Raw genomic sequence first — 144179 nt, forward strand, 5'->3', positions numbered from 1 at the left:
CATATTTCCATATAAAATACATTTATTTTGGATGACATTGACTTTTGAAGAAAAAAACATTTGCATAGGGTGTATGACTTGGGAAAAGAATTCAAGATAGTGATATATTTAAAAACATATATTTTATTATTATTTTGTGAAGACTTAAAAAAAGCATGTGATTTACAAAAGAAAAGAATCTTTTTATCACATGGTACTATGTAAAAGTGCATATTTGTTTTTCTTATAGTGGGAAATATTTGGGGGTACTTTAATTATGGGGTTACCCATCCTTTTGATAGTTCTCATGACTATCAATGTCAGCAAGTATTTGGACCCACTCATGTTTCTTTTTTGGGTGCACCCCTCTATATTTTCTACTAGCCATGCAAGTTTTGGACAAGTCCTTGGTTCTAATCTCAATAACTGCATTACCCTTGTACTTGGAACCCATACATACCTCAGGATCATTGACCTCCTAACTTTTCTTGTTTTTTCATAGGCCCCATGAGCTCTCTAGTCTCAACCACCTCTATGCCGCTACATCAACAGTTTGTGGGCCCTATGTTGATATTTTATGGTGCCCACAAGCTCTAAATTTCAGTGCCCAGTTTTGACAAGCACACCATTTATTGGAGGAGGGTGTTTTTTATTTTTGGGAAGCATACATTTGTTTTTGTCAGCAAGCCCTCATTTTGGCCTCCTCCACATGTATGAAAGATGTTTCTTTTACAAAGGAGCACATTACTTCCCTCCATGTGGGTGCCTTTTTGACCTCAATGTGTTATTTTTCTAGAATTTGGGCCCAACGCCTTTCTAAGGCCACCTTTGTGGACCCACCAATTTTAGTATTATGCTTGCATGATGTGACCAACACCGGTCAAACACAAAAATAAAATGATGGTTTCTTGGATTTTTTCATGGGCAAGAATTTTGAATGTGATTAGTGTTTTTTTGGGCCTTCATATTTTTTGACCATTGATGACATTTATCCTTTGGATCTATGGTAGTTTTTCATTCTTTCAAAGAGTGGCTAATAGGATAGAAGTTTGGCATTTTTACATACATGAGGCATTTTTTATGGAGGTTTTTCAGCATGTGTCTTTTATGGCCACTAAAAGATTTTTTCAAGCATGTACTTCCATTTCTCTAGGCACAAAATCTTTTTCTGGGTGGCTGCAATTTTTTTCTAGAATCTAATTTTTTTTTTGGTATTTTTTACCTCAACGGTCATTTGAAAATCAAATTTGGGCTTGTTAGTTGCTAATGTTAGTACTTGCATCATCACACATGTTTTCCCTTCTACCTCAATTTTGACCTACCAATGGTTTTTTGCTCATATCTCATGCATATGATCTCCATTTTTGCAAACAAGATATTGTTGGAAAGTTGGTTCTAAGCACATCATGATGAGCATATATTTTTCAATGGTTTTTTTCACTATCAAAGTTGAGGGTTCATTTTTACACTCTAAGAGACATATCTTGAGCATTTGGTCTTCAATTTGGGAAATTTTTATATCGTTGGAAAGCTTGTTATGTGCTATTTCCATCAATGGTGGTTATTTGTCTAGAATCTATTCTAAGTACATCATATTTTATTTTTTTTGTATTTTTCATTCTTTTGGATTTTTTTTTTCAAGTCTAGGGATTATTTTCATTGCTTTAGATAATTTGTCTTGGGCTATACTTTATGTTGTATTGGCCTTATGTCTCTTCTAGTATTTGTAGACATCTATTGTATGTATTTTATGCAAACATATTGAGATAAAGTTCCATATTTCTTTTGTATTTTCACTTTAGTTGTTTGCCTTATTTATTTTCCATCTACCTTTGTCTAGTAAGTTTCCCTTCTATGAAATTCACCTCATGATTTGTTTGAGATTGATCACCTCAATACACTATTATGCATTATTTTTTATTTTTTTATGTTGATCATGGTTCCTTGACATGCAGTTCTATTGGTCTTCTTTTCTAGGTTCCTAATACATTACCCATGTTTGTATTAGGGGGTTCTTCTATTGGTTCTTATACTTCCTTAGTTTGATGGAATGAGATATGTATTCAGTATTTGTTCTTATGTACTAGGTAGATTTCGTGGTAGGGTACCTATGCATTTTTATGAGATGGATCATTTACCATATAAACACTCTTCTTTTCATTCCTATTTTAGATGTGGCCTTCCATGTTCGTTTGATCAACTCTTTAGGCTTTGGTGTTTTATGTCATAGGTATCTTCGAGTTTAGTTGTTTTCTTTTGTGTGCCTCTTGATTCAAGTAGTATATTCTGAGGGCACTGATATAGATTATAGTCTTCTCTATCTAGTCAAGTTCTATTTTAGTGGAGGTTCTTCAGATCAAAAGTTATCTTTTGATAGTTTTTTGTAGCTTATGTATGCTTCAGTGGTGTTCTTCATGATCATTCTTTTTGTTTCTATCTTCTAGGACATTCACTAGTTTGAAGGCTTCTACAGTCCTTGACTAGTTCTTTCAATATTCTTTGCATCTCTTCTTGGAGTAGGGTTTTTCCCATGTGGTTTTCTCTATTTCCCTTCTTTACAAAGATTTTATTGTGATTGGGTACCTCATCAAACCTTGTTTCCATGACCTAGATTTTCTTTTTGCATTGTATTTTCTAGGTTTTTGGCTACTCCCTAAGTTTATCTTAAGGGGTTGTTAAAATAATAAGGTATTGTATTGTTATCTCTAGTTTACTTAAGCTAAAATTTATGCATATAATTTAATTCTTTTCATTCTCTCATTATGCATTTTACTCTTTGAGAGCAATTTGTCTAGTCTCCGTTCTTCTCTTGTGACAAGTTTTTGCATGTAGGTTTCTTGGGTTTAGAAGATTTGTATTGCTCAAATCTAACCAGATTTAATAAAGTAGCATCATCATGATGTATGCATATAAATTCATATAGTAATTGACACCAAATATAGAAGGATCAAGACATTTCATTAAATTATAACATCGTGTTGTATCAAATTAAACATGAAAAATAGAGAAGAGCATAATAAAATGGTCAACAAACATATTAACTCCAAGTCTATGTTGAAAAACATATTGATTAAAGTCTAGTTAAAAAACATGTACGTAAACATAGTCACCAATTGAGGTCCACTGACCAAGATGATAAGGTGAATAATTTCTTAAGTGTTACAAGATGGGAGTCACACAAAGAGGGTTGTAACACATTTTCTAGGTTGTGAGAAGACTATAAAAAGAGGGCTTGGGGAGTAGTTTGAGTATTGAGTTTTCTTTGCAAGATCCTGTGCTAGAAGGATTTTGGTAAAGTTCTCTAAGCTCAAGCTGAGGTGATACTCTTGTAAGAAATTTAATTGCAAGTGTGTTGTAATCTCCATTGATTTGACAATACATTATATAGGTTTTATAGTATGTATTTTTTTCTCTTGTAAGGGTTTCCTCATGATAATCAACGTATTATGGATTCATTGTTATTTCATTGATGCTCTTATTTGTCTCTTGAAATATTTGTAATAATTAAGTTAATATTTTCATATCATCCTCTCAAGATTAGCAAATGAAGTAATTCCACATACCATTTCTTCCTTACAAGTGGTATAAAAGCCTAACCAGTTTTGGTTTTATTTGTTGGGTACTAGGTTATTTTTATCAAGGTTTGAGTGTGAGCTTGTGTAGAGTATTTCATTTTTTATATTGTAGGATAGTAAAGATGGGAAAAATGCGAGGGAGAATTTATGTGGAGAATTTTTTAGGCCTATGGATCCAACTTTATCTATACAATGCAATGTAATGGATAGAAAATATAAAGTTCTTATAATATTGTGTCTTATAGACTCAATTCTAATAAATATCCATGAAGAATCTACTTCAAAGAAGTTCTGGAACAAGCTAAGTGAGATATATCAAGTAAAATCACTTGTGAATAAAATTTCCTCAAGGAAGAAGTTTTATTCTATGAGAATGGAAGAAGGTGGATGAATATTTTATCATGTAAAAATATTTAATATATTTTTGAATTGGTTGACCTTAATAGGGGTTCCAATGGATGAAGCAGAACGTTGTCAAATTTTGCTATGTTCATTTCTGGACTCATGGGACAACATTGTCATGGCCATAGGGAGCACTACAATTTTCTTGCAAATAGAGGATGTCATTGATTCTCTACTTTCTAAGGAGATGATAGGAAAGGTCTTTGTGAATGCCAAAGAGTTTTTAATGTTAAAGGAAGATCAAAATAAAGAGGGAATAATGAAAATAAGACTTGTCATTATAAGTCTAGGAATAATGTGAGATCAAAATCCCCTGGAAAGTCCAAATTTTTTTTCTAGAACCATGGAAAACCTGGCCTTTTCTAAAAGGATTGCAAAGAAGAAAAGAAGAAGAAAGATTGTAATTTTGAGTCTGAGAAGGAAGATGGAGGTTCTTTTATTGCAGCTTTGTCTTCTCACATATATGAAAGTGCACATTTGATAAAATCATATGTATCTTTCCACATGACTCTTAATAGAAACTAGCTTAGTAAGTTTGAAAATTGTGGTGGTAGTAAGTTGTATTTGGGTGATAACTCCTTTCTTGATACTATTAGTAATGGAAGTGTTAATGTAAAAATTTTTGATGGTATAATTATATGATTTGATTGTGTCTTTCATATATAGCTAGGACTAACAATAAATTTGTTATTTAGATTAGAAAGATAATATATGAGTGTGTGTATGTATAGCTTTCTAAAGTAGGTGCGAAAATGAAAAGAGGTGGTATGGTGATAAAAAGAGGAAGAAGATTGGGTACATTGTACTAGGTTGATGGATGCATAGTTGAGTGCAATAATACTTTTTACAAGATTGTGACAGAGGCTACCCATTGGAAAATGAGATAGACAACCATGCATTTTGGGTACCCAAGGGTGATTTATCTAGTGAATCAAAGATTAACATTATCACATTTTCACAATCCATAAGTTTATATCAATTTATTTTTAGATTCATCAACATTTTAAATCATACTCCATGATCCATCATTAGAAGAGAGAGTGCAAGAATAGTAATGGTAAGATGTAGACCAAGCCTGGCTCAATAATTATAACGAGAGAGAAGAAGCACAAAACCATAAGAAGAAAATAAAAGAAAAGAAATAAAACAAATTAGAATCAAATATCCATGTAGACAAGATGATGTTATGTCACCAGAGACTCAACTATATAGGTGGGAAGGTCTATCAACCTTGAAAGATAAGAATCTTTTTGATGGGTTGAATGATTGTAATCTTAAGTTTGTTTTTTGTGAGCATTATATCTATGGTAAACAAAATTGGATTCAATTTTATTGAAGTTCTCATTTAAGTCTTCATGTATTTTTGGATCTAATCCATTCAAATATATTTGGTATTGTTTATGTTACATATATTGGTAGTTTAATAAATACTATGTTTCTTTCATTGATGATTTCAATAGAAGAATGCATGGTTTTATTATCTTAAGAGTAAAGATGAAGTCTTTAATCATTTCAAAGAATTTGAAGTAATGCTTGAGTTGTAATCTAGAAAGAAGATTAAATGTTTAAGAATAGATAATGGAAATATATATTTCTCCAATGATTTTGATACATTTTATAAAGATGGTGGTATTAAGAGACAAAAGGAAACTCTATATTCTCCACAATAGAATGGAGTTGCTTAAATATTGAATAGGACCATGATGGAGAAGGCTAGGATTATGTTGAGTGGTACTGGATGGAAGAAAAGTTCAATTAAAGTTGAAGCCATTGTCTACTACCCAATAAAAAGGTCTCCTACTTTGGCTCTTGTTTATAAGATGCCAATGGAAGCATGGTTGGGTCACACCTCTTCACTTAGTCATCTAAGAGTTTCTTGGTTGTGAGGCATGTTCCCATATGTCAAAGGAGAAGTAGAAAAAATAAGTAGTAAAGTTGTTAAATGTATATTCATAAGATACAAAAATGGTGTTAAAGGATACAATATTTGGGATCATGTTCCACAAAAGGTATCTTATTCAAGAATTTTTGTTTTTAGAGAAACTAAGCCTTCTTTTTTATCAATTCAACTAGAATAAATGGAAGAAAAGAAAGATGTGATTCAACTCGCCACTATGCTCGAGAAAGTTGACTTGTAGCCCTTAGAAAGATAAGAAGTTGAGGAGAGATATATGAGTTCAAAATCATTAGAGGAAGAAGAGGAACCTAAACTTGACATTTTTCAAAGATCTATTAAACAAAATAAATCACCTGGAAGGTATGCTTATTTTCTTGATGATTGGAGATGCATATTTTCTTTGAACGTTAATATCGACAAAACAAGATTTGTAGAAGAGGCTCTTGGTATGAATGAATTAGATTCTTAGAAAATAGCCAAGGATGAGGAAACAATAGCTCTTAGGAGTAATGATACATGCATTGGACCTTGTACCGTTTGCTATGGGACAAAAAATTGTTGGATGTAAATGAGTGTTCAAAAGAAAGATAGGTTTTGATGGAAGCATTTAGAAGTATAAAGCATGAATAGTTGTAAAAGGTTACTCTCAGGTTGCAAGAGTCAATTATGGTGAAAGATTCTTCTATAGCTAAAATGACATCCACTCAATTTTTCTTTCTATTGTAGCAACTTATGGTCTAGAGATTGAGAAAATGGATGTGAAAATAACTTTTTGACATGGAGATTTGGAGGAATAAATTTACATGACACATCCCAAGTACTATGTGGTGAATGGTAAAAGTCATTTGGTTTGTAAGTTGAAGAAATCCTTGTATGTTGTAAAATAGAGTCTTAAGAAGTGGTACCAAAATTTTAATACATATGTGTCAAGTTTGGGATTTGTGTGGTCCAAATCTATTCACTATATATAATTTAAATTTGATGGTGATCATTTCCTAGTTATTGACTTATATGTTGATGACATGTTTATTGGCAAAGGGAAAACATGATTATATAATTAAAATATTCTCTCAGTAAATTTTGAAATGACATATCATGGTACAACAAGACACATTATGGGGATGGAGATTGTAAGAGATGGAAAAAATAGAAAGCTTTGGTTAGGCCTAAGTAAGTATGCTGGAACTATAGTGAATAGATTCAATATGCATGATTCTAGAATTTTGTGTGTTGGTTTATTACAATAGGAATAAAGCTTACTAGTTCTCACTATCCTATATTTCCATCATAGATGAAAGACATGAGTCAAGTACTATATCAGAGAGTTGGAATTTTGATGTATTCTATAGTATATACAAGACCAAACATTTCCCAAGTAGTGGGAGTTCTTTCTTGTTAGGAAGAGCACATTGAGATGTAGTAAAAGAAAGTTTTTAGATGCTTGTACAAGATACCTCAGAGTACTTTATATGCTTTCATAGAATAGGGAAAATATATTTCTTTGATATTAGAGGTTATTGGATTCAAACTGGGCTAGATCTTGATAGAAGAATATCCATATTATTCTGTGGTGCAATTAGTTGGATGAATAAGTAGGGATGAGATGTGGTCACTTTTCCCACTACAAAGAAAGATAATATGTAAGCTAATCATGTCTGCAAGGAAGCAATGTGGCTCAAAAATTGTGTTCAAATATAAAATTCAAATGGGGTGATGTGACAATTTATAGTGATAGCTAGAGTACAATCTTCCTAGTGAAGAACACAAAGTTTCATGCCAAGACCAAGCAAATTAATGTGTAATATCATTTTGTGAGAGAGATGGTTGAGGATGGAAAGCTGAGTTGGAGAAGGTAGAAACTTTGATGAATATTGAAAGGTTTTTTAACTAGCCTATGAGAATAGAGAAGTTCAGATGGTGCTCATAGTCTATGGGCCTTTTGACCCCTAGCATTTATGTCCATGATAGTATGGATCCTCTGACTCTTACAAGGTGTTTGACAAGTGAGAGAATATTGAGAAAATGTGTTTCTTAACCTGGTAATATTTTATAGATAGTTCAAAAATGTAGTTGGGAGTTTTTCAATTGTTGGTGCCTTGGAAAAGGTAAAATTGGATTTCAAAAGATCCCATGTCCATAATACAATATAGGAGGGTCATTTTACAGGTTAAATGACACATTTCATAACAACTATGAGGGTTTAAAAATAAGGGAGATGACTTTGGATGCGAGACACTATTTTTAACATGGGTCATGTCTATGTTGGACAACACAAGGCAAGGATGTGCAATAGGTGTCAATGAGGTTTTTCACATAGTATTGTAAAACCACAAGTGATTTCCAAGTTGTGAGAAACCTATAAAACGAGGGCTTGACGAGGAATTCGAGCATTGAATTTTCTTTGCAAGATCAAGTGCTAGAGCAATTCCTTTTAAGTTCCTTTAGACTTGAGGGTATGTACATGACCATGGTGGGCCAAACTATGACCTTAAGTAGCAATGAAAAATCAGGACATCAGTGTTAGTTTACCTAATGTGAAATATTGAACTAGTTATGAAGCTTATATCAAAAATTTGTAAGAATAGTGTCTTTATTAAATTTAAACTAGTTTCTAAAATACTAGCCCTTTTCTAATAAAAAATAATTTAGTTAGTTGAATTTAAAATTTAAATACAAAAGTAAGAAAATAATATAGGGAAAAAAGAGAAGTAGGTGTATGTTTGACCACCTTCATCAAAATCAAATCATAACATTTATTTTTAAGATTCTAGATATAAGAAGTAGGCTCATACCTGGATGCAATGCATATTTTTTTTGTAATTTTATTTCAAGTAAATAATTAACTTTGAATTTTCTACTACAACATTTTTTGGAATTAAAAAACTCCCATGTCTGACCACCTTAACTCATTCAAACCACCTTAACTCATTCAAAACTATTAATTTTTTTTTTTTTTTTGTTTTCATCATAGTAGGGAAAATGTATAGATTGTGATACATCTTTCAAATTTTAAGAAAATTATATTGTTTGAATGTTATAACTTTTTTAAATAATCAATATGTAAATTGACACTTTATAGGTAACTTGATTAGAAAATAAGTAATAATTACTTACCAAACTCATAATTTGATAGCAATTATATCAATGGAAAGATGATAATGTCTTTATGTAACTATTTTTATTTCATCAAATTTAGATGAAAAGAGATTTTTTTTTAATATTGCCACTTTTTGGCCTGTCATGATCTTCCACATGCCCTTGAGTTGAGATGATAAACTCTTGTAAGAACTTGCATTGCAAGTGTGTTGTAATCTCCATTGATTTGAATATATATGTTGGCATTAAGTTATTATTGCCATTAGTGACAACACTTATCTGCATCAGTATAGCTACCGAGCTCATCACTTAGTCTACAATGTATACTGAGCATTCAGTGGTTACCTTGTACACTCATCACTGAAGCAGTTTACACTGAGCTTCACAGTTCACACCAAGCATTCAAATGTTAACCGAGCTAAGTATAGCTATCGAGTGAATGTGCCATCCAATAGTGTCTACCAATTTTACAGTGCTCACCGAACTTCACAATGCTTACTGAGTAATGAACTTCACGGTGCTTACCGAGTAATGAAATTCATAGTGCTTACCAAGTGATGAATGCATAGTGCCTACCGAGTGATGCAAGCGTAGTGTTTATCGAGTGAAAGCAAGGTAAATGAAGGATTCAATTTTTACCGAGTGACACTACATCTACCGAGTCTCCAATGGTTACTGAGTTCAGAGCTACGTCAGGTGAATAGTATGGACTGAGCCTTCCCTTCTACTAAGTGCATGATGATGCCGAGTAATGCAGTGGATGCTGAGTATCAGAAGGTCACTGAGTCAGTTTAGTGAACCCGAGTTATTTACTGTTTGGCCGACTCAGTAATATGTTGTTCACTTGTGTTTTAGCCAACCTTGCAATTGTAATTATTGAAATGGTATGTATGTAATGTATTATATCATTTGCAATGGATGTGAAATGGAAAAAAAGAGAGAGAGGCATGTAATGCTTTGAGAAGAATGAAAGCGAATCAACAGAAGAGCAGAGTATTCAGCAAGGTCTACAAGGAGCAGTAATGATTCATCAATCACAAAAGGTGATATATACTTCAAGGATCTAATTAGAAAATAAAGTTTGTAAGTAGATCCACTGCTTCATCCTAACAGGTGAATCAGTTTTGTAAATCCTTTAATAGGGTAGACTTAACAATCTTTGTATAAATCTCCTAACAGAGTGCATACTCAACTGTATGTTTGTAAATCCTCTAACAAGGTGGACCTAGCAGTTTTTTATGCTCCTAACAGGGTAGATCACCAGAAGTGGTCAATGTAAGCCTTAATAGGCCAACTTCATACTGTAGTAACGAAGTTTTGTGGGTATCATCCCCACCCCATTTTTACTTTCTATTTGGAAGGTTTCTGGGTCACCAAATCACTGTGTACTTGTGTAATGGATGTTTGATTTCTCATTTATGCAGTAGGTTAGATGAATGAATGATGAATGGTTAAAGTGCTGAATTGTTTAATGTTTTGAAGTTACTGATTCACCTCTCCCCTCTTAGTAACCTATTATATCTTGAATATTTCCAACAATATATTATGCGGGTCTTAAAGTGTAGGTTTTTCTCCCATAAGGATTTTTCTATGATAATCACTATGTTTTATGTTCATTATTGTTTCATCTATGCTCTTATTTTTCTCTTGAAGTTTTTGTAATAGTTAAGCCAATATTTTTGTAATCATTCTCTCAAGATTAGTATAGGAAGTGATTCTACATATCTTTACTTCCTTAAAATCCTATTCCTTCCAATTCAAACTTGATTTTTTTTTAATAGAATTGAATCCCCTAGAGTATGCTATGACCACATCTTATTCCTTCCAATTAAAACTTTATTGTATTCCTATTGGAATCAACGTAGTTGCCTAGATAAGATTGTGTACAAAAACACCTTGAATAATTGTGCTTGAGTGATGGGTAAACTTTTGGGCCAAGGGAAATTGGACCTCATGACCTTGTGCTTCATAAAAATAAGGTTTCTTCAATCAGGAAAGCCGCAACCCTTCATTAGATGCACATTTTAGCTATATTATGTTGTCCCAATTAACAATTTCTATTGGTATCACTAAGAGATGTCATTTTTGCTATAACTATTAATATTATACCCATTTTGGTGTAATACAATTACTTTTGTAATCAATCAAAGATCAAGAAATTGCACATGCTCTTTGTAATGGGCTAATACATTTTAGTAAATAGAATGACTAAGATTTGAAACAAACTAAAGGCACAATAAGTCAAAATTCACACTAGTAAAATGATAGCAATATAGTAATATACTTTTTAAATTTTAAATTGTTATATGAGAATGCAAAAATGATGTAGGTTAAGTTGCGCCTATTAGTCTAACATGGGCAATGAAAAATATCTATCAAGATATCAATAATACAAATTTGAGTATTATAAATAAAAAGATTGATATGTGTTGTCATGAGTCAAATACATGTTTAGCAATATCAATTTTAAATTATTTATTACATTTACATTATAGTGAATGGAAAAACTAAACAAAAGGGAAAAAAAAACATGGATATACATTATTTTCTATTATGCCTACTTAATTTATGGTTGAATCAACCCTCTAACAGGATTAAGATTAAAAGATTCTATTATAGTCATACTAATTTAACATGCTTAGCTTTTAGACTCAATTAAGTGGGGATTATTTTACATCATGTTTCATATCACACTTTATGATCCATCTTTCTAAGGAGAGAGTTGTAGAAAGAAAATCTATTAAGTTTTATTAATAAATTAATTAGATTTAATGACTATCTTTAACATATTAGAATATATTTATTTAATTCTTGTACTAAACAACAAAATCAATATATAACCTTATAAAAATGTTTTCAATAGCATTTTATATTTCTACTTAAAAACTATTAAATAAATATAGATATGTGACATAAATATGTTATTGAAAAGGGTTTAAAGTAAACAATGTAGAAAAAATGAAATGTAAATATCTAACATTATAGTAGATTGTTTGAATAGACTTAAATCTAAATTACAAGACTCATTTATCTATAGGCCGAAGTTAATCTATAGAAAAGTTTTGAACCTTATAAATTGTTTTTAAATCTCATATCTCATACCGTTATCCTTAATCATTTAAACAAATTTAAACTTGTATTTTTTTCAAAGATTTTAAATAATTTAATAAGCTTAATTAAAAATTTACAAAACACTATCTTTACAGCTAAGCTTTAATCAAGCAATCAAATTAAACAGCTACACGGGACCACCCTAACATCCATTATTCCTCATTTCTGTAGTTTTTTGGAAAAAAATTTATGATAACTATGTAACTATGAAAAGGAAGTGTAATACGTGTATGCCCATTTGTCATATCTCCATTACAGCCGGATCTTCTCCATTGTCTTGCTTCCAATGTAAAACTTAAAACTACCCAAGAAGATGGACCCGTAAAAACTCTTTCAGTTTTTCTCTTTTTCTGTGGTAAAATATTCAACAGATTCATCCTTCTTCCTTTCTATATATATAAATGGAAGTCGCTCACTGGATCATTGTATAGAGGGATGATCTTGGCAAAGCTTCTTTCAGTCGACCAGAAGAAGGCAGGGCGGTGATGGGGAAACTCAGTTCAAGAGATTGAGATATATTCATCTCTGATTAGTTCCCCCACCACCTCCCATGCCTTTCTCTGGCATATTGGCTGATTCTTTTTCCTTTATTCTCCTGCCCACTAATTAAATCTCATGGAAAATTTCTACCTACTTTATGGCTGGCTGGTTTTATTTATTATAGTGATATTGATAAAGATTTAAACTGGCTTATGATTGCTCTAATTATCACACCCATTTGCTCTAATTTCTGTATATTTGTATTATGATGTTTATTTTGGACAGATTTGTTTCTTTCATTTATTGTCCTTGCCATCAAGTAAATCTTTTGGAAGTATAATTTCTGGCGTAATGGACATCTTAAACATTATATATTAAGACTTGATTCGTAAATTAAAAGTGTTAAATAGTTAAAAATGATCACAGCTGTTATAATTTTACATATTTCTATTATGACATGTATATATAAGAATGTAAGAGTTCGAGTTCTATTCTTTTGATTGACAGGTTAATATGTGGAAAGAGGAGTAACACGGTTGATGGCTGTAACAGTTGAGAGTATTTCTTGACTACTCTCATGAAATACTTATGAGGTTATTTGCTGTAATGGTGATTAACTGATTAGAATATGGTGATTTTTATTGATGCAGCTGTAGGAGTAGCTGCCTTCGGTTAATCTTTGTATCAATGGACTGTAATTTGGTTATTTTCATCTAAAATAATGAGATCTAACATTGGATGATTCAATTTTTCAATCCGTAATTTGGGATGATGTAATGGTTTTTCTTGAGGTATAATAAGATGTTTGAGCTGTAGACCTTGCTGCAACTCAGATTTGAATAACTTATTTTGTTGAAGTAGTGTTCTGATTATGTAATTTTTAAGATTAATGAAAATTGTTTGAATTCCTCATAAAAGGATCAGCTTGATGTCAATATTGCTTTGAACATCTATAATAATATCTTGATATGTAAAATTGCTTGATTACTTTTTAAATGCATTATGGTCTGATGTAAATTTCGTTTTAGGCAATGGGTAACAAGCAGTGGTATAGTTGTTTGGGGTTGCATTGCATTTCATTCAGAACTATTGATGGAAATTTGACAAGATATTGGTAAATTTTTAATCAGTCAAAAAAGACAAACAACAGCCCAGAGCCTGCCCAAAGCCAGCAAGCCAACAACCACCAAAGAGCCAGCTTCCCAAAAGATCAGCACCTCACATCATAAATCTGATCTCAACAAAAAAAGATGAACTCAAATGAAGGCCCAAACCATATAAATGGGTTTTGACATGACTCCCAAAACTATAACAATAACAACAAGATCAAAAGCTGAAATATGCAAACAGTCAATCAAATCCTCTGCTCTTACTAGCTTTGTTAGTTTACATTATTAAATCTTATAAATAAATTTAATTGTAAAATCTTTTTTTTAATAATATTTGAAGCTTATTGCATTCATTTTAATGAATTCGACATGTCAAATTTTTTTTTGATGAATAAATTTCTTTTTATTAATTTAAATATAAAGTTACTCTTATAACATATTGAACATATTGAATTCTTTGAACATTTCCAAATTAAATGGGAATTTTGTTCATAATGTTTATTCTATAGATAAAACTTGATAGCGATAATGATATAATTTTAATAAATTCTATATATAACTTCTTTTTTTTAACAACATGTTCAATCTCATAAAATTCCACTCTATTTTTTCTATGAAACTTTATCACTTTTTACATAAGATTATAACTTATCGTTTCTAGTTCTTAATTTTATTCAAAAATTTATAACAAATAGAATGAATAACAAAACTACATTTTATAGGTAACTTAATATAAAATTGTACATTTATTTAATCAATTTTAGTTAAATTAATTTTATTAATTTAATTTCAAATGATTTTTATGCAATTTCTAATACTTATAAAAAATTATGTCCATGCTTTGTTGTATTTCATTCTAATTAAACATACATATTTTTTCAGTAATTCTTGAAGAACTACCATATTTGATAGATTATGTTTCCTTTCAAATGATCTAAGTTCTATATAATATTCCAATCGATTGAGTTAACCCTAGCTTACAAAGATATTTATAATAGATTTTTATTTGTTAATAGGATCTACACACATATATTGTAATGTAATTTTATTTTGAAATGGTATGCATTATACATTTGAGCCATAAAAATATACAATGTTTTTACAATTTAATATTTTGTACTTCTAATTTAGTTTTAGGTCATCTCTTTTTAAAAATGATGACATTATATTTTCTATATAAATGTTACCTTATGAAAGAATGATGTAGAGCAAGTAGAGTACTTTTGAGTTAATTCTATAATCTTCTTTATTTTTGTTTCAAATATCTTAATGATAAAGAGATATGAAATAGAGAACTATTTAGTGTTATATTTAGAAGAAACAATACAAATAGACAGAAGAAAGGAAAAAAGTTCACTATTCTACATCAAGGTCTTATCCTTCACCTCTACAACTTTCATTTGGCTCTCTCGCCCCCCTCTTTGTTGCCTTAGTTAAAAACTATGGCCCACATAATCCTATTAGTATTGGTGGGGATTATTTTGTGGCTCCCACTCCCTAGCCTTTTCCTTCTTCCACCCTCTCTGGTAATCCTAAAAAAAAACAAAAGATTTTAGATGGGACCCAAAGCAAGCAAAAGCAAACAATGAAAAATTTGGTGGAAATTGACCAAGTTAATTCTAAAGATGAAAATTATAGTGGCCACAGGAGAAGGAGGAAGATGACATGGAAGTAGTGATAGAGGGAAATATCTCTGCTTTGGAGGAGGTTAAAATAAAGAAAAAGAATGAAGTCGGTCAAGACACTACACACATTTCTGCTAGCTTCATTGTGAACACTATGGACTTTACCTCCAATGCTATTCCTGCTCCTAGAAAAGCTAAGGATACCTCATTGATGATGACTATACTTACCTTGTGAGGATGGAGAAAATGTTAAGAGTGTGTTTTTTTCTATCCCTATTGTGATGTAGGTTCAAGTGTCAGAGGTGGCTAAAGGAAATTGTGTTGACTACCAAGAGTTGCTTAGTTTGGTTAAGGGCACTAAATAAGACATGGAGGCCCTCAATGCCCGACTCATTGCTTTGGATGAGAATTTTAGTACTCTCTCCAAGTTTTCTTTGAAGGTGACCTATCCTGTTGCTACCACACTTCGACTACCGTAGTAGGAGAATGGAGAATGAAGAGACAGGCCTTGGCATAGAGGATTCAAAGAAATTGCATGGTTTCCTTATTGATGATTGGGCCAAAGTTCTGCTGGCTAAGAAGGGAAAGGGAAAGGCCAAAGTTTGGGCCTTTGTTTTCTTTTACCTAATGTAATATTCTCTAGACCTATGTTTGTTGGTATATGTCAACTTTTAACTACTTGATCTGAACAATGGGCTTTAAAGACTTTAACATTTTTTAGTTAAGTGATTGCAATAGATATGATGTTGCTAGTTTTAGTAGATATGTTTATATGATTATTAGAAGGAAAAACAATATGTGAGTTGCCAGTAATTTTTTTTTCATTACTAGTAGTTGGGATACTCTATTAGATAATCCCTAGTTTAGTATTACTAGTTTGGGAAATATATTTTTGATATTAAGGAAGGGTTGTCAATGTGTTGGTAGTTTTATTTCTGGACATGTGTTGTGAATAAATGATTTATCCATAGTACTGTACTAAGAGCAAATGCCCTTGTTTTTTTGTTGCTTTTAATATAAAAAACAATAGAGACATGTTTAAATGCTCTGTTCCACATTGACAATAAGTACCATATTTTTTAATTATCAAAGGTCAAGGGTTTCATGATATTGCTTCAACGGGCATGGCACTGGAGGTCCAAAATCATTTGGTGTATATGAAGAGTTCCTTATAAGTAGGGATAAATCTTACAAGCCAGAAATTCACACCTTGGTTTGACCAATGTTACTAAAAAGAAATGTGAAAAAGAAATATTATTCAAGATGTCAAGGTTTATAAGACTTCACTAAGATTTAAATTTATTTTGTTACATACTTCATATTTTGTAATTGTCTTGTAACTTGATAGAGGCTAATAATTTATAGCCACTATAAACTATTGCCTCATATTCAGTGTTGTTACATATACATATTATTAACCAATTTAAATTAGAAATAAAGATAATTTAAATATTCTTAAACATTAATTATTCATATATTCTATATATGAATTTACTTAAAATATTAAATAATAAAAACAAAATTCACAAAAGAAATTCTGAAGAATATTCTTTTAAAATATATGCAACTATAAATACTATAAATACGATGCTTTTAAAATAGAAAACATTATCCATTATAAAAAGCGTTTAATCAAACGAAGTTCTACAGGTGAGTTATAGAAGATATAACCAAAGAGAACAAACTTTGCTATCAAACTAGACAAAGCCAACGATTGTAACGATGTAATAAGTTGTTTTATTACTATTGTTATTATTATAATTTTTTTTTTCGTCTCTATATTTATTGCGATTCTTTGGTTCATCTTCCTTTATCTTTTAATTCTTTTTTCCTTTATTTTATTAATAAAAGACGTAAAATTACAAAACACCTCTCAATTTCAATAATAATAAGACTTGTATGGTTTAGATTCGGTTCATTGTCAATGAACATTGTTTTCTAATACGGTACCTTCTTTTAAGCTGTATTATCATATTATATTGTCACTGATGTGACTATTTAATAAGTTTTTTAAAGTATTGTCTTTTTTCTATTTTATAATATTTTGATTCAATTGATGTAATAATTTGATTATTTTTAAAATATTATTTCTTTCAAATTATTTTTATCATATCATATTTATTTAATTGATGTGGGTAATTGGTCAACTTTTTATAAAAGGCTACTTTCGTTGAATTATTTATATATTATTTTAATTTAATTGATGTGACATTTTTTTGGGTAATGTGAAAGTTTAGTGTATATATCAATATTAAAGGTTAATATTTCTTATATATAATTTTAAAAGGTTGATTAAAAAATATAATATTTTCATTGTCAAGAATCAAATCATTGGATCAAGAAAATTTGTTTATAATATCAGTTGAATCTAAACTGACTTTTATTAAAATTAATAATGAGTATTTGGAAAGATCTCAAATATTCTATTAAGACCTTTGTATGAAAATAATTCTATATTTAATAAATTATATTTTTTTCAAACTTCAAAATGTTTCTTCCTAGTATATATATTGAAAATCTTAATGAATATTTTGCTATTGGAAGCTTTCTAATATATCATATTCATACAAAAGTTAAAGATGATACTTGTTCTCATGCTACAGTTCACTTATAATAACAATATGAATAAAAATGTAATGAAAGATATATATATTTCACAATTTAAGAACAATTATACACCATAGATTTGTGATCGATCCTTTCAATTGCAATTAGGTTTCCTAAATACCTACCAAACTTGGGGTGAAATGACTTATCTACTATTGGTGTATTTAATTTATCATACACTTTTATATGGTTTTAAGATGTACTTACATATTCATTGTAATACATACATGTTTTATTAATTACCTATATATTAGATAGACTATTTTTTATCAAATAACTACTCTCCATTCTTCTTGTCAATATAAGAATGTGTAGAGCTAGTGGCTGAGATATCATTATGAGAGCGAGTCTCATAATTATGGTGAATTTCAATCACATCTTCCATGATAAAGAAAACGAAGGCCTTTTAAGTGAATAGAGCATGGCGAGTTGGGTATGTGCACAAAGTTGTGGTGCCAAAAGGGGGTTATACTTGGCCACTTTTTCTTTTCTTTTATAAATTTTCTAAGCTTTGACAAGAATTTGAAGATAGTTATGCTCAAAATTTTAAGATATGACAAAACCAAAAGTAGTAGTCCTTTGAATCTAGTTTCTAAACTACTAATTTTGTTCAAAATGGTTTAATTTTAGGCCCTCAAAAAAGGGGGTCACAAAAAGTGGTACTATTTTTTCACAAAAAAACATAACATAGTGCAAAGTGTGGTCTCCCTAAAATTTTAACTTTCTTTAAAATTCTTTAATCCCTTTGGTCAAAAGTTACCTAACACCATGTAGTTTATCCCAAAATTTTTGGGTAATTTTATAATGTGTATTTTTTAATGAATTTTGTAAGTGGACTCATCCTAAAAATGTGAAATATTTGTGTGCTTCCCTTAGAAATTATTGAAAACTAATCCAAAGTCAAAACTAATTCTTTTCTTTCAAAGTGTGTAGAATGGAGTCTAGTTTCTAAAAAAAATGACTTGTTGCAAAATTTGATGAATGAGCTAAAATCTACACCCCAATTAGTACATGTTGGTTTTTGAGAGAAAATGGACATACTTTCAAAGAAAATTATAGTTGAAAGGCTTGAAATAGTATGAATTTGAAATAAATTATATGGTTATATAGCTAACACACAGATCTACAATATCATGTAACTTGATTTTATTGATACTCAACCACAAGGAAACTTGAAGGAGAGCACATAAGAAATATCAAGCATTTTTCTATGCTTGTTGCAAAACATGTCTCAAACCAATTTAAACTCCAAACATTTGGGTTAGATCCCAAAGGAAAATCCAAGCCTTAGGCTTGGTTTTATCCAATTCTTTATATAGCGTGTGTGTGCTATATAAAACATTTTTAAATTCAAGGCTTACATAGCACACACTTTGTAAGCCTTGTATTTCAATAGAAATGATGGATAGAGAGAGAGGAAAGGAGAGAGATGGAGAGGGAAAGAGGGTTGAGAGAGAGAGAGAGAGAGAGAGAGAGAGAGAGAGAGTACTAGGGGATGGGGAGGCAGAAAGGGAGGAGAGTGAGAGAAATAGACATAGATCTCAAGAGAGTAGGGAAAGGAGAGAGAGAGAGAGAGAGAGAGAGAGAGAGAGAGAGATTTCACACAATGCGTATGCGCTATAGGGCATATACACAAAGTGAAAACATCAAAAATAGTTACAAGGAAATTTTGGGTCCCTATTGACCCATATTCTCTATTTTTGTCTATATTATGTTCTATTGTTCCAACAAAAAACATGGGTTTTATGGTGTTGGAAGCTAACAAACACCAAATTTAATAATTGGATACACTATTTGAAGGGTTTTTGAACAATCTTTGTATAGAAAATGTCAGTGCACACCTTTTTAAATATTCTTTGTTTTAGATTATGGTAAAAATAGGTTTTGAAAGGACCTCGAAACCCTTTAACAAAAGTAGAAAAGATAAAACATGAAGCACAACCAAGTTTTACAAGGACTTGAAACCTACTATTTAAACAATATCAAAATCAAGTTTTACAGGGACCCGAAACCACAAAAAAATTCAAAAATCAAACCTAGGTTTTACAAGGACCTGGAACCTAGTTTAAACAACTGATGAAAAATAGATATCACTACCAAAAAAATAAACCATTTACCAAGACCAGTAAATAAAACTAGGACAAGAACAAAAACTAGAGACCAAAGACTAATAAATGTTGCTATTGTAGCTCTTTGATCATTTTGACCACTTCTTTACCAATCTCTGTAGTACCATGAATGGAATCAACAACCAATCCACGACTAGCCTCCATAACCCTATTCTTGGAACTTTTCCTCATTCTCTTACTAGTATCCCTTGGCGACATAATTTCTTCATTGGTACGCTTTCCTAGACTTCCAATAGCAACACACTATAGAGACAAATTTCATTATAATTTGACAACTTATTTAATATATAGTGAATTCACTGAAATCATTGAAATTTGTATGTTTGAATGAATTGTTATTTGGAAATGGTTCAAAATTTTAATGTATTTATAATTCTTTATAATTGTATGAGTTGTTTATTATATATTATGTATTCATTGAAATAATTATAATTTGTATATGTATTTCAATGATTTGTTATTTACCAATTGTAAGTAATTCAGATGTTTGAAAAATTTGACATGTAGAAATCATCATCATGCCAAGGAAGAAACCAAAAACTCAAACAACGGAAGAGAGTGAGAGAGATTTGGAAATTAAAAGGGATAAAATGAAACTACTACGTGAACAAAGAAAATTGTAATGCAATAATTAAGAATCATGTTTCAAAGAGGAACACAAAACACCAATACAAAAAAACAAAGAGGAAGAATTAGAAAGACAAAGACAATGAATGAGACTCTTACACTCAATAGGACAATTGAATTGTGAAGCTACACCATCTTCCAATGTCAGAGTCATATCATCATCTCATGTTGAAGAGATGTCAATTTCTTGTCTAATGATGTACACACTCCATCATGTCATGTTGAAGGCACAACATCAACATATCAAGTAGGTGATATTCCATCTTTTGCATCTTATTTCCAAGGCACATCATCTTCGGTTCAAGGTACACAATTCACTCAACCTTATGTTTGTTAGAAGTAGTAGATCACCAATATAACTGAGAGGGGGAGGGGTGAATCAGTTATGTATCAATCTTAAATAATTATTAATTAGTCAACCAAAGTAAACAATAATAAAAAAGAAATGCACATGCACAAGTACACTAGATATGTTGACTAGGGAAACCCTTGATTAGAGGGAAAACCCTGGTGGGAATGATGCCCACAATAATAATGTACTAATATGAATATTCCTTGTTAAGAGGATAGACCCTATTAGGAGTCTATTACAATACTTAGTACAAAGAGTCCCTATTAGGAGACTTTGAATCCTTGTTAGGAGATTCCAACCCTATTAGGAGTGTAGAAGGTAGCTGAACCCATTGTCCAAATAGCTTTAGGATCATATCAATGAATCCACTATCCAATTGATCTTAGTACTATTCCATTCAGAATAATAGATGTGGAAAAATCTCTTTCCTCTTTCTTTGTCCATTACATTAGACTTCTTCACCTTCAGATCATGTAAACAGATCTGGAACTCATCAGTAACCCTTAAGGTCACTTACATGCATTAGCAGATTACTCTACTCTTCTATTTTACAATTTGCAAGTCTTCTCAGCTTCTCAATCTCAAATAATAATTTCAAAACTCAGAAAATATCTTTCCTTTATACCATACTCAATATTAATCCCTTGAGTCAACACCATACATTTAACATTAATTTGAGTCAGCTCCATATTTAATTAAATGAAATACACATTTAATTAGTGTTGTCGGCTCACAGTTATACAAAAACTTCCGCGTGTATGACTTCTGTTCTTGCACACTTGCTGAAATCATTAGTTGTGAGTGTACTTCCTCTAGTTAACTCCATAACCCTTCATTCCAAACACAATGTGCTATATCGATCATACAACATAGACTATTTTCCCTATGCTTTTTTTCCCTACAATTCTTTGTAAATAATTAATATCTTCTCTACACTATCAATTCAAGTTCTATGCACTTGCCCACATGTCAAATACATGCTGTAGTATATGCCAGTAACCATGCATAGGCAGATGCACAATGCGATGTCCTCAATACATAAATCTCAGTCTATTGCTTTGTCAGTCTTTTGATATCTTATTGCTATCTTATCATCAATGAAAAACAAAATCATAACACTATTCTAGGATGTTCTCTCATAGCATCAATATTCATGCTAACAATCTCCCCCTTTGGCATTGATGGAAACATAGATGAAAAATATCTAGTTCCAAGAATACCAACAAATTTTCTTCATCAATCAAATCTTGCTTCATGCAACACTTCTGCAACACTTCTCCCCATAGTGTAAATTCTCTCCAATGTTTTTCATGTCATTCTCTCCCCCATTGACATCAATGTCAAAGATAGTACAAAAATTGAACATATAACAATCTATTAACATGACCACAAGCAGGTCTATTGCTTTACAACTTTTGCATATAGTTCTTATAAAAAATATGAGTGTCAAAAGACACTATGGCATACCAATTACCTATTGCCAAGAGTCCTTGACTGACTCTATTCATCACAAATACTCCCCCATTGAGGAAGCATCAGCATTCAATCCAGTCTAACAATGGTGCTATGTACCCTGGACTGATGCATTTTTGCATCTTTTACTTTGAGCTAGGTAGGGGCATAACCCCAAGCATACCTATCAGGTACTCAAATGTATCCTTTGGTAAGGCCTTTGTGAAAATGTCTGCAATTTGTTCTTTAGTCTTGATGTACTCCAATCTAATTTCTTTCTTTGCAACTTTTTCTTTTAACACATGATATTTTATAGCAATGTGCTTAGTCTTAGAATGCAAAACATGATTTTTAGACATGTTGACTGTACTTGTGTTATCATAGTAAATGATAACAGGTTTTGTGAATGTTATTCCAATATCCTTCATCATCTACTTCATCCATATGACTTGATTGCAGTTGTTTTTTGCTGCAATATACTCTTCTTCTACTATATTTTGTGAGGTACAATCTTGCTTCTTGCTAAGCCAAGGAAAAATGCTCCTCCACTAGTGCTTTTTCTGTCATCCCTGTCTCCTAGCTAATCAACATTTGTATAAGTACAAAGAGTAAAGTTATTATTTATATCATACCAAATACCATAATCTAATGTTCCTTTCAGATATTTGAATATCCTTTTTACTACTGCATAGTGATATTCTTTAGGATCAGCTTGAAATTTTTTCACAATTCCAACTGCTTTATCTATATTTGGTTTGCTATGAGTCAGATACTGCAATCCTCCAATCATAGATTTGTGCTTCTTTTGTTCACTAGTAGGCATCTCATCTTTGCTTGATAAATTATGACCAGTTATCATAGGAGTCCCAATAGGTTTACAATTTTCTAGACCAAATCTTTTCAGCAAATCATTTAAGTACTTGGCCTAAGAGATAAAAATACCCTTTTTGTTCTAAACAATCTACAATCCTAAGAAGAATTTCATTTCACCTATCATGCTCATTTAAAATTTATTCTTCATGTCTTCTGAGAATTTGTTACTGGCTTCATCATTTCCTCCCAAAATGATGTCATAAAAAAATACAATGATTATTAGCAAGCCATCTTCTATTTTCTTCAAGTACAAGTTATAAGTGTGCCTTGTTAAAGGACTTCAACTCACAATTAAGTAAGAACCTTGTTAGAGGATTTGAATACAATTTGTTAGGACTACTCTATTCAAAGATTTAACTAATTCACCTATTAGAATGTCTCAACATTGATCTTGCTTTTAGCAATTTGTTTCTTGATGATATATCACCTCTATACTAATGTATTCTTGATCCATCTTGATCAGATGTCTCACTGTTGTATACTATTCCCTTCCCCTGTTCTCCTTCAACTGATTCTACAATGCAATTTCAATTCACAATTCCTTAGCCACCATGAATTATTTTTTTGCACAAGAAAACTTCTCTATTCGTTCCTTCCACATACCTTAGATAGTTTAGGTTTGTCCTCCTGAAGAAGACTTAGATGACTTAGGGTTAGGTATGAATCAACAGCTATGATTCATCTATTTTTCCACTTAAATCTTCCCTTTACCTGATTGGATGCATGTAATTCATAGGGATTCCAACTTTAGATTCGTTCTTATCTCCAAAATATCGTGATTCAATCTATAAATCAGCTCAAGAATAATTTACATAGTTGTTTGTCCCAATACAAACAACTATGCCAAAATTATATTACTTGGCATCTAAAGTCTCTGATGCTTGGCATATATTGATTTCTATACTATGACTCAAGATCTGTATCATTCAAAATACACTACTTACTTGGCTCCTAAATCACTCAGCATACACTGTCTTCTCGGCACATGAGTGGCTTGACACTCATTGTGGACTTGGCATGCTCTATCATATACATGTTGTGCTCAACATATATTACTTGTTAAACATGAATTGAGTAAATGACTTAAGTGTGTAGACACTCACTAGTCAAAACCAATCTGAGATCAACACCATCATGGTTTCAAATTTATAACATCCCTAATAGGCCTCATGATTAATCTACAAATCTAGTTACCAATAAAAATTTAGAAATTGCATTCAAAATTGTGTATAAAAACTAGTCCAATGGATTCTTCATAAGCTCAAATATAAAAAGTATCATGTCTCTAACCCCTAGAATACAATAGAGAAAGATCTTTCACATTTTGGTTAATTTGGTTAAAGTTATAACAAGTCAAATAGAGCTTCAAGTAAACTATTATAAAGAAAAAATGGGCAATTTTATCTTTTTGGAAATGGAATCAGCTTGGAAAACTCATCAATTGGATTCATCAAACCTTGAAATTGCAAACATATGATATCATTTATGACCTCAATGTAGTGGTATGACCATTTCTTCAAAATTCTCAAAAAGTTCCAAAATATTCATTGTCAAACATGGCTTCCTAGAATTTTGGACAATGTGCATCAACATGACAACATTCAACTACCAACTTTGAAGGATTCTAAACATTGTCAAAACATATTTAAATGACTTGAAATTTGAAACATAGGCTCTATGATATACATAATAGACACTCCTAGAGTGGTGAGTCATGAAACTTTACCAAGTGAAAGATATTCAAATGTAAACTGAGCTTTTGAACTCTGTTTGACACTTGGACAAAAATACAGATTTGATAAATTCTCAAAATGAAAGTTCATGAAATGGTTCAGAAATTTAATTTATCATCATGAGATACATGCATGTAATGAATGAAAAGTAATAAACACCTAAAACACATCATAGGCCTCAAAATGATAGCTAAGTATACATGCAAGAAAAACTCTTATAGGGGTTACATTTGGCAAAATTTTCAAAATGGTACTCAAATTGGACTTGCAAATTTGAGTCCTAACATGCGGGTATGTGCAGGATCATGGTGTGCCAAAAAGTGGTGATCTGAAAAATATGTAGTTCTTGAATGCCTCAAAGAATTTCAAAATCTATTCCCACTTTTTTCCCATCCATCCTGATACTAAATGAAAACAATTAATACCTTTATAATTCCTACTATATCTTTCAATACCAACCTTATATGGTCATCTTTAAAACATCCTGAAAATGTGTTTTTGGCATGTTCTTATGTGTTTTTTACTTCAAGCATGTAGCTGGCAACTTCTTTTTAACCAAAATTTGATGTAATGAAAAGGGTTTCTTAAAAATGTTCTTAGCTTTTCATAAATGTAAGTTTTGTCAAATTATGAGTTCAGTAAGTAATTATTACTTATTTTCTAATGGAGTTAGCTACAAAGTGCTGATTGACATACTGGTTGAAAAATAGCTATAACTTTCAAACCGTATAAGATTTGTGAAATCCAAAAGATGCGTCACATTCTATGCTTTGACAAGTATAAGAAAAAAGAAAGAAAAACTTAATTTTGATTTTTTTTGAACTAGTTAAGGTGGCCAGACATAGGAGTTTTTTAATTCTGAAAATAGTATAGTAGAAAATTCATAATTAATTATTTATTTGGAATAAAAATTGCCAAAAATATGCGTCACATCTAGGCATGAGTCTACTTTTTATATCTAAAATTATATTTAAAAATATTATCATTTGATTATGATTAAGGTGGTTAGACATACACCTACTTTTTATTTTTGCCCTGAAATTTTTGTAGTACTGCATTAAAATCCAAACTTTTGACCAATCAAATAATTTTTTCTCCAGATAAGGCCTTGTAGTTTACAAACTAGATTCAATTTCCTATAGATTATTTTCTTACAAATTTTTGATATAAAGTCTAGAACCACTTTAAAATTATGTGTCAAGTTGACATAACCCTGATTTGTTGGTTTTTCACTGCCACTTAAGGCCATAGTTTGGTACACCATGATCCTGCACATACCCATGCCTCTTGGTAGTCTCCTATCCATTAATGCTTCAAACCCACTATCATTATTCACACACTTTCCTTTTCCTTTCTTATTGAGAACCAATTGTGATTTGAAAGTTGATTCAATAGTAGTAGGTGTAAAATCATAAAAGTTTGATAATTCAAAAGTAGTAAGTCTACCAACTAATCCTTCCAAAGTTAGATTGTTACTAGGAGTACATCTTAGTTCTATTAGAAATAGAAATTACTACTGGGTGGGGGGGGGGGGACGGTGAACTAGTAATCTACAAACTTTAGTCGCCCACTGGATATTATTTTTTACTTAAACGATACATAAAAAAGTAATAAAGTAATGTTGAACATCAACAGTAGCCATGCACAAAGGTAACTCATAATACTGTATTTTGTTAACTAGGAAAACCTTGTCCAAGGGAAAACCATAGTGGGGATGATACCCACTAGATAATATACTAATATATAAGTTCCTTGTTAGAGGATGGACCCTATTAGGAGTTAATGGGAAAATTTAGTAGAGAGAGTCCCTGCTACATTGCTAAAATGTGAATATCTCTTTTCCATACAGTCTATACTAACTTTTGAGGATATACATGTTATCATCAACATGTATACTATCTCCATCTAACTTCTCTAGTCATAATATGATGTTAGTAACAAGTTACATACAAAACAATACACTGTTGTATACCAAATTCATACTTAGACAATTTCTGAGTACCAAAAGCTAAGTATCTTTACTTCGAAAGTTTCCTATAAGCATGTACATCATGTGTTGGCATAAATGAAAACAATTACATATTTTCATTCTATAATTGTCAAAAATCTTCCCCTTTGGCATTGATGGCAACAAAATAGGGAAAATTGGCTAAATATCAAAAACTTGTCAAAAATAATAAAGTAACACTACATTAATCATCTATTACAACTTGTCCATCTTTTATATGCTCCCCCTTACAATATGTTTTCATACTTTACAATATTATCTTCTGCTCTTTACCTAATTTACAATTTTCTTATGTACTTCTCCCCCTTTGACATCAATGACAAAGGTTAAAATGTCAAAAATTGTCCCGAAACTATCCATCTACTATCAAAATCTTTGTACACATCTGCCTTAAACTGATAGTATCTTTATGCAATCATCAAAACTTGCCTTAAGATTGTTCATACCTTTTTTCCCTGTATCCTTGGTTGATTCAATAGAGGTGAGAATTTCACATAGGGCATATGATGCAATCTCAAAAACATTAAGGTTAGAGTATAAAAAGTTAGAATAAGTGTCCTTGGCCTTGACACATTCCTCTAGCTATTTCTCAACAAAGATATTTTCAGAGCAATAGACTCTCTGAAACCCAATACTCTCTTCAAAATTTGTTCCTTCTAAAGTTCCAATTTCCTGATATTACTATGAATACTAGCCACTTGTCCTTCAAAATCATCAATTTTACTAGAAGGATGTTGTATTTGGCTAGATAGAGCCTCTAACTCACTCATCGTTTCTCCAATTTGACTATCAATATCCTTAGTCAACTTATAAGATAGGGTACATTTGATGTACAATATCTTTCCATCCTATTGACATTTTCGAAGTTCTTTGACACAAGTATCAAGACTTATCAAATTGTTCTTAATATTCTGACAAATAGAGCTAAACAAGTTAGCATCAGGTGAGATCTGTGCCTTTGTTTCTGTAACATTCAACAAATTTTTTAATTTTTCATCAAAAGATTTTAGCACTACCTATGTGCTTTATTCAAGATCTGTCTCTGTGTGTTGGACTACCAGAGTACCATGTAATTTTTTATTAACCTCCATCAAGGTTCTCTATAGGCTTTTCACTATCTTGTTCTTCTTAATAAGTTTTGACAAAGATGAGATCAAGTTAGTTTGCTCATCATCATAAGCAAAAGTAGAGTAGATGAACTAGAAGGTTTATTATCATCTTCCCTTTGCTTCTTTTCAGCTACCTCTTTGACTCTTCTTTCTTCTTCATCTTTCTCTTCTCTTTCTTTTCTTTCTTTTTCTCTCTTTTCTTCCTCTTCTAATCTCTTCTTCTTATCTTCCTATCTTTTCCTTTTCATTTCTTCTTCAACTAATCTTTTCTTTTCATCTCATCTTCAATCAATTTCTGCTTGGCCTCTTCTATTTTCCTTTTCTCTTTCTCTAATAGCCTCTTTTCCACTTCAATTTTTCTTAATTATTTTTCAATATCCTTGGTATGAGGTTCATTCTATTTGAAACTCTCAAATGGGTTTGTATAATCAATGTTAATTGTAACATTAGTCTGATATATCTACATTGTGTCACCACTCACTGACACTTTCAAGGTTTTGGGTGCTGGTGAAGATGCTGCCTTAGACTCTGTCATCATCTAACTTATATCTACTGTAGTTTCACTTCTTATTTTATCTTTCTCACCCACAATAAACAAAAAAGGTCTTACTTTGGTTCTCAAGTAAGGTGTTAGATTGTTCAACAATCTCTTGACTTCTTCTTCATCATCAATCTTGCATATTGTTTTTATCATAGACTTCCAAAGTTCTATGTCCTCTTCTCAAGCTAGTGCCTTCTTTCCAATGAGTTTGTCATAGATTTTATGGTTTACCATGCCTTCAATATCCTTAAGTTTAGATTATTGGCTATTATGTATCTCATATTAGAGATATCAATGTAATCTTTCTCAAAATTATTATAAAAGTCATAAAATTTGTTCATTTGAACAAAGTTGCCTTCATTAGTAATAGCTAAGTTAATCTTCTCTATCTTTAGCTTCTAGTGGTGCTGAGCTTTTCCTACTGATTGTTTAGAAGTGGTTACCTTCTCTATTTGTTTGGCTTCTTGTTTTTGTTCTTCTTCTTCACTAGAATCAACAATTGTCAACAATATCTTTTGTTTCTTTCCTAGTCTAGTGGCTTGTTGCTTGACCCTTTTTGTCTTTGTGGTCACAACTTCCACTAATCTCTCTAATTTCCTCTTTGGTTCACTTGATTGAACATTTGATACTACTACATAAGGAATGCTTTCTTCTAAAGATGTCTCTGCAATAGACATTGACAATGGTTGCACATTCAATATACTTTTTTTCATAGTCTTCTCGACTACCTATGACTCACTCTCAGTCATACCCTGACTTTTGTTAAGGCTTTCTTCATTATTGTTTCTATCTTCTTGTGAGATGCATTCTCCAAATATTCTTGATGAGTTGATTGGGTAATCTCATCATAAGTTCAAAATCTATATTCAGCTTGATCCTTCTCTAATTTCAATAGTAAATAAATGTATCTAACTGTTGTTTCATCACTCAATTCATAACCTAAGGTATCAAGAAATGTTTCTCAAGGTTCTACTCCTTGAATATAAGTAAAATATATATCAACCATAACACAAATATCTATTGGATACAATTGTTCAATTGTGTGTTGTCTTTGATGTCACACAAATGTCATATCAGTCATCAGATAGAGTCTACTAAGCTCAGAAGGTCAGCAAGGCAAGGGACAGTGTCTACTGAGCTCAGAAGGTTAACAAGACAAAGGATAGAGTCTACCAAGCTCAGATGGTCAGCAAGGAAAAAGGAAAAAATCTACCGAACCCAAAAGGTTAGTAAAGAAAACTTGCAGTATCTACTGAATAAATAGTTCTTACTGAGCTAACTCAGTCATCAAAGGAAATGTGGCAGAAATAGTTCCTATCGAGCTCACTCAGTCATCAAAGAAAATGTGGCAGAAGCAATTCTTACCGAGCTCTCATGAAGGAATTTAGTTCTTACTTAGTAAACACAGCAACCAAAGGATTTTTTAGATATTGCAATGTTAATTGAGTCAAGAAGGTTAACTTAAAATTTTTTTGGAAGCAATATTTATCGAGTAGGGTCGGCCAGTAAAGGATTTCAAATCTCTTAATAGAGTTGGTTTAACAACCATTTTGTAAATCCTCTAACAAGGTGACAGTTCAGTTGAATTTTTCTAAAGACCTCTAGCAAGGCCACTCCTAATAAGGTGATTAAATCCTCTAATAGGGTCATACCTAACAGTGTGTATTGTAACCTTTAACAGGGTTGGCTCCTAACAGGGCTTACTTTAGAAGACTGAAAAATTGGTGACTAGTTACTTGGTGGTTTTTCCCATATTGGGTTTCCACATTAAATTTGGCGTCTCTTGTGTTCATTTTGTTTTTAGTTACATGCATGAATGCTTGAAGATAAGTAATAGTTTAATTTACCAAGTTACAACATTTGTTTATCGAGTATTAGTAGTAACTAGATCTTTAAGACATCTAAGGGATCTATGGGTTAATTTTTGTGAGTAACTGATTCACCCCCACCCTCTCAGTTACTCTATTTTTAATCTCAATAATATCTTCCTTAAATTTGTCTACAATTGTAGGTACAATTTTGAATCTTTGTCTCATTTCATTTTGAAATGTTTTCATTATCAAGTTCACACTATTCAATATTTTATCTACTGGATGTCTTCTACATACATCTCTCATTGCTCATAATCTCTGTGACTTACAAATATGGAAAAATTTTAAGTACATTAAGGCATATGTGATTGATTAGTGATTAAAATCTAAACACACCATTCTTAGTACTCTTGATCTTCTCTAGGTTCTCAAGAAATTGCATTCTTAGAATTTCACTAAGGTTAATTTGTTCCTTCTCAACACATATCTTGTAGGATGCATAGATGAATCCAGCTGACAATTCATCACTCTTAGAACTTGCACATACAGAGTAGGCAATGATTCTACTTAGGAATCTTACATCATCTTGTTGAATGGTGTTGATCACCATGGCCTTTGCATTATACACCACCTTTGTGTAGCTCTCAACTTTCTTCTTAACCAATTTCTCACCTATAGGTACACTGCCTTGTTTATTGAGACCAATTACCTCATGAATAAGGTTGGCTGAAATATCAACTACACTATCTTCCATCCATAGGTTTCCATCATGTATTCTACTTAGTATGATCTATGCCCACTCATCTGTGTCCAATTCTCGATAGAAATAATATTTGAATAGGTCTAGTTCCTTCAAGTGTTCAAATCCAGGTTTCATAGTCATATTGTGATTAAAGACTAATTCAATATCCTTTTTTATATACTTACTCCCAATAGATTCAAATTTTCTGGTAAGATAACTTCCTCTATCTTTCAAATAAACTACATTGTTCAAAGAAATGGATAATGCTGAGTTAGGGCTTCCTTCTACATGTTTCATGAAAACAACCTTCAATTTTAGTCTATCCTCATTCTCAACATTGTGAACTACTAACATAAATATGAACTTTTATCAAATATGAACTTTTATCAAATAAATTATGCAAATAAATGATAAAATACCTTTTTTCCAAAAATATGGTTTGCTTCAAAACCACCTTGTCAAGTTGCTTTTGAGTGCTCTATGCTTCTGATGTAATTGAAATGAAGTGGTAATCAAGTCTGTACTTCATTTATTCCTTCAACTCAAACTTGCATTAATTGCATAATTTGCAAACATAAAAAGTTGTCAATTGCATTTTGAAATCAAATATCTGCTCAAGACCTTCTATCTGATCTTCAGATCCTACCCAAGGTTTACTATATCATGAAAATCCTCTACAAAACTTTGCTTCACAAAATTCTCTGCAAAAACATAGTTTTCATCTTCTACTACAGAATTAACTTTCTCTATAGTAACAATAATTATTAATTCCTTTGTAACTAGTTTAGATAAGCTCTAAATTAAAAGTGAGCTTAGGTACCATCTACATTATCTTGATACACCTTTTCCCAACTTTGCTACCACAATTTGATCTTTGAATGAAGTTTTCAAATTCTGGTACTATGAACAACATCAATTCAACTTAATTGAATTAAACTCGATTACTAACTTTGATCTTCTTGTCTCATCATCATCTAACTTATCTTTTGAGATGTCTGATCCTTTTACAAATGCTTCATTGAGTTCTTCTCAAAGTTCACTGACTACATTTCTTTGTTCCTCATTATCTTTCTTAGTTCTATAGTTCCTCTCATGGTTCTTTCTATCATTTGCAATGTTTCTTCCATCATTCTTTCTATTTCCAAATTTTATTCCATTATTCCTTCTATCTCCAAAATTTCTATCCATTCTACAATACTTTATTATAAGTCTAAAGTTGTTGCATAAATGACATACCAGAGTTCTACTTCTAGGATTCTGCAGATCATCAGGTGCATGAAAATTGTGAGCTATGTGTCCAAAGTTGCTACACTTATAAAACATGATCTATCTTCTATCTTGATAAGGTCTTCTCTTGTTGTCCTTTCATTAGAGCTTCTTCTATCTGTAGGGTTAGTATTTCTAGACATTCTACTATTCCTTCTATCATTATCATATTTAGGTTTCCTAGAATCATTTTCTCTATGACCCATACCATGACAATTATGACAATAAAAATTTATAACATGATTAAATGACTTATTTTTACAATCTCTTTTCATATGACCTATTTCATTACATGAAAAACACTTACCTCTAAATTCATACCTAGTTTCCTTATGAGATTCCACTTGCTTTGGTTCATCCAAAATCTCAACTTCCTTGTCTTGTCCAACTTCTTTAAGTTTATCAAAATATTGACTAAATTTAATATTATCATTAGATTTATCCTTTTCTTTTGGATCTGATATAATCTTAGGTTTCTTTGTAGACATGTTAAATACATAACCAAGACTAGTCTTATAATAAGTAGGTCTCTATATTGACATTGAATCATGAAGCTTTTCTTTGCTAGAATAAAGCTTCTCAAGTTGTTTCTTGCATTGAGTTAGTTCACCTTTCACAATTGTGTTGTATTTCTGATGCTCTTCATGATCTTCTTTCAATATTTTGAATTCAGATGTTTTCTTTGCTAGACTTTCTCTAAGATTTGCATTCTCAGTCTTCAAATTAGTTTCAACTTTGCTAGGATCACTCCTCAAAGTTAACTTTAGATTGATAATCTCCAATTCATGCTTCAAGATATTATACTTTGTCTTTAGCTTTGAATAATCATCATCATCGCTAGTTTTAGATTTAGTAGATTCAAGCTTAGATTTGAGATGTTCAATCATTTCCTTTAATTTTCCTACTTTGGAGTCTTCATATATGTCCTTCAGCTTATCTCTTTCTTTAGTAAGGAGATCAATTTTTTCAAGTGCCTCTTCAAGGTTCTTCATCAACTGTTCCATATCCATGGGGATCTTACTCAAGCTATTAAGCCTCTTCTAAGCAATTGTGCTATGATAACTTTGCTAGTCATAATATGATGTCAGTAACAAGTTACATACAAAATAATGCATTGTTGTATACCAAATTCATACTTAGACAATTTCTGAGTACCAAAAGCTAAGTATCTTTATTTATGAGGTTTCCTATAAGTATGTACATCATATGTTGCCATAAATGACAATAATTACATATCTTCATTAGCCAATTGTCAACAAGTTCTTGTATTGAAAATACTCTAATGGCATAAATAGAAAGTGAGGTTCTTAATACCTTGACAATCACATTTTCATCGTCAATCTTTCCATTTGATCCTCTAATAGAATTTATCACCTCTTTGACTTGTCCATATTATTGAGCAATAGTTTCACATTCTATCATTCTCATCTCATCAAACTTGCCTCTCAATATTTTTGGTTTTCCTCTTAAAACACTTGTGTCTCCTCCATAGATAGTCTATAGTGTATCCCACATTTTCTTGGCAATAATGCATTCCTTTATATTATCAAACTTGGTATAGCTTAGGACTGATGCAATCTCCAACATTGCTTGATTTTTTACTTTCTTCTCTTTCATCTATTGGGATGTCATAGGTCTTGGTATCTCTATGTATGCATGTTCTACATAGTACATTTCTCCTTCTCCAATTCCTACTAGATGCAACTTTATCAGATGTTGTCATGCAGTGAAGTTTTCCTTGTTCAGCCTCAACACTTCCTTTTTATACATCTTGATTTTTAGCTTCATCTACCTTCAAAATTTTCTTTACAAACACCACAACTTTGATACCAATTTTTATAATAATTTAGAATAACTAAGAAGGGGGTTAATTAGCTATCCTTAGGTCTAGATGTACCAATTCAACTTCTAATCACTTCAAATACTTCAAATCTATTCATTACATAGCTTGGTCTCTATAGAAAATAATTAGTAACATAAAACTTGCAGTCCACTATCCTAATAGTAAAAAACTTATAGAATGTAAAAGATTAACAATTAACATCTCAAATAACATCCACACAATTATGACACTAGGATTTATTGTGGAAGCCCAAATTGGAAAAACCACCAGTAACATGCTACCAAATTTTCACTCTTCTAAAGTGATCTCTACGAGGTGCCAACCCTATTGAAGGTTACAATATACACTATTAGGTGTTGCCCTTTTAAAGGATTTAATTACCTTATTAGGAGTGGACTAGTTAGAGGGCTTAAGAACATTCTGTTACAATGTTGCCTTGATTAAAGGATTTCACAATGGTATAATGGTTAGAAAGTAGTTCAACAGGTTGATTTGATAAATACAACTCACTTTACAAATACAAATCACAATATAGTTCATATGCTAATTCACTAACTAACCTCCATAATCATCTCTGTCACTACTATTCTTGGCAATCCTTCAAGCAATCACACTTCACCTCTCCATAACTCTTTTCAGCCTCATGCTTAAGTTCACCATTCAATAGAATCAACAACTACTCCAACCTTGCTAAGGTCTTCACTAGCTCTACTCCACTCTTTAGATTATCCCTTATGCCTCCTTAAATAGATAGCTTGATCTTTTGTCATTTAAACATCACCCTAGATCTTAGGGTTTGGTCAAATTCATTGAATCTTTCCACCATTTAATTCTTCTTCTCCCCTTCTAGAAACTTCCTAAAAATTCTCTTTTAATCCATTCCTAGGGGCCCACAAACACAATTTATCATGCATTAAATTTTCTAGGTCATCCATCCTTATCTTCAACATGTTTTACATATTCCAAAAATTCAATTATGTCAGTTGGAAATCAAGATTTCCTTACAAACTATCAAATGCTAACACTTGGTCATCACTATCTTCTGACACTTGGTCAATACTAAATTTTGTTCTCTTCTACACACTTTCTGATACTCAGTTGATACTAATGCTCAGTCAATATTGTATTCTTCTCATCTTATGTTGTCACTCATTCAACACTAGCATCACTAGGCATAGACTTATAGTTCCTTAATATTGTTCTCTTTTGGTTGGTCAAGCCTATGCATATGGTCTTCTTTTGATAATTTATTCTAGGATTCAATACAACTATCTTCTCTATTTAGGGTATGATTAAACAATCACATTATCTTGTCAAGGTCTAACTAATCAAGTACCCATTGTAGTTTCACATAACTCAACCTTTCCTCTAGGTCCTTTTGTTTTCTCTTATTCTCAAATCCTCTCCATCAATCATCTTGATATGGCACTCTACTTAGATAGAAATTGTCTCACTAATAAGATTTGGCATCAAAGACAACATAATAATTGTTCCAATTGTAGTTCCAATAAAAATCTCTTGAAAAAGTATATTATCATCGAAGAATATATTTTGATAATTTTTTTTATCTCATCCTCTTCAATAATATTGTCAAGTAAAATGATACAAAAGACTGGGCATTTCACACATCCAAGTCACCTTGAAGTGGACCACTTACAAATAAGGAAATTAAAGACCGTCTAATTTTTTTGGGTGCATTATACAGATGAGGTAAAATTTCTTCAAACATTTCTCTTTATATCTCCATTACCTTTTGATACACAATTTTTGAACTTATTTCAAAGTCAAACATATTTATCAATTTTAGTGTACATTTATGTTACTAATATTTATTCAAACTTTTGCAAAAATTTTAAATTGTCAAACATCATTTCTATAAATATATGGAATTTATAATGTTACAAACCCTTTCTTTGTATGCTTTCAACCCACGTGTGTAAAATGCAACTACATTACCTTTGACTATGCTGCTTGATCAAATATGATGTTGGTCATTGTAAAAAATTCAATGAAAATACCAAACTCACATGTCCATTCTCTCAAATGCATTTTAACAATAGACAACAAGAACAATGCTAAATGCACTCTTTAGAACAATATATATAATCATTTATTGTCACAACATAAAGACCTCACTTATGATGAGTTCATAAAAAATTAGACAAGGATAACCATTATTATTTATGGGTTGCCAGTGGAAGAAAGCTACACATTGGATCAAAAAGTAATAATAGTTAATTTGTAAAAGAAAACATACTACTCAAAAATTCCATCTCAGATATACATATTAATTTATTTTTCTCATTTCCAATTATAAATATCACTTAGTATTCCTATTCAAATTTACTATAATAATTTTACCTTCCTTTACACATTACTCAACACTAATCCTATCTACATGAAATGTTCTCGACACATGCACCAAAATAGTCTTCACATCATAAAGTTGTTATTTTCAATTTGAAGAGTATATATTTAGGCCTTCTCAACTTCTTTTTTATGCTAATAAAAATATTATCATATGTATTTAAATAATATACTTATACTCAATATCTTTTAAGTTTATATTATTTGCTTCTTACTTTCATGCAATGTACATACAATTTAAGCTAAGTTTCTTTTACAAGAGAATAAAAAAAGTTCTTTGTGAAATTTTATGCACAAATGTATGTATATATTGTGAATTATAATGTTTCTGTGTTTTTGAATTCTTACAAAAATCTATAATACTCCAAATTTGTTATATCTTCATATTAACAAATCTTTCTAATAATAGTTCTCCAAAAAGTGAAAACAATATTTTTATTTTTATTTTTAGGCAACATTTAAATTAATTTCATCACTATTAAAGATAAAACTAAGAAACATTGAATAAATAGTCTTCACATTAAAAATATCATCTTTACTAAGTGAAGAGTGCATTGGTACATGTGTTGGAAGCATTCTATGAAGATAGAGTTACTATTGAGTTAATGTTGAGAAACATCAAAGGAAAGGTAAAACTATAACAATACATTTGAATAGTAATAATAAATGATACAAAGATTAGAAATGAGAAAGAGATCTAATTTGTATACCTAAGATAGAAATTCCAATAAGAGTATGCTATCCTCCAACAAGTTGACTATTATATATAAATCTAATCCAATGTATATTTTCCTTCCATTTTCAACCCATGAACAATTAAGATGACCTTTGTATTTTCTTTGATGTAGTCATCATAAGTGATATTTTCAAGTTGTGGGAGTAAATGTCATATTATTTTAAAGAATGCATTCAACATTAGTCTTGTTATTTACATTTAAAATTGATTTGAAAGAATATATATGTGCTTTGACTATTTTTAGTACATTCATGACAATGACCAACATCATTGATTACACCAAAACTAAAGGTAGTGCAATTGCATTTTGCACAAGTGGGTTGAAAAGGTATAGAAAAAGGGTTTACAACTTTAAAAAAATTGTACGCCTACAAATATAATGTAAAAAAATGTAAGTAAAATTTTGGAGAACTTATAATAAAATTAGTAAACATAAATGTAATTGAAATTGATAAATATGATTAACTTATAAATAAATTCAAGAATTGTGTGTCAATAAGAAAGAGATACAGAGAGAAGAATTTGAATAAAACTTATCTTATATGTTGAATGCTTCAATTTTTGTAGATGATCTACAATTTCCATGTTTGTGAGCGGTCTAATATAGGCTGACTTGTATGCATGAAATATTTAGTCTTTTGTGTCATTTTGTTTGACAATATTTTTTGACACTCAGATCAAAAGATAATCTTTTACCCAATCATGTTCTTAATTCGATGCTAATAAAATTTTGCAAGAAATTTGGATGTGTGTGTGTGTGTGTGTGTGTGTGTGTGTGTGTGTGTGTGTTATAATGAAAGAGTATTATTTGTCAAATATATCTGAGAAAATTAAAAACTTGTTTTCATGAAATCTGTAACTTATAAAAATTAGAAGAGGGTAGTTATTATTTTCTAATGAGTGATTGCATTCTAGTTTGTAGTGAAGGAGTGTCCTTTTTTTTGTAGCAATAATTTCTCTAATTGTTCCAATCATATATTGTTTTGTAGTTTGCAAGAGAAGTTTAATTGTAGTTCTTGATATGAAGAAATATTCAAGACACATTCAAGATATAGTTTCAATTGTGCTTTCCCTAGTAAGTGGTAGGCTGCATTCAAAGTCACCATTGTTATATCATGCTTTTGTAACAATTTAAAAAAAAAAACTATATTTTAATACTTGACCCAAAATAATGTTTTGCTCAAACTTCTGAGTAAAATTTCTTGTCAGGTTGAGGATTACCATCATCTCTTATTTTTTGTTGGTCAATTCCACACAAAGGACTTCAATTGCATTTTTTTTTTGTCTAGGTTATTTTTATATGTTATAATAATTACCTTCAAAAATATTAACATCCTTGTGTGCATGGGGGTCTTCAATGGAAAATACATTAGCAATATTAGGTTTTGTCACAAATAGTAGTTTCAAGATGGGTGTATCATTTTATAATATGAAAATGGGAAAAGAACATTAGTATGATATTTTGTAAAAGTATTGAAGTAAATAAGTTTTCAATTTTCTAAAGTTACTAAAGTGAAGCAATACTATTTTTACTTTAATGTATTGTACGACATCCTTGTCCCCTTCCATTTTATTGTTGCTCTTCATTTCTAATAGAGAGGAACAACAAACATATCAATGCAAAAGTGTTACATAAAAATTAATAAAAACATATAGAGTAGTAAGAGAACATGTGTTCTTACTATTAGTTTATTTTCTTTATGTAAATAATCAAGAATTAGAAGTGGTATTCATGTAAACTCCAATATGCTTTGACTATTCATTGTTAAGCTAGGATATGTTTCATTTGACAATATTTTATTTAAATTTATCTCTCATCTACTAGTTTAGTTTTTCTAGTGTATGTCGCTTGTGCTGATCATTTACAAAATAAATTGATTGAGATTAAATGCCAATATTGGTACCTGACATGTATTTGCATATGAAAATTTATATGTTCTTTTTCCTCTAATTTTGAAAACTTAACATATTTACCACAGTAACATATCAACTACAGATTTGAACCAAGGTTCCACCATGAAAATACTAATAACTCACCACTTAATCTCATCCCACAAGATAAGTATTGTTTTAGACATTCCACCATTTTCTATATAGGGATTTTTAGCAAATATGGTTCATTAAATTCTAAATTTGGGGCTTTTTTAGTTTATAGTCTCCATTATGTAGATCTATTCTAATATGTTTCATTGGGTGGTCTAATGTAGGTTTCAGTTGATTAAATAAAAGCTTCCAATTGTAAGGCCCCTTCACTAGTACCTTATTATAAAACTCAATAACATGAATATGATTAGACCTAGGAAGAGTAAGGAGATGAGATGTCATGTATTTGTCTCTTTTGTATAGAATGCAAATTATATATTGTTACCATACACCATATGATAGAACTATGGTAAGAAGGTTTTGGGATCTAGGTATGTCATGATTGGTATTTTTGTTATCAATAATGAACCTGAGATCTTATTAAGACATATATATATATATATATATATATATATATATATATATATATATATATATATATATAATTTATTGTTGTTCTAAGTACCCTATTCAAAATTACATTAGGTTGATAAGTTGAGACGCTATGAAATAAAGGCTCGAGATGTCATAACATAGAAATTGTGTTGATGGGTTCTTGATATTTTATGGCATATTAGGATTTAGATGGTTATTATGGAAAGATGAATCAACACTCACTCTTGTGAATATTACTAATAGTCATAGATGATAATTGTTATCAATTGGATAAGGGTCTACAGAATAGAACTCAATATGATGTTATGTAATAAGTCATTTTTTGTGCAAATAGTATTAGGTGGATATGTTAATGTTCATGAGGAAATATTTTATGGCCCAATAAAATATATTGGATTTATTCAATAATTGATTTCAAAACTGTGTGACATGACTATGCAAACATCCTGATTACCTGACATAATTGATAAAACTTATGATGTGTTGTCTCATAATGATAATAGGACACTGTTAGTAATTGTACTATGTTTAATTGAATCAAATGATACTAGTCGTGATGTTTACATTTTGGTAATTTTCACCTAAGCTATGTATTTGGAATGGATTTTCACGATGGCTCATTTAATAGTTATAGATTCAATATTTTATCATTATGATAGGAATTGGATTAAGATGTGGTTCAAAATGTTAATTGGATCATGTGATAGATATTAATGTTGATATGCAAATTCTAATATTTTAATGTTTTAAATGCTTATATGAAAATGATTATAAAATAAAAGGTTGATTATGATGTTAAGGTGAATTATTTAATATGATATTGTCATGCACCTATATACATGCATTTTATAAGATTTTTCATTGGGCTATTGATGTTCGAGTTTAGTGTGCAGGCAATTGAACCATGGAATTTAATCAGGGAAACAAGGCCCAAACTTATGTGTACACAATATAGCCAAGGCAAATCCTTGGAAGGATTCAAATCCTTGTTGTGATGTGTTTATTTCATAAATGTGAATTTTCATGTGTGTAATAAATATATATTCGTGAAAGAATTAGGGACATGTCATTGTGATGTGTAATTTGTTTTAATGTGTCACTTGACACTTGTAAATGTACATGTGTTGATGACATGTCACCTAGGGTTTTGGTCATGAGGTCACTTAATCTTAGTCTAATTTTCATTGAATTCCTAAGCACACCCACTTGGGGAGAGAGTGTTAGGATGGGTGACCATCATATTGAATTTCGAATTCAAACTTGTCAAGGATTTTAGGGGGGCCTAAATGTGGTCCTAAAGTGCCATTATTTTTAAATAAGCCACCCATATGATAATATAACATGTTAGAGGCCTAAGTTTTACCATTTTAGTGTTTAGCTAGCCTAGGGGACCCCTTAACCAAAGCATTCTTCCACTAATTCAAAATTTGGGGTTTTCCCATGAGTATACCCTCATGCTCCCACTTGGTTAAAGTTTTTTTTTTTTTTGAAGGGAAAACAATATAAGAAATAGCAGGCTTGATGTTTTTACAAAAAATTGGATGGTGGAGAGTCTTTTTAGAGGAGTGATGACAAACTAGTGGGGTGTTCACCCACTCTCTAAGTTTAGACACAATTAAGGTTTTGGAAGAAACACTAAGGAGAAGGGATCTCTTCATCAACTATCATTACCTTTAGCTTAGACCAAGGTTGGTGCCCATACCATGACCTTCTTTTACACTTGCATAATGGTGTTGTAATCTTGTTAAATTATTGTTGGTGAAATCAGGTTTTGTGGTGTGTTGAAGTGATTGTAGATTGTGTTCCATTTACTTTCTTTGGATTACTTTCTTTTTTCTTATTTTTTAAATGTTGATTTTTAATGGTTGTGAAGCCTTCACTCACCCTTGGGAGGGAAGAGATGCCTTGGGTGAAGGGGTTAGTTGGGCTCAACATTGAAGTTGAGAGATTTTCCTCTTGGAGAGTGTTTTATTGTTTATGGAGTATGGGCTCTGTTAAAGCCATATGCCTTGTTTGTTATTATGGGAGGTATAAGTGTATTGATGTGATAAGGAGGATGTATTTTTATAGCCTTGAAGAGACATTACGAAATTTTAGATGTATATGTGTATTTGGATACAACATTCTTCTCTTTGGAGAGCCCACCTTCACCCATTGTTTCATGATTCCAATGGTGAATCATTGTGTCAAGCCTTGGAGGGATTATGAATGTGTTGTGATATTGTGGTTGCATGCATCGTGAAATGTTGATTGTAACCCCATTTGAGTCTTGTTTCCCCAGCTTGGAGTGTGGCTTCTTAGAGTGGGATCTACTTTTCAATGTATAATATTGTGAATATGAAATTGTGAGAAGAATGAATAAGTTAGAATATAGACATTGGTAGCTACATTGTAATATTTAGTGTTATACATATTGTTTGTATTGAAATAGAAAGATTGTTTCATATTTATAAGTTGTATAGGAATGAAGTAAATAGTTTCATGTAAAGGAATAACCATTGTTATGAAGTCCTTATGAAGTCCACGTAGAAGTTATGTAAATGGGATATGTCTTCTCATGTAGTTTAATGAAACAAACAATAGATACATTTCATAGATTACTTGTGTGGGATAATTTTTTGTAATACCCAACCCAATTCAAACTAAAGTGATTCCATTATAAGATTCCATTTTATGTATTTAGATATAATAGCAATAAAATTTATTATGTTGCAATAGTCATCTGTATGAATGAGAAATATTTAGCTATGTTCAAGTAAGCAACAATTCATGAGATTATTCATATTTGGAAGAATATATTTGATCTTGTGCAATGTAAATGGTGTGTTAAACTTTGAATTTTCTAGTACCAATAAATCCATGGATTAGATAAATGCAAAGAATAATATCAAAACATGTAAGTAAGAGTGTTAGAGGATTTAAATCAGAGTAGCATCAAATCCATAGTCATGGCCTCCTAGAATGAGAAGAAAAAAATGCACAAAAGCCATAGAGAGAGCATGCCTGTACATGTACATTAGGTATCTAGATTTTGTATGGGAAGTGGGAAATAATTCCCTTCTCAATTAAAGACCAATATAATATTGAAGGATATTATGCTCAAAATATCCTCCATATACACCTTACCAAAAGTAAACTATAGAAACACTCTGCCAATACCTAGTCAAATTGAGCATGATTTGCAAAAGCTAAGACAATGAATAAAGAAGCTATCAACCAATAAAGATGTCAAACATATTTGACTAGCACCATCAAAGGGTCAACCAACAACAAAAGAGAACATTTAAAAAGGGGAAATCTTGAAAAACGTGTTTATCTAAGCAAGGGTGCATGGAAAACAATGATTGGAAGATGGGTACGAGGTCCCACCATCCACAAAACCTCTTCACCTTCTCCCAAGCCCACTCCTTCCAAACTATGAGAGCTATTTAATATCATTGACATAATCCTTGTCAGGGCACCGTAGTAGTTGAGATTATGGAGTTTAGGTAGCCTTGGTAGAAGCACATGGATTGGGCACCAAGATTTTAACTAGAGGAGAAATAAAATTACACACCTCACACATGCCCTAAGCATACCCATACTATGTAGTCTTGTCTTATCCAGGCCAAGCCTTAAGCTACCACTCTAGGCCATAAAAAGAGATGTCATTTGACACGTGAGCCAAGGGGAGAGATAGGCATTCAAATTTTAAGAGGGAGAAGGGAGGGACCATGTGACCCCTACCACACACATGTCCTGGTCACTCTCCTTTCATGTCAATCATGCACCCTAGGATTGGTAAGGCACATGGTAGCTTAGTAGATAAAGGGTGGGTGTTGGAGATAGTTAAGAGGATTAGGAGATAGGTAATGTGAGTTAATTTTTCTTAGTAGAAGTTTAGGATTGGGGTTTTTGAATTAGTTAGGATGGTAAATTTTCTTACGATAGTATTTATTAAGGTTACTAAGTGACAAGCAATGTGAAGTTAGTAGCTCATATTATTAAATTATAGTAATTAGTGTGTGCATAGTGTAAATAAAATAATATGATAACTAGGAATTTAACTATTATTATATTTTGGGTGAAATGTAATTTTAACATTTTACTTTTAAATTATAAAATATTAGCTAATGATTTTTTATTAGTAAATTAAAATCCAAATGACATGCATTAAAGGTAGCCAGACTTCTCCACTATGAGCATTGTCATTTTATAAGACTACTTGTAGACACCTAAAAACCTTTAGAAAATAAAGTATTTTTATTTTCTGAAAAATTTCTGATGACATCATCATTTATTAATTACTTAATTATTTAATTAATTAATTTATTTTTATTCCATTAAATCCCTTTATCTTAATTAAAAATATTTAATTAAGGAATCCCTCCCAAAAATGTTTAAATCTTATTTAAACATTATTTCCTTATTTATTAATTATTTAATTAATAAATTGACCAAAAAACCCAAAATAAATAAAAAATTTCTTTTTTGCCCAAAACTTGGCCAATTTCCTTAAGACCACTAACCTCTTCCAAAATCTTCTAATCCTTCTTTAATTTTGATTAAAGGCTAATCCCATCATTTCTTACCCCTAATCCCAACTCAAAATATTTAATTAAGATTAAATATTAATCCTCATGTTTATTAAAAAAGTTTTAATAAATATCTCCTCAACCCAAACTCTTGAAATAAATAAAAATTTATTTATTTCCTAAAAATCTAATTTATCCTCATCCTAAGAAGTTCTAGACTCTTCTAGAAAGTCTTCATCCTCATCCTAGGAAATTCTAGACTATTCTAGAAAGTCTTTATCCTCATCCAAAGTCTAGACTCTTCTAGAAGATGTATTTAAACCTAATCCTAATCCCCTCCTAACCTTGTCACATTCTCTAAACATGGGTTAAGACTTACTAACCCAACCCAAAGTTAACAAATATCTCCTCCTTCACCCACCCTCATTAAATGCCATCCACTTGCCTATCCCTAAGCTAATCCTAAACCATCCTAATCCATCCTCTAATCATTTGCACAAGCCTAAGAAAGCTTAAAACCTTCCTAATCAAGCCCAAGTCAAAATTCCTCTCATCTCCTTCAAAATATCCCAACCATAAAGCTTTATGAAGCCCACTAGGCCATAAATGACTCTTCCAAAGCCCTTTTATTGCTCTTACAAGCCATTATGAGGGTCTTTATGAAGATTTTATCCCTTGAGCCTCCTTTGTTGACTCATCCTTCCCCTTTCCTCCAACCTCTCACCCTGTGACATGTGTCACTCCTTGATTGGCTGTAAGGAAGCACAATCCATGTGCTCTCCTCTCATGCAATTTGAGCCCTCCATGAGCTTTTTCCCATCCTTGCATCTTAGCTCTCAATCCCTCAAGCCTCTTGCCTATAAATTGGATCCTTCCCCTTAGCAAAAGAACACAATCCATGAAGTAAAGTCATAATGCCATTTTAAGAAGCCATTTTACATCAAACCCATACACTCACACCCAAATTCCAACTCCATTTGAAGCCCTTTTTGAAGCATAAGCTTGAGCATACATCCTATCTATTTAGACAAAGCCACTCAACAAGAGAGCTTCATATTGAGAGAGCCCATTAATGGCTCATATTCTCAATTGAGAGCTCATCTTAGTCTATCTTGAAGTTTATGAATTTTGTTTAGTTTGTAGAAGCTTTATTTAAATTTGGTTTCTATTAGCATACTAACATTTCTCATATACATTTTGGCACGCCTGGTGGGAGCCGCATGGGTCATCTTCATTAACTTTTTTAGTCAAGTTTTGTATGTCATTTGCTAATTTTGGCTAATTTTGCTTATTTTTGTGATTGGTAGGATTGTATAAATTGGTTTTGTAGGTCCACATGAGCATGAAAAAGACAAAAGAACTCATAGTCTATCTCATAGTGTTTGCAGATTTTTCAAGCTTATAGGTGGACAAAGCACTTGGAATTTTTTCCTCTTCTTGTCTATATTCTTCTTATTCCATCTACTTCTTCTTCTTCTTCTTGTGGGAGATCTTGGCCATTTTTTTTTAAGGAAGCAAAATCATACACACTTTTTTTTAGTGCTTAAAATGAACCCCCAAATCATACTTAAATCCATTAAAAAATTAAAAATTTGCAAAAAAGAAAAAATCTTTTAACAAGTGAAACTAAACCAATCCAATAATTTGCATCCTTGCAACATCAAGGTTTTAGATGCATTCATGCAAATTTAGGAACACTTCATTTTTGGGAATTTAAAAAGAACTTCAATTTTCCATTTCAAAAGGTTCAAAATCAACACTAAGTGCACACTAAAATCTAAATCAAACTCAAAGCATCAATCAAGGATAAAATGAGCCTCATTTGCAAATATTTTAAAGTTCTTTTAAAAATCTCATGAAAATTAAGAGTCCTAAATGGTTGCCAAAAATTGTCCTAAAAACTTTGTTATTTGTTCCAAAAAAATGTCTTGTTGCAAAATCTTGAATGTTTCTTAGGTTTTTCATGCATCAAAACAATCTAGGAATATCATTTTTGGGCTTAAAATATGCAAACTAGAACACAAAATCTTGAATGAAAACCAAAGTCCAAAGAGTCATTTTCACTTTTGAGTCCAAAAAAATCTTGAATGATCTAAGGTTAAAACAAAGCACTTCAAAGTTCTTAAAACAACACACAAAATCTCAATCTTGAATGCTCAAAGGAAAAAAATTGAATGTTTAATCACTTGTCTTTGAATGCATGTTTCTAAAATCACTCTTGAGTGCCATGGATTAAAATCAAGTTTGTTTTTTTTATGAATGCATGATTAAAACAACAAATCCAATCTTGAATGCCATAGATCAAATAATCATCTTTTGGGGCATAAAAAGAATCTACATTCTAGAAACTTCCTAAATTATAAAAACCAAATAAAGACACTTTAAGTGAGTTTGTAGTTGGACTCACCCTCTTTAATCACCCATAAATTTAACCATTGGTTGCAATCTCAGTGCCATCTATGGGGATGGGTCCACCTAAGAGGGTGTTAAGTGCTCCACAAAGATCAAACTCCACTCACTTGGGTCTTTATTGTTTTTTCTAAGTTAGAAAATTCCTTGAATGTGCATTAATCTCACTCACACTTCATTTGGGCATAAAAATTGGACAAATCTTGACGTGGAGAGCCTCCAGGCGTGTGCTTGGCAATTGAGTTTCATATATCTTTGTTTTGGGCTTAAAACAAACTCACACTCAATCTTGAATGCCTAACAATCAATGAACATTGCATGGTTTGGACGCATTTTCAATGACGCTCGTATTTCTTATGTTGACGATATCTTGACTTTCATTATGCTTACGATGCTGTCAAATTGGAATGAACATTGTATGCCATAATCACAAGTATCTTCAATCATAGCTTACAAAATCTAAATCATCAATTGGAATAAACACATGTCTTTTAAAGCCCAAGATCATGTATGTGGTCTTGTTTTACACTTTTTAGGAGGCTTGCTTGGGAATTTCATCACCCCTTAGGACGACCTCAACTCCAGCGTTCTGACGGAGTATAAAAATTAGGAGGTGAATCCAAAGACACCTCTCTTGGAATCAAGATTTTGTCACTCGGGCTAAGCCTCAAGGAACTTTATACCCTTGAGAAGTGAAAGAGGAGAAGTGGGTTACCGCTCCTCTCGACTGTGTGACATCTTTTTGGTTTCATCTATAGATTTGGGCCTCACGTACCTTGTGTATATTGAGGACACCCTAGCTATAACAAATTTCATCCTTGTAGAAAGCTTCCTAGGATGTTGGTGTGTTTGACGTGCTTGCTCCAAAATTCTGTCTGCTTGTTTGTTCATAGCTCTTGAATTAATGTTTTCCAACTTTGGTCAAAATCCCAAAAAAGTAGAAATCTCCCAGCTCAAGGCATACTTAGCATAGTCACTACCTCATCAGAAAATCATCCAAGCTCCCCCACTGCAACCGAATCTATCTAGTTCCTTGCTTTAGAACAATCCAAAATCTAAAGTCTCTCCAAATCATCCCCCCCAGCCAGCTAGCAACCCAATCCAAAATCACACCCAAGTCTTTAGAGAGTTGTGGTCATTCTACTAGAATTTGCTATCCAATCAATCCGACCAATCCACCAGCCTCACCAAGGTTATCCCTTTGACAGAGCTTTGTCTAGGGTAATCTAGCTTTGTCACTTGTTATCCCTCATCACCTTGAGCTAAAGGTTGGGATCCACAAGTGGTCAATCTTGTGTCATGCCCATAGGATCATTAGTCTATCCTTAAGTTGACACAATCTCCACCAATCCAGCGCATAGGAAAGCAAAACTCTCACTTTTTGACAACATGCCCTTGAAGTCTTCCATCCACAGGAAAGCCAAAAATCTCCAGCCAATCCTCCTTAGGTCTGTCATACAACTTTGACTCTCCCTAGGAAATCCTTCATCAGCCAATCCAAAATATGTGCTTAATCCAAATCCAACCATGAGCTTTCATGTTCATCCATATGCAAGACCCCATCCCCATCTAACTCATCATCAAAACATGAAATCCCAAACCTATCATAATGTGTTCGGTCATATTGTCCTTGCTCCCACCACCTCCTATTCCAATGATGATGAAAATCTTGTTGACTATGATGGGTATATTGAAAGCCTTAGAAACATTCCCCCAAGCATCCCACATCTGATATCCCAGCTTCTCCTCCATCTCCCAATCAACCAAGCTTCCAATCTTCCACCCCCATCACACTAGCTATTCTTGTCAATCCACCTCCACCTCTGACACACGAGTCTCCAAGGAATCTCCTAGAGGAAATACAAGAAAAGTTGCCTCCAGCAGTCGATAAACCATGTCATCTAATCCAACCATGTGAAGTAGTCAGTAATGAAGCTTCCCCATTTATAATATCACCTCCATCTCCCATAGCTATCATCCCCATACCATCCATCAAATTGCTTAAAATCCTTCCACTTCTCGCAAGCATCAAAATCCCACCATCTATCAAAACCCTCCAAATCCTATCCACATCACCTCCAAGCATTTCCCAAATCTCCCATAATGACCCTTATGCATCCATCTTCTACTCACCCATCTCCACTACTGAATCTCCCATCTATCCATCCACTGCCTTTGAAGAGTCCATCCCTTCACCTCCTATCGCACCATCCACTCCAAACCAATCCTATCAAGATCCTACCCAAAATCATGTTGACATCCCCCATAGCATAAACGAAGATATGATCATACCATGTCTTCCATCCATAGTGCAGTCACTATCCCCTCCATCTCCAAAACCTCAAGCCATACCTCCTCTACTGTAGGATATCTTTTCATCCCATCAGCTAAATCAAGATCCCATCCTACCACCTCCTCCACTCCATGCTTCCATCTTACCACCTATCCAAGCTATTTCACCATCTATAATATACCCTCTTGGTTCACTTACATTCATCCATAGTGGCCTCCTCTCAGCAGAAGAATTAAGAATAGTATCTCCCTATTGCAATACATCTGATAAAGCACTTCCACCATTTTTTGCAAGCACAAAGTATCCTCAGCTAGTTCAAATGCTCAATCGATGGCATTATCAAGGTCAAGGTTTAGGACCACAAGAGCAAGGAATCAGAAAGCTTATTATTGCACAAAAAAATCTAGGATTTCATGGTCTTGGATATGTATCCAAAGGCTCACCATCTAAAGGTGTTGGTACACCACACCCCCAAACCAAGCCTATCTCCAAACCCCCCATGCCAGCCTCCCATCACTCCTTCAAGAAATCTTATGTCATCCCCCCTCCACCATCTTTGCAAATTAAAACAACCTACCATATCCCCCCTTCATCCGCTAAATCCATTTTGGGTCCCTATGTCCCAAAATCTACCATCCTCCATCCTCCTATCAACCATCATTCAAATCCTATTCCCTTGATTCCTAAGCAAGATTATCAAAGCAACATATCGAGGCACATCATCCATCATCATCCCCCTACACGCTCTCCCATATCCTCTCCATCTCACAAAGCTTCTCCTAACCATCTTCCCAAAGCTTACCATAGCAATGTAAATGCCAACTTCAAAATGCATAAAGCTATAAATCCACATCCTAGGCAATCATATGTCTATTCTAAAAGACATACTCCAAAAAGGAAAAATCCAATCAAAGAATGCAAAATAATGCAAACACCTATGAAAAGAAAAACCAAAACCATGTGGATCCCAAAGAAAAAAGTTGAAACCCAATGCATAATGGCATCCACCATTGCTAATCCCCCATCCAGTGACTCATGTCCCCCATCTCCTAACTCCATCTTGGGTGCCTATATCCCCAAGCACGCTTCCACAAATCCTCCATCATGCCCGCATCTACCATCTATCCCCCATATGCTATTTTCACACCCATCCCAAAATGTGCCAATGTTGATCTTGCATGCATCCCCATCTCATGCTCCTTTCCAACCTTTTCATCCCTCCATCTCCTACCATCAATCCCATCTAATCCAATCTATTGCATAAATCACACATCCAGTGTACCAACAGCTAGCAACAAAATTGAACATTCCAACAGCCAGTGAAAAATCCCAAAAAAAAAGCCAAAATAGCTGAAGAAAGCCAAAATCATTTTAGCTAAGTCCAAAGTCAAAAAGTCAAAAAAGAAAAAGAAAAATAAAGCATCCACTGGTGAAAACTTGGCAATTCAAGCGCCTTGGACAAGTACCATGATGAAAACTTGGAAAACAAGCGTCATGCGTAATCCTGCCATCCCCAGCTTAGCCTATCACCCTCATGCTTTTGGTCATCTCTTGACATCTAACTCCATCTTCCAATCTATCCACGTATCCTCCATGATCCATCTTCCATCTCACACCATCCACTTATCTCCTGCAGCTTCAGCCAACCATCCCAGCTATCATCCATCTCCCTAGCCCCTTCAGCTTTTTCCATCCTAGCTTCAATCCTATCTCATCCATCAGAAGACCTCCTTCTGCATGTTATCTTCTGATTGGGGGCACTATATTCCTTGGAGATCTTGTCTTGTCCATCCTCCCTTGTCATTGGTATCTAGCTCTGGGCTATCCTCATGCAAACCCAATGTCATCTCTTTATATCCATTGTAATCCTAGCTATCTACCATCCTATCTAGCCATCTCATCCTACTCCTCTAGCTATCCTTGGTCACAAAATCTCTCATCATCATTGGATGCATCCTGCCAAATCCATATCTTTCACTATCACCCTACCCTTAGCTTTTTCATCTTGCACAACATCGAACCATCCCGCTATCCTATCATCCTGAGCTTTTTCCTGCTTGTAACTATCTTGGTCAGCTTTAGCTTGTAAATATCTTGGTCCGTCAGCTTGTACATCCTCTTTAGCTTAGTATCATTGTATCTATCTAGCTTTTGTGTTAGTTCCTCCTTGATCAACATCTTGCACACATCGCACATCTTGGTTAGCTATTCCAATGCATCCTTTAGCTAGATCTCCTATCACCAGAGTGTTATCCTTCTTAGTTCAGCTTGCCAGACGCATCACTCACTCAGATCCATCAGCTTAGGTGCTCTCCGATAGATCCTTGTAGGATATAGCTTTCCTCATATCTGATCTTGGTCTGTTAGTACCTCATCCTACCCATCTCGTTGGCAAATGTTTCTCTTTTTTGTTTTCACTTTCTTTTGATTTGGAATCTTCCCTTTTGGGTCTTGAGGTATCTTTTCCAAACAATCTTTTTGTTCCCTCCTCAAAGTTGCCATGATCTTCCATATCATGGTATACTATGAATGGGGCAATCTGGGCATAAGGTCTTGATCAAGTCTTTTGTTTTTTTTTCTTTTCTACTTGTGGGTTACCCAGTGTCAGTTCCACTTTGATTCTTTCGAGATTCATGTGTGATGCTGGGGCAATCCTTGCATGTTTGTTTTGAGTTAGTCCGTCAGTCCTCTGGATAGTTGGTGAAAAGGTCTTGATGTTCTTGGTAACCTTGGCAATTAACCAACAGTCCTATAGCAAATCTAGTGCTCAACTACATGGTGGTACTTCTCTTTGAAGTATCCCCCCCGCTCAAAAAGCTTCAATGGTTTTCCTTCATCTCCATTATCCCCCATCCATATCCAACATCTGTCTCTCCTACCCTAGCTTATGCATCAGTATATCTTTGAATCACTCCTCACCTTTAGCTTTAGGGATCCACAATCCTAGTCTTAGGGATCCACCAATCCAAATCAATCCACCAAGCCTCATCATTCGAGATCCACAATCCTAGTCCTAGGGATCTCTGAAACCCATCTTCCACCAATCTGACTCTTTGAAATCTTGTTGCATCAGCTTTTTAATCCCCTCATCCATCTCCCCATCCTGGATTCCTTTTATAGCACTCCACTCCTTCATCCTTTGCAATCCCTGAGATCTTAAGCTTGCTTCCTCTTATGCCTCTGATTCTCCCTTTATCATTCTCCCGTAGTGAGAGTTTGAGCTAACTAAACCTCTTCTCTTAAGCCAATTCAAGTCTTCTTGCTCATCTCAGATTCTTGTACTTTTCAAGAAGTCGTCGAGCCTCGCTTTCTCTCCCCGCTGCCTTCTTGAGGGGGCATCTTGCAGTCCATTCTCTCCTCTTCTGCTCTAGCCTTGGGCATCTTATTTTCTTATCTTTGATGCCATGCCACTTGCGGCATCACATCAAAGAGGGGAAAAATGTAGACACCTAAAAACCTTTAGAAAATAAAGTATTTTTATTTTTAAAAAAATTCCTGATGACATCATCATTTATTAAGTAATTAATTATTTAATTAATTAATTTATTTTTATGCCATTAAATCCCTTTATCTTAATTTAAAATATTTAATTAAGAAATCCCGCCCAAAAATGTTTAAATCTTATTTAAACATTATTTCCTTATTTATTAATTATTTAATTAATAAATTGACCAAAAAACCCAAAATAAATAAAAAATTTCTTTTTTGCCCAAAACTTGGCCAATTTCCTTAAGACCACTAACCTCTTCCAAAATCTTCTAATCCTTCTTTAATTTTGATTAAAGGCTAATCCCATCATTTCCTACCCCTAATCCCAACTCAAAATATTTAATTAAGATTAAATATTAATCCTCATGTTTATTAAAAAAGTTTTAATAAATATCTCCTCAACCCAAACCCTTGAAATAAATAAACCTTTATTTATTTCCTAAAAATCTAATTTATCCTCATCCTAAGAAGTTCTAGACTCTTCTAGAAAGTCTTCATCCTCATCCTAGGAAATTCTAGACTATTCTAGAAAGTCTTTATCCTCATCCAAAGTCTAGACTCTTCTAGAAGATGTCTTTAAACCTAATCCTAATCCCCTCCTAACCTTGTCACATTCTTTAAACATGGGTTAAGACTTACTAACCCAAGCGAAAGTTAACAAATATCTCCTCCTTCACCCACCCTCATTAAATGCCATCCACTTGCCTATCCCTAAGCTAATCCTAAACCATCCTAATCCATCCTCTAATCATTTGCACAAGCCTAAGAAAGCTTAAAACCTTCCTAATCAAGCCCAAGTCGAAATTCCTCTCATCTCCTTCAAAATATCCCTACCATAAAACTTTATGAAGTCCACTAGGCTATAAATGACTCTTCCAAAGCCCTTTTATTGCCCTTACAAGCCATTATGAGGGTCTTTATGAAGATTTTATCCCTTGAGCCTCCTTTATTGACTCATTCTTCCCCTTTCCTTCATCCTCTCACCCTGTGACATGTGTCACTCGCTGATTGGCTATAAGGAAGCACAATCCATGTGCTCTCCTCTCATGCAATCTGAGCCCTCCATGAGCTTTTTCCCATCCTTGCATCTTAGCCCTCAGTCCCTCAAGCCTCTTGCCTATAATTGGATCCTTCCCCTTTGCAAAAGAACACAATCCATGAAGTAAAGTCATAATGCCATTTTAAGAAGCCATTTTACATCAAAACCATACACTCACACCCAAATTCCAACTCCATTTGAAGCCCTTTTTGAAGCATAAGCTTGAGCATACATCCTATCTATTTAGACAAAGCCACTCAACAAGAGAGCTTCATATTGAGAGAGCCCATTAATGGCTCATATTCTCAATTGAGAGCTCATCTTAGTCTATCTTGAAGTTTATGAATTTTTTTTAGTTTGTAGAAGCTTTATTTAAATTTGGTTTCTATTAGCATACTAACATTTCTCATATACACTACTTAATAGGGCTTTGATAAGATTATGATTAATAAAGTCATCTAGCAAATTCAATAATTGATGAAAGGTATATTTTATACATGATTTACATAGCAAGTGGATAGTATATGATAAATTGATGATTTATAATTTATTAGTAATTTGTGATTAGTAGTTAGTGGGTCATGTGAGTATAGTGTCATTTAGTTGATATTAGTAATTAATTGAATTTAATTTTTAATATAGGTAAGTGATGATATATATTAAATTAAATTCATATCATATGATGTTTTATAATTACTAGCTTCAATACTTTATGGTTATTATGATTATTATATAATAGGTATTTGATAGTTTGGTAAGTTTATGTACCTATATACTAAAATGTTTTAAGAGTTTTATATATGTAGATTGTATTGCATATCATACTACTTCTAATAGGTTTACATACTAATTAATAGATTGCAATGACATTTTAACACATGAGGATTCTATAAATTAAGACAGTTTAAGGTACCTAGTGATATGGGAATCATAACATTCCTCATTATAATCTAACTAGTAAGGTGTCACTTAGAATTTGGACAATTATGTTTGGGAAAAATAAAATAAATAAATAAAAATAAACAAAAATAAAAATAAAGAATTGGATCCAAAATGTTAAAGAATGCATCTTGGTTACTTATCTAACCAAAAACTCTATCTACAACTTTTCTATGAGTGAAAAAATTAGTTGCAACATGTATATGCCAACATGTAATACCCTAAGTTATCTTTAAAAAATCAAAAATCAAAATAAAAAACTCTGTAGTTATGTTTTGCCCTATAATTTTGGGCATGACATTGTGGTATCAGAGCTCAATTTCACAACACTGGGTGTTAATGGGTCCATGAATAAATGTACAATTTTAATGTTACCTTAAGAAAATAAGAACTTTGATGAACTTGTCTTTCAAGTTAGTGACCTCAATGAGTGAGTCGAATGAAAACCTAACACCCTTAGGTAAACAACTTAGGGATAAGTGATCTTAAATGATTAATGATAGTAAAGGACCTTGTAATAATGACACAAATATATAATTAGTAAAGAATAATAATACCTTATTGGAAAAGAGATTATGCTCTCCTAAGATAATTGAGCCATAATAGGTAATGTCTTCTTGAAAGAAGAAGTAAATTGTAGACCTTAATGGGTAATATTATTTAGTCGTAATACTAAATCTTGAAACTTCAGAGGGTTGAAGTATGGGGCGAGAGAAGTATTAACATAGAGTGTGTGGAACTAAAATCCTTAAATAACATAAGAATGAGGAAATATCTATAACACCCCTTGATAGCGATGAGATCCAAGTGGACATTGATCTTGTCAGACATAAAGGAAGTTTTAGGAAAAACTAAGATTCAAATGGATTGGGTGAATTTATGACTTACTTCAATACACTACCATAAAGTTTTTGGTGGAACAATGATCAAATATTAAATACTTTAATGATAATGTTTTATGATTCAAGTATCATGACAATGACCCTATATTTTTAATGATGGAAGAAACACACAAAGATAGGGAGTAGGAGATTCCACTTAGAATGTGGTATTTCAAAGGATGCTAGTCCTATAAGTACCCCCTTATGTAATATCGATTACAAATTTTTTAGTGCAAACCCATTCCTCAGAGAATTCATCAATATACCTCTAATGGTGCTTGTTAGGAAAGTATGCTAGATTAATATAAAGGATCTCATGGGTCCTTCTAGTCATGACCCTTTAGTATTGTATTCCAAGGTGTGAGACACAAACCCTTATCCCTTTTGTATAGCCAAAGGGCCATTAGTATAATTGGTGTACAATCTCTGCCTTTAGACAACTTTTAGTAGTTCTTGATAGTAATAAATAAAAAGGTAAGAAACCATAGAATGAGCTCCCAAACTCAACAACCCCAAAATCAATAAGATTTGGAACACACTCTTTCCTATTGTGAGAAAAGACTAAAAAATATAAGAGATTTTTCTTTGCATGCCATTAATTTCTAATGCATCTATAAGACAAATTTCCTCTTCTTTCCATCAGGAAACCTTGGTTTGGCCACATAATCCTTGAAATTAAAATTTGATAAATGATTATTAATTTGTTGTATATTTGCCAAATTTTTGGAGTATTCATTTTATTGATTCTTTGTATGGTCCCATTGCCTCAGGGACATCCTTGTTTATTTTGAAGATTTACCATTGTGGCCACACTTGTATTTGTTTTCCTTTAATTGGTTATTTTTATCTTGGATTTAAGTTATTTATGAGGCATTCTCTTGTGAATAGTGTTGATAAGTGTTTTGTACTATGCTTTATGAAATAAACATACCAAGAGGTATTCCTAATAATCTATGCAGGAATTTGGGACACCATAAGATCATCTTGTTATAAGATATGAAGCTTTAAGATAGGGTTCCTTGAACACCACCCCTTCTTATATTGTAAATATGAACTCATTTAAACCACATATAACATAGAAATAGTTTATTCGTTGACTTGTTATGGTGCGACTAGACACCACATTAAGGGCCTTAAGTAAGGGTGCTAAATGGTCATAAAATTTATTTAATGAGCACTTGAACAATTAGACCTAGGCAAGGTTGTGTACTCACCATAATAATAAGGAGATGGTTGTAATGGAAACTAGTATAAATAATCAAAATTAAAATAAGGAACTTAGAGTAAAAGTTATGTGATGCCAATATTGACAAATATATAATAAGCATGCAAAAAAAAATATTACATAGTGACCAAGTTGTCCAACTATGAATCAACCAAGAAAATTAAATTAAAAAACAAAATGACAATCAGGTGTTTGCAATTGATGACTTGTAAGTAAATCTTGATATTGAGCTAAAGCAATTAAACTCTTGGAATTCTAACAGAAGATAAACAACTCCATCAAGGAAAGAGATCCTTTGTTGATAAGTTAATTTTTGGACTACAATCATAAAATTTTAGTTAGTGCCAAGGAAATTAAATAACTCAGGCGAATAAAAAATAAAGTTAGTCTAGATATGATAACATTAGAAGTGAATAATTATGAAGCACAAGGTAGTGTATATAGAAATCAAAGTTACCAAGAAAAATGAACTTCAAACATAAGTATAACTAAGAAAGAGGAAGAATTCTGAGTAAGTGGTACCATATGTAGATAAGTAGGTAGATAGTACTACTAGTTGCTAAATGGAAATGACATAAATTAAAAGGAATGAGAAGGAAATAAGAATACACAAAGATGAACAACCTGACTTGACAATATGGGACTCCATTATGCTAGATTGATTGTCAAATACATTGTTAGCATTGTTGTATTCTTGAACCCCAAGAGACTAAGTAGACAACAACTAGCCTTAAAACTTTAAGAAATTCTTGTCCCAAGTAAGAAGTTATGTAAGAGATACTTATGCCAAATAGTTGAGGATTGGTACACCAATGATTGGATGATACCTAATCAAAGAAATTGTGTAGTAATCAATCTTAGAAAAAAATAAATTTCTCTGTACCATGATTTGTGGCCCAAAGTTTATAGTCCCTTAAATTAAATCATTTATATACATAAAGTTCTTATGAATATTATGTAAAAGCCTCTAAATCTGGACTATTTATGCTATGACTAGGTAAGTCCTATATATGAAGACTATGCTCCTAATTTTGGATGACTTCCAAGAGGAAGTCAAAAGCAAGGGGGAAAGATGTAAGGCCCCTTCCCTAGTACCCTATTATAAAAATTAATAACATGAATATGATTATAGCTAGGAAGAGTAAGGAGATGAGATGTCATGTTTCTGTTACTTGTGTATAGAATGTAAATTATATATTGTTACAATACACCATATGATAGAATGATGGTAAGAAGTTTTTGGGATCTATGTATTTCATGAATGGCATTTTCCTTATCAATAATAAAACTAAGATCTTATTGAGACTTTTATATATATTAGTTATTGTTGTGCTAAGTACCCTATTTGAAATTACATTAGGTTGATAGGCTAAGACCCTATGAAATAAAGGCTCGAGATGTCATAACTTATAAATTGTGTTGATGGGTTCCTGATATTTTATGGCATACTAGGATAATTTATTTAGATGGCTATATGGAAAGATGAATCAACACTCACTCTTGTGAATATTACCAATAGTCATAGATGATAATTTTTATCAATTGGAAAAGGGTCTACATGGTAGAACTCAATATGATGTTATGTAATAAGTTAATTTTTATGCAAATAGTATTAGGTGGATATGTTAATGTTCACAAGGATAGATTTTATGGCCCAATAAAATGTATTGGATTTATTCGATGGTTTATTTTAAAACTACGTGACATGACTATTAAAACATCCTAATTACCTGACATAATTGATAAAACTTATGGTGTATTGTCTCATAATGTGATGCATAGGCATCTTGGCTGTCGTGTTATCCCACTGAATCTATTGGTTGTTACCGAGTTATAGAAATTACCAAGTGCCAGTAGATTTTTAGTCATTATCAAATTGAAGTTATCCTGCATCCTGTTAACATACTGGTTGGCATGTAATCCCATTTATTCTACCACTTTCGACCGAGCGATCCTTCAAGTGATCAATTGGTCAGTTGCAGTGTTTGCTGAGTTGAAATGTGTACTAAGTGTTCCTTCATGTTCTGAGTGTTCCTTCATGTGCTGAGTGTTCCTATTGGTGTCAGGTTTTCTTGTATGTGTCGAGTGCTACTATTAGTTTTTTATGTCTATTTCTAGTTTAAGCCAACCTAGTGTATTTTTAATTTTGTGATGGGTATTTAATATTATTTGAGAGCCAACTTGTGGCTTGGTTATGTATTTAATGTAAGGGTTTTTTTATTTGGTAATTTGTAACAGGCAGACTTGTGGTTGTGTAAGTATTTAAAGGGGACTTGGGTATAGTCTTGGGCATTATGATTCGATGTTGCATTATTATTCAAGCATGGAAATGTAGAGAAGCCTAAAGAAGTCATTTTAGTTAAGGGATCTTACCATGGAGTAGCTTGAAGATAGAAGTCTGCATTTGAGTTTGAAGATCTATCCTGCTTTGAATTATGTTTCTTCTTTGTAATGGCCATAACTCAGAAGGCCCTATAGTCGGGCATGTTGGATGTAAACTTCTTGATTCAAATATATGAAATATTGTCTCTCTGGATCTTAATCTCATTCCTCTTGTTCATTTTACACTTTTTATTTTTTTGTTGGCTTCTAGATTACCTCATTTTAGGGTACACCTAGATTAACGCTACATCAGGTGGTATTAGAGCTTAGTTGTTCCTAAGTGTGAAAGAAGATCACCAAAGTGTGAGGTAGTTTGTACCAAGACCTTGGTTGGGCAAAATTTATCAGAGAAGGGTTTTATTTTGGAAGTCCTAGCTAGTTGGAAATTTGGTGTAGGGTTATAGATTTGTGAATTTGGCCTACACTTGTAGAGGACTCATCGTTCAATTGTTGTTTGTATGTGTAAAGATGGTTCGTGGAAGGAGAGATGTAGATCCAAAATTATTTGACATGTTGAGGAAACTTGTAGCCAAAGTAGAAGCTATTGAGTTAGTTCAAGACTATGGAAGACATCTTGATGATGTTGAGAGCAATGAGTATGATTCTTTTTGGGATGATTTGCATGAAAGGATTGATGATTTAGAAGAGTCTAATTTGAGTTGGCATCTGAGGATCAGAAAGAAGGTTTGTTGGCTGGTTAAAGAGATTATGAAGAGAAGAAGGCAGATCATGGAAGTACATGTTGATTTTGCTGAAACAGAGGAAGTATCTTTTGGTTTTCATGATAGATGGATAGATCTAAAATGGAAATTGTAGAGCATCTTGTTGTGCACAATGAGATTATTAAAGAGGAGAGTTTCACGTATGTTGGTAAGGAATTGGATGTTGTTATATAGAATGATGTTAATGTTGGAATGGATGTGATTGAGGACTTATCTATTGTTGTCGTTGCTGATCTAGAGTTATATGTTTATTCTATTATGAATGATGTTGATCTGGATGTTGCTTGTGGGAAGAAGATGGATTTACTTGCTGGTAATATGGTTGAGGGTTTTAGAGCTATTATTGATGTGGATTTACATGATGTTGTTGTTGCTGACATAAATCTGAACTTATATGTTGCTACTAAGATGTTGAAGGATACAAATGTTGTTACTAATGTCAATTTTCATGATGTTGCTGATGTATATGTTGCTAGAGGAATGAATATACATGTTGTTTCTATTATGGACTTGTATGTTGCTGCTATTATGGATCTGAGCTCATATGTTATTGCTGATAGGGTTTGTGATTTGGATATTATTGTTGATCTAGTTTTCATGTATGAGGATGATGTTATGGATGATGCTAAAGATAAGTTGTAAATGGAGCATTGTAATTTTTAGTTGAGTTCGTATGTTGATTTGTTGGATGAGATTCTAATTTTTGAATGGATGAAGCATAGATGGTTGATTTTCAGATTTGATCTTTTATTTTGATGGAGTGGAAACCATTTGTGAAGATGAAGCTAAGTACAAAATTTTCTTTTGGAAGCAAAATGCGGGACACATTTTTCTATTTACCTAGGGAATTTGATGTAGGAGCATCTGAGGTTTTTTCTATTTACCCTGATAGTCTAATGCAGGGGCATCCTGGCCATCACTTTATGTCATTGATTCTACTAGTTGTTGCCAAGTTATAGCAATTACCAAGTGCCAGTAAATTTTTAGTCATTTTCGAGTTGAAGTTATCCCACGTCATGTTAACATACCAGTTGGCATGTAATCCCATTTATTCTACTAGTTTTGACTGAGTGATCCTTCAAGTGTTGAGTTGGTCGGTTGTAGTGTTTGTTGAGTTGTAGTATTTGCTAAGTTGCAATGTGTGTTGTGTGTTCCTTCATGTTGCAAGTGTTCCTTCATGTGCTAAGTGTTCTTGTTGGTGCTGAGTTTTCTTGTATGTGTTAAGCACTAAAATTAGTTTTCTGTGTCTATTTCTAGTTTAAGCTGACCTGGCACATATTTAATTTCATGATGGGTATTTAATATTTGTTGATAGCCGACTTGTGGCTTGGTTATGCATTTAATGTAAGGGTTTATTTATTTGGTAATTTATAATGGGCCAACTTGTGGCCATGCAAGTATTTAAAGTGGTCTTGGGTAGAGTCTTAGGCATTATGATTTGATGTTGGATTATTGTTCAAGAATGGAGATGTAGAGAAGCCTAAAGAAGTCATTTTATTAAGGGATTTTACAATGGAGTAGCTTGAAGATAGAAGTTTGCATTTGAGTTTGAAGATCTATACTTCTTTGAATTATGTTTTCTTCTTTGTAATGGTCATAATCTAGAAGGCCGTATAGTCAGGCATGTTGGATGTAAACTTCTTGATTCAAATATATGAAATATTATCTCTCTAGATCTAAATATCGTTCCTCTTGTTCATTTTCCATTGTGTATTTTTTTGTTGGTTTCTGGATTACCTCATTTTAGGGTACACCCAAATTAGTGCTGCACCATAATGATAACATGATACTATTAGTAATCACACTAATTTTAATTAAATCAAAGGATACTAGTTGTGATGTTTAAACTTCAGTGATTTTCACCTAAGCTATATATTCAAAACTAATTTTCATGATGGCTCATTTAACAGTAATAGATTCAATATTTCATCATTTTGATAGGAATTGGATTATGATATGGTTTATAATGTTAATTGGATCATGTGATTAGATATTAATGTTCATATGCAAATTCTAATATTTTAATTTTTTTGTTGGTGTAAATACATATTTACTATTTACACTTTACTTAAGTTTACTTAGGTTAATGCATTCTTTTATTATTTATTTTGCAAGACACTCTGGAGTTTGTGTACCTTTATGAGTTGTCATGTTGACAACATAGAAGTACGCAACTCTAATTTAGCACATGGTGTCTACAACACTAGAGTTTGCATCATTCATTGACTTGTCATGTAGACAACACAATTATTCACACTCCCTTTTTAGCACATGTTGTCTACAACATAAATTTACGTGTTTCACCCTTGTAGGTTTATCCTCTCATCATCACACTTACTTATGTGCTTAATGGAGGATAACCCATATCTGGTGGACATGTGCCTCATTGTACGACTTATCATGATGCTGATTTCTGGGCAATCTAGATGCATCTTAGAGGCCTTTATATATAGGCACTCCTAGTGTACTATGACATTGAATCAAATACATATTGATATTTTGATCATACTCTTTTTGGTCTACAGTTGTGCTTGTGTTTGAGTTCTTTGATCTTGGGTGAATTTTTTCCTAAGGCAAATTCTTACATGGTATCAAAGCTTGGAGAATCCCTCTTCACATAGTCATTCAAGACCATTGTTGCTTCATCACCCTGACCTAAATCTGGAGTACTATGAAATTGGGAGCATCTAGAGCCTAAAAAGATTGCATCTAGAACATTGATTTGGGGCAAATTGCCTATAAATTTTCCTACCCTAGGTCAAAGTCAATTGTGAGACAATTTTTTTTGCAATTCGCACCCGAAGGCCCCAATTTGCAAGTTTGGGTATGATCTTTTTTTAGATCTACAATTCTTATTTAGATTTGGAATTTTATTTTCTTTTCCATTTTTTGTCTCTATTTTTTAAAAAGAAAATTTTCGTTTAGGTAGTAGAGAATTTTTTTTTGCACAGTTATTGAGCAGTCACACCCCGACCCTGTATAGAGAATATTTCATAAAATATTCCTTTAAGGAGTGACATATTCTATTATTTCTAGCAAGTTTCTTACAATCTGACCAAACATTTCATGGTATCGCCAAGACAACTCGGGTAGACCCCTTAACAAACCCAGTGATTGAGTTGTGTATACATTGCGTTGAGGTGGAAAGGGTTTTAATGTATTGAAAACTTCAAGCCCATGTGAATGTGGGATTATATACCCAATTCCTAGTGGCATTGAAGCCCTTTTGGCTAGTGCTTCACATACATCCTGATAGTCGTCAACCAAACTCCCGGTGGCAAAGGTTTCTTTCGGCAGTGACTATGTTGTGCTTTTCAGCCCACAGTGAAGGGACTTTGATGGTCGTGACTGTAATCTCTAGTGCCAACAACTATTCACATCTATTGTATACACAATAGCCATGTCCGCACAAGAACCCTATTCTATTTGCCACATATCCCCAAGAAAGCCACCATGTGGCCCTATATGATACTGCCACACAAATGACTATAGACCCGCCCATGTCAGGAGCTCTCCACATAAGCACCAAGAAACCACTACATAGTGACATGACATGTCAACTTGCTCACTAGCTGCCATGTGTCCTCTTTACATGTAGTCTACCTACCTAGTTAGCAAGTATGTTAGCCCTCCATGTGTCATCCATGTTAGCAACACATACCTGATAGGTCATTTGCCATGTGTACCGATTCGTATTGTACAATTGTGACACATCATCTAGAGTGGCTTTTTTAGCTGACATCAGTTGGACACAAGGTTAAATTTGATGGCCATTTGACTATCATTTCTAGGATTTTTATAGCTACTACAATGGCCATTTGACCATCAAATTTAAGCATGCAATTTTCTTTCTAGACCCCTCTTTAGATGCATTTTTGATTTGCCAGCCTAGCTTTGGGAGGCCATCACTTGGTCATCTAAACTCCAATTCAGATGCAATTTTTTAAAATTTTGGGTAGAATTTATTGAACTTTTTAGTCGTGGTGTTCTTTTCTAGTTTTGGTACATGGAGTTTTTAGAAATTGCATTTTTTAGCAACTGTACTTGTTTAATACTGCATTTTGCAACTTCAAATGCTCCATACAGGCTCATTTGGATACTTTTTCAAGTTCTATTCTTTTTGAAAGTGCATTATTTTTTGTCTACTTTCTAGATCTACAGTCAAATTCTAGGGTTGTGTGGACAAAAATCTCACTTTCAGAATTAGGGCTTTTTTTGCATTATATTGCTTTGATTACTTTTCAAAATTGTTGTACATTTGAGCTACAATGCTTAGTGATAGATTTGGGCCTCAAAAGGTAGTTGTGAAAAGAAAAATTAGAAGTCCACTTTGTTCATTTTGACAAGTGGCCTATTTTACTCACACTACATATAAAGTGCCAAAAACATCTTTTTTGGGGGTGTCTTTTGATTGACTAAAAAGGGGGGGGGGGTGTATTGTATTTTTGTATCTCTTTTGTGTGCTCTTTTACTTTTTTGCATCATGGGTTCACCTAAAGCTCCACTTCTAACTTCACACAATTATTCTACATGGAAAGATATTGTATGGAGTAGATTAATGGAAAAAGGTCTAAATCTTTATGTTGATGGTACAATTCCAAAACCCACTAATTCTATAGAACTCATTGATTGGAAAATTATAGACAATTAGGCTTTAGGAATTATCAGGAGTTGTGTACATAGAGATCTCTTCTTTCACATTGCTAGTTTCAAGGAAGCCAAACCTACATGGGATAAACTTGAAGCATTGTATGGTAAGGTGGATGAGGAAAAGAGATTTTAGATTGAAGATGATCTACTTCTCTTGGATCCAAAGAACTTTGACACAATTTAGGATTACATCAACAAAGCCAATGAGTATAGGGCACTACTTAAAGATTGTGGAAATCCCATGAAGGATGACAAGTTTGATTCATCATATCCTAAAGAGGCTACCTTCAGAGTATGATTCCTTTGTTTTGAGTTATAATACTCATAGGTTAACCATGGGAAGTGCTTTCCAAAAGCCTATATTTGATGCATTTACAGAGATGTTGATTGTTCAACAATTTCACTTGGTAGATTTGGGACTTCTCACAAAATCAAAGACCAAAGCATTGTTGGCTAGTGATGAGAACCAATTAAGTCAAGGAGGAAGAAGTTCTAGAAACAAGAAGAAGAAGCAGTGGAAGTAGAAATCACAATCTGAGACAAAAAAATCCTCCTCATAACAAGACAATTCTTCTTCTAATAAAAGGGAAGTAATGAAAAGAAGGACAAATTTTTTTTTACATATTGCAAAAATCCAAATAATGACAAGCATCATTGAATGATTAAGAGAATCGATGAGCTGGAAAACCTACTCAAACAGAACAAAATTCAAGTACCAGGTAATTCCAAGGATTCAACTCCAACCTCTTGAAAGGGAAAAGGGCAAGCACTTATGGAAAATACAAGTTCTTCTTTGGAATGGATTCTTGACTCAAGTGCCTCCTATCATATGGGTTCTTTAAAGGGAGACTTTTCTTCATTGAAGTAGTCACAAGTACCACACATCTTTATGGGAGATGATACAAAAATAGAAGTTGAAGTGAAAGGGCATGTGGAGATGGAAAATGGGGAATTCAAAGACATTCTCTATGTTCCAAACCTAACCTCTAATCTCCTCTCAATTTACCAAATCACTCACCTTGAAGATGGAAACAAAGTTGAATTCCTTCCAGATTCAGTGATGGTGCGAAGTCTAAAAGATGATTCATTGGTTGCAGTGGGGAAAGTCAATCTTGACAAGAGGCTTTATTCCTTCTCCCACTTTGTGCCTAAGTCTCCTTCACATGTCTTTTTGACTTAGTTACATCCACAAATCAAATTATGGCATAAGTGGTTTGGTCATCTTGCCTTTTGCTATCTTTAGCAACTTTTCTCAAAACACATGGTCAAAGGTCTACCTAACATCAACTTTTCTAAGGGTGAGTGTTCATCATGTTCAGTGGATATGCATCTCGAGGAGAAGTATGATAAAGGGAAGTATTCTAGAGCACCAATTGTTCAGCAGTTAGTTCACATGGTATTAGTAGGGCCTTTTGCAATGACAACAGTTAGCCAAGGCTGCTACATCCATACTTTCATTGATGACTTTTCATGTTTCACATGGTTCTACTTCCTTCATCATAAGAATGAAGTGTTGGACAAGCTTCAAGCCTTCAAGAGTCATGTTGAACATAAATCAAGGAAAGTCATATAAGTTCCATAGATGGACAATGAAAAAAGATATGTGGATAGAAGACTTAAAGACTTTTACAAAATTGAGGGAAATTATCTTCAGAATCCACCAACATTTAGTCCACACAAGATAAATGTTGTAGCTATGAGGATTAGAACTCTTAAGTCCATGGAAAGTTGCATGATAAGAGCCAAGTCTCTGGATCCAACACTTGAAGTCAAAGCTATTAGCAGTGCCACTCACATACTTGATAGGTCTCTTCATAATGCCTTAGATGGGAAGACTCCTTTTGAGGCATTGTGTGGTAGAAAACTAGTTGTTGGTCACTTTAGAGTCTTTGGTTGTCCTGCATGGGAAAACCTATCTTATAGGAGATGCAAGGCACCACCACCTAGGCCTTTTACTTTTATCATTTATGAAGATAGTGTAAAGGCATATACACTTATGGATCCTAAGACTCATGAGATCTTTAGGGAGAAGGATGTTCACTTTGAGGAAATTTCACCCAACTTATCCTCTAATCCTCTTCACACTTCATACATTGTGGAAATTGATAGTGACACTAGTGATAATGCTTCAATAGATTTAGATATGAGGCATTCTATCAATAGTTCCAGCAAGAGGTTACAAAATTAGTATAGTCCACATGCATACATTGCAATAGTGATATGTCCAACAAAGTAGGGTACAACTCATCTCCCAACTTTAGTAACAGGGGATGACTACATGGCAGACATTGTAGGTTTATTCATGGAGTCACACATAGTAGACTTGGGAGACATCCTTAATGATTTACATCTTCTCTTTGATGAAGATGATCCTTCTATAGTTGTTGCAAGGGCTCACTTTGACCCTCATGTCCATTCTCTACATGATTGATTTTTATAGGTTGATGTGATTGTGGATCCTTATGAACAACATTTTTTGGAGGTTTCTTTATTAGTTGGGGAGACAGTTGACTCATTGGTATAGGTTCTATAGACATCCTTGCTAGATCTATATTAATTCTTTTGAGTAGTGTTGGAAGGGGTGACCACTAGCATTGCCACAGGGACACGTGAGTAGGTTTCAGGGCCACCATACATCTATAGGATTGTACCTTTGCCATTGTTTCTTCCAAAGGGGAAGAACATCATTCTACACTCTTGGACCTACTTCTTCCTTGGAGAAGCACTCACTAGTCAAGATTCTTCATTTTGGGGGGGGGGGGGGACTACCTTGTCTCTATTCCTCTTCTTTCTTATGGGGGAACTTTTTCCTCTTATGAGGTCTTGTTCTCCTCATTCTTCACTATTGTATATAATTGATGTATGTTGTAATGGGGGGGTCTTGATTACTCCATCCATCCATGCATCTAGTCTTTTCATCTTTCTTTTTGGGGGAGGGTTTTTCCCATGAGGTTTTCCCTCTTTCTCCACTTTATGAGAGATTGTATTTCGTTATGTACATGGGTACCTAAAATGGCTTAGTAGTCGGGACCCATCATGCATTTCATCCTAGTTTTCATAAGCTTAAGGGCATTCTCCTAAGTTACACTTAAGGGGGGGTGTTGGTGTAAATATGTATTTACTATTTACACTTAAGTTTACTTAGGTTAATGCATTATTTTATTATTTATTTTGTCAGACACTTAGGATTTTTCATACCTTTATGAGTTGTCATGTTGACAACGCAGAAGTACGCAACTCTCATTTAGCACATGGTGTCTACAACACTGGAGTTTGCATCATTCATTGAGTTGTCATGTAGAAAACATAGTTATTCACACTCCCTTTTTAGCACATTTTTTCTACAACATAAATTTCCATGTTTCACCCTTGTATGTTTATCCTCTCATCATTGCACTTACTTCCGTGCTTAATGGAGGATAACCCATATCTGGTGGACATGTTCTTGGTCGTATGACTTATCATGATGATGATTTCTAGGCATTCTAGATGCATCTTAGAGGCCTTTATATATAGGCACTCCTAGTGTACTATGACATTGAATCGAATACATATTGATATTTTGATCATACTCTTTCTAGTGTACAATTGTGCTTGTGTTTGAGTTCTTTGATCTTGGGTGAATTTTTTCCTAAGGAAAATTCTTACAGTTTTAAATGCTTATATGAAAATGATTATAAAATAAAAGGATGATTATGATATTAAGGTGAATTATTTAATATGAAATTTTCATGCACCTATATACATTCATTTTATATGATTTTTCATTGGGCTACTGATATTCGAGTTTAGTGTGCAAGCAATTGAGCCATGGAATTTAATCGAGGAAACAAGGCCCAAACTTATTTGGACACAATATAGCCAAGGAAAATCTTTGGAAGGATTCAACACCTTGTTGTGATGTGTTTATTTCATAAATGTGAAGTTGCATGTGTGTAATAAATATATATTCATGAATGAATTAGGGAAATATCATTTGGATGCATAATGTGTTTTAATGTGAAACTTGATGCTTGTAATTTCCATTTGTTGATGACATGTCAGCTAGGCTTTTGGTCATGAGGTCACTTAATCTTAGTCTTATTTCTATTGAATGTCTAAGTACACCCACTTGGGGAGAGAGTGTTAGGATGGTTCACCATCATATTGAATTTCGAATTCAAACTTGTCAAGGATTTTAGGGGGGCTAAATGTGGTCCTAAAGTTCCATTCTTTTGAAATAAGCAACCCATATGGTAATATAACATGTTAGAGGCCTAAATTTTACCATTTTAGTGTTTAGCTAGCCTAGGGGACCCCTTAACCAATGCATTCTTCCACCAATTCGAAATTTGGGGTTTTCCCATGAATATACCTAGACACTTCCACTTGGTCAAAGTTTCTTTTTTGGAAATGACAAAAATGTAAGAAATAATGTGCTTGATGATTTTTATGAAAAATGGGGTAGTGGAGAGTCTTTTTAGAGAAGTGGTGACAAACTAGTGGGGTGTTCACCCACTCTCTAAGTTTAGAAACAATTAGGGTTTTGGAAGAAAGACTAAGGAGAAGGGATCTCTTCATCAACTGTCATTGCCTTTAACTTGGACCAAGGTTGGTTCCCATGCCATGACCTTCTTTTACACTTACATAATGATGTTCTAATCTTTTTAAATTGTTGTTGGTGAAATTGGGTTTTGTATTGTGTTGAAGTGATTGTATATTATGTTACATTTACTTTCTTTGGATTTATTTCTTTGTCCTTGTTTTTTGAGTGTTGATTGTTAATGGGTGTGAAGCCTTTACTCACCCTTTGGAAGGAAGAGATGCCTTGGGGGAAGGGGTCAGTTGGGCTCAACATTGAAGTTGAGATAATTTTTCTCTTGGAGAGAGTTTTGTTGTTCATGGAGTATGGGCTCCATTGAAGCCATATGCCTTGTTTGATATTATGGGAGGTATAAGTGTATTGATGTGATGATGATGATGTATTTTGATAGCCTTGAAGAGGCATTATGCAATCACAAATGTATATGTGTATTTGGATATGCCATTCTCCTCTTTGGAGAGCCCACCTTTGCCCATTGTTTCATGTGTAGTGCCTACCCTTGTTCACATCTTTTTTGGACATTGATGCTATTATTATCAGACATTGATGGACTAGTTTTATGTTGATGGTTTAGTGGTATTGTTTTGACACTATCAAATATTATATATGGATTCAGTTGATATATGATGAGATCATTTAGACTTTACATTTCATGTATGTATGATTATCATTATACTATTTTTAGTTATTAATGATGATTAGTTAGATGGTATATTATCTCATGTGTTTTATTATGGATACTTACCCCATACTTGCATGTGTATGGTGTGCGTGTTTTCTTATTGTATGGCATTTCTGATGTGGTTAAGGAAGGGAGTCGTAGTCACCTGCTTAGTCGGGATCTACACGATGCACCACTTCCTGCCATTGTCTGTTTAGCTTAACATTATATATATTGTATGTACATGCATGGTTTTTCTACAAGTTGCAGGTATTGGGTATCGACTTCCCTGAATTGCCAGGATGAGCGTACCCTATTATACTATCTCAATGATAAGAGAATGGAGATAAATTCTCAAGTCCAAATCCCAAACCCTTAAACCATTTGTCCTAGTGAGTTAGGACAAGTATAAGAGTTGAGCACCCACCGAATGTGTCAGATGACATATTTCGTGATTTTTAACCCTTTAGACTGATTTTGTATGATTTGTTCTATGATGGGTTTTCATATTTTATCTTGGAGGTCTATGGTGAATTTTCTATTAATTAAGTCTTAATAAATAGATTTAATTAATAAATTAATTATTTTGGAGAAAATTAATAAAATATCATGATCTTTGATATTTTGATTGTAATTAATTAAATGTGAATTATTGAGGAAAATGAATTAAATGAAAGAAAATTAGAAATTAAAATTAATAATAATCATAAAATAATAATAAAGTAATAAATAAATAATAATAATAATTTTTTTATAAAAGTTAAGATGAAAGTTATAAATATTTAGATAGAAATTATATAAAAAGTGGATTGGAGTTATAAGCTTGCATGGGAGTTAATGCACTTCTCTATTTCTCATGTGTCGACAACACGGGGGTTTGTGCATCAATTAAGCACATGGTGTCTACAACCCTAAGGCTCAACTTGAAGGTTGGAAAATACCCATGCTTAGTTGGTGACACCTTCTAGCTATTTCTAGAAACATTCTAGAGGTTTCCTGAGAGCTCTTTATATTCAAGCATTCCTAGAAGCTTAGACATAGCGTTTGGAGTGCAATTGGAGCATTAGATGATTCGAGAATTCTGAACAAGGGAGCTTGCTTTGCGGGTTTTTTGAAGAAGAGTGAATTAGCATCAGAATTCGGGTAGATTCTTATGATTTTACTTATGCTATTTCCACATCTTGCATTCCCTGTCTTCTTCGTGTCTTCCATATATCTTTTGAAGAATTTCATATTTTTATTGTATGCATTCTCAATATGGGCAATTGAATTTATGTGGAAATCTTTATATGCATAGATCTGAAAGAAAACGGGGCTAGGGATTAAATTCATAACCAAACCCATTAGATTATTTATTGGATAAATTTGAAGATCAAAGATTTAAAGGAAAATTCTGAAAATTAGAATTTCTAAGTAAATTGTGTATATTCTTGAATCTGCATACACATATACATATATATCATTATATACATATATATATGTATGTGCTGTGATGGTGATAAACTCTGCATGTATATATACACACACACACACACACACACACACACACACACACACACACACACACAAACATATATATATATATATATACACACACACACATATATATATATACACACACACACACATATATATATATATACACACACATATATATATACATATATATACCCATATATATACATACATATGTATATATATACATGTATATATTTATTTATATAATAATCGAATGTCAAATCGCGATAGAATTTCATGTTAATAGTATTTCATATCGCATGGGAACATTTTTATAAAAAACGTTATTGAAAATCGCGTGTAAAAAAAAAAATAATTAAAAAAAAAAAATTTAAAAAAAAAAAAAAAAAAATATATATATATATATATATATATATATATATATATATATATATATATATATATATATATATATATATATATATATATATATATATATATATATATATATATATATATATATATATATATATATATATATATATATATATATATATATATATATATATAGGCGGGTATTATATACCCCACCCACTGCAGGCCTACGAGATCGCAGGGTACCTGCGACCGCAGTGTACTTGCGATCCGCAATGTATTTGTGGTGTGGATGTATTGGGCTGCGCAATTTTAAAATCGCATTGCGATTTGAGTTTGGTTTTAAATTATATAAAGTTTTATTTGCAACGTTATTTCATATGAGATTTGGATATCAATCTCGATTTTGTTGCAATATCATTAATTATTAAATGTTATTATATATATATTTATGTATGTATATATATATATATATATATAAATATAAATATAAATATATATATATATATATATATATATATGTATGTATGTATGTATATAAGTATATATGTAAATATAATTAATTATAAATGAATATTATAAAGTTCTAAATTAATGGATCACTCTTTTAATGATTTAAAATATTGGTATTGAGCTTGTCAATTATGAAGAGATATTAATAATTAATTTAATTAAACTCAGTTTAATTAAGATTAGTTATTAGCATATATAATCGAAGTTTTGATTCATTGAGAGTGTCAATTTTCAAACAATGTTATATAAACAAAATATATTAGATCAATTAGAAAATTGAGTCTAATAGTTTTGGGGAGAAACTTTTATCTATCAAACAAATACATGGGTTAGGAAAAACGTGAAATTTCTCCACTTAATATAATTTGGAAAAACGTAAACTAAGACTTTTAAATTTAAATTTGAAAACTTAGCAAAACCAAAACATGTGTTTACATTGTGTATTCTTTATGCTATTGTTTTGGGTTTCATGTTCACTAGTGTTGACCAGTATAGGACGTCTACCAGAGGCTTGGGGGTTATGTGATTGTGATGTCATGATGATGTTTTAATCTTGATCTTTATAAACCCAACCATGGTTATGTGATGGAATTCTCTATGTATTGGATGTGATTACTAATTGTTATAGTTGAGATTCTTGTGTATGAGACTCTTGATCTAACCATTATTTTGGTCATCGATCAATTATCCTTGATTATTTTCTAGTCGCCATGATGGGACTGAGATGTGGATTTATTCTTGATGATGTCATGTTGTGACATGTTTGACTCAATCATTTTTAGAGTCTTCGATCAGTATGATTGAGATATATATTTTGGTTATTGAGAACCATTGGATATTTGATTATCAGTGATACTTCAGTTGCCAATAGAGAGCTATTGTGTTCATGATTTTCTATGGATGTTTGCTCATGGAGATTTGATGCTTTTATGCATATTTGATGATTTTATTATGGATTATCTTTTGTGATTTTGAGATTTATGAGTCCATGAGCATTAGGGTAGGATATCTGCATGTAGTGATGGGAAGTGGCTTGCAATGGGGCCGGGGCCCTAAGAGGCTGCCAGGGTAACTCATTGTAAGTTGGATTAATAAGTGATAACATTCACACCTAATACTAACTGAATGAACCTAAAAAGATAAGTGTTTTGTTCTTGCCCATGTCTTGAGTGCTTTTATAGGCTAGGATGGGAGTAGTAAGACGCATGGTTGGGACCTTGCATTCCGTTGTATGCCTCGTTAGTATGAGAGGATACTAGTGGCCGCATGAAATCAGTATGGACCCATGGAGTTTAGCTAACTGCCAAGGTAACTTGTATGTGATAAATGCGATGAAACTTTCCCGCTTGCATAGTAGGTTCCTACATGTCATTGTGTGCCTCTGGGATTAGATGTCAGTTTTGTGTTTGAAACCTTTGATTTAGTATACTTTTAGGATTCCTGGACTTATGATGATTTGTGCTATGTGATTTTGATAACCTATTTCGGACTTGAGATTATCTCCTCAGCACAGTGGGAGTGGACCACTTTGGTACCACGCGGTCGAGTGGTATTTTATTTTCCACTCTTATCATTTTGAGATTCATTGAGACATCCTGGTTGATGCGTCCTTCATGATGGTGGATATGTATCATTTTTCATTTATGATTAGCATATGTTAGATGATGCTATCTTATTCTTTTATTTGCATGTTAGATTACTTCTACATATGATGTTGTATTTATTAGGAGTGACATTCCTACTATGTAATACCGATGATCTATTCAGTGATTTGGAATGTTATGCACAGAGGGATGGCTAGGATCCATGATGGTCTAATGATGCTATTGACGGTTGGGAGGAATCGTGCACTTAGTTTATTATGTTTGATCTTTATGATGGATATATATGTTCTCTATGATGCTGTATCATGTGATTATCTCTACTTTGATGTATTATGGATTAGAATAGGATGATGTACCTTATTCTATGTATGTATATTCTTTTGAGCTTGTCATACCCTGTGACATGTATAGTGGATGATTAAGTATTTGAAATGTAATGTATAAACATTGGACTTATCATTATCATTTCATGTGGATGTTGTGCTAGATGGATTCATGTATGTAATTCAATGTTAAGGGATCTTAAAGAATGTAATCTATTATTTATGTTATGTTTACTCTCGGATGGACATGCTATTGCTTCTGTTATTGTGCATAAGTTATATTTGATGTTTACTTCTATGAAAAAAAAATGCTACTATACTTAGTGAAATTCTAGGTTAATTCTTTGGATCCCTTGGTGGGGCATTACATTTCGTATTAGAGCCCAAGTTTCTACATTGGGAGCTCTGGGTATTTTGGAACAACTAGGACTATGAACTATTAAGTGTAATTTCCAAACTTGATCTAGGTGAATTGAAACATAGGACTCAAACTATTACTTGGATATTTTTCATACTTCAACACTTAGATCCAAGGTTAAGCCTTTTAATGGGCAAGGTTCTAGTTATGTGGCCGAACAATGTCTTATCTCTCTTGACAGGATTTTTTCCATGTAGGAGTTTGACAGCAATGTTAAGGCAAGGTTTGCAATCACTAATCTAGAGAATTTTGGGGCCACTTGGTGGACGATAGAGGAGAAGAAGTTGGGAATCGATATGAGCAATGTTACATGGGAATTATTCCTAAAGAGTTTTCGTGAACGATTCCTACCAGAGGAATGGAAACAACAAAGGGCTAATGAATTTCATAATCTCAGACAGTACACTTTGTCAGTGACCAAGTATGAGCATAAGTTTTATGAGCTTATGCCTTTCTCAGGGTTTAGTGAAAATTCAGCTCAATTGACACAACATTTTATTAGGGGTTTGAATAACCATATTATTGGGGAAGTTAAGGTATTTGAACCAAAAACCCTCAAGGATGCAGTACATCAAGCTATCCTTGTTGAGAAAAGTGTCAACCTTCGTCAAGGTGGTTTTGTAGGAGCACCAGTGGCATCAGGATCTAAAGCCAACTTTAATTCAAGTGGTAACAAGAAGTTTTCTTTCTCTAAGGGGAAACAGTATCAGCAGCAATCTCAACAGACACAGCAACAAAGGGGCTCAAATTGTCAAGCTCAAGGTAGTGGTAAAGGTTCTAACACCAAGAACAACCACAATGCTCAACACAATAAACAGAATTAGACCAATCAGCTAGCTCAGAGTAACCAATCTTTTGTGAGCAGGAATAGTCACCATCAATCAAATGTACCACCTATGGGAAGAGGTTCTGGTAGAAATATGAAATGTTTTTCATGTGGTCAGATTGGACATTATGCAGCTCAGTGTCCTTAGTGAGCACCTTAGTTTTCAGGACCTAGACCTACAGTTTCAGAGCCTACAGTTGGTGATGCAGGTAGATCTCATAGAGTATTTGCAGCAGTTGATCAGTGTCAAGTAGATCATCAAGGAATAGTGGTTGAGACCACAAGTGCTATTAGAGGTATATCTCTTTCAGTATTGTTTGATTTAGGAGCTACAGATTCATTTATTTCACCATCTATAGTTTCTAAGTGTAAGCTGGATGCGGTGAAGCAAGATCATGGTTGGCAAGTGGAACTAGCCTTAGGCATTAAGGTTTCCACAAATTCTGTAGTTCATAAGTGTGGGCTTAGTTTAGGAAGCTTCGATATGGCAGTGGATCTTTGAGTTATACCCCTTGGTTCCTATGATGTGGTTTTAGGTATGGACTGGCTTGGATCTCATAGAGCCAATATAGATTGTAGGAAGAAGATTATTATGTGCCAAGATGACCAAGAGAATGATGTGCAGATAGTTGGGATACCAAGGCCTATATCTCTGCGGATGATTTTTGCTATGCAATTAAAGCAAAGTTTTCATAAGGGATGTCAGATATTTGTTGTTATGGTAAATGATCTTGATGAAGAAGATCCCATGAGGAAGACTTTGGAGCATGAGGAACACCTGTGGTTGGTTTTGCAGTGTTTAAGGGACAATCAGCTTTATGCTAATGCAGCTAAGTGTGAATTCTTCAAAACAAAGATTCAGTATTTAGGGCATGTCATCTTAGGTGATGGTATTTCAGTGGACCTTGCAAAGATTTAGGTGATAATAGATTGGCCTACACTGACTAATGTGTCCGAGATTCATAGTTTCATGGGTTTAGCTGGTTAATATCGCAGATTTGTCCAGAACTTCTCTAGGATAACACATCCTATCACTTCTCTTCAAAGGAAAGGAAAGAAGTTCGTATGGATAGAGAAATGTGAGGAAGCTTTTTAGAAGCTCAAGGAGCTTTTGACCAGTGCACCAATTCTAGCTATACCGGATCCAGAAGGTAATTTCATGGTATGTACAGATGCTTCTCTTGAAGGGATTGGGGCAGTGTTGATGTAGAATGGACGGGTGATTGCGTATGAATCACGCAAGCTCAAGGATCATGAGTTAAATTATCCTATGCATGATCTTGAGTTAGCAGCAGTAGTTCATGCTTTGACAAGGTGGAGACATTTCTTGTTGGGGCACAAATTTGAGCTACACAGTGATCATCATAGTCTTCAGTACATTTTTACTCAGCCTAATTTGAATGCTCACCAGAGGCGATGGATGGAGTTTCTATGCGAGTATGATTTTGAGGTTAAGTACATTCATGGTAAGGAGAATGTGGTGGCAGATGCTTTGAGTCATAGGAGACATGTGGTATCATTGATGACTCTTAGTGTGGATTTGAGGAGTCAAATTCTTCAGGCACTTCCTACAGATTCCTGGTATCAGGAAGTGTGCAGAGAGATTGATTCAGGAAGATCTTTGGAAGGTAAGTTTGCAGGCTATGTTCGAGAGTCAGATGGTCTTTTGAGACATTTGGGGAGGATTTATGTGCCATTTTCAGATGAGCTTCGCACCCTGATACTGGCAGAAGCCCATCGTACACCTTACTCAGCACATCCAAGTGTCAAGAAGATGCATGTTGATTTGAGACATTTGTTCTTTTGGTTTGGGATGAAGCGAGATATTGCTGATTTTGTGGCTAGGTGCCTTGAGTGTTAGAGAGTTAAGGCAGAACATCAGCACCTGGCTGGACTTTTGCAGCCTAATATCATTCCTTCTTGGAAGTGGGATATCATCTCCATGGATTTTATTATAGGATTACATATGACAGTTTGGCGTCATGATGCTATCATGGTCACCATTGATCGGTTGACTAAGGTGGCACATTTTTTACCGATTAGGTCTTCCTACATAGTAGCTTCTGTAGCTAATGTCTTTATGCGTGATATTGTGAGGTTACATGGTATTCCTAGAAAGATCATTTCTGACAGGGATCTTGTATTCACATCTGCATTCTGGACATCACTGCAGCATGAGCTTGGAGCGCAGTTAAACTTCAGTTCGGCATATCATCCAAAGACTGATGGTCAAACAGAGAGGGTGAATCAAGTTTTTGAGGATATGTTATGGATGTATGTGATGGATAGGAAAACACATTGGGAGGATTATCTCTACCTAGTGGAGTTTGCTTACAACAATGGATATCATAGTTCTATTGGTATGGCACCATTTTAGGCATTATATGGATGTCCTTGTCATACACCATTGAGTTGGGACAGTCTTGAGGATCGCATCCTGTTGGGTCCTAAGATGCTTCGTGATATGGAGCAACAGGTAGTGCGTATCTGTGAGCACTTGAGTATGGCACAAGATTGGTAGAAGAAGTATGCCGATGCTCATAGGACTGATAAGCAGTTTTTTGTGGGTGATAAGGTTTTCTTGAGAGTGCGATCGCAAAAGAGTCTGATCCGATATGGAAAGGGTTCTAAGCTAGCACATCACTTTGTGGGACCATTCGAGATTTTAGAGAGGATTGGCCCAGTTGCTTACTGTCTTGCTCTACCACCCAGCCTAGCTCGCATTCATGATGTTTTCCATGTTTCAGTGCATAGGCAGTATATTCCTGATATTGTACATGTTCTTGATTGGAATGCATTGCAGGTAGAGGATGGGCAATTGGCTTTGGAGCCGGTTCATATTCTGGAGCAGCGGGGGTTGACCCTCAGGAGCTGAACCATTGAGCAGGTAAGGGTCCAATGGGACCCTACTGATGATTCTTTAGCTACTTGGGAGGATGCAGCCAGATTGAGGGAGTTATATCCCTATTTGTTTGTAGGCTTCCAGGAGTAAGCCTAACCCAAGGGGGGGTGGATGTAGTGCCTACCCTCATTCACATCTTTTCTGGACATTGATGCTATTATTATCAAACTTTGATGGACTAGTTTTATGTTGATGGTTTAGTGGTATTGTTTTGACACTGTTAGATATTATGATATGGACTCAGTTGATATATGATGAGATCATTTATACTTTACATTTCATGTATGTATGATGATCATTATACTATTTTCAGTTATTAATGATGATTAGTTAGATGGTATATTATCTCATGTGTTTTATTATGGATACTTACCCCATACTTGCATGTGTATGGTGTGTGTGTTTTCTTATTGTATGGCGTTTCTGATGTGGTTAAGGAAGGGAGTCATAGTCACCTACTTAGTCGGGATCTACACGATGCACCACTTCCTGCCATCGTCTGTTTAGTTTAGCATTATATATATTGTATGTACATGCATGGTTTTTTTGTAGGTTGCAGGTACCGGGTATCGACTTCCCTGAATTGCCAGGATGAGCATACCCTATTATACTATCTCAACGATAAGAGAAGGGAGATAAATTCTCAAGTCCAAATCCAAAACCCTTAAACCATTTGTCCTAGTGAGTTAGGACAACTATCAGAGTTGAGTACCCACCGAATGTGTTGGATGACATATTTCGTGATTTTTAACCCTTTAGACTGATTTTGCATGATTTGTTCTATGATGGGTTTTCATATTTTATCTTGGAGGTCTATGGTGAATTTTCTATTAATTAAGTCTTAATAAATAGTTTTAATTAATAAATTAATTATTTTGGAGAAAATTAATAAAATATCATGATCTTTGATATTTTGATTGTAATTAATTAAATGTGAATTATTGAGGAAAATAAATTAAATAAAATAAAATTAGAAATTAAAATTAATAATAATCATAAAATAATAATAAAGTAATAAATAAATAATAATAATAAAGTTATAAAAGTTAAGATGAAAGTTATAAATATTTAGATAGAAATTATATAAAAAGTGGATTGGAGTTATAAGCTTGCATGGGAGTTAACGCACTTCTCTATTTCTCATGTGTCAACAACACGGGGGTTTGTGCATCAATTAATCACATGGTGTCTACAACCCTAAGGCTCATCTTGAAGGTTGGAAAAGACCCATGCTTAGTTGGTGACACCTTCTAGCTATTTCTAGAAACATTCTAGAGGTTTCCTGAGAGCTCTTTATATTCAGGCATTCTTAAAAGCTTAGACATAGCATTTGGAGTGCAATTGGAGCATTGGAGGATTCGAGAATTTTGAAGAAGGGAGCTTGCTCTGCAGGTTTTCTGAGGAAGAGCGAATTAGCATCAGAATTCTGGTAGATTCTTGTGATTTTACTTATGCTATTTCCGCATCTTGCATTCCCTATCTTCTTCGTGTCTTCCATATGTCTTCTGAGGAATTTCATATTTTTATTGTATGCATTCTCAATATGGGCAATTGAATTTATGTGGAAATCTTTATATGCCTAGATCTGAAAGAAAACGAGACTAGGGTTTAAATTCATAACCAAACCCATTAGATTATTTAGTGGATAAATTTGAAGATCAAAGATTTAAAGGAAAATTCTGAAAATTAGAATTTCTAAGTAAACTATGTATATTCTTGAATCTGCATACACATATACGTATATATCATTATATACATATATATATGTATGTGCTATAATGGTGATAAACTCTGCATGTATATATATATATACACACACACATATATCTATATATACCCATATATATATATATATATACATACATATGTATATATATATACATGTATATATTTATTTATATAATAATTGAATGTCAAATCGCGATAGAGTTTCATATTAATAGTATTTAATATCGCATGGGAACATTTTTATAAAAAACGTTATTGAAAATTGTGTTTAAAATAAAATAATATATATATATATATATGATGTTGGGCGGGTATTATATACCCCACCCACCGCAGGCCTGCGAGATCGCAGGGTACCTGTGATCGCAGTGTACCTGCGATCCACAGTATACCTGCAGTGCAGATGTATTGGGCTGCACAATTTTAAAATCGCATTGCGATTTGAGTTTGGTTTTAAATTATATAAAGTTTTATTTGCAACGTTATTTCATATGAGATTTGGATATGAATCTCGATTTTGTTGCAATATCATTAATTATTAAATGTTATTATATATATATATGTATGTATGTATATAAGTATATATGTATATATAATTAATTATAAATGAATATTATAAAGTTCTAAATTAATGGATCACTCTTTTAATGATTTAAAATATTGGTATTGAGCTTGTCAATTATGAAGAGATATTAATAATTAATTTAATTAAACTCAGTTTAATTAAGATTAGTTATTAGCATATATAATCGAAGTTTTGATTCATTGAGAGTGTCAATTTTCAAACATTGTTATATAAACAAAATATTATTAGATCAATTAGAAAATTGAGTCTAATAGTTTTGGGGAGAAACTTTTATCTATCAAACAAATACATGGGTTAGGAAAAACATGAAATTTCTCCACTTAATATAATTTGGAAAAATGTTAACTGAGACTTTTAAATTCAAATTTGAAAACTTAGCAAAACCAAAACATGTGTTTACATTGTGTATTCTTTATGCTATTGTTTTGGGTTTCGAGTTGACTAGTGTTGACCAGTATAGGACGTCTACCAGAGGCTTGGGGTCTATGTGATTGTGATGTCATGATGATGTTTTAATCTCGATCTTTATAAACCCAACCATGGTTATGTGATGGAATGCTCTATGTATTGGATGTGATTACTGATTGTTATAGTTGAGATTCTTGTGTATGAGACTCTTGGCCTAACCATTATTTTGGTCATCGATCAATTATCCTTGATTATTTTCTAGTCACCATGATGGTACTAAGATGTGGATTTATTCTTGATGATGTCATGTTGTGACATATTTAACTCAACCATTTTTAGAGTCTTCGATCAGTATGATTGATATATATATTTTGGTTATTGAGAACCATTGGATATTTGATTATCAGTGATACTTCAGTTGCCAATAGAGAGCTGTTGTGTTCATGATTTTCTATGGATGTTTGCTCATGGAGATTTGATGCTTTTATGCATATTTGATGATTTTATTATGGATTATCTTTTGTGATTTTGAGACTTATGAGTCCATGAGAATTAGGGTAGGATATCTGCATGCAGTGACGGGAAGTGGCTTGCAATGGGGGCCGAGGCCCTAAGAGGCTGCTAGGGTAACTAATTGTAAGTTGGATTAATAAGTGATAACATTCACACCTAATATTAACTGAATGAACCTAAAAAGATAAGTGTTTTGTTCTCGCCCATGCCTTGAGCACTTGTACAGGATAGGATGGGAGTAGTGAGACACATGGTTGCAACCTTGCATTCTGTAGTATGCCTTGTTAGTATGAGAGGATACTAGTGGCCGCATGAAATCAGTATGGACCTGTGGAGTTTAGCTAACTGCCAGGGTAACTTGTACGTGATAAATGTCATAACACTTTCCTGCTTGCCTAGTAGGTTCCTACATGTCATTGTGTGCCTCTAGGATTAGATGTCAGTTTTGTGTTTGGAACCTTTGAGTTAGTATACTTTTAGGATTCCTGGACTTATGGAGATTTGTGCTATGTGATTTTGATAGCCTGTTTGGGACTTGAGATTATCTCCTCAGCACGGTGGGAGTGGACCACTTTGGTACCATGCGGTTGGGTGGTAGTGTATTTTCCACTCTTATCATTTTGAGATTCATTGAGACATCGTGGTTGATGCGTCCTTCATGATGGTGGATATGTATCCTTTTTCATTGATGATTAGCATATGTTAGATGATGCTATCTTATGCTTTTATTTGCATGTTAGATTATTTCTACATATGATGTTGTATTTATTAGGAGTGACATTCCTACTATGTAATACCGATGATCTCTTTGGTGATTTGGAATGTTACGCACGGAGGGATGGCTAGGATCCATGATGGTCTAATGATGCTATTGACGGTTGGGAGGAACCATGTACTTAGTTTATTATGTTTGATCTTTATGATGGATATATATGTTCTCTATGATGTTGTATCATGTGATTATCTCTACTTTGATGTATCATGGATTAGAATAGGATGATGTACCTTATTCTATGTATGTATATTCTTTTGAGCTTGTCATACCCTTTGACATGTACAGTGGATGATTAAGTATTGTAATGTATAAACATTGGACTTATCATTATCATTTCATGTGGATGTTGTGCTAGATGGATTGATGTATGTAATTCAACGTTAATGGATCTTAAAAAATGTAATCTATTATTTATGTTATGTTTACTCTTAGATGGACATGCTATTGCTTCTGTTATTATGCATAAGTTATATGTGATGTTTACTTCTATGGAAAAAAAAATGCTACTATACTTAGTGAAATTCTAGGTTAATTCTTTGGATCCCTTGGCGGGGCATTACATCATGATTCCAATGGTGAATCGTTGTGTTAAACCTTGGAGGGATTGTATATGTATTGTGATATTGTGGTTGCAAGCATTGTGAAATGTTTGGATGTAACCCCCATTTGAGTCTTGTTTCCCCAGCTTGGTGGGTGGCTTCTTAGAAGACTAGGATGGGAGGTGAGCCTCCATGGTTCTTGGTTTTATGTTTTTTTTTTATAGGTTTGTGAGAATGGGATCCATGAAGAAATTAGGGTTTCTCCTTTGCATAGAAAAAGAAAAAGAAATGTCAATATGTGATGTATTCGAAGGAGCAATCTTCATTCATGCCATTGTGTATTGTGTTGTGATGACAAGACCCCATTGTGGCTTTATGTAATGTGTGGTAGAGGGGGATCTACTTTTCAATGTATAATATTGTGAGAAGAATGAAGAAGTTGGAATATAGACATTGGTAGCTGCATTGTAAGATTCAATGTTATACACATAGTTTGCATTAAAATAGAAAGATTGTTTCATATTCATAAGTTGTATAGGAATGAAATAAATAGTTTCATGTAAAGGAATAACCATTGTTATGAAGTTCATGTAGAAGTTATGTAAATGGGATATGTCTTCTCACATAGTTTAATGAAATAAACAATAGATACATTTCATAGATTACTTGTGTGGGAGAAATTTATTGCAATAGCCAACCCAATTCAAACTAAAGTGATTCCATTGTAAGATTCCATGTTATGTATTTTGATACAATAGCAATAAAATCTATTATGTTGCAATAGTAATGTGTATGCATGAGAAATATTTAGCTATGTTCAATTAAGAAATAATTCATAAGATTATTCATCATTTGGAAGAATATATTTGATCTTGTGCAATGTAAATAGTGTGTTAAACTTTGAGTTTTCTAGTACCAATAAATCTATGGATTAGATAGATGCAAAGAATAATATCAAAAAATGTAAGTAAGAGGATTAGAGGATTTAAATTAGAGTAGCATCAAATCCATAGTCATGGCCTCCTAGAATGAGAAGGAAAAGAATGCATGAAACCCATAGAGATGTTAGAAAGTCCTAGATTGTTATTGCACCAAAAGATCGACTTGTCAATGCTTGATACAACCAATAGTCTTATAGAACTACAAGAGGTAATTAAGCCATGTCATAAACTCTATGATGGATGCTATCCCACTACCAATAATCCCCCTCCAAATGTTACTTGATGTGGCCTGCAAGATTTGAACCTGTGACCAAGCTTTGATACCAATTGTTAGAAAGGCTAGGATTGTTGTTGCACCAAAATATCAACCTGCCAATGTGTGATACAACCAATAGTCTTATAGAACCACATGAGGAAGTTAATCCAAGTTATAAACCTTGTGAGTGATGCTAGCCCATTGCCAAAAAGAGACATCATGCTTGTACATGTAGATTAGCTCTCTAGATTTTGTATGGGAAGTGGGAAATAATTCCCTTCCCAAATACAAACCAATATAATATTTAGGGAGATTATGCTCAAAATATCCACTATAGAGTATCTAATTAATAATACTCCTAACCAAAAGAGCATGATTTGTAAAAGATAAGAAAATGAATAAAGAAGCTATATAGTAATAAAGAAGTCAAATAGATTTGACTACTGTCATCAATGGGTTAGCCAACAACAAAAGAGCACATTTAAAAAGGGGAAACCTTGAAAAATGTGTTTGTCTAAGCAAGGGTGCATGGAAAAACAATGATTGGAAGATGAGGAGGGGGCTTAACCTTCCACAAAACCTCTTCACCTTGGCACTAGCTACGGTGCACTATATTTGCACCGGTCAGGCTGCTCCATCCTAGCACTCCATCCCATAGTTAGCAGGCGCAGGTAACCCCAAATGTCATTTCATTTCTGACTCTGCCATATGTTAGCAAGCTATTTACAACTTATTCTTCAAGTGTATATTTAAATTATATTTACATTCTTGTACAATTTAAAAAAAAAATCATATATAATAATATAATAATTATTAGTTATATAATATTATAATAAATATTAGTTATTTTAGAAAGTAAATAGAATTTGATATATTTTTATTATAATAATTATATTGTTAACTTTTTATTTTAAATATATAGTAATATAGAAATAGAATAAATGTTGTTTATTTTATAGAAGTATTAAGTTTTAAAAAGAAAAATTAGTTGTTTGAGAGATAAGATTAAATCAATTGATTATTATATTCATTATATTATGAAATTCAATTAATAATTTTGTACATTAATAAATAAAATAATATTTTTGCTTAATTATATTTAACATATTTAAGATTTCTAACTGATTTTGAAAAAGAAAATAATTTTAAAAATTGAAATGAAATAGTTTAAAATTAATAATTATAATAAATAAAACTTAAAAATATTTTATTTCTTTTATAAATACAACATAAACATACATATGCTTTCAATCTTGTTTTTTGTTTTTAACATAGATGTTTATATGTTGTCTCCATTGTCATGTAACATTTAATAGTTCCACATTTATTTATCAAACTTATTTAATGAAAACAAACTAAGAAAGTATCAAATTGTGATATTCCTCTCAAGATTTAAGTGTGTGATTTTGAGCCAAACTCATTGACCCATGTTTCATGAGTAGTGATTCAACATGAGTCCATCTCTCATGAGTATAAATGGAACACTTAGCACGCATTGGATCTAGGTGATGCTCACAGGGGTGAAGCACCAAGACTTCTCGGGAGGTCACCCGTCCTAGTACTACTCCAGCCTAAGCACTCTTAACTATGGAGTTTCCTCCATGGAAATGATCTCCTACTTATCAAGTATCATTTTTTTGTACAAAAAAATTCATAAGACAACCATGTTGAATATAATTTCTTAGACAGTTAACCTACTTAATCATTTCATTTTATATATTCTATATCTTGTCATCTTATTTTCTTCTAAGTAAGAATGAGAAAAATTACGTGATTCTTAACCATATAAAATGTTACAAAAAAAAATTCTTAATTTGACTATGTTATTCATAACCATACACATATATGTTATTTCAACATTTGTGTTATTACAATAATAAAGTTGGATCAAATGTTACATGCTAACTTTAATCAAATGCCACTTAGAAAGTTCAAGACAACATAATTATGTGAAGATGATGAACAACTATTTTGCCAAAAATATAACTCAAAGCATCATAATGTTTTCACTACGACACAAAATAAAATCCCTTGTAAAAGCACAAAATCAAGGATGTAATATTTAGATGATAAAATAATAAAATATGTTTTGAAAATCCTTCATAGTGAAGCTCTTAGTCTTGACATATATTAACCTCTCTTCTAATTAAAATCAATTTTATCACTTTGATAAATTTACAAAAAAGTGTTGATCACCATCCTCCATATAAACATCATCAACAACTACAAATGTATTACATTAATAATAAAATTCATTTTCAGACTAAAGACACAATTGATTGAAGTTCATTTCATATTTTCCTTACCATCTCTACTTTGCATTGTGTTCGTTCTTGCTATTGTTTGAAATATGGTTGCATGTTTTTTTGAATTTTTTGTTGATACTTCAAACAAAATATTAACATTTAATATTTATCATCAATAAATTTAAAATATAGTTGTCAATTTAATACTCATAATTATGTTTATTTCATTACCTCATTACCATATATAGCTTCTATTGCATTATTTTTTGTTGATGTCTGATTAGATTCAATGGAATCTGGTTGCATGTATTCTTGATTTTTCTATTCATCATCTAATCCTGCAATAATATGAACATTTAGTATGTAAACTTTGGCAAAATAAATTTACAAACTAAAGACTCATAATTCATTGATTTATATAATGTCATTACCATGTCTAATATTTATCACATCCATTGTTGTTAATGTTTGGTTAAGATCAATAGAGAAGGGCACCATAAGTTGTTGAGCTTCTTGTTGATCATCCAAATCTACAAAAAAAAACTTATATTTAAAATTTTAACTTAGATAAAATGTTCAAGTATAAAATTAATTTATGTAAATAATCTAAACAATATTAAAATTACTATCTACCTACAATAACTTGTTCAAAGGTATGGATAGGGATAGTATTGATCATTAACGGTTAATATCTAATAATTGTATCTTGTACATACAAAAGTGGTTAGAACTACGAACCAAGTATTTTATTACAAAACTAATAAAGACGCATAATAGCTAAAAGCTTACCATTTGGAAACTCCACTTCATCAATTGTTGTATGGTTTAGATCAATGGAGAAAGGTAATTGATGTTGTGGAATACTTTCTTGATCACCCAAACCTACAATGACATATGATTAATACATGAAATGAAAATAAGAATTATTGCTCTGTAATTACAAAAATACTTTTTCTTAAAAATACACTCACCTTGTTGCCTGATAATATCTCTTTCTTTGAGTGGTTTGTGAAATTTTTCTTTTTCTTTTTCTTTTTGCATCCTATAGAGGGGAACTAGAAATTTTCATTCTCTTCAACTCTACTATTTAAGTTTCTAGAGAGGGATTTATGCTTTTTGTGAATCGAACAACTTTTTTTCATTTTTCTTGGACTAAACCATGGTGCTATTCGTCTCATAGATATGTTATCTGAGCCGGGGATTGGTTTAAATTTGGAAGATGAAGCAAGACATACATGAATTTCTCTAAATTTTTCAATAGATTGACTAAAGATGTCTTTGTTATAATCACTGGTTAGTAAATTTTCAAGCAATGAATTTAAATAATCAATAGATTTTTGAAACTTATCATTGATAGTAGTAGATGAATTCCAACTATCTGCAATAGAAATTTAACAACGAAAAAGTTAAGATTACTAATAAATATTGAAATTTCATTAAAAATTATAGTTTTGAAATTTACCAATTTTGTCACCTTCACCAACGTTAACCTCAGGCACATCTTGATTTCCAAAAAGTATACAACCATCTACAATTGAAATATTATGTAATTAATGTTGAGAATCATAAAATCATTTAATATTTAACTATACAGATCATATTGATCATTACCAATGATGTTAATGTCATGACTCGATCTTCTCGTGACTTCCTCGTCATCAAAGTCCAATGGAGTAGAAGCTTCTATAATTTTAAATGAGACTAATATAGTCAACATAGATTTTTTTGAAATAAAATGTAAATAAATTAATGCTAAATTTTAAATGATACTTACCAACAACTTCATTGTGTGTTTTCCTCTTTAGAATATATAAGATCTTCAACACATGCTTGCATTTGTTTCCTCTTTTTGCCAATTCACAATCACACACATGCAAATTTGGTCCAAAATTCCTTATGAAATACCATTTTGGTGGAATAGTTTGACTTCTAACATTATAAGTGTTTGGTAGCTGATCATCTTGATAGAAATCAATATCTGGTATTAATTTTGATCTTTCTAAGGCAATTATGTAATATCTTTCCTTTTTGAAGTTGGTTAAAAATCCAGATTGTTGCAAATATCTTTTGTTTTTATAGAATTGCTCTACCCTACGAAGAAGTGTAAAGATGACCCAATCCATTCTTCTTGTGCATTTCCTAGAATGATCACTTAGATGTTGACTCTTGATGTGGGAGTGATATGACTCTATCAAAGCATTAGTTTCTTGATTTGCATGAGGGAAGCTTCAAAAGCTTTTTGCCCACATTGCTAGAAAAACAAACATGACATCTTAGCATATAGAATAATTAATTTAAATTATATAAATTCATAAAAAAATATAAAAGATAATCTTGACGGTCATACCAATGCGACTCTCATCATGGCACCAATAATTATGAAAGTAATTAATGAATTCCTTCTCTTCTTTGAATTCCTCTATGAACTTCATTATCAAATCAATAATGGCATCTTCATTTTCATGCATTGCATACATTATCTCACCCAATCTATCAAATATTCTTGTTCCAACATCTTTATTTTTAACAAATTTGGATTATATCACACAATATAGAGTTATGATGTTATGTATGTGATTTTTCATATATTCTAATAAAACACTAACTTACTTGTACACATTCTTCAACCATGCCCTACGCACATGCCAAATGCATAACAACACTTAACACTTAAAGGATAATCTACAAGACAATTAATTATCAAAGTTCATAACTAGTATTCTAATAAAATAATTCTTAAATTGAAACTTGTTTATGCTAAAAATTGGAAAACATATATCTGTATAAACTAAACATTAAGAAATTGCATTCTTCTAACTATAAACTAAGGTTGGAGAAAACCTTATTGCTTGAATCTTGGCACTAGCATCATCTATCATGAATGTGTTGGCATTCCAATCTTCCCTATATTATTTCCCTCTTTTATAAATCTCTATTAGCCATTCATTTATATCCTCAACTTTATTTCTTGAGGATATGGCCCATGCAATCGATACACTGGCTTCTTGTTCATCAAATACAAGCAAAGTATAAAGTTGATACTACGCATGAAAAAAACAATGATATATTAATTTTTTAGACAAATAAAACTAATGGCTAAATTTATATACATATATAAAATTAACATTTTTCTACTCACATGGTATTTGTTTTTTGAGAATGTGAAGTTCATTGCAATAATTGAATCATGTGAATGTTTCACCATCATCTCTTGTATCCATGGTGTTTGGATGCCTATGATAAATGGAATATTTTCTTTATTTTTTGGCGTTTTATAAAAAAAGAAGTTATCTTTCTCCTCTATATGCCACAAACATACACTTTTTGCATCATCCTCATTTTTCTGTGAATGTAGGGAATGTACTCTTTTCCATGCATTTAACACATCCTTTCTTAGAAAAAAAGTATCCCTCTTATTCATCAACTTTGTCAAACTAGAATGTAGGTAATGTCGTTCACATATTGTGTTAATGCCTATGCCCATCAATAGTAAGGATTCAATATACAATTTACATTCATTTGACAACCTTGGTGAAAAACTACTCCTTGGATCACCAGAAGGGTCATTTTTTCCATGACAAAATTCACCATTGGCATCTTGATGACTAAATTCATTATATATAATTATTGCAATATCTAGTCTATCATACATAACCCTAACATTAAAGTGCATTTGACAACCCCTTTTTTGAGTAAAATTGTGACTTCTTTCCTTGCTTTTTGGTACATTTCTTTTATCTAGTGGTCCAAAAGCACAATGATAACTGTTTAAACATGTGAAAAATATAAATTAATGGATATAAAAAAAAGTGACATGCTTAATCAATTTATTAAAGCTAGACAAACCTTGAATACATCTTCATGGCATGATTAGTAGGTTCTATCAAATTACTCTCCAAAATCCTTTTACGTATAAATGTTGTTTTAGTACCATCCAATAAACCTTCCCCTTTAACAAAGTGAGGGAGCCTCTCAAGAGGGATGATAGCACACCAATCTAACTGTTGTTTACTATCATCTCCAATAGGGGTCCATTCAAGTTCACAACTTGAGAAATGACTTCCTTCATTTGGGATGTCTTGCACATCTAACTTGATAAGTGATTCCAACTTATTCTTTCTACCCATCCTAATTTTTTTTAATATTGTTAGTGACCCTTAATATTGTTTAAATATGTAAAAAAGGTTTTATTGTGGTACCATTAAATCTATATTATAATATCCCCAACATTTTTTTTACTTTAATCAAAATTATTTAAACAACATTCTATCAACAAAAAAATAGAATGACATATCCCACGATTGAAATGTTTTTTCATTGTTATTGCAAGAGGTATATGAAGATGTTATGATGGCATAAGTGATTCTATAATGTATGACATAAATATTTTTGTAGATTCCATATGAATATGGATACTATACATGATAGTACCCAAGAGATTTAAATGTTCATAAAAGCATGTTAATATAGATTGTAGACAAAAGAATAATTTTCTTAGTATAAGTGTGGACTAAAATGAGGGATGGCACTACCCCCACTAGGCAAAGCTAATACCTTTTTCAAGTATAAGTTAAAATAAATAACTAGTTATTGTATTTTTCACAAAATTTTGAACTTTTTAAAATTAATACATGAATTTTTTGAAGTATGCAAAAGTAAATGTAATTTGAACATTAAAAAAAAAAATACTAAGATTCTAAATAAAAGAAAATTTTTATGCAAACATAGGTACTCAATTGAGGGAATTAATTGCCACACTTTGTAGTTGTACTTCTTCAACTAGACCAACCCTTCTGCTAAGGGCATTAGCAACCTTGTTTGTGACACCTTTCTTATGTTTGATGTTGAAAATATAAGCTTGCAACTATTCCATCCATTTCAGATGTCTAACAAATAACTTTTCCTGATAATTAAAGAAAATCAATACATGGTTTTCAGTATATACTACAAGCTCCTTTGGGATTAGATAGTGCCTCCATTTCTTGATAGCTTGTACCATGGCATAAATCTCCAAGTCATAAGTTGAAAACATTTTCTTAGCATCATTTAGTTTCTTAGAAAAGAAAGCTATTGCTTTACTTTCCTGACTTAGGACTGCACCTATGGACAAATTGCTTGCATTAGTTTCCATAGTGAAAACCTTGTTGAATTAGGTAGAACCAAGGTTGGGTATTGAGAGTCTACTCTATTCTTCAAGTAATAAAATACATTATTGGTTTCCTTTGTCCAAGCAAATTTAGTCTTCTTTCCTCCTTTGATGTGTCAAGCATGGGTTCACATACGTTGACTGGAGTTTTTGATAAACTTCCTATAGAAGGTGGCAAGACCATGGAAGATTCTTACATCATCATGGTTCTTTGGTGGAGGCCATTTGATGATTGCTTCAACCTTCTTGAGTTCCATCTTGAGCGTACCTTATGAGATCACAAATACTAGGAACACAAGTTCCTTCTTCATAAGCATGCATTTTTCCAAGTTGATCACCAACTTGTGTTGATGAAGCCTCCTTAGTACTTGTTCCACATGATCAAGATGCTCCTCCCTACTATGACTAAATATTAGTATGTCATCAAGGTAAATAACAAAAAATCTGCCAATAAAATCTATGTATATCTCATTCATAAGTCTCATAAAAGTGCTAGGGGCATTGCTTAACCCAAAGGGCATTATTAACCATTTAAACAAACTTTTAGTAGTTTTGAATGTTGTCTTCCATTCATCACCTAGTTTTATTCTAATTTGATGGTACCCAGACTTCAAGTCTATCTTGGTTAAATAGCAAGCTCCTCCTAGTTGATCCAATAGATCCTCAATTTTGGGTATGGGGGATCTATACCTTATGGTAATCTTTTTTATAGCCTTGCTATTAGTACACAACCTCCATTTTTCATCCTTTTTAGGATCAAGGATAGATGGAACAACACAAGGACTTAAACTTCTTTGTATTAGAACTTTTTCCAACAAATCATTTACTTGCTTGGCAATTTCAGCATGTTGAGTTGGTGTTATTTTATAGGGTGCCTTGTTTTGTAAGGAAGAGCTATTTATCAAGTCAATTTGGTTATTGATATCTCTAATGGAAGGGAGGCTTGTGGGAAGATCAATAATAGTAATTTGACTATACTTTTCTAGAAAATCTTGTATTTCTTTAGGGATGGGTCCTTGTCCTTAGAAGTTATGTTTTCCTTTAGCTTAGAGACCAAAATAAAAACTTAGGCATCAGGTTCCTTCAAGGCTTTAAAATTTTCTTTCTCCCATATGGTTACTACAATAGTTTTTGCTTTAGGATCAAGCATGGGCTTCATGGTGAAAGTTACACCATTCCTAGTTATAGAATAGGTATTTTTCTTGTAATGGTGGATGGCATCAACATCATATTTCTAGGGTCTTCCTAGAAGTAAATGAGATGTATCCATCTCTACAACATCACAAAGTACCTTATCCTTGAAATTTTCTAAAGAAAATTCTACCCATGCTTGTTCTATCACTAAGGTTTGTTGACCCTTTGTTATCCAAGAAAAATGATATGGAAAGGAGTGGGGTTTCTTAGGTAGTTTAATTTTTTATGCCATTTTAGAGGAAACTAGATTTTTAGTAGAACTTGAATCAATCAAAAAATTGCATACCTTGCATTGGCACTTGATCTTTGTCCAAAAGAGATTTGTTCTTTGGGGTGGCTCTTTGGTGTGAGGGATCAGAAAAATGCTTGCCTCATCATTAGACATGCTCCTTCCTTAGGTTTAATTTCTCTACAATCAAGTTTCTCTTCCTCCATAATTTGTGCTCTTCTTTTCCCTTGATTACTGTTTCTCTTTTCAGGGCACTTTCTTGCATGGTGTCCTACTTGATTAAAATTGTAGCATTTGAGAGGATCATTGCCTCTTCCCTTGCCTATGAAAGACTTTCCTCCTCTATAGTTTCCCTTAGAACTTTGTCCTCCCTAATCCTTATTCTGATTAGTAGGTTTTTTTCCACTATTTTGCCCCTTGTTCCAAGAATTGTTCTTGGGCTTGAAGTTTTTATTGTTCTCCTTGCCTTTGTTTTGATCCTACCTCCTCTTCCATTTTTCTTCCACCTTGAGTGCTAATTGATAGCACTTATTTATAAAATTGGGGGTTTGAAGGCTAAGTTCTTCTTGGATCAATAACTTAAAGTCATTCATGTACTTTGCTTGTTTGTCTTTGTTATCCTCTATTGTGTTGGTCTTCATACACAATTTTAAGAATTCCTTTGTATAGGAACTAACATCTAGATCCTTTCTATTTATACTTTGTTTTCCCCTATGGAGTTGTACTCCGTAGTCTTTAGGCACATATGTCTCCCTTACTAGTGTCACCATTCTATCCCAAAAAGAAATCATGTTTCTTCCTTTCTTCTCCCTCTTTTCTTAGATGAAGTTCCACCAAGTTAGGGTTGCTCCCTTCAAATTGTACTTTGCCATCTTTACCCTTTTCTTCTCTAGAATGTCTTCACACTCAAAGAAACTAGTTAGGGCTTCTATACAATCTAATGCTACATTACCATTCATTTTTCCATTCAAATTTGGTGATTCCAACTTACCCCCCATGGTTCTTTTCTCCATGGATTTGTGAGAATTTAAGAGTGATCTATATTTAGAAAGTAATTCTCCTTCTTCTTCAAGGTCATCAACCTTAGCATCATAATCTTCATCATCAAATTGTGCCCTTTTTTCTTATCTACCCTACCTTCCAGTTCTCTCAACCTCTGTGCAAGACCAACATTGGTTGCTCTTTGTGCTCTCACTATTTTGCTAATTTACCATTTGTTACCCTAGTAGGGATTTCTTCATCTTCTTTAGTAAGAGCCATGGATCTAATACTACTTGATGTAATGGAGCCTAGTGCAATTGATCAAAAGGTGATCAACTGGTCCAAAAACCCTCTTCATTGAAGTTCTTCAACCAAATCTCTTGGTAAAGATGATCAAATGTGCAAGCACCAATCACAAGTGCTACAAGGATGATACTAGATTATCACATCCCTACACCCAAACAAGGAAAACCCTAATCACCAAGGAACCCTATGAACAAGACAACTTATCACAAGTTGCTCAGAATGCACAAATTGACCAATTTTTGGAAAACAACGTTAAACTTCTTCTAATGACCAAGGAAGATTCCAACACATGGAAATAGTCTATTTAGGACACAAATGACATGAAACAATGTTTAAAACCAAACTATGTAAGTTTTTCCACATGGTTGCTTTGTTAAGCCATCCAAAAGGCTAGTAGCCCTTTTTGATGAAAATAAGACTTTAAAGGAAATATCTCCACACAACCTAAGGAAAAAAATTCAGTTTAGGACACCCTTTTGAGACTTACAAAACTTACTAAGGCACCAAGGTTTGATGATGTAAACAAGTGGGCTTTTGTGTCATGCCCAAACTACGGGGTAAAAACACACACACAATTTTTTTTTTTAAAAAAATACGAGAAGTTAATAATTAAAGATACTCTAAATATTAATTAAGTTACGAAGAAATTAAAACTAATTCATAATTAAAATTACAACTAAGACTTAACACATATATTAACCAACTAACAAGATAATAAATAAACATAAACACTAATATCTAACAATGCTCCATTTAATTAAATCCATTTCATTTTCTTTTATATTAGTCAAATCGATAATCAAATAATATAACTATTATAACACAATAGAATGTAATTCTTAGTTTACTTAGTTAATAAATCATACATTTAACTATAACTAATAGTCGTAAAACCTTAACTTACGTAACTATAATAAAAATCATAACCAATCAAAATAAACACTCTTCACAAACTTCAAATCTAAATCTTTTGATATTTAATCAACAAAGGAACGTACTAAACAAATTAACATTTATCGACTAATCACTTGACTGATTTAATAATACATCTATCAACTATCTTATCATTCTCTAATTTATACTAAGATTGAATGGATGAATTTTACACTAGAAAATACTAAGACACTAATATTATAACGTTCATGCTAATCCAACTTATACTTACAAGATTTTTCAACCTAAACTAACATTTCAACACCTATGTTAAATCTAAGATTAATCATAAATTTTACGCTAACTAATCTTTAATATAAACCAATTAACTAAAACTTAGTCTTTCTAACTAATCTAATCTATAATTAATAAACTTAACTAACAACTAAATGAACTATAACAATACTAACAACTAAAAAAAATTAGCTAAAAATAATTAATCAATTTTACAAAGAGTAACTACCAACGTAATATAATATATACTAAAATAACTAAATCAATTTTAATAAATTAACTAATAGTAATTAACATGCTATCTTAACTATCTTATAATCTAAAATAAAATAAAAACAAAACATGATACTAAAACTAAATTAAATATCAACTAACACCCATAACTTAAACTAATCTACATGTTCTTAAACTTAATTAAGTTAATTAACAACTAACTAAGTAAAACATAAACTAGCAATAAACTAATATTATTAAACAAAACAAAACAAAAATAAAAAACACTTAATAATAAACTAACCTACCTACTCTAATCACTAACCAACAAACCTACTAACCCTACTATACACCCCCGCCCCCCCCCCATACCCCACTTGCTTGGGCGAATTCCCAAGCGGGGTGCGCTACCCCACGCCTGCCAGCGTAGACCCAAGTGGGGTACGCTGACACCCCCCCTCTCCCATCATAGTGTGGGGTGGCGACCAAGGAAAATGAGGGGGAGTAAAACATAAGTTAAAAATAACTTTTAACCTCCCAAGGTCTGCAAAAATCTAAGGAGGAAGTAGGTGATGTCATCAACTATGATGACAAATGACTTTTCAAAATAAAACTTTCTTTATTCTTCCCTCCATACTGACGTCCAAGGACGATGGTGAAGCATTAAAGAGATAAAGTTTTTATGGTAAGAAAGGATATTTAGTTTATATTAATTTTAAATTATGCTATACACAATTTCTATTATCATTATAATTATAATTATAATTTACAATATTTTACAAATGATTTAAAAGAGGGTATTTAAAAGAATATTCTCTGCTATGAAAGGGGCATTTAACTTGTTTCCTCATACAAATTCCAGAGACTATTTGGCTCTTGTATACAACTTTTTTTTTTTTTTGAAAATTTATTTAAGTATAGACTTACAAGCAATGCATGTATTTTTTTTTTTTTTCTGAAATTTTTCTAAGTATAAAATTTTAAAGTGATATATTACCAAGAAGGGATTAATTTTTTTTTTTCAAAGCAAATCTATAAGAACTTGTTACAACTTAATATACCAAGAATTTGGATTATCCATTTTAATCAATAATGCAAGGATTTCTTGATTTAAATATTCATGCAAACTGAATGTACATCCATGATCATAATTTTCGTTTTCAACATATATGAAAACTTGAAATTTTTTCCAAATTAAACATCATCATTATTCCATTCTATTTTTTGATATGCATCCATCTAATTTAAAATTTCGATTGAATCACATGATAAACAATTATACTCAAACACCAATTTTATTGGTAAACCTAATTCAAAGGCTCAGCTGGGAAAGAATCAGGAAGAAAACCCAGATTCGTTGCCAATTACAACAATGTTTAAAATACAAATTACATAGGATATCAATCCCAAATTTCAACAATTTAATTGAATTTTCTTCACGATCCTCATCAAGGGATTTATAATATTTTTTGTAACACATTTCTAGAACCATGGAGGGAACATAATTTGATCAGGTGACAACAAGCATAACCAAGAAATATTCAACCATGCATATTCACACAACGTTTTCACAAAAGGATTCACAATGAATCAAAACTAGGGAAAGGTGGATTCTTCCAACTAGGAGAAGTCAAGCACAACACCAAACAAATGCCCAATCGGGGCTATAAACCAAGAACTTCCGTTCTTCCATTTCAACATACCATAATCATACAAGGTTTGTGCTGACAGGTAGGGGCCCATAACACCCTACCCTTTCTCCCTCTTCTCATCCTAAGAAGAGACTCTACACTAGTTGGAGTCTGACTAAATAGACCTTTCCCAAAATTGGTCACTTCTACCCTCTCCAAGGGTGAGTAATACCAAAACACCCATGCAAGAAAAATCTCAAAATTGTAAACATAAACATGAAAGGAAAGCATCCAAAATAACATGGTTTTCAGATCTTCCCAACATACCCACAACCATACAAACATTGAAACAATAGAAAGGTAGCATAAGCATGAAACAAACATGGAAATTGAACAAGGAAGATGAGAATTTCCTACCTTCACAAGAGGTAATGGTAATGAACAAGTTTGAGTAGAGTTTCCCTTTCCTTGCTTCAATCTTCAAACTCCTCTCTAAAAGTAGAGATTGGGTAACAACCTCCACTAGTCTAAGAAAGGCCTCTAAATAAGCCTCAAACTCAACCACCCAAAAGGATCAATAACTTATCCCACCCACTAACAATTCTAGAAACTCCTAACTCAACCCACACTATGGTTAAACACTAGAAGGAGGTGAGGTAAGGAAACTCATGGTAACCACTTGCAATTTTTCCACAAAGGTAAAATGAGACTTTTTGAGTGATCTCCAAAGTCAAAAAAAGGGGCTTAGGGGTTGGAAAAGACCCCCAATCCATACCCATGTCCCTTGGGTATAATTATTTCATGATTTGAAGACTTAGGAATGGGTTTAGAGCCAAACAAAAGCTAGGAAATAATTAGGACCAACTAATAACTCTAAAATACAAATTAAGCACTAATCTAGATTAAGGATGACTAAACTTGATTAAAAACCCAATTAGCAAAAGATACTAACTTAATCTGACTTGGGTCCAAAGGTTACACAACTATCCCTAATCAGCATACTAAAGAACATAACCAATTTACGAGTGTCAAGCGACACTAACAAAACATAATTACGAGACATTCACATTTATTGAACACGAAAAGATAAATTCATACATCTCTCAATACAATACTTGAATTACGAACATCAAGGTTTCCACAAATGACACATAGGGATCAGTGTTGTTGCTCTGTCAGTTTCCTCGGCTAAAAATATCTGCACACTCAGTGCACACATCAGTAGTCCCAAAAATCACATGTACATATATATGTATCAGAAATTCACATAAATTGAAACATACATCAATCAAGGTTTCTTACATCCTACTTATATCCTTTATCATAAAGATTCCAAAAATTAATGTGTTAATCCTACATTTTACTAAATTGATCAACATACATATACATAAAGCATTAAATGACGGATATCAAATATCTAAAAATAACATCACACAACATGAAATAATATGATATGTTCAAGTATCTGATAATGTCTCGACATATTGAGTCGTGAGTAACAAAAAGATAAAGTAATAACTAAGGCCACGAAGGGTCCGGGCGAGGCCTCACATTTTGTTCACTTTCTCGCTTAGGCAATTAGGGCAATTAGGCCTCCATTTACAAAGGAAGTACATGTTCTAAGAATCTATCCTACAAACCAATGATGGAAACATATGAGGGAAACCCTAAATAACTTACAAATTTGATTTCAGACCTTGATACCAAGTCTAGTTGGAGTTGCGGAAGATGTTGCATCCTTTTCCTAGTATGCACATGGGACTTGCATGCCTAGGGCATCAAATTTCTCAAGGATCACTGGAAGTAAAAACTTTATCCCTCATGCATCTTAAATTACATATCCAACACTAGGATTTCACTAGAGGTTGTTAAATTCCTGTGGTGAAATCCTCCTCTATGCTTGAAAATGCTTCAAAAGCCTAGGTTAGTAAGAAATCTAGACCTACTTACCCAAAAATGTGAATATCTTGAGTTAGGGAATAGATGGAGACTTCAACTAGAAGAATTGGAAAGCTACTTTATCCATCCATCCAAAAGTGTGAGCTTTAACACTAGATGAATTCGTATAGATCTGTACAATATAGGATAGTAGGTTGTTTTTAGTAAAAATAGGGTATTTTATTGATTTGAAGGTTGAAAATACATTATCTCTACCTATCACCCACCTAAAAGGGCTTATTATAGGCCTTCCAATTGTCAAACAAAATTTTAAACTTGTTATGGCCATTGGGGAATTTTTTACTTTGTTTTGCATAAGTTACTTGACAACTTGTCAAGCAAATTTGCACTTTTTGCACTTCTTGCATTTTATTAGAAAATGTTATAAAACATTAAATCTAATGACCCAAATAAGTCCTAAACATGATAAAACATGAGATGATCCAAAATCCTAAGATTCTAAGCCTTTTGACCATCTTTGACCATAGTTGACCAAGGGCTTATAATAGTGCCAATCTTGGAACTAGAGAGACAATTTATTTGCAATGTTTGTTCACCAATCTCCATTGGAAACAAGATGATTATGTTTTATTTTCTGATAGTCAGAGTGCACTTTTTATGGCTCACAATCATTCCTCTCAGCGAAATTCCAAACATATTGACAAGCATGCTCACAATGTTTGCTATGCGGTAGAAGAAGGAAAATTAAAGGTTGCCAAAATTGATATAAAAATAAATCTTGTAGACATCTTGACAAATGTTGTTGCCAAGGAGAAGGGGGATGAGTGATCAGTTGAAGCATTCATTGTCTTTAGGTTAGAGATTGTTGAGTATGTGAAGATCAATCATCTCTTGGGATTTTGCCTCCAATATATTATGTTTGTTCATTTGATTGATTGTAATCTATAAATGCTAATTGTATCCATTTTTATACTCACTTTTTTCAATCAATAATATTCCTCTCCTCTCAATGTGGAAGCAACCATGATTTGTGGTGAATCACAATAAATATTGATGTTTATGTTCCTTGTTGTTCTACACTTTTCATTTGCACTTCTTGATTTACCTTTCACAATGAAGTTTAATCAGGGTACAAAAAGATCCTAGGCAATATATCTCTACCTTGGTGAGAACTAATAAGATATAGATGATACACAACTTCAAGCTTTGATTGTACTATGAGCAAATTTACAAGGAATTTGTGAATATGGAATACTTAAGAACATGCCACATTTGGTACCATGCAAAGGCCATACCAGAAGTAACACGCCACTCTACATTGCCATCAATTTCAAATTCCTTTTTAATCTCTCTTTATCAACAAAATAATAAAAGGATAATGAAAAAAACACCTAGTCAATAGAAAAATAGAGATAATAAAAATAACAAAGTTTCAGTTTAATAAGAAGAATTGTGCAAACCATTAGATAAGTGAAATAATTTTGAAATTTGCACCATTACCAATGTAATAATAATAAAAAGTAACTAAGAAAAATTAGTTTAGACTAACAATAGGTGCCCATTTAAATACGGATATAAGGTTCTACTATGTGATAAATGAAAGAGAGTTCATGCCTACAGTAGATAACTGTGTTAGGTATTTCTTTAAGGCACCAACTACGGTACAACATATTTGAACTGGCTGGGCTCCTCCATCTTGGCACTACATCCCACGGTCAGAAGGCATAGGTACCCTCAAACATCATTTCATTTCTGACTCTATTGTATGTCAGCAAGTTATCAGACATGCCGCCATCCACCTTCCTCAACTGGTAATATTTCTTGCTTTAGTTTTGCCATTAATATCAACCTAATGCATAAATTCTCATCCCACCATTTTTTTGGTGGAGTCTATGTTATAAATCAATAGATGCACATTCATTCTCATATCATATTTGTTGGGTCATATTTCTTGCCGCTGGGTGAATTTTCTCGCCTGTTGCTGGGTTTCTTGCATTCATCATGTAATACTCTTTACCTTCTGTATCTGCTGCAATCTTTATAAATTCTTTTGAAAGAGATTCTCTTTCTCATAGATGGCTCTTTTAGATGATTAAATTGTATTATCATTATCCTTCTCGCCTATCTTGGTTCTTTTAACACTCCTTTACAGAATCCAATGCCCCTAACATTTTATGAAAGGATTTTTATTATTATTGAATGAATTAGAGATCAAATGTGAAAAATTCAGTACCCTTGTAATCCATTTTCACTGACCTACCCACTTGTCTTGGTGCACCATAATCAATCATCTTTAGAAATTTAATATTTGTATTTTAATTGAAATTTAATTTGTAATGCAGCAACTTTATTTTGAGATCTATTCAAAATCTCAACTCCATAGATTATAAATCTTGTAGATGTTAAAATGTTGCCTTCTATTCTGTTTTACATCAACTTGATAAGTGTTATGTTTTCTATGAATGCTAACTTCTATTTCTTTTTGTAAAGCATATTTCTGATTTAAATTATAAAAAAATATGATCTTTACTTATATACAAATTAAGTTCTTATGCTTATCCAAAGAAGATTAAATTCCTTGTTATATATACTTTTCTTCTGAGAACTTTTCTAGTATTAATCTGCATGAAAGAAGCATTGATTTAATTCATATCAAATTAAGCAGCTATTTCCTTACTATGTTCACATTCCTAAAAATATCTTTAATGTTGACGTGATAGGTACCATCATTAGCTCTTGCTATTCTCAACGAGGATCTGACAATTTTCAATAGTTTGTGTGTGGTCAATTAACTTTATCAAATCATTTGATCATTGAAAATAAATAACCAAAAATAAATAAGAATATACATCTTAAATTTAGCATATTCATACCACACACCCACACACACACATTAAGAGATAAAAAAACTACAATTGGCTATCTAATCTATGCCACAAATCTATCATAGGTATTTAGACATTAATATCTCATAGAACATTTTTATCTTCTTATTTTGTCACATGAGAATTAGTATTTTTATCATTTACATTATTTTTTCTATCTATTTTACAAAGATGATCATTTTCAATTTAAATGATATTTAACTTTTGATATCAAGTAAAATAAATATAAACACTTATATTTGTTTTAAATTCAAAATTTTCCATTATAAAGTCTTATATGCAGTATATGACTTAATTAAAAAATTAAGCAATTAGAGTGTGATCTAAAATGTCTATTGAAAAATATCATTAAATTCAATTTGAAATTTTATTGAAGTCATCTACTTATTTTATCACTTGATAAATCTATGCATTCCAATAATATTATTAAGATGATAATAGTTACATCATTTCTTATATCTCTTATACTATATTCTATTTTTATAGGACCACTAACTTTAAGTTGACTAATTTTTACTTACTATCTAATTAATTTGTGTGAGTATGTTATGCACATCTAAAATCAAACCATTTCAAATAATAACAATAAATTATTCAAATACATCTTTATGTATATTTTTATTAAATTATTCAAATGCACATCCAAAATCAAACTATTCCTATTTGCATTATATTATTTTTTAACTTATTTCAATTTTTTTAAATAATTAGAGCATAATAAAACATGACAAATGAAAATATATACGAAGTTTATTACAAAACCTTTTTAACTATCTCATTTTGACACATGATGGTATGTTTACATCCATGTAGAATTACTAAGATACTTAAGATGTATATAAATTTTACATCCATTCTACTTTCATAAATTTGCACTTCCTTAAAGTAAAGAAATGGAATTGAGTACCTATGTTTGCATAAAGTTTTTCTTTTATTTAGAATCTTAGTATTTTTTTTTTAATCTTCAAATTACATTTACTTTGTGTACTTCAAAAAATTCATGTATTAATTTTAAAAAGTTCAAAATTTTGTGAAAAATACAATAACTAGTTATTTATTTTAAATTATGCTTGAAAAAGGTATTAGCTTTCCCTAGTGGGGCTAGTGTCATCTCTTATTTTAGTCCACACTTATACTAAGAAAATTATTCTTTTGTCTACAATCTATATTAACATGCTTTTATGAGCATTTAAATCTCTTGGGTACTATCACGTATAGTATCCATACTCATATGGCATCTACAAAAATATTTATGTCATACATTATAGAATCACTTATGCCATCATAACATCTTCATATACCTCTTGCAATAACAATGAAAAAACATTTCAATCGTGGGATATGTCATTCTATTTTTTTGTTGATAGGATGTTGTTTAAAATATTTTGATTAAAGTAAAAAATAATGTTTGGGATATTATAATATAGATTTAATGGTACCACTATAAAACCTTTTCAACATATTTAAAAAATATTAAGGATCACTAATAATATTCAAAAATTTCAGGATGGGTAGAAAGAATAAGTGGGAATCACTTATCAAGTTAGATGTGCAAGACATCCCAAATGAAGGAAGTCATTTCTCAAGTTGTGAACTTGAATGGAAATCTATTAGAGATGATAGTAAACAATAGATAGATTGGTATGCTGCTATCCCTCTTGAGAGGCTCCCTCACTTTGTCAAAGGGGAAGGTTTATTGGATGGTATTGAAACAACATTTATACCTAAGAGGATTTTGGAGAGTAATTTGATAGAACCTACTAATCATGCCACAAAGATGTATTCAAGGTTTGTCTAGCTTGAATAAATTGATTAAGCATGTCACTTTTTTTTATATCCATTAATTTATATTTTTCACATGTTTAAACAGTTATCATTGTGCTTTTGGGCCACTAGATAAAAGAAATGCACCAAAAAGTAAGGAAAAAAGTCACAATTTTACTCAAAAAAGGGGTTGTCAAATGCACTTTAATGTTAGGGTTATGTATGGTAGACCAGATATTGCAATAATTACATATAATGAATTTAGTCATCAAGATGCCAATGGTGAATTTTGTCATGGAAAAAATGACCCTTCTAGTGATCCAAGGAGTAGTTTTGCACCAAGGTTGTCAAATGAATGTAAACCGTATATTGAATCCTTACTATTGATGGGCATAGGCATTGACACAATATGTGAACAACATTACCTAGATTCTAGTTTGACAAAGTTGATGAATAAGTGAGATACTTGTTTGCTAAGAAAGGATGTGTTAAATGCATGGAAAAGAGTACGTTCCCTACGTTCACAAAAAAATGAGGATGATGCAAAAAGTGTATGTTTGTGGCATATAGAGGAGAAAGATAACTTTTTAAAAATAAAATGCCAAAAAATAAAGAAAATATTCCATTTATCATAGGCATCCAAACACAGTGGATGCAAGAGATGATGGTGAAATATTCACATGATTCAATTATTGTGATGGACTCCACCTTCTCAACAAACAAATACTATGTGAGTAGAATAATTTTAATTTTTTTTATGGATTTTAATTGAGCCATTAGTTTTATTTGTCTAAAAGACTAATATATCATTTCTTTTTTCATGTGTAGTATCAACTTTATACTTTTCTTGTATTTGATGAACAAGAAGCCAGTGTACCGATTGCATGGGTCATATCCTCAAAAAATAAAGTTGAGGATATAAATGAATGGCTAATAGAGATTTATAAAAGAGGGAAACAATATAGGGAAGATTGGCATCTCAACGCATTCATGACAGATGATGCTAGTGCCGAGATTGAAGTAATAAGGTTTTTCCCAACCTTAGTTTATAGTTAGAAGAATGCATTTTCTTAATGTTTAGTTTATACAGATATATGTTTTCCAATTTTTAGCATAAACAAGTTTCAATTTAAGAATTATTTTATTACAATACTGCTTATGAACTTTGATAATTAATTGTCTTGTAGATTATCCTTTAAGTGTCGATTGTTGTTATGCATTTGGCATGTGCATGGGGCATGGTTGAAGAATGTGTACAAGTAAGTTAATATTTTATTAGAATATATGAAAAATCACATACATAACGTCATAACTCTATATTGTGTTATATAATCCAAATTTGTTAAAAATAAAGGTGTTGGAACAAGAATATTTGATAGATTGGGTGAGATAATGTATGCAATCCATGAAAATTAAGATGCCATTACTAATTTGATAATGTAGTTCATAGAAGAATTCAAAGAAGAGAAGGAATTCATTAATTACTTTCAGAATTATTGGTGCCATGATGAGAGTCACATTGGTACGACCATCAAGATTATCTTTTAGATTTTTTACGAATTTATATAATTTAAATTAATTATTCTATATGCTAAGATATCATGTTTGTTTTTCTAGCGATGTGGGCAAAAAGATTTTGAAGCTTCCCTCGTGCAAATCAAGAAACTAATGCTTCGATAAAGTCATATCACTCCCACATCAAGGGTCAACATCTAAGTGATCATTCTAGGAAATGCAAAAGAAGAATGGATTGGCTCATCTATACACTTCTTCATAGGGTAGATACATTCTATAAAAATAAAAGATATTTACAACAATCTGGATTTTTAACCAACTTCAAAAAGGGAAGATATTATATAACTGCCTTAGAAAGATCAAAATTAATACCAACTACTGATTGCTATCAAGATGATCAGCTACCAAACACATATAAATTTAGAAGTCAAACTATTCCACCAAAATGGTATTTTGTAAAGAATTTTGGACCAAATTTGCATGTGTGTGATTGTGAATTGGCAAAAAGAGGAAACACATGCAAGCATATGTTGAAGATCTTATATATTCTAAAGAGGAACACACATGATGAAGTTGTTAGTAAGTATCATTTAAAATTTAGAATTAATTTATTTACATTTTATTTAAATATATATATATTTTGACTATATTAGTCTCATTTAAAATTATAGAAGCTTCTACTCCATTGGTCTTTGATGATGAGGAAGTCACGGAAAGATTGAGTCATCATATTAATGTCATTGGTAATGATTAATATGATCTATATAGTTAAATATTAAATTATTTTATGATTCTCAACATTAATTACATAATATTTCAATTGTAGATGATTGTATACTTTCTAGAAATCAAGATGTGGCCGAGGTTAACATTGGTGAAGGTGACAAAACTGGTAAATTTCAAAACTGTCATTTTTAATGAAATTTCAATATTTATTAGTAATTTTAACTTTGTCATTGTTAAATTTGTATTGCAAATAGTTGGAATTCATCTACTACTATCAATGAGAAGTTTAAAAAATCTGTTGATTATTTGAATTCATTGCTCAAAAATTTGCCAACTAGTGATTATGACAAAGACATCTCTAGTCAATCTGTTGAAAAATTTAGAGAAATTCATGCATCTCTTGCTTCATCTTCCAAATTTAAACTAATCCTTGGCTCAGATAACATATCTATGAGACAAATAGAACCATGGTTTAGTCCAAGAAAAATGAAAAAAAGTCGTTCCATTCACAAACAGTGTAAATCCCTCTCTAGAAACTTAAATAGTAGAGCTAAAGAGAATGAAAATTCCCTTTAAAAAAGATAGCTATTAAAAAAGAAATAGATATTATTAGGCAACAAGGTGAGTGTATTTTTAAGAAAAAGTATTTTTGTAATTACATAGCAATAATTCTTATTTTCATTTCATGTATTAATCATATGTCATTGTAGGTTTGGGTGATTGAGAAATTATTCCATGATGTCAATTACCTTTCTCCATTGATCTAAACCATACAACAATTGATGAAGTGCAGTTTCCAAATGGTAAGCTTTTATCTATTAAGTGTCTTTAATACTTTTATAATAAAATACTTGGTTCGTAGTTCTAACCACTTTTGTATGTACAAGATACAATTATTAGAGATTAACCATCAATGATCAATACAATCCTTGTCCATACCTTTGAACAAGTTATTGTAGGTAGATAGTAATTTTAATATTGTTTAGATTATTTACATAAATTAATTTTATACATGAATATTTTATTTAAGTTAAAATGTTAAATATAAGGTTTTTTTTGTAGATTTGGATGATCAACAAGAAGCTCAACAACTTATGGTGCCCTTCTCTATTGATCTTAACCAAACATTAACAACAATGGATGTGATAAATACTAGACATGGTAATGACTTTATATAAATCAATGAATTACGAGTCTTTAGTTTGTAAATTTATTTTTCCAAAGTTTACATACTAAATGTTCATATTATTGTAGGATTATATGATGGACAAAAAAATCAAGAATACATGCAACCAGATTCCATGAATTTAATCAAGCATAAAAAAAAATGATGCAATAGAAGCTATATATGTTAATGAGGTTATGAAATAAACATAATTATGAGTATTAAATTGAGAACTATATTTTAAATTTATTGATGATATATATTAAATGTTAATGTTTTTTTTGAATTAGATGATCAACAAAAAATTCAAAAAAACGTGCAACCATATTTTATTGATCTTAATCAAACAATAGCAAGAACGAACACAATGCAAAGTAGAGATGGTAAGGAAAATACAAAATGAACTTCAATCAATTGTGTCTTTAGTTTGAAAATGAATTTTATTATTAACACAATACATTTGCAGGTGTTGATGATGTTTATATGGAGGATGGTGTTCAACCCTTTTTTGTAAATTTATTGAAGTGATAAAATTGATTCCAATTAGAAGAGAGGTTAATATAAGTCAAGACTAAGAGCTTCATTATGAAGGATTTGCAAAGCATATTGTATTATTTTATCATCCAAATATTACATCCTTGATTTTGTCTCGTAGTGAAAGCATTATGATGTTTTGAGTTATATTTTTGGCAAAATAGTTGTTCATCATCTTCACATATTTATGTTGTCTTGAACTTTCCATGTGGCATTTGATTAAAGTTAGCATGTAACATTTGATCCAACTTTAGTATTGCAATAACACAAATGTTGAAATAATATATATGTGTATGGTTATGAATAACATGGTCAAATTAAACAATTTTTTTTGTAACATTTTATATGGTTAAGAATCATGTAATTTTTCTCATTCTTACTTAGAAGAAAATAAGATGACAAGATATAGAATATATAAAATGAAATTATAAAGTAGGTTTATTGTCTAAGAAATTATATTCAACATGGTTGTCTTATGAATTGTTTTGTATAAAAAAGTGATACTTGATAAGTAGGAGATCATTTCCATGGAGGAAACTCCATAGTTAAGTGCGCTTAGGCTAGAGTAGTACTAGGATGGGTGACCTCCCAGGAAGTCTTGGTGCTTCACCCTTGTGAGCATCACCTAGATCCAATGAGTGCTAAGTGTTCCATTTATACTCATGAGAGATGGATTCATCTTGAATCACTACTCATGAAACATGGGTCAATGAGTTTGACTCAAAATCACACACTAAAATCTTGAGAAGAATATCACAAATTGATACTTGCTTAGTTTGTTGTCATCAAATAAGTTTGATAAATAAATGTGGAACTATTAAATTTTACATGACAATGGAGACAACACATAAATCTATGTTAAAAAATCAAACAAGTTTGAAAGCATATGTATGTTTATGTTGTATTTATAAAACAAATAAGATATTTTTAAATTTTATTTATTATAATTATTTATTTTAAACTATTTCCTTTCAATTTTTAAAATTATTTTCTTTTTCAAAATTAGTTAGAAATCTTGAATATGTTAAATATAATTATGCAAAAATATTATTTTATTTATTAATGTATAAAATTATTAATTGAATTTCATAATATAATGAATATAATAATCAATTGATTTAATCTTATATCTCAAACAACTAATTTTTCTTTAAAAAACTTATTACTTCTATAAAATAAACAACATTTATTTTATTTCTATATTATAATATATTTAAAATAAAAAATTAACAATATAATTATTATAATAAAAATATATCAAATTCTATTTACTTATCTAAAATAACTAATATTTATTATATAACTATATACATAATTTTTTAAAATTGTAAAACAATGTAAATATAATTTAAATATACTCTTTAAATATACACTTTAACAATAAGTTGTAAATAGCCTGTTGACATACAATAGAGTCGAAAATGAAATGACATTTGGGGTTACCTACGCCTATTGATCATGGGACTAAGTGCTAGGATGGAGGGGCCCGACTAGTGCAAATATGTTGCACTGTATCTGGTGTCCTTCACCTTCTCCCAAGCCCACGCCTTCCAAACTGTGAGAGCTATTTAATGTTACTGACATAATCCTTGTTAGGATGCCTTGGTAGTGGAGATTATGAAGTTTAGGTAGCCTTAGTAGAAGTGCATGGACTGGGTGCCAAGAATTTGGCAACAGCTACCTAGGCAGTAGGATCGACTACCCAGATGCCCTAGCATCACATGGAAGCTGGCCCAATTCCTACCCTATCCGAATGGCCGTGCGGATGCCCTGCCATGCCTATGCTCTTAAACCTATGCGTTGTCTAAAATACACTCATTTTGACAACCGATGTCTTACTCTTTTTGAACTTAAGTTTTTTAAATACATCCTCTCAATAACACTTAACTTTAATATAAAGCAATGTTGTTTTGAAATATAATATAGATAACTAATAATAATTGTATTCAATTAAGCATGTTAAGTTTGAAGATATCATTTAATATATTATTAAGTAAAATTTCTTAACACTATGTAGTAAATGCTAATATTACTTAAATACTTTAATATTAGCATTTAAGTAAATTATTTTATATTAAAGTATTAAAAAAAAAATGTTTTATTAATGAAATTGAAACTTTTATATTATATTTTAAAAATAAATAAATATTTAAATTTATGTTTTCAAATGGTAAAATTTTGTATATATATAATTTCTAGAAAATATGATTTGGATAAAATAATTATAATAAAGTATTAAAATTAATCTTATATATAATGTTTACATTATATAGTTTTAAAGATCAAAAAATTAAGAATTAAAAGTAACGTTAAATAAATAATTTTTAATCTAATAATCACAAGTCATTTTAATAATAAAAATAAAAATAAAATAAAAATAAAATTTGATCTATTTATATATAATATAAAATAAAAATAAATGAGTATTATTTTATTTTAATTGAATAATAAAAGAATATATTAATACTTACATAAAATATAAAATAAAATTGTTAAGAAGACTTATATGTATAAATCTAATTAGATAAAAATTATTGTAAGTATATAAAAATTTAATAATTTTAGAGAATTTTATATATAAGTAAATATTATGTTTAAAAACATAATTTAAGACAATGATTTTTACAATTATTAATTTATTCTTTTGAATTTTTCAACTATTTAAATCAAACTTAACATGCTTAATTGAATACAATTATGATTAGTTATCTATATTATATTTCAAAACAATATTGCTTTGCTTTCTTTTCTATTAGAAGAATTAAATACTATTTAACAATTAGGATTTATTTATAATTATTATATAAGACTAATATTAAAACTTATTTTAATACTATATAATATTAAAAATTTGAAATATTAAAAGGTAAAGTTAGATTTCTTTATTTAAATAATATAATTTTGAATTCAATTATAAAAATACATTTTCATAAAAATATTCTAAATATTTATAATATAAAATATTAAAGCAAAGTGTTATATTAGAACAAATAAAAGAAACATTTAAACTTATGTCAAAATTTTCTCACTTAATATGTATTTTGAAAAGTATATTATATAAGTACAAATTAAAAGAACTACTTTAATTTATAATAGTATATAGAACATTTTAATTTTAATATAATATAAAAACTTAAACTTTATAAAAAAAATTAAAATTTAATTATTATTAATTAACAAAACATTTATTTGTTTTAAATATTAAAATAATTTTTTTTTAATAATCTGATGAAATAATTCTTAAGTTAAGAGGACGTATTTAAAAAACTTAAGTTCAAAAAAAGAGTAAGACGTCAGTTGTCAAAATGAGTGTACTTCAAATAGTGCATTGGTTTAAGAGCATGGGCATGGCAGGGCATCCGCACGGCCATCTGCACATGGCAGGAATTGGCTCAACTTTCCATGCAATGCTGGGGCATCTGGGTAGTCGATCCTACTGCCTAGATAGCTGTTGCCGAAGTGTTTAACAAGAGGAGAAATAAATTTCCACACATCACACACACCCCAAGCGTACCCATATCTATGCCAAGCCATAAGCCGCCACTCTAGGCCATAAAAAGAGGTGCCATTTGACACATGAGCTAAGGGGAGAGATAGGTATTCAAAGTTTAAGATGGAGAAGTGATGGACCGCATGGCCTATACCACACACATGTCTTCATCACTCTCCTTTGATGTCAATCATGCGCCTAGGGATTGCTAAGGCATAGGGTAGCTTAGTAGATAGAGGTTGAGCGTTGGAGATAGTTAAGGGGATTATGAGCTAGGTAATGCTAGTTAGAAAAAGTTGCTTAGTGGAAGTTAAGGATTGTGGTTTTCAAATTGGTTAGGATGTTAAATTTTTTTAAGATAGTTAGTATTTGGTAAGGTCAGTAAGTGACAAGCAATGTGAAGTTAGTAGCTCGTATTATAAAATTATAGTAATTAGTGCATGCATAGTGTATATAAACTAATATGATAACTAGGAATTTAAATATTATTAGTTTTTGGGTGAAATGTAATTTTAACATGTTATTTTTAAATTGTAAAATGTTAGCTAATGATATTTTATTAGTAAATTTAAATCCAAATGACATGCATTAAAGGTAGGCAAACTTCCCCATTATGAGCATTGTCATTGTATAAGACTACTTAATAGGGCTTTGATAAGATTATGATTAATAAAAGTTATCTAGTAAATTCAACAATTGATGGAAGCTATATTTTATACATGATTTACATAGCAAGTGGATAGTATACAATAAATTGATGATTTATAATTTAGTAATTTGTGATTAGTAGTTAGTGGGTTGTGTGAGTATAGTGTCTTTTAGTTGATAGTAGTAATTAGTTGAATTTAGTTGTTAATATAGGTAGGTGATGATATATATTAAATAAAATGCCTATCATATGATGTTTTATAATTACTACCTTCAATACTTAATGATTATTATGATTATTATATAATAGGTATTGGATAGTATGGTAAGTCTATGTACCTATATACTAAAATGTTTTTAGGGTTCTGTATACGTAGATTGTATTGCATATCATACTGCTTGTGATAGGTTTACATACTTATTAATAGATCACAACGACATTTTAAGATAGGAGGATTCTATAAATTAAGACATTTTAAGGTACCTAGTAATATGAGAATCATAATGTTCCTCATGATAATCTAACTAGTGAGGTGTCACTTCAAATTTGGACAATGATATTTGGAAAAAATAAAATAAAATAAAGATAAATAAAAATAAAAAATTGGATCCAAAATGTTAAACAATAGTTTCATCTTGTTTACTTATCTAACTGCAAGCTGTATCTACAACTTGGCTACGAGTGAGAATATTAGTTGTGACATGTATATTCCAATATGTATTACCCTAAGTTTATCTTTCAAAAATCAAAAAATAAAATAAAATAAATTTGTAGTTGTTTTTTTCTCTATAATTTTTGGAATGACACAAAAAGATACACTAATGACACTAGATATTAAGAAACGATGCTTTAAATTCCAAAAAACCAACCCTTGGGATGTGTTCACCCACTTTTATTAGTTATAATTTCTTTGGGATGGATTTCAATTCCTTAGGGTGAAAAATAGTGACATTTTTGAAAGTGAGAAGAGTATAATGTGTCAAGTTTTCATGCCCAAAATATAAGGGCAAAAACACGCACAATTTTTGTTTTTGTTTTTTTAAAATTAAGAACTATGATTAAATAAGATAACATGGTCGTAAAAGATTTTAGATGATTGACTATAATGGAACTAATTGTTCAAGTAGTTCAAAATTCAGATAACTATAGGTACCTTGAAGGTGGATACAGGTTCTCATCGATATAAAAAGGTTACAACTTAGTTTGAGCATTTCATAAGAGCGATGATTTTGGTGAACTAAAAGTTTCGTAGTAAATCAATTAATTAAATTAAACGACTAGTCCATCAATATGCTATAATAATTCCTTAAAATATTACCTCCTAAGGATGACAATAGATTAACACAACAACTTATTCAATGCGTCGAAATGACCTACTAACTAAAATGACATCTATCTCTTAATTACATAACCTTGTTTAGCATCAATTTAATCATGATCAATATATCACTAACCTCATATTGAACTAATTAACTAATCCCTTCTATTAACTTAATAAGTTGATCGTCATAACAATTTAAATCATTTAACATTAAGAGAATTCAAAACTCTAGAAGATCAATTAAATTTAACTATTCAACGCATGCTACTATGTTTTAAACTTTAATTCCAAAGTCTAAACTAACTTTACAATTTTCTCTAACATACTTATATCAAAATCTAATTTATTAATCTATCATTTATAATTAAAATTGAAGACTAGACTTATTTCAATTCAATCATTAAGTAAATCTAAAAATTTATTCTAAACTATTATAAAATTTAAGTTCAACATTAAAATGCCAATATTAAGACAAATCTAATTAACTCATAATTATGAAAACTAATTAGTAAAACATTAAAATTATAATACCATTCATGGTGAACGTTCCATCTGGTGGAATTTGAAGCACAAAGACAAGCTTCTCACCCTGACTCAAGGGTGTTCTGCTAAGCTATGGAATAGCCTTGGTATTAAATGTTTCATTGATATCCTTGAGAATGATAATCTTGCTAGTTGGCAGGATATCAAGCTTAAGTTTAATCTTCCTGATTCCCACAAACGTACTTATAATCTAATTTCTAATGCTTGCAATTCATTCAATCTTCCTTGTAGGTGTGATGTAGACTCACAGATTCTTATCCTTTCGTTGGGATGATGGTTCTCTCTTGCATAAACTCAAGAATAAGGATATTTATAAAGTCCTTAATAAAGATAATTCCATTCTCTCACATCTAAATTCTATTTGGTATATGAATCTTGATTTTTTTGAATGGCAAAAAATTCTTGATAGGTTATGGAAATCTCATATTCCTCCCAAAATATTGCATTTCAAGTGGCAGCTTCTTGATAGACTTCCTATTAAAGATCAATTTGGCATTACTAACTCTTGCTCTATTTCCAGGACTCCTGAGAACTTAAGACATATTTTTCTTACTTGTCAGTTTGCTTAGATTATATGGAAATTTTTTGGAATTATTATTACTGATCATGTGTCTGTTATGGATATTATTCTTGGCAATATTATTGGTCTCAGAAAGGATGCTAATTTCTTTTGGAATATTCTATCCTCTCATATTCTTTAGTTTATCTAGAAATTTAGAAATGAGGACAAGTTCCAAGACATTGGTAGATCCCTTACTTTATTTCAATTGAAACTCATACAATTTAAGATTGTTTCACAGGTGTGTTGTATCATGAAGCTTGAGGAAAATAAATTGAAAAGATTCCTACATGATGGCCATGGGCAGAACGGGCTAGCATTGTATATGATCAGGCAACTTTCGAGACTGCCCTTAAGCATTTGCTGAAAGAAATTAGAGACACCAGAGGCCCTTCTGTTGATAGGCTAGATTTCTTTGCGCATATCCGTGAGAGCAAGAAAATAGCTTGGATGGAAGGAGAGCAAGGTTGGACTGCTTGGATTGAAGACCATGATCAGATTCTGGATGAATTCTCATCTTTTTCTTTTGTATTCTCGAAAAAACTGATTCATATTGTGCGAGTTAGCTATTTTTTGGATCTCAGTTGAACTAGATGGTTGAGCTTGGTGGTTGAGGCTTGCCTCCCCTGCTCTGATTTTGTACTCATTTCTTTTTGGATGTTCGATTATTTAATTAAAAAAAAATTATTTTAATTAAACTATACTAATTTCAAATTAAAAATTTTTAAATTAGAACTAATAAATAACCTAATGACTAAGTCACTATTCTATACTAACATCATTTGAAACATTAGGTTTCAAAGTTTAACTAACCAAACTTAAGTATATATGTATAAAACAAAAACACTAAACTAGCAAGCACATAAAAACATTATTCTACTTTCTAATAACATAAAGTAACTACTGATCTAAATTATAATTTAATACTAATCTAATCTAATAACATAATTTAATTTAAATATTGAAAAGAGAATTAAATAAGATACTAACTACTCAAAGAAAAACAAATTCTAATATCAAATAACTAATACAATATTCCTAACAATAAAACCAGCTTACTCAACTAAATCTCCTAATGTTCAACTTACCCCATTCCAAAACTAGCATACATTAACGACCTCAAATAATATTAACTAAACAATTTAAAACATTAAATATACATAATCTTAAATTACTAAAACTTTAAAACTTTAATCACATAACTTTTAAATCAATACTAAACTAATATCTAACTTTAAACCCTACACATTCTAACTGCCTACTTCCCAAACATTACTCCCTACACCCACTTGGCCACATGACCACTAGGATTTTCCCCCCCTTGCTCCACATCCCAAGGAGATCTTGGAGGATCCCAAGGCAGCCTAGTGCTGCCCCAAGTCTGCCATGTGTAGACTTTGTCTCTCCGTCCTGCATGAGAGATCCTCCAAGAACTTGCACCAACATGGAAGAGTGGGGAGTGTGTGGAAGATGGGGTATGAATTTGCCAAGCCCTTTTCTGACTAACAAGACATATACTGTGTGAACCAAGGCAAGTGGTGCCAGATTTTCTCACATGGTCTCCTTAACGTGTAGGAAATGTCACCATGATGTGTGCGCTTGGAAAGGAGGAGTTGGGGAGTGGAATTAAGAAGTTTATTTGAAAACAAATGATTGACCATCTCACCCACTTCCCTACCCAACGTATGAAATTTGTAACCCATCATTTCAAATTTGTAGCCCAAAAAATCTCCAAGGGAAGTGCACCATGGACAGAGTGGTATGCTAAGAGGCATCCACAAGCATGTTGTTTGAACGCCGAACTTGAATTTTACTTGCAAGTTATTTATCATTCCTGTCTTGACATAGGCACACGATCCAAGGTCAACCACCTACGTACTAGCAAGGAGAGATCGCAGGCTATGAGGTTTGTTCAAAGTGTTTTTATTTATTTATTGGATTTAATTAACTTTTCCTCTACTACCATTCACATAGTCAGACCCCCCCCTAAATTGGCATTTACTCCTAACACAATCTAGAAAGGATTTGATTCATGCACTCACCCAACATAGTTATGTCAAAAAGTAAGTTTGGTGAGCCTTAGGATAAAAGGTATATATATATATATTTTTTCATTATTTATTTTCTTTTTTTAACACCAAAATTATTTGTTTTCATATTTTAAGGATTTGAAAAATAGGTTTTAAAAAGAATCATTTGGAATATGTTTTGTTGTCTCCCCAAGGATTTATTTTTGTCTCTCATACAAATTCCAGAGGGCAAAAATGCTCCTAGGAGTGTATATTATTTGAGTGTAGAATATTTTCTAACATGCATAATTTATCCAAGACATATTTTGTGTCTTAAGGATTTTTATACAAGGGGGTTTATATCTTCATCCTCTTCCAATTGAATTCACTAATTATTTGGTTAGCAAGAGGGCTGAATAAATTTTTTTTATCAACTATGTGAGGTTTTTTTTATCTCCCAATATGCATGAGTCAAATTGAAGTATTTCAACATAACAAATTTTCTTTTCCTTAACATAATTGAAACTTGAAGATTGCATAATTTCAAAACCTCATCATTTAATCTATTTTTTCACACACCTATACATGAATTGAAATAATATAAGATATAATGCAAGGAGGTTTTCTCAATCATTTCTCTCTATTAATTAACCTAGTTTAAGGCTCCATCAGGAAAGAACCAGTAAGAAAACTCGACATCTTTGCCAAATACATCAAAATTTAAATACATTTTTTTACATAATGTTACAATTCAATTGAATTCTCTTATAGGTCCTTCACAAGTGAATTCTTCCAATACCTTCAATACCTCAAGGAAAACAAGGAGAAGATGAGAGCTGACCCAGGGTAAAACATCACAACATCAAGAATAATTCAAGCATAGACCCCAATCTGGTTTTACACAATAGGTCCAAGCATAGAACCTGACTAGGGGGGAGGTGGATTTTCCCAATGGGAGACATCAATCACCATACCATAACATAGCCCTTTTGAGGCTAAAACTTCAAAAACTTGCATTCTTCTACAAGGCTCTTTCAAGGCTATTACCACAAGGATTTTCATTCCTTTCCATATCAAGAATTCACAACATCAAACAAGGTATGTGATGAAAATTAGGGGCCCATACACCCTACCATCTTTCCCTCCTCTCACCATGAGAGGAGACTCTACACCATTGAGGTCCAACTAAGGCCCTTCCCCTGTACATGGCCACTTCTTCCCTATCCAAGGGTGAGTAATGCCAAAACAATCCCCATGAAATCCCCTCAAAACAAAGATCAAGACAAGCATAAAAATAACATCAAGAACAAGTTAAAATCCCTCCAAATAAATCCCAACACACAAGCAAGAAAAAAAAAGAACAACACAATACCTTATGCATGATTCAAGCATGAACAACATGAAGAAAAAATTCAAAAGAGTGAAGAACTCCTACCTTCACAAAAAGTTATGGTAAAATGGTAAGTTGAGAAGAGCTTTTCCTTTCTTTCCTTCAATGTTCAAACTTTCTCTAAAACTAGAGATTGGGTAACAACCACAAAACTACTCAAAATTGCCTCCAAGTATGATCCTTAACTCAACTAGACTTCAAGTAACCTCAAGATGAAGTTTGAGTCACCAACTCAAGTAGGAGACAATCAATTTTTGCAATCAACAAAAAATAGGGTTTTTGAGTGACCCTAAAAGTCAACCAAAGAGACTAAGGGGTTGGAAAGTGCTCTCCACCCATATCCTTACCCCTAGGGTACTTAAATTTAATGCTTTTAAACCTTAAAGACTTAATAGGAACAAAAAAAGGCTAGGAGAATAGTAAGACCAATTAACAACCTTCAAAGAAAGACAATGCAAAGATAGCACAAATTAACAAGGAGTTTAGTTTCATCTTTCCATTGGGTTTCCTGGCTAAATTTCCTGTACACTCATTGCACACATCAGTAGTTCAAGAAACACATGTATATATGTAAAAATACATATCAAGAAATTCATGTAAATTAAAACATCCATTTTTCTACAAATCAATTGTTTATCTCATTCTATTCATTAAAATTGGAAAACTCAAAGTGTTAGTTTTGCATTCATTCACTTCATCATCATACATGTTCATAAAGAATTAAATGATGAAATCAAATATATGAAAGTAAAGCATCACACATCATAATAGCATAATAATGTTTAGTGCATCAAATAATTTTCTGACATATCGAGTCATGAGTAAAAAAATAATAATGTATCATCGATGCTAGGATGGGTCAGGGTGAGGCTTCACAAAAGTAGATGAGAATACTAAAGAAAATATTATGGGGACAATTAATGATGAATACATGAAACAATAATTTCAACATTGAAAGAATGATGCAAATATATGCCAAAGATTGTTAAATTTATTGTTGGAATGTGTTCATATGATGTGCCTAATATCATTGATAAATTAGTAATAATGTATGACCAATATTTTATTTATTTATTTCTTGAGCTTACTCTTTATTGTAATTTTATAGCATGTTGTATTGTCGGTGCCTTTTGTAATCCTTTGGGAAGCTTCCCCAAAGCCTTTTATAAAGCCTTGTCGTAGGTTGTTGTAAGCATGCTATTTGGATTATTTCTTTGTATTCTAAATTCCTATTCACATTGTATGTATCTTTCCATTTTGGAAGTGGAACATCTTCTCTACTTGGCCCTTGTGGTTTTAGTGGGATTCGACCCTCACCATATTTCATTCTAGTCCATTTTCTATATAATTTTTTTGATCTAGAACATCTAGAGAACCATGTTTGTTTAAAATTTTATATTTATAGATTTAATTATAAGTACATGTGTTGGAATCTATCTATGTGTTTGGTGAAATTACTATTTACATTACTATCTCAATTTGCACTAGATTTTGCATCACTAGGATCACACTACATTTCTTAGACTTTTGGTGAAGGCACATTTTCCATCTGTGTGATTTCTTACCATAAAAATTGTATTCCCCCACCTCTTCTTCATCATATGACTACCCATAGTCAAACCATGCATCAACATCAACTCTTTTTTGTTGCCTTTTCCTTCTAGCCCTATACATCTCCCAATTACCATATGACCTCTTTGTACACCTTACACCTAATTCCACCATAGTATGATCAATTTTCCCTCCATGTACACAAACTTCCAACTCCCCACCTAACTCAATCATATGACACATTATAGGACATGTAAGGAACATTACAATGGCATTAGAGCTAGTTATCTTGCCAAATAGTTGGTAGCATTATATGCCAAGAAGATCCTAACTATAGGTAGGATGGGTGAATCAAGCACTGAGATGATGTCACTTTTAAGGGAGCTAACACGAGGGAAAAAAATTAAGTGTATCTTTTTTGAATGGACAAAAACAACTTGGTGAGACATTGGAAAAGGGGAAAGAACAAATTGGTGAGACCCTTCAACTTTTGGTAGAAGGATGGACAAATGGAGGACATAGAGGGCATGGAAATAATTTTGTTAATAAAAGGATTCATATAGAGTTCTCCCACACATGCCTAATGATGTCATAATCTCCCCAATGGTTAGAACAATAAGGAGAACAAGAACCTACCTTCTTTGAGATGCAAGATCACTTCCAAAAATACTTGTTTGATGTACGATTTAGAGTAGAATTATCCTTCAATGTTTATGTGGATTTGTAGATGAAATATTATGGGAACTAGGGAACCAATACTTAGGAAATAGAAAGGTCCATTACATTAAAGGGGTGTTAGATAATAAGGAGGAGCATGAGGAACTAGAAGCCAAAGAGGAAGATCAACTAGCTTCCAAGGAGGTTAACATAAACTATATAGTGAGGATTGTTGTATTGGTATGATGTGGAGGCATAATTTCTCTTTTTGGTACTCCAAGGTGTGCTATTTTTTGGGTACAAGGAACTCTCTATGGAATACAAGTCATAGTCATGCTAGATAGTGGAGCCACACTTAATTTCATCAATTCTTCACTTGTGAAATGAAGAGGTTTGATTATGGAGGCACAAGCATGATTCGAAGTGAAGGAGTAAGAGAAAACTTTCTATCATGTAACCATCTAGTCCCAAAATTGAGCATTACCATGGGAAACCACATGGTGACATACAACTTCTTTGCAATTTATTTGGATGACATGGAAGTTATAATGGGCATTTAGTGGGTGGAAACTCTACATGAATACACACAAAGCTTCAAACAGATGGAGCTTTCATTTGAATTAGATAACAAAAAGGTGGTTATGATGGGAATGTCAGGTGAAGGGTTCCAGGAAATCTTAGCACAATGGATGGAAAACATTTATTGACATGATGATATTATTTGGGAAACACATTGCTCTATCTCAACAGAACTAATAAATGGGAAACTATCTTACTACCAAAATGAGGATATTCAAGAAGTGTTGGATAAGTAGGGTATGATCTTTGCAAACTAATGTAGAGAGACTAATGGAAAATAGGGCCAAAGGCACAACCAACTACCAAAAACCTATTGGATACAATTGTCTAATTGTGTGTTGTCTTTGATGTTATAAAAATATCATATTAGTTATCATTTAGTGCTTACTGACCTCACTTGGTCAGAAAGATAGTTTTTCTTGTCTATTGAGCATTCCTAAAGTTTACTTTGTGAAGGTAATGTCTACTGAGCTCACTCAAGCATCGAAGGAATTCAGGTAGAAAGCAGTATTAACTAGGTTCACATGGTTAATGAAGGAAAGTTGGTTAGAGTTAGTGCTAATTGAGTTCACTTAGTTACCAAAGGATTTTTGTAAGTTTGCAATGTTAACCAAGCTTCTGTTGGTTAACACAAGAAATCATCTCAGAACAATGTTTACTAAGTAGGGTCGACCAATGAAGGATTTTGTTGTTTTGACATAAGAAACTTAATTATTTTGAGTATTATTTCTAGCCAACTATGGTGATGATTATTGGTTATTGTAATTTGAATTTGGGCTGACTTGACAATTTGGATGGTATAAATGAAAGATCAAGTTGAGATTTCTAGTGTGTGTGGAAGTGTGTCGATTGAATTAAGAAGTAAAGAGTGAGAGAGAACTTGAAGGATAAGAAGATATGCTTGTGGAGTAGAAAAGTAGTATTCGATCAGTAAGGATCAATTCTAATCAGAACAAAGATCTGTAATGAGCAATTTAGTTGCATCACAATTGGGTCATCTCATTGTTGCTCTCTAACCATTGTAGCAGTGAAGTAAAATCTCTTAACAGAGTTGGTTTAACATCTAGTTATAAATCCTCTAACAAGGTGACAGTTCCATTGAATTTTTTTAAGACCTCTTGAAAGGCCACTCCTAACAGGGTGATTAAATCCTCTAACAAGGTCACACATAATAGTGTGTTTTGTAACCTTTAATCAGGTTGGCTCCTAATAGGGCTTACTTTAGAAGAGTGAAAAATAGTAACTAGTTACATTGGTGGTTTTTCCCATATTGGATTTCCACATTAAATCTAGTGTCTCATGTGTTCATTCTCTTATGCTTTTAAATTAATTATTGTTAATATCTTAATATCTATTAAAAGTAATTCACACTCTGCATTTATCGAGTTACAACATTTTTTGTGTGTTTACCAAGCAATAGTAGCAATTAGTTTTCTTAGTCTAAATTTTATTGTTGACATCTAAGGGATTTGGGATTTATTTTAGTGCTAATTGATTCACCCTCCCTCTTAGTTACTCCTATATTTCCAAAAATTGGTATCAAAGATTTTGGTACTTGCAAGAAAGGTTTCAAGGACCTAAGCTAAAGATCAAGATGTCTTACAAGAGAGAGATTCCAAAGCTAAACAGAGACAAATTTTCAGTATGATAGGGACTCATGAGACTTCATCTAGCCACCATTAGTGATTCAAGCTTGAAATACCTTGATGAAGAATACACAACCCCTACTGGTATATTATTTGTTGGAGATAGTGTTGAGAAAAAGAACGATAACACCATGATGATTGATATTGCATCTGCTCTCAACTATGATGAATTTGATGAGATCAAAGACTACAAAACTACTTTTGATATGTGGAACAAGCTAAAGGACATCTATGGTGGTGATGAAAATGTAAGGAGAGCCAAAGAAGAAAGCCTTAGAGGATAGTTTGATAAGATGAGAATGGGAGAAGATGAAAATGTTGTCAAATATGTGGAAAGAATCAAAGCTAGTGTGAGTGCAATCATAGCTTCTAGAGGAGAAATCAAGGATGAAACCATTGTAAGTAAAGTTCTCAAAACATTTCTTCCTATCTATGCAATTAGAGTATATGCTATTCAAGAAAAGAGGTGTGAGCCAAATCACAAGTTAAGTTTGGATGCTTTAGTAGGAAGATTGACAACTTTTGAGCTAGACAAATTTGACAATTATGTTCTAGCTTTCAAAAATATTGAATCTACATTTCAGGCTGAACTTTCACTCAAAGAGAAAGGTAAGAAAATAAAGGACATTTAATCAGAAAGTGAAGAGGAAATAGAGGAAAGTTTCGATAGTGATCTTGAAGTTGTTGAAGCTTTACTTGTAAAGAAATATTCTAGAGGAAGAGGAAAGTACAAAGGTAAGGTTCCTTTAATTTGTTTTTCATGTGAAGAGATTGGTCATATTGTTGCCAAGTGCCCAAATAGAGAAAGCAAGGATGAGAAGAAGAGTCATAACTACAAAGGCAGAAAGGATTTCAAAAATCACAAATCATACAAGGACAAAGGTAAGAAGACTTGTTTTATGGCTAAAGATTATGATAATAGTGAAGATGATATAGTATACATTGTTGTGAAAGATGAATCTGATGAAGAAGAAGATAAGATGGCACTTATCTCTCATGTCAATAAAAATGACACATGGATCATAGACAATGGATGTTCACATCATATGACTAGAGATAGAACAAAGTTTGAACACTTTAAACACTATGATGGAGGTAGTGTAAGGTTTGGAAATAATGAACCTTGTTGTATAAAAGGAAAAGGCAGAATCTCATTAACCAATGAACTTGTATGTGACAATGCCTATTGGATAGAAGGACTAAAACATAATCTTCTGAGTGTTGCACAACTAATCAACATTGGATTCAAGGTAGAATGTCAAGGCAAGACTACTGGATGACAAAAGAAATATGATTGGATTAGGAAAACAAACAAGAGGTAACCTATTTTATCTTGATCTTAGCGATTGCTTATGTTTTATTGCTCAAATGGAAGAAAGTTGATTATGGCATAGAAGATTATGTCATGTAAACTTTGATAATATGGTCAAGATTAGAAAATTTAGAAAAGTAAGAGGGATTTCTAGTTTGAAGAAACCAGATGTAGGATTATGCAAAAATTGTTAGATTGGAAAAATGGAAAAGACTAGTTTTGAGAGAAAACAATATTAATCTAAAGACATCTTGGAAATTGTGCATACAAACCTACGTGGACCCATTGGAATAGAAAGTTATAGTGGAGAAATTTCTTTTATTCTTTTTGTTGATGACTATTCCAAAATGATGACTGTTATGTATCTTAGAGAAAAGTCAAAAGCATTTGAGAAATTCAACTGGTATCTAGCAAGAATAGAGAAGGAAACAGGGAAAAAATTGAAATGCTTAAATCAGACAAAGGTGGTGAATTCATCTCCAATGAATTCAATGACTTCTGCATTGAAAGAGGAATTAAAAGATAGGTATCATCCCCTGGTACTCCCAAGCAGAATGTAATAGCTGAAAGAAGAAAAAAATCCATCATGGATTGTGCAAGGACTCTAACGATTGAAAAGAATGTTACCATGAAATACTAGAAGGAAGCCATGAACACTGCAGTTCAGTTGAAGAAGGACTCACATAAAACTCCCTATGAATTATGGTATGGTTACAAACCCAATGTAAGTTACCTAAAAGTATTTGGTAGTAAATGTTATATCTTAAAAGAGTCTAGAAAAGGAAAGTTTGATGTGAAAGGTGATGAAGGCATATTCTTAGGATACTCTTGTAGAAGCAAGGCATATAGATGTTTGAACTTTTCTACTCATAAAATCATAGAAAGTGCACATGTGAGAATTGGTGAGTTTGCATAAAAGACTGAAGAAGAAAGCAAAAAGGAACCAAAAGATTACTAGAGATTTCTTTACTTTGAACCTGATACATTGCTAGACACATCTAACAATATGGAGACTTCACCTCCTAGGTCTTCCTCAATTACCGAGTTGCAAGAAGTTCAAACCAAGTCACAAGGACCCGAGTCACATTCTAAAGCTACTGAGCCAATGCCTACCGAGTTTAAATGACCTGAGCTAGAAGTTGAAATTCAAAATGAAGACTGTGCAATTCATTCAAAAGGAAAAGAACCTATATTGGCCAAATATGTTAGAAGGCATCATGCACCTAATCAGATTATTGGAGATAAATTAGAAGGTACTATGACAAGAAGTAAGCTAAAAGGTACATGTTTACTTGCTGATTTTGAACCTAGAAGTGTTAAAGATGCATTGGAAAATGAAAGTTGGATTGATGCCATGAATGAAGAAATAGAACAAATAGAGAAGAACAAAACTTGGACCCTTGTTCCTAGGCCTAAAGATAAAAATGTGATTGGAACAAAATGGGTATTTAGAAATAAGTTGAATGAAGATGGAAAAGTATCATGAAAAAAAGCGAGACTGGTATGTAAAGGCTATTCTCAAGAAGAAGGAATTGATTATGGTGAGACTTTTTCTCTTGTTGCAAGATTAGAAGGTGTTAGGACCCTACTTGCATATGTTGCTCATAGAGGATTACAAGTATATCAGATGGATGTTAAATTTGCATTTCTCAGTGGTATTTTGGATGAAGAATGCTACATTGAAAAACTATAAGGTTTTGTTGATCCAGAAAAAAGGGACATGGTCTGCAAATTACACAAAACATTGTATGGTCTAAAATAAGCTCCTAGAGCGTGGTATGAAAGGTTACATAACTACCTTATATAGATTGGTTTTCAAAGAACTAATGATAATAGTAGTTTTGTATATCAAGGAAGGACCAGATAACAAGATTATGTTTGTAGAGATATTTGTGGATGACACCCTATTTATAGGGAATGATGATCTATGAAAAGATTTTTCAAAACAAATGAACAAAGAATTTGAAATGTCCATGTTTGGTGAGATAAAATTCTTTGTTGGATTACAAATATAGTAGAACAAGAATGGTATCTACATTACTCAATCTAAGTATATCAAAGAGATACTCAAGAAGTTTGGTATGGAAGATTCTAAACTAGTTGGTACCCCTATGTGTACTGGACTAAAGCTTACCAAATATGATGATTCAAAAGAGGTAGTTCAGACCTTATATAGATCAATGATTGGAAAATTATAGTATATAGTTCATACAAGGCCTGCTATTGCTTTAGTAGTTGAGATTGTGGCAAGATTCTTAGCTAAACCTAGAGAATATCATATGATGGCAATCAAAAGAATTTTGAAATATTTAAAAGGCACTAAAGACTATGGTTTATGGTATAAAATTGGAGGAAACTTAGATCTAAAGGTATTCACTAATATTGATTGGGCGAGAAATCTTGATGATAGAAAAAGAACAAGTGGTGGAGCATTCTTTCTTGGTAAAAGGTTGGTATCTTAGACAAGCAAGAAGAAAAAATGCACATCCCAATCTAAAATAGAAGCAAAGTATGTTGCAACAATAGTAAATTGTTCTAACATTGTTTGGTTTAAACAATTGTTAGAAGGCATGAAGGTTGAAATCAAGGAACTAGTGGTCATGTTCTGTGATAACACTGGCACAATTAACATATCAAAAAACCCAGAGATGCATTCCAAAACAAAGCACATTGCTATAAAATATCATTTTGTCAAAGAATTGGTGCAAGACAAGGAAATCAGATTGGAATATGTTCATACAAAAGAAAAAAATGCAGACATATTCACCAAGCCATTACCTAAGTATGCATTCTTGTATCTAAGAGGTAAGTTAGGGGTCGTTCCCATATCTTAGGCTCACTAAATGAATTTTTAGTGATGCATCAATAGGAGCCAAGTTGAAGATCAATCAATCGATGCAGTGTAGTCAAGAGAATATTACATATGAATTAGTACTGAAGGTACATTTATATTAATTTGGTATGTGTTGTCTCTGGCATGGGTTGTAAAAGAGGGAGAAGATTACTGTTATATCTTTCTAAAATATTTTTATATCTTTCTAAGGGGGAAGTATGCTATCATAGAAGTTATGTAATTCCTTCATAGAGGGAGATTACTATATATTGGTGAAAAATCTAAGAGGGAGAAACTTTCTATCAACGAAAGTCTTGTTTTCAAATTTTATTATGCTATGACATGTTGTGTTGCCATGAATGCCAAAGAGGGAGATTGTTGGATACAATTATCTAATAGTGTGTTGTCTTTGATGTTACACAAATGTCATATCAGTTTTTAGTTAGTGCTTACTAAGCTCACTTGGTTAGCAAGATAGTTTTCTTTGTCTATCGAGCATTCTTGAAGTTTACTCTATGGAGACAGTGTCTACCGATCTCACTCGGGCATCGAAAGAATTTAGGTAGAAAGCAGTATTAACCAAGTTCACATGATTAACAAAGGAAAGGTGGTTAGAGTTAGTGCTAACCATGTTCACTTGGTTACCAAAGGATTTTTCTAAGTTTGCAGTGTTAACCAAGCTTCTGTTGGTTAACACAAGAAATCATCTCAGAATAGTGTTTATCGAGCAGGGTTAGCCAATGAAGGATTTTGTTGTTTTGACATAAGAAGATTAATTATTTCAAGTATTTTTTCTAGCCAACTATGGTGATGATTATTGGTTATTGTAATTTGAATTTGGGCCAACTTGACAATTGGATGAGATAAATGAAAGATCAAGTTGAGATTTCTAGTGTGTGTGGAAGTGTGTTGATTGAATTAAGAAGAAAAGAGTGAGAGAGAACTTGAAGAATAAGAAGATATCCTTATGGAGCAAAAAATTAGTATTCAATCAAGAAGGATCAATTCTAAGAAAAAAAAAGATCTGTAATCAACAATTCAGTTGCATCACAACTAGGTCATCTCATTGTTACTCTCTAACCATTGTAGTAGTGAACTAAAATCTCTTAATAGAGTTGGTTTAATAGCCAGTTGTAAATCCTTTAAGAAGGTGTCAGTTCCATTGAATTTTTTTAATACCTCTTGTAAGGCCACTCTTAATAGGGTGATTAAATCCTCTAACAAGGTCACACCTAACAGTGTGTTTTGTAACCTTTAACCAGGTTGGCTCCTAACAAGGGTCACTTCAGAAGAGTGAAAAATAGTAACTAGTTACATTGGTGGCTTTTCCCATATCAAGGGTTTGCACATTAAATTTGGTGTCTCATGTGTTCATTCTCTTATGCTTACAAATTAATTTTTGTTAATATCTTAAGATCTATTAAAAGTAATTCACACTCTGCATTTACAGAGTTACAACATTTTTCTGTGTGTTTATCGAGTAATAACAACAATCAGTTTTCTTATTCTGGAATTTATTTTAGTGGTAACTGATTCACACCCCCTCTTAGTTAGTCCTTCTATATTTCCAACAAAACCCTTGCAAGAGTAAACAAAATAGAAACACAATATGTAGAACAATAACCAAAGGATATAGAAGAGCAAAACACTTATTGATTCATCAAATAATCAACATACATGCCCGACTATGAGGCCTTCTGAGTTACAGCCAAAAATGCAATTCAAAATTTTATCTTCAATGATGATCTTCACATTCTAGCTCTCTAGACCAAAACTATCCTTCACTCCCACTAACTAACTAAAACTCAATCCTAGAACTCCTTAAATGCTTGTGCAGCCATAGGTCAAGCTATCATAGAAATTAAATCCTACATTAAATTCATGCAAAACCACAAGTTGGCTAGAAAAAATTATTAAACACAAATACTAAAATAAATATACACAAAGTCGGCCCAAACTAGAACTAGACATAGACAACTCAGTCAAAGAAGGACCAAGAGAAATATTATCCCTTAATAATTCTTGGCACATACTAGAACTTGACACTAATAGGAACTCGGTTCCAATAGTAAATCTATAATAACTAGGAACTCAGTGATGCTTGGCACAATAACTTGGTCAGTACTATGAACTTGACAACAACAAAGAAACATGAAAACATGCTGGATAGCAATGCAACCCAAGATGCTCCTACATTACCAACATCCCACCTAACATACCTACCCACAAGGGTTTTGTGCACACCTATTGAATTAGAGGAAGGATCCAAATTACCTGTCATCACTATAGCGTACTACCATCCTAAAAGGTCTAAGGATGAGATATAAAACATGATCTAGGAACTCATAGAGAAAGGATGGATTATGCCTAGTTAAAACCCCTTTGCATCATTAGTAGTGTTTTTTAAGAAGAATTGAACCCTTTGAATGTGTATTTACTACCATGTATTGAAAAATAAAACTATATAAAAATAGGTATCCCATCCTCAAGATTGGAAAATTGTTGGATGAGTTACACAATGTAGTATATTTTTTCAAAATAGATTTCCATTTTGGCTACTATCAAATTCCCATGAGGGAGAAAGATGTGGAGAAGTATGCCCTTTATTGTTATTACAATCATTATGAGTTCTTAGTCATGAAATTTGGGTTGACCAATGCTCCAACCACTTTCCAATCATCCATGAATTACATCTTGAACAAGAAACTACGACAATCCCTATTGGTGTTTTCTAATTTGACATACTTATTAATAGTAAGACATGGGAGGAACATTTGAGGCATTTGGATGAAGTTTTTGGTATCATGGAGTTGTAATCATTGTTTACCAAAATATCCAAATGTGAATTTGGAATGACTAAGGTATTGTATCTAGGAAACATCAATGGTGCTTGAGGGTTTTAGATACACCATGAAAATATTGAAGCCATCTTGGATTGGTTGCCACCCAAGACTCTCTCCAATGTGTTTGGACTCCTTGGATTGTGCAATTATTATTACAAAAGATTCATCTAGGGGTTCTCTCATCTTATTGCACTACTAATAGACATGACATAAAGGGGATCTTTCCATTTGTATTTCCACATGTTGAAGGAAGTCACATGTTCATGCCTAGTGTTTGAACTATGTGACTTTAATCAACCCTTCATCTTGGAGTGTGATGCATCAAGAGAAGCTATTGGGAAAATATTGATGTAGGATCATCACTTCATTGCATTTGAGAGTTGAAATATCTCAAGAGAAGAGACATTGTACTCCATCTATGACAAAGAGATGTTTTCCATCATGTAAACATTAAATTTTTTTTGATAGTATCTCATAGGAGTGAATTTTGTGGTATAGATAGATTACAATAGCTTGAGATATTTGTGAAAGAAGAGAAATTTGAATGCATGACAATAGAAGTGGGTGAGAAAAATCCAAGCATTTAACTTTGACATTGAGTATGTGAAGGGAAAAAATAATGTAATGGTCGATGCTCTATCAAGAAGGCCTACAATATGCTCGTTTTCTTCGATTTTAGCAAATTGGAAGGAACACCTATTGGTCAAATACTCCAAGATCACATTTTCTTACCAATTGATGAATGGTCAACTACAAAATAGTAGGTATAAGATGGTATATAATATCATCTACTAAAAGGGTGAGATCTATTTGGTTCCTGAGTCCAAAATGAAGGAGATAATTCTAAAGGAGTTGCATGATTCACCTCTAGCTAGACACCTAGGATACCTTAAGACCTATAAGAAGATCTAATAATATTTTGCATAGAAGGGCCTCAAGAATAATATCTTTTAATATGTATGGTAATGTTCTACCTAAAAATAGATTAAATCTAAGCACACCCTACCAACAGGGCACCTTCAACTATTACTAATCCCTAACCAAAAGTGGGAAAGCATCTCAATGGATTTCATCATTGGGCTACCCAAGGTGCAAGGAGAGGATTGAATTTTTTTTTGTGGTTGACTATTTGACCAAGTGTGAACATTTCTTTTCTATCTCTACTAGATTCCATGAATCTCAAATATTACTAATCCCTAACCAAAAGTGGGAAAGCATTTCAATGGATTTCATCATTGGGCTACCCAAGGTGCAAGAAGAGGATTGAATTTTTTTGTGGTTGACTATTTGACCAAGTGTGACCATTTCTTTTCTATCTCTACCAGATTCCAAGAATCTCAAGTGGTTGAGTTATTCTTTCATAAGATTTTCCACTTAAATTGTCTTCCAAGGAATATAATAAGTAACAGAGACAATCATTTCCTTATTACTTTTTGGATAGATTTATTTCAGATGGAAGGGAAAAAGTTTTCACAAAGAACAAGTTACCATCCACAAATAGATGGAAAGATGGAGATTGTGAACAAGTGGCTAGAGGGATATCTAAGAAACTATGTTTCAACACAAAAAAAGGCATGGGTTCATTGGCTACACTTGGGTGAGCATTATTACAACACTACCTATCACATGTCAATAGGAATGACACCCTTAAAAGAATTATATGGTTATGAACCTTCATCATTCACAAATTTGGAATTTTGTGATTGTTACACACCAAAGACTAAATATTGGCTATAGGAAAGTTTGGATATCAAGGATAATTTATAGAGGGCTCAAAAAAAATGAAAGTTGTATGTCGAGAACCACTTGATTGAGATAATTTATGTGGTTGGTGATTTGGTATACCTTCAGCTTCAACCATATAGATAATCTTCCATGAAGTCATGTGATAAGGAGAAGTCAAAACTAGGCTTCTACAAACCAAAAAGAGTGGTTTAGAGGGTAGGCTAAGTTGTCCATGAAGTGGAGTTTTATAAAGGAAGGTGAATCTATAATGTTTTCTAATGTCATTTCTAAGAAGGTCATTGGATAACATGTCACACTATCAAAGAAAAATTGTCTCCCATTAACGAAGAAGGGAGATTAAATCTAGAGCCATCTGAGATCATAGATGTCTGAGAAAAGAGGCTCAAGTCCCACACCACTAAGGAGTTTCTTGTAAATTGAAAGGACCTTTCAATTGAGGATGCCACCTAGGAAGGTGAGAAAATTTTGGAGCATCCAAGTTTGCAATTTCTTGGGGGCAAGCAATATTTTTGGTAGGAGGACTGTAATATCCCCAATATCATTTTAATTAGTTAGTAATAATGTGTGGCCACCAATTTATTTATTTATTTCTTGGTCTCACTTTTTATTTTATTTCAATATTGTGTTGGCCAATCAAAACCTTATGTAATCCTTCAAGAAGCTTCCTCAAATCCCTTTATAAGGTCTTGTTGTGATCATGTGATTTGGTTTATTTCCTTGTATTGAAAATTCCTATTAGAGTTATATATATCTCATCATTCTAGAAGTGGAAGATCTTCCATACTTGTTCATTGTGGTTTTGGTGGGATTTGACCCTCACCCTATTCCATTTTAGTTTTCTCTCTATATTGCTTATTTTGGGTTTGGAACATCTGGAGCACCATCTCTATTTGCAATTATATATTTCTTGATTGAGTTACGAGTACTTGTGTTGGTGTCTTTTTGTGCTTTTGGAAAAATTACTATTTATATTACTCTCTCAATTTGCACTAGATTTGGCATCACTGGGATCACAAAACATTTCTCAGAGTTTTGATGTAGGCACATTTTCCACCTTTGTGGCTACTTACTATATGACTTGCATGTCCCCCTCACCCCCTCTTCTTCACTATATGACTTCCCACACTCCAACCATACATCAACTTAAACCCTTTCCTTCTACCCTCGTACATCTCCTAGTCACCATACGACCTTGTCATGAACTTGATATGTGAGAGTATGCAAAATTCTACGTGAGATTCGATGAACTTGATATTAAAAAAATTTGGATTAAAGAAGTGTTTGGTGTAGTTGAGGCATGGTGAGTAGATAAATTATTTTATTTGGAAAATAAGTTGTTGTCGAACAATGTTGAGGATAGTATAAAGCTTGTTTGGATAGTGGGTCCTTCCATCTTCCCATCAACTCCTAATAGGGTTGACCCAACTCCTAATAAGGTTGGAATCTCTTAATAGGGATTCAAATTCTCATAATAGGGATTGATATGTATTGAATGTATTTCAATGACTCCTAATAGAGTCCATCCTCTTACAAGGAACTTATATATATTAGTACATCATTTTGTGGGTACCATCCCCACTAGATTTTTCCCTCTGATCAAGGTTTTTCTTAACAAATATAGTGTTATTGTGTATGGTGATTTTTTTGTGCTTGTTGCATATACTATTTACATGTTTTGGATTTATAAAGATATTGAGAGTTATTTTAATTGAATAATTGATTCAACACACCCCCCCCCCACCCCTTCTCAGTTATCTTGGTGAACTTCACTTTCTAACAATTGGTACTAGAGCTTCAAGTCCTTGAAGGAAAAGATTAACATCTTAAGGAGATTTATGATGAGCCATTTCAGAAAAGAAAGTCCAAAGTTTGATGGAGTTAATTATGAAAATTTGAAGGAGAAAGTAAACATATTTTCTATGCATGGGTCCAAGATATTGGCTAATTGCTAAGTGTAGAAACGAAGTGGTTGAGGAATATTAGCTTGAAGAATGTACCAAACCTCAGAGAGAAATATTTATGTGAAATATGCTTGCTAGAGAAGAACTCTTGACAACTCTTCCTGATATTTAGTATAGTCAAGTAAATTCTTTCAAATTAGCTCATGAAATTTGGAAATCTTTGGAATCTAATTTTTAAGGTGATAAGAATGCTAGAAATGTTACACTACAAAGTTGAATATGTTTATTTCAAGATGCTAAAATGATGGAGGATGAATATATAAGAAGTTATTTTGGAAGAATATCATAGATTGTTGTAGGAATTAAGGCTTGTGATGGAACAAAGGATGATGGTGACATTATATGGAAAATATTGAAGGCTTTGACACCAGTATAAAAAAAAACAACATAGATGATTAAGAAAATTACTCCCTATACACCTAGTTTCACAATAAAGACTCTTCTTGGGAGATTGGAATCAGTTGAAATGTGGATAAGACAAAGTGGATAACTACCTAGAATTGAGATTTCTTTTAGTGCATTAAGTGCTTGACCTACATTAAAAAGAAGTGCAAGTACAAGTGGAGATTATTTTAGTGGCCAAGGAAAAATAGAAGAAGATTGAAAAAGGTCTTTCCTTGCTTATTCAAAGAGAACCTAAAGGTACAAAAATCTTTAAGTGTTGGACATTTAATGAGTATGGTCATTATTCTTCTAAGTGCCCTAAAAGAGAGAAATTACAAAAATAATCATTATAAGACAAGGAAATGTCTATTTGTTAATGATGAGGAATTAGATGCTTGTGTGGAAATATTTTTGAGTGAAGGTGATGAAATAGGACTTGTTTCTATAAATTAAGAAAATCATGAAAAAGAAGAAATTAGAGAAGAAAGAATATTAGTATCACAATTTGAAAAAAGGAAATTTAATGAAATTATTGATAGTGGTTATTCTAATCATATGACTAGAGATAACAACAAATTCATTGAATTCAATAGCTATGGTGGTGGAATTTTTAGAGTTGGAAACAATGCAACCTATCATATTAAGAGGAAATGATATATTACTCTTGATGGAAAAACTAACACTGATGATGTGTTTTTTTTATGGTTTGAAACATAATCTTTTGAGTGTTGGTCAACTAGTGGACAAGGGATATCGATTGCAATTCATAGAAAATACATGCATTATGAAAGGTAAAAATGGTAAACTAATTGGTATTGGTACAAGGACAAGAGGTAATTTTTCTCAATTGAATCCTACTAATATGACACACTTAGTTTCTAAGGTTGATGATAGTTGGTTGTGGCATAAAAGATTTTTTCATATAAACTTTGATAACATTGTGAAGATTAGTACTACATTTGTTGTTAGAGATTTTCCTAATATTGTGAAGCCTACTAAAATTGTATAAGGAACATGTTATGGAAAACTAGATGAAAAGTTAATTTTCAAGAAACAAGTGTACTATATCTACATAGTTGGAGATTGTACAAATAGATTTGAGTGGTCCTACAAAGACAAGATCTTTCTATGGTGAAAGGTATTTCATGATTTTTATTGATGATTTCACTAAGATGATGTTGGTAACATTTATGTGAGAAAAATATGAAGCATTTGAGAAGTTTAAGATATTCAAGAATAGAGTTGAAAATGAATCTATATTAAAGATTAAGTGTCTTAGATCCAATAGAGGAGGAGAGTTTTTTTCAAAAAATTTTAATAGCTTTTGTGAAGTGAATGGCATTAAAAGAAAACTTTCAACCCGTAAGACACTCGAACACAATGGTATAGTAACAAAGACAAAAATAACTATGATGTTTGAGAATAATGCGGTGAAGATATACTAGAGAGAAATAGTAAATACAATAGTATACACTATGAACATTTTACAAATCGGATGAGGTACTGGTAAAACTCCCTATGAACTATGGTTTGGACATGCAACATTAGTTAAGTATTTTAGAATATTTGGAAGTAAGTGTCACATTAAAAAGGATGATGACATTGGAAATTTTGACTCAAGTAGTAATAGAGATATTTTTCTTGGTTATTCATTGAAAAGAAAGGCTTATAGATATTTTAATCAGAGAACTAAAACTTTTGTTAAGATCACAAATGTTAGAGTGGATGAAAAGTTTAGAATTTAAGAAAGAATACTTGATTATAATTTTTATGAAGAAGCCAATCCAAGGACTAACCAAGAGAATGTTGAGTTTCTTTATGAGGATGACACTAATTTGTAGAATGAAGTATAGATAGGGAAATAGAGAGAACGACCTAGGACTAAAACTAGAACATAAATCAGATTTGAACAAGTAACACCTAATAAGAATTTGATAAAGTATCACCTTATTGATCAAATTATTGGAATCAATGACAATGGAGTGATAAAAAGGAATAAGGTACAACAAGAAGAATTACATTTGATTTCTCTAGTAGAACCTAAAAGTACTTATAAATATAGTAAAGATGACTTTTGGATTAAAACTAGAGAGAAGAACTAGATTAGATTAAAAAGAATAACACTTGGGAATTCGTTCCTAAGCCTAAGGACAAGAATGCTATTGAAATTAAGTGGGTTTTTCATAAATAAGATGAATGAACAAGTTTAGGTTGTGAGAAACAAAGAAAGATTGGTATGTAAAGGTTATTCATAGGAACAAGGTATTGAATATGAGGAAATGTTTTTACCTAATGCTAGAACAAGAGAACTTTGAATGTTTTTGCCATACACAGCTAACAAGAAATTCAAAGTATATTAGATGGATGTCAAATCAACAATTTTTTAATGGTGAACTAGAAGAAGAAGTTTAAATTGAGCATTATGATGGTTTTCCTTTGACTAGGAAAAGAGATATAGTTTGTAAGTTAAAGAAAGCATTGTATGGATTTAAGAAAGAATCTACAACATGGTATGCAAGGTTGGATAAATACTTGGAAAAATTGAGATTTTCTAAAGGTGCTACTAATAGTAATTTTTATTTCAAGGAGATTGAAATGGATTACTAATTCTTAAAGTGTTTGTAGATGACATAATCGTTGGAGGTGATGATGAAGCAAGTGAAGCATTTGTAGGTGAAATAAAGAAAGAATTTAAGATGAGTATGATTGGTGAGATGAAATATTTCGCACAATTGCAAATTGTTCAAAAAAAAGATGGCATTTTCATATCACAAACTAAGTATTTAATAGCTTTTTTGAAAATATTTTTTTTGGAAAGTTGTAAACCTATTGGAACACCTATGTTAACTAGTCACATCTTACCTAGCAAAGATGAAACCCCTTCTATTGAGTAGAAAAAGAATAGGTATATGATTGAGAATTTCAATATCTAACACACACTAGACCTAATTTAGCTAATGTAGTTGGTATCGTAGAAAGATTTCAAGTTGATCCTAAAGAATCACATTATGCAAAAATGACAATATTATTAAGATATTTGAAGGTTACACCTCATTTTGGATTATGGTATGACAGGTCAAATGACTTTACTTTATGTGCATACACTGATGTGGATTGGGAAAACACCGTGGATGATAGAAAAAGTATAAGTGGTGGAGGATTTTTCTATGGAGAAAGATTGGCTTCTTGGTTAAGCAAGAAACATGACTATATTTCACAAATAACAATAGAAGTAGAGTATCCTGTAGTAGCAAATAGTTATAATCAGATCATTTAGATGAAACAAATGTTGAAGTACATTGGAATTAAGTTTACAAAGCCTATTATCATACATTGTGATAAAAAAAGTACAATGAGTATGTCAAAGAATCTTATTTTACATTCAAAGAAAAATCATCTATATATTAAGTATCACTTTTTGAAAGAGAAAGTTACAAAGAAAGAGATCAAATTGGAGTGTGTAAGTAAAAAGGAGTAGGTACTAGAAATATTTACAAAACCTTTTCTAAAGGATACTTTTGAGTACTTGAGAGGTATTCTTAGGGTTTTACCCCAACCTAATTTTGAGTAACTTGATGTAGAGATTGCATTAGTCTAGTGGTAACAAAGCACTATGTCTTTATCTAGACTAGATTCTTGATGATTCCTCTATGGGGGAGTATTTGTGTTTGAATTGATTCATAAAGGGCTCCTAATCACTTGTACTTAATAATTTCTTTGGACACTTGAGCTTATTGAGATCTTATGTAAAAAATTGACATAATAACACCTTTGTCATTGATGTCAATAAGGGAGAAGTAGCAAATGAAAATCATCTTCAGATACATATAGTGATGTTCCCATGACATTGTGATTTGATTGATGAAGAAGATTTGAAAATGATCATAGAAGGTGATTTGAAAAGATGTTGATGTATGGGGGAGATTAACACCATCCTTTTATATGTTGAGTTGACCACTTGCAATAGAGACATTTGGTATTTATGGAACTTATACGATTTTCATCTATGTTGTCATCAATGTGAAAGGGGGAGATTTTTGTCATGAATGCTAATGATATTTCTATGGTAGAGTACCCTAGCATTTCTGGAGAGATGATACAATTATTGTGTGTTGCATTCATGAAAATTTTTGTCATTGATGTCAACATAGTGGTTAATTTGTGAAGACTAGTAGAGAAGTAGATAGTTTGGTTTTGTGAGAATCAAGGAAGAAAGTTGAACTTATGCAAACTTGGGATAATGTTCTAATAAGTATTTTGATGATATGGTTAAAATTGCATGAGAAAATATGAAGACAATGGACAGTTATTCAAAATTTATTGAAGATAGTGTTCAAACAGAGTTCTTTTGCAATGATTACTATTGTTTGGATTATATCTCCTAATAGAGGTAGAATCTAGTCATGCAGACTTGAAAATTTGTAGAAGACATGATGAAGATGCTATGGTCAAATGTACATATCCTAATGAGTATAAGTGAAGAGTGGTGAAGACTGTGAGCTGATAGTTGTGTGTAATTATGAAAACATGTAAAGATGTATTTTAACATGTAAATGTAGTATATTTAGATGGTCCTATATTGTAATTGTAAATTTTGAAATCCTCAAGGACAACTCGATTATTTGCTTTAGGACTTGGTATAAGGAAAATATTATTTCCTTGAGGTAGAATATATGAAATGTATTAGATATTTGTGGAATGTGAGTATGCAAACTTGTATGTGAGATCCAATGAACCTGATATTGAAAATATTTTTGATCAAAGAAGTGTTTGGTGCAACTGAGGTAGAGTGAGTGGACAAAGTAATGTATTTGGAAAAGAACTAGTTGTTGGAAAGTGTTGAGGATAGTAAATAGACTTTTTGTATAGTTAGTTCTTCTATCTTCCTATCAACTCCTAACAAGGTTAGAATCTTTTAATAGAGATTCAAGGTCTCCTAAAAGGTACTAATACATACTAAATTTATTTCATTGACCCTAACCAAGTCCATTCTCCTACAAGGAACTTATATATTAGTACATCATTTTTTGGGTACCATCCCCATCTGAGTTTTCCCTCTCATCAAGGTATTCCCTCTTACTATAAGTTTTACATCTACTATTTACATGCTTTGGAATTAATAAAGATATTGAGCATTGCTTTATTTGCATAAATGATTCACCTTCACCCCCTCTTAGTTATCTTGGTTAAGTTTACATTCTAACAAAAACTTGGAGAGGTTGTGAGCTTGCCAAAAAATGGTGAGACTTCCCAATCCAATTAAGACAAAAAGTCTTAAGGGGTTACGTAATCAAATAAAGTCTTTCACTAGTCCCTACATTCAAACTAATAAGTCATAAAGGTAAGTTCCTTGATAAGACCAAACATGATCACTAGTACAAATTCCCAACTTATAAAAATAGGAAATTTCATCCATAAAACTTGATTGTTGGACATGACATCAAAAAGAATTTATCACACAAAGATAGAGGTGGTTAAGAGATGAGGTTAACATTAGAACCTCAATATTAACTTTCTATTGGATCCATAAATAGGCACATCACTTAACAAATATCACTCTTGCAAACTTGAGATCTTATGAGTTTTTATTTAGTAAACCCTAATTATGAAAAAAAGGAGCAATTTTTGTGTGGAACTGAGCAAGAAGCGACTAATCACCCTAGAACAATTCTAGTGCAATTAAGTGTGTGAAAGAAGCTATATCAACATTTGATCTTACAATGGCATGAGAAGAATACTCTGATATTTATGATGTTGAAATTGTAAACCAAAACGAGAATGATTTTCCATTTTAAGAGCCAATCTTGAAAAGTGTGAATAAGAAATACATGACAAGAACCCTATCTACAATTTGAGGTAGTATTTTATTGGTCAAAGATGTTGTACCATATTAAATTGAATGCACTCTAATTTAATGAAGGTGTAACACCTAGTTAATGTGAAATCATTAGTCTCTTTGCACCTTTCTCTCTTTCTTCCCTTTCTGTCCCTTCTCCTAAGTGGAATTAGGGTTAAATCCTAGTAGATTCTCTATAAATATCTTATTTAAATGATAGTAAGCTTGAGGTAAGATCTATCCTCCTAGGTCCTCCCTTATCTTCATTTATCCACTGGGAATCTTCTCTCTACACTAAAAAAACTATATCTTTGGCTTTATGCCTAATTTATGGGACCCAAGACCTATTTTTGGATCCCACAAGTTCTAGCCCCTCTTTATTAGAAGCCTAGTGTACCCTTGATGGGCCAATCAGGGTTGTAGTGCACCCTTGATTGGGCCCTATTTTGGGTCCCATGTCTGTACACCTTTAGGGTGTTAATTCATAAACAAGTTGGCCTATGGGGGTTAGTCAATTATGAGCTCTATATAAAACCCTTCCATTTTCTCTATTTCTCATAAAAAGTCTAGGATCCATCAACTTCATTCACAAGCACTCATGTATGAGAACTTAAGTTTGAGAACTTTCATTCAAGCCTTCAAGTCTTTAAGCATTCATTCAAGCATTCCTCCCTTGAAGATCAAGGATTTAAGTATTCAACGAGTTTATCTTCAAGATCTTCCTAAATCCATTGAAGATCCTTTTTTTCATCTTTTGCATCCATTCATCTTCATATTCTTGATCCAAATAAATTAGTAAAGTGGGAACAATTCATTTGATTCAAGAGATCATACTATTGTAAGGTGTTTTTGTTCATTTACTTTAAATCCATGCTATTTCAATTATTTCAATTCAAGGATAACTTCTAAACTAGGATTTGACCAAGGAAAACACCCCATCAAAAATAAAACCCCCTTTTATTATAGGCCGTGTATATTGAATCAATGAACATGTTACAGATCTGAGTACCCTTTTTAGCTTTCTTCATAACTATGAAATTAGAATCAACATTGCACACACTCCATCAGGGCCAATTGGGCTGCCCCTGATCATCTTGGTAGCCCCTAAAAGATTGTCAAATAATTTTTGGGTTTTATCCATTAAGTAGCTTTAGGCCCAGATGTGATGATTTCCACTCATTCTGATAAGCACAAAAATTAAAAAAACAAATTCTAAAGGTGTGTTCTCTAGCTTATTTATTCTTTCAACATATTTACTTAGGTCTACTTCTAGCTTCTTACATTATCTAGGGTTTTCTAGGATTTGGATATATTCCCCCTATTCTCCCTAGACCAAGTTTTCACTAGTACTCCTTGCTTGTTTGGTTAACAACAATATCTCTAAATCCAATTCTTTAGAATTAGGATTGAAAGGACTCATATACTTAACTTCTCTCTCTATGTTCTATAACATGCATGGATATGCAATGAACTTAGGTCCTATATCCTTGGTTTACATTTCCAACACTACATCAATTAGTGAACCTAACTTACAAAATTTCCACTTCTGATTTGGTGTTACATTTCTTATTCAAAGTTAGATCTTTGCATTTTCTTGTGTTCTCTTGAGATCCATCTTTACATGTTTTATATATATTTTAAACATTTTTTTTTCATATCATAAGGTTAAATTTGTTTGGTGTATGAGATTTACTATTTTTATTCTTACTTATAGAATTTCTATTACGAGAAGTCATAGACTCATAGCTCTCTTTGAGCTAGATTCCTCTTATCCTCATCTGTGAAACCTTACTGACACTATGGTTTTTGTGATCTCAATCCTTCTATGAAGCATGTCTCTTCCCACACACCTATTAATGAGGATGAGGCTTTAAGGGTTCCTCCTAACAAGTTGATAAACTTTCTATTAAGATTGATAAAATGCATGATTGGCTTCTTCAAGAAAATCACAATACTAATACTATTGCTTCTTTTGATTCTCTTAAGAAAGTGATCCATAATAGTGAATTATATGGCATTAATCTATTGTATGGTCTTACTCACCTTGTTCATACTCATGGTAATCCTTTAACTCAAGTTGTTGTTAGAAATGTTTAGAATAGGTAAGAGGGGAGGTGAATCAATTACTTAAGGTCCTTAAGTACCACTTGAACAATTAAGAATAAACACTCATTTTTTTGTTGTTGATTGGTCACTACTGTTACTTGTTCTCTATTGTAAACCAAAATTATTGTTCCAAATATAATATGCATTGCTGAATATAAAATGTAAAACATATAAAGCATTCAACACAGTTTGATACTAGGATTTTTACGTGGAAACCTAATTTGGGAAAACCCACTAGAAACATGTCACTAATTTACACACTTTCAAAGTGAGCTCTCTTAGGAGCCAACCCTATTAAAGGTTACAAAACACACTGTTAAATGTGGCCTAGCTTGAGGATTTAATCAACCTGTTAGGAGTGGCCTTGTAAGAGCACTTTGATCATTCCATTTAGAATGTCACTGTGTGAAAGGATTTACATAGACTAATAAGTCTTTCAAATGACTATTAGGTCAACCTCTGTTAAAAGGATTTCAATACAAACTGTTTACAATGATTAGAAAGAAAACAACATGGTTTTGGTCTGTGTGGTTATAAATCACTTTTGTAGGTTTAGATCTCTATTTAGTCCAAGTTTTGATTCACTAATAAGATCATCCTTGTCATCTTTGTTCTTGATTTTCTCATAAACCCTTCAAGTAATCAATATCCCCCCTTCAACAACACTTAAGCCTTCTTGCTCAGATTTCAGTTATGACTATTAGAAAACATCTACATAAGAAATCTCTTTTAGCTTCATATTTACTCTCACACATGTATGCCTTTGATCCACCTTACTTTGTATACTTTGCATTCAATTATTGGCATGCACACATGGTCATACTTGTACACACTTATCTACACACAAACACTATAGTTTTCTTTGTATCTCTTTAAATAGGCAATTATTTCTTTACCATTTTTCATCACCACTGTAAATCTTAGGGTTTATGATTACATTCAACAAAATTCATTGTATCTATCCATCTTCTAGAAAATTCTCTAGAATCATCTGTTCAGTATTTACTTAATCCTTGCCTTGAGTTTAATGATCTAACTCATCACTTTTATCTTCAATATGGTTTACATCTCACAAGAAATCAATTGAGTTAGTTGGGAATCATGATTTCCTCGAATTCATCTTCAATGGTATTACTTGACAATCATTAAGTTCTCACACTCGATCATCATTTAACACTTAGGAATTGTAAAAATTCTAGCTTGGCATCAACTATCTTTCTTAGTCGATAGTAATTCTTGGTCAATACAATATTTTCTCAACACTAACTGTAGCTTGGTTAACACTAGCATCACTTGACATTCCTTTACCATTTACTCTATTGTTCGGCTTGGCTTAAATTTCTTGAGATAAATAATCACTTTGCTTTATCAAAGTCTATCTAATCAAATGTCCATTGTAGCTTCATTTTCATAACTCGGCCTTTCCTCTAGGTGCTTTTGTTGTGAGCAATTTCTCCAATCCACTTAATCAATAAAATAGAAATGACATTTAGATTAGGTAGCAATATATCTCATTAATAGATTTGACATCAATGACAAAACAAAAATTATTTCAATGGTATGTTTCCAACAATGTCCTTCTTTGGCATTAATGGCAACATATATATGTTCCAAAAATATCTACATCTCAATTGGTTACCACAAAATCCAAAAATATTCTCTCCCTCTTTGATGTAACTCTCTTCCTTGTCTATTTCTCTCTCTCTCTTTTACTTATGTCTCCCTTTGAAATAGTAAATTTTCCTTCTATATATCTACAACATGTGTAGATTCTCCCTCGTTGGTGTATCTCTCCCTTTATATTATATTCATATATCTCTCCTTATGTATACCTCTCCCTCTTTGAAAAAAATGCCAAAGACACTAAGCTTTGTTAGCTTCAATCTCTTCATACATCTAGGTTATGTAGATTTTATATGTTTGTCTATTTTTTGTCATTTTTCTATGACTGATCTATTATATTTCACTGATATTTTTAACTTACGCATGTCACAAAGTAGAGTTGTATTGCATCAATGTGTAAGATATTCTGATTAGCACATTTGACAATGCACCTTGCCTCCTTAAGTAGCTTTTTTTAGGAGAATTGCACCTAATTTACTTGTGAGATATTCATGACCTTATTTAAATAAGGGTTTTGTGAATATATTAGAAATCTATTCCTTGGTATTCACATATTCTATCTTAACTTCTTTACCTTGAACTAATTATCTCAAGTAATGATACTTGATAGAAATGTACTTATTTTTTTAGTATGCATCATTGAATTCTTTGAAATGTTAATAGCACTTGTGATATCATAGTAGATAACCAATGGATCTATAATCTCTTCTTTTATACCTTTTAGTAATTTCTTGATCCACATTATGTTTCAATAATTAAATGGAGCTTCCACATACTCAGCTTCAGTTGTTGATTGGGAAATACAATTATGTTTCTTTCTTGTCTGTGACACCAATCTCTTTCCTAGAAATGATGCACCTCAACTAGTGCTTTTCCTATCATCAATATTTCCTACCCAATCTGAGTCAATGAACACATTCAATTCAAATTTATCACTTCTCTTGATGCAAGAGCATCTTGGGTTGCACTGCTATCCTACATGTTTTTAGTTTTTATCTTGTTGAAATTGGGTTCTGCTAAAACTGTGTTTTTTGATTTTTGGGTGCTTGTTGCAGACTATGTAACTAATTTTTAATAATTAATGAGAGGTTTCAAAATTTAAGGATTGAAGAGGGCCTAGATTAATATATATTTTCCAAGGTGCAAGTTCTAACTCCTTATAAGTTGGGAGATATGGAAATTATCCTAGAGTATCAATTTCTGGCAGTTCTACGCAATAGTTTTCTATGCTTGGCTTTTAGGTTAGATGCACACTTTTTCTTGATGAATCAAACTTTTCACACTTAATGGATTGTATAGTACTTAAAATACTACGCATAGTTTGAAGCAAGAGTTCTAATTCGATTGGAGCTAGGAGATATCGCGATTTTTCTCAGACATCAATTTCTATACATTTAATTACTAATGCAGGCTAACTTGTGGCTCTTCAAGAATTTAATGTTAGGTTTATTTTTATTTAATATTTTTTGAGAGTCAAATTTTGGATTCTCTATATTCTAGAGAATGATCTGTAAGCCATTTTGGCTAGTATAAATAGAGTGTTTAGGCTTAGCGCTAGGGTAGTTAGTTTTTTGAAGAGATGATTTTAGAGTAGAACTGGAAAGTGTGAATTTGCTACTAGATCTTGGATTTGAATGTATT

Source organism: Cupressus sempervirens, chromosome 9 (genome assembly GCF_028749045.1).
Source record: "Cupressus sempervirens isolate cs-2001-9-10 chromosome 9, ASM2874904v1, whole genome shotgun sequence".
Lineage (NCBI taxonomy): Eukaryota > Viridiplantae > Streptophyta > Pinopsida > Cupressales > Cupressaceae > Cupressus > Cupressus sempervirens.